We start from the raw sequence: 144179 nt of genomic DNA, 5'->3' as shown, positions 1-144179 counted from the left end.
GCTACCTGCTGCCTCATGAGCTGTTTTCGCCCACAGGACTGCCACTGATTGGATGTTTTTTGTTTGTCACACCATTCTCAGTAAACCCTAGACGTGTGTGAAAAGCCCAGGAGGCCGGCCGTTGCTGAGATACTGGAACCGTTGTGCCTGGCACCGACGATCATACCACGCTCAAAGTCGCTTAGGTCACTAGTTTTGCTCATTGTAACATTCAGTCGAACTTTAACTTAATGCCTCGGTGTCTGTCTGCCTGCTTTATATGGCAAGTCACGGCCACGTGACTCACTGTCTATAAGAGCGAACCATTTAGATGAACCATGTGGTGTACCTATAGCCTACTATACTAGCCCACTATAAGAAATTCACACCTACAAACCACCTCAAAATAGGTCACTATAACTAACACATAGCCTATGAAAACCCTATTACTACCATTTATACTACTACCACTACTACTACTACTACCGCTACCACTACTACTACTACCACTACCACCACTACTGCCGCTACTACTACTACTACTACTACTACTACTACCACTACCACCACTACCACTACTGCTGCTACCACTACTACTGCTACTAACACTACTACTACCACTACTACTACTACTACTACTGCTACTACTATTTCACAACCATAAATACTTCAAGACTAGCAAGCACACCACATGTACTTCAGTAAATGTCCTTTTCTAGTTGGAATAACATGATATTGATGCGGTTATAGGAATTATAGTATAAATAATAACAGCTAAATAACGTGTTGACTGATACAGTAAGAATGATAAGACCATCATGTGCATAATCAAGGGGAATTCAAGGTAGGTCTGTCTGGCAGGCACATGTTTTCAATGTAACCAGGGACCCCTCTCTCACCCTTTGCCTGTGTTTGGACACCTGTAGTTTGAGGTCATCTCCAAACAGTGTATATAAGGACAGTGACCCAGGTTGCCATACCTTGGGGCGGCAGGGTAGACTAGTGATTAGAGCATTGGACTAGCAACCGAAAGGTTGCAAGTTCAAATCCCCAAGGTACAAATCTGTCATTCTGCCCCTGGTGAACCACTGTCATTGAAAATAAGAATTTTTTCTTAATTGACTTACCTAGTTAAATAAATAAACTGTAGTCCAGCACAGGTAGGCTAAACATAGTTAACCAGGGGACATATACTTTACACCGATTCTGTTGTGAAAGGTTTCTTAAGAACTGCAGACCCCATGGTGAATGAGAAAGCGGGATACGGGATTATGCATTATATCTAATCTAGTTATCCTTAGATGCCCGCATCCAATTTTGGTTATCAAATCACTTTCTGAGAAGTCAGTTTGTTAAGTTCAATGGGAGACTAAAAGAAGCACTTAATATGCAACCATCACATTATTATGTTGACTGCCTACAGCAAGGTTAGGGACAAATCATTTCTTGGAAATTCAATTACTGACTATGAACAGATTGGAAAAGTAACCTATTCTTGACTGGTGATTCAATGCAATGCATTATTGAATTGAATGAGATGAGAACCCTGACTCCGATTCACAACTGGGATCGTATAAATAGCATTCCAATCCACATCTGAGTGTAGTCGTATGCTTCCTCCAGACGTTTTTCTTGGCTACGAGAACTCATCTCATTTGAGAACAGTGCAGGAAGGAAATGTGTAAAAAGATAACAGACATGTACTGTACTCTAAATGGTCTAGAAGAGTGTAGCCTACACGGGATAAACAAGATAGGATCAGATCAAATTTATTGTCCCCAAGGGTGGAAATTGTCTAGGACACATCATTAATTATTCTGTATGTAAATATGCTGTCCGAAGACATAACATCATATACAGATCATATTGTACATATAGTGTACATTGCTCATAGCTAATTAATCTACTGACACACACTATAAAATACACGTAGACAGCCTTGATGATAAAAACATAAAGTATGTTGGCTTGCTTTTTTTTGTGTCCTTCCAGCTCCAATAGATCCTGTTACTGTAAACATTCGGGAACATTAGTGTATTTCCTCAGGGAGGGCAGACATTGGACAGAGAGAGAGTTATGTATGTTTTCATGTAACATACATAACATATAATATGTAAATAATGTGCATTCCTTCATACCATTACATGTTTTTGTGTAACATACTGTATATAACATATAATATGTAAATAAAGTCCTTCTGTAGTTGTAGACTACATACAGTACCATTACATGTTTTACATGTAACATATACTGTACATACAAGTATAGTAAATTAATAACAAATAGCAGGTTTGCTTTCTGTAAATGTTGTCCTCTGAGTCATTCAGATGTTCATTGGCAGACTTCAGACGGGCCTGTATATGTATTCTTGAGCAGGGGGACCTTGCGGGCGCTGCAGGATTTCAGTCTTTCACGGCGTAGTGTGTTACCAATTGTTTTCTTGGTGACTATGGTCCCAGCTGCGTTGAGATCATTGACAAGATCCTCCCGTGTAGTTCTGGGCTGATTCCTCACCGTTCTCATGATCATTACAACTCCACGAGGTGAGATATTGCATGGAGACCCAGGCCGAGGGAGATTGACAGTTCTTTTGTGTTTCTTCCATTTGCGAATAATCGCACCAAATGTTGTCACCTTCTCACCAAGTTGCTTGGCGATGGTCTTGTAGTCCATTCCAGCCTTGTGTAGATCTACAATCTTGTCCCTGACATCCTTGGAGAGCTCTTTGGTCTTGGCCATGGTGGAGAGTTTGGAATCTGATTGATTGATTGCTTCTGTGGACAGGTGTCTTTTTTACAGGTAACAAGCTGCGGTTAGGAGCACTCCCTTTAAGATTGTGCTCCTAATCTCAGCTCGTTACCTGTATAAAAGACACCTGGGAGCCAGAAATCTTTCTGATTGAGAGGGGGCCAAATACTTATTTCCCTCATTAAAATGCAAATCAATTTATAACATTTTTGACATGCGTTTTTCTGGACATTTTTGTTGTTATTCTGTCTCTCACTGTTCAAATAAACCTACCATTAAAATTATAGATTGATCCTTTCTTTGTCAGTGGGCAAACGTACAAAATCAGCAGGGGATCAAATACTTTTTTCCCCCACTGTATGTATTATACATGCTTGTGTACTTTTTATGAAAGTGAATTCCATGAAAGTGAATTCATGGAAGGAAGGATTATAGGCTGCTTAACAACACAAAGTAGCTTAGTTGTGAAAGTTAAGCTAAGTTCAGCAATTTCTTTGGGAAATATTTTGTGATTTTATTGTACAGATAGAGAGAGGATGACACTGGGGAAAGATGGAAAGAGGTTGTGTCAAAGGACAGTAAGCTGGATTCAAACCTATAGCGACACCATAGACATAGTAAATGTACATTTGTTCCCTTCCAATTCATATGTACGACATATGTACTAAATGCTTATGTACTATACATGTCAGCCTGGCCTCTTTCTCAGCCTGGGGTGCTTTGCTGGTGACACTGTGATTCATTTAGAATTCAAGGCACAATTAACCAGCATGGCTACCACCTCATTCTGCAGCGATACGCCATCCCATCTGGTTTTCGCTTAGTGGGACTATCATTTGTTTTTCAACAGGACAATGACCCAACACACCTCTAGGGTGTGTAAGGGCTATTTGACCATGCAGGAGAGTGATGGAGTGCTGCATCAGATGACCTGGCCCCCACAATCATCCGACCTCAACCAAATTGAGATGGTTTGGGATGAGTTGGACCACAGAGTGAAGGAAAAGCAGCCAACAAGTGCTCAGCATATTTGGGAACTCCTTCAAGACTGTTGGAAAAGCATTCCATGTGAAGCTGGTTGAGAGAATGCCAAGAGTGTGCAAAGCTGTCTCTAAGCAAAGGGTTGCTACTTTGAAGAAAATAAAATATATTTTGATTTATTTAACACTTTTTTTGGTTACTACATTATTCCATATGTGTGATTTCATAGTTTGTAGAAACAATATAGAAAGTATTAAAAATAAAGAAAAACCCTTGAATGAGTAGGTGTGTCCAAACTTTTGACGTGTACTGTATGTATTATACATGCCTGTGTACTTTTTATGAAAGTGAATTCCATGAAAGTGAATTCATGGAAGGAAGGATTATAGGCTGCTTAACAACACAAAGTAGCTTAGTTGTGAAAGTTCAGCTAAGTTCAGCAATTTCTTTGGGAAATATTTTGTGATTTTATTGTACAGATAGAGAGAGGATGACACTGGGGAAAGATGGAAAGAGGTTGTGTCAAAGGACAGTAAGCTGGATTCAAACCTATAGCGACACCATAGACATAGTAAATGTACATTTGTTCCCCTCCAATTCATATGTACTACACATGTACTAAATGCTTATGTACTATACATGTCAGCCTGGCCTCTCAGAATAGACGTAACATAGTAAATGTAAATTTGTGTCATGCTGGTGTAAAGGATTTGGAAACAGGCACAGGAATACATCATCTGGGTTTTTAATACACCCAAAACACTGGGATGTACCAAACAAAAGAGTGAGGGTAAACCTTTAAGAACGACACAGGACGAGACCCATAATACACAATGCACAAAACACAAAGCACAGGTTGAGACAATGCATAGGTACTCACACGACCAACGGACATGGGAACAATAAACGACAGCCCAATGAGGAAACAAAGGGCACATTTATGCAAACACAATCAGTGAGGAATTGGAACCAGGTGTGCGTAGTGACACAGTTCAGTGCAGCCTAGAAGGCCGGTGGCATCAACCTCCATCACTGGTGAACAGAATGAGCAGCAGTACCGGGGGGATCCATGACAATTTGTTCCATTCCAATTAGTATGATATGTTATGTTTGGTGTGGTTACATAAGAAAGAAGGTTATTTAAAGGGATAGTTTACCCAAATTACAAAATGACATGTTGGTTTCCTTATCCTGTAAGCAGTCTAGACAGGAAATGACAGAATCCATGCTTTGGTTTTATTTCCCTGACACCATTTTCCAAATGCTAATGTTTTAGCGTTAGAGGCATTTTTTCATTCTGCATTTTTCGTGCATCATGTCTAAATCATCTGAATGTATTTCAAATGTATTGTGCTCAACAAAGTCACTTATAGATGATTTGAACATCATGGAAAAAAAGTGCTAATATCGGTACCATGACTTGTATGGGATTCGTGCCACAAATGCTAATCAAATGTATGTTTACTATGGTACGTCAACCCCTGAGTCCATTATGTAAATGTAGCCTATACATACTATGAAAGTGATTTCCCTGGAGGTTTGATAAACTGGATAACAACCTGAGGTAGCTGTATTGAATGTTAGTCTGAGGACCATTCAATGGCTCCATCTGTGCAATCTTTCAGTATACATATTGTTCACATTTTAATTGAAAGACAATCGCAAAGTGTACATGCCATAATTACATGTTTACATGGAACATATAAGATAACAAAACAGTATAGTAAATTAATAACAAATGGCAATTGCACTTTTGTTTTCTGTAAATGTATTACATATATGTACAGTACCAGTCAAAAGTTTGGACACACCTACTCATTCAAGGGTTTTTCTTTATTTTTACTATTTTCTACATTGTAGAATAATAGTGAAGACATCAAAACTATGAAATAACACATATGGAATCATGTAGTAACCAAAAAAGTGTATTTAAGATTTTAGATTCTTCAACGTGTCATGGTTCCACCTGTCACCAGAAGGCGGCAGAGACCGTCCGAGAGACAATAACGACACTCAGGTGTGTCCTATTTACTCATTATGATTTGCCTGTTAAACGAGGTGTGTTTTATGTTGTCCTGTGTTGAAGTTTGAATTGTGTGCCGCGTGCGTTTGTCTCCTGAGTGAGTTTTTGAGAGTGTTTGTGGTTACTGTGACCCTTCCGTTACCATTTCTCAGTAAAGTGTTATGTTTATCCTGAACCACTGATTCCTTGTCTGGTCTATTCTCTGCACTTGAGTCCAACCTCACCATGTCACAGCAAGCTTCCGCCTACAACATGGACCCAGCAGAGAGCACCCAGATCAAGAATGTTGTAACCCACCAAAGAGCACTGCTGAGGCGGCAGCAAGAACAACTCTTCCAGATATCAGAAACCCTCCGGGCACTTACCGACTCCCTCCAACCACAGTCCAACACCAACCCAGGAAGAGCCAATTCCCAAGTCTCATCACCCAGTGCTACAGGCGTCGCCGTAGTTCCTCCAGGGAGCCTGCACTGAGAACCCAAGATCCCAGCCCTCGAGCGGTATGACGGCCACCCGGGAGGATGCAAGGGGCTCCTCACCCAGTGCTCTCTGGTGTTCGAGCAACAGTCCTCCTCGTTCCACACCGATCGGGCCATGATCGCCTACATAATCTCTCAACTCTTGGGCAAGGCCCTGGCATGGGCAACGGCAGTGTGGAAACAGCAGCCACCATCCTGCAGCTCCATATTGGCCTTCACTGCCGAGCTGCGATGAGTCTTCAACCACCCAGTTGGTGGATGCGAAGCGTCCAGCCGACTGTTTAACATCCACCAAGGGGCCAGACCAGTGGCTGACTTCACCATTGAGTTACGCACTCTCGCCGCGGAGAGTGGGTGGAATACAGAGGCACTAGTCACTGCTTTCCACCAGGGGTTGTCTAACTCGATCAAGGATGAACTGGCCTCTCGGGAACTGGGAGAGGACCTTGAGTCCCTGATAATGCTGGCAAACAGGATCGACAACCAACTCCGAGAACGCGGGAGACAACGCTTTTTTGACACCAACCCAGAATCCCGGTTGCCTGAGCACCCCAAGCCCCCCAAACCCAGCATTGAGGAGCCTATGCAGCTGGGACGCACACGTCTGAGCCCACAGGAGCGTGACAGGCTCATGCGTGAAGACTGCGGAGGTATCGGCCTTCTCCGTGCTACCTGCCCAGAGCTGACGGGCAACACCAGGACAGGGGGAGTCCGTGACGAGCTTTCAGTTACCTCCCGGTTACCCAGTCACCGTCTGTTGCTACCCGCAACCCTCCACTGGGACAACCGCCAGCACCAGATTCAAGCCTTTGTGGACCCCGAGGCCGCCAATAATTTCATTGTTCAAGACTTCGCCAGAGAATTACAGATCCCCTGCGTGAAATATCCCATCCCTCTGCAGATTCAAGCCCTCGCTGGACGCCCCATTTGCTCCGGTCAGGTGGAATATCAGACCAAGCCCATTCTACTGCAGGTTGGGGTGAACCACTCTGAGACTCTTAGTTTTCTGTTGATCGCTGCTTCCGAGAAACCCCTTCTCCTAGGGTAGCCCTGGCTAGCGCTACATAACACACTAGTTTCCTTGTCCACGGGACACCTGCTAGACTGGGGTAAAGACTGCCAGACGAAATGTTTAAGACCCCCACCAAGAGCCTCGCCGTGTCCTCCTGCATCCCTTGAAGACCAAGACTTTTCCGCTCTCCCTCCCGAATAATTCGATCTCCGGCCGCCACCCTTCCCCCTCATTGTCCTTACGGCTGTGCCATAGAACTCCTACCCATCGCCACACCTCCCCGGGGTTGTTTGTACTCCCCCTCAACCACTGAATCAGCAGTCATGAACAATTACATCCGGGAGTTGCTGGAGGCAGGTTTCATTCGCCCCTCTACATCCCCTGCTGGTTAAGGCTTCTTCTTTGTGGGTAAGAAGAATGGAGGCCTGCGTCCCTGCATTGATTACAGAGGGCTGAACCAGATTATGGTCAAGAATTGTTACCCCCAGCCCCTGATGTCCTCTGCATTGGGGTTGGTCCAAGGGGCCCAATTCTTCACCAAACTGGACCTCCGCAATGCTTACAATCTGGTGAGAATCAGGGAGATGATTGGAAGACTTCCTTAAACACCCCTAGTGGACACTGAGCATTTAGTCACGCCCGTCGGAATATCGAACTCACTGGCAGTCTTTCAAGCATTGGTGAATGACACCCTGAGGGATATGTTGAATTGGTTTGTCTTTGTTTACCTCGATGACATATTGATCTCCTCCAAAACCCTTCCGGAAGACATACTGCATGTCCGCCAAGTCCTGAGATGCTTCCTGCAGAATCAACTTTATGTCAAGATAGAGAAGTGTGAGTTCCACATATCCCCGGTTTCCTTCCTGGGTCACATTATGTCTACCGCAGGCATCCAAATGGACCCAGTAAAGATTGAGGCGGTTGCCAACTGACCCCGTTTTTGCTGGACCCCCGAGGCTGACAGGGCATTCATGGAGCTCAAGGGATGTTTCACCTCTAGATCGATCCTCGTTCATCCTGATCCGACTCGTCCCTTTGTGGTGGAGGTGGACACCTCGGACCCCGGAGCAGGCGCAGTCCTTTCACAGCGGCACGAGGAGGACAAGAAACTGCACCCATGCGCCTTTCTCTCCAAGCGGTTCTCACAGGCGGAATGCAACTACAATATAGGCAACCAGGAGCTCTTGGCAGTTAAGTGGGCTCTTGAGGGGTGGAGGCACCGGTTGGAGGGGGCTCCTCATCCTTTCGTGATCTAGATGGACCATAAGAACTTTGTTTCCATTCACGAAGTCAAGAGGTTGAACGCTCGCAAGGCTAGATGGGCTGTTTTTTAACAGGTTCGATTTCAAGCTAGCCTATCGCCTGGGATCCAAGAATCAGAAGGCAGACACCCTGTCCCGCCAACACGATGTCTCTAATGAGGAGAAGGACCTCGAGCCCATCATCCCCAGCTCACGCATTCTTGCCCCTGTGATATGGAGTATTGAGACTACGGTCCGACAAGCCCAGACCCGAGAACCTGACCCTCTCAGGGGGACCCACTAACAGACTTTATGTTCCGTGATCAGCCCAGGTGCCGATTACTGCAATGATGATTCTCTAAATTAACTGGACATCCAGGGGTTAATTGGACACTGGAGTTCCTGAGGCGGAAATTCTGGTGGCCCAACATGTTGGAGGATGTGAGATCCTTTGTTGCGGCCTGTTCCATCTGGACCCAAAGCAAGTCTTCACCTCAGTGACCAGCCAGTTTGCTTCAACCTCTGCCCATCCCCAGCCGGCCCTGGTCTATATGGCTGGAGACTTTATCACAGGGTTAACTCCATCTCAAGGGCTTACCACTATCCTGGTTGTCGTTGATCGGTTCTCCAAGGCAGCCCATTTCATTGCCTTACCCAAGTTGCCCTCAGCAAAAAAGACCCCTGATATCATGTTTATCCATACACGTACTTCCCCAGGACATTGTCTCAGATCATGGGCCCCAGTTTGTCGTACGTAAATCAGGCCTTCATGGTCAAATTGCTGCAAATAATCCACTACTAAAGAACACCAATAAGAAGAGACTTGCTTGGACCAAGAAACACAAGCAATGGACATTAGACTGGTGGAAATCTGTCCTTTGGTCTGATGAGTCCAAATTTGAGATTTTTGGTTCCAACCGCCATGTCTTTGTGAGAGAAAAGGACTCGGTAAACACATGACCTCCGCAGGTGTGATGGTGTGGGGGTGCTTTGCTGGTGACACTGTGATTCATTTAGAATTCAAGGCACAATTAACCAGCACGGCTACCACCGCAATCTGCAGCGATACGCCATCCCATCTGGTTTTCGCTTAGTGGAACTATCATTTGTTTTTCAACAGGACAATGACCCAACACACCTCTAGGCTGTGTAAGGGCTATTTGACCATGCAGGAGAGTGATGGAGTGCTGCATCAGATGACCTGGCCCCCACAATCACCCGACCTCAACCCAATTGAGATGGTTTGGGATGAGTTGGACCACAGAGTGAAGGAAAAGCAGCCAACAAGTGCTCAGCATATTTGGGAACTCCTTCAAGACTGTTGGAAAAGCATTCCATGTGAAGCTGGTTGAGAGAATGCCAAGAGTGTGCAAAGCTGTCTCTAAGCAAAGGGTGGCTACTTTGAAGAAAATAAAATATATTTTGATTTATTTAACACTTTTTTGGTTACTACATTATTCCATATGTGTGATTTCATAGTTTGTAGAAACAATATAGAAAGTAGTAAAAATAAAGAAAAACCCTTGAATGAGGTGGTGTGTCCAAACTTTTGATGTGTACTGTATGTATTATACATGCCTGTGTACTTTTTATGAAAGTGAATTCATGGAAGGAAGGATTATAGGCTGCTTAACAACACAAAGTAGCTTAGTTGTGAAAGTTCAGCTAAGTTCACCAATTTCTTTGGGAAATATTTTGTGATTTTATTGTACAGATAGAGAGAGGATGACACTGGGGAAAGATGGAAAGAGGTTGTGTCAAAGGACAGTAAGCTGGATTCAAACCTATAGCGACACCATAGACATAGTAAATGTACATTTGTTCCCCTCCAATTCATATGTACTACAAATGTACTAAATGCTTATGTACTATACATGTCAGCCTGGCCTCTCAGAATAGACGTAACATAGTAAATGTACATTTGTGTCATGCTGGTGTAAAGGATTTGGAAACAGGCGCAGGAATACATCATCTGGGTTTTTAATACACCCAAAACACTGGGATGTACCCAAACAAAAGAGTGAGGGTAAACCTTTAAGAACGACACGGGACGAGACCCATAATACACAATGCACAAAACACACAGCACAGGTTGAGACAATGCATAGGTACTCACACGACCAACGGACATGGGAACAATAATCGACAGCCCAATGAGGAAACAAAGGGCACATTTATACAAACACAATCAGTGAGGAATTGGAACCAGGTGTGCGTAGTGACACAGTTCAGTGCAGCCTGCTATGGTTTTATTTCCCTGGCACCATTTTCCAAATGCTAATGTTTTAGCGTCAGTGGCACAAATTCCATTCATGTCATGGTACCGATATCATTTTTTGTGCATAATGTCTAAATCATCTGAATGTATTTCAAAGTCACTTATAGATGATTTGAACATGATGGGCAAAAAATGATAATATCGGTACTATGTACTAAATGCTAATGTACTACACATGTCAGCCTGACCTCTCAGAATAGACGTAATTAGTATGATATGTTGTGTTTGGTATGGCTGCCTACGTCAACGGGCCTCCTAAGTAGGTAGGCTTGCTTCTTCGGGATCGGTGTCCCTTCCACGGGACAGTTGAGCTAATGTAGGCTAATGCGATTAGCATGAGGTTGTAAGTAACAAGAACATTTCCCAGGACATCGACATATCTGATATTTGCAGAAAGCTTAAGTTCTTGTTAATCTAACTGCACTGTACCATTTACAGTAGCTATTACAGTGAACGAATACCATGCTATTGTTTGAGGAGATTGCACAATTTTGAACATGAAAAGTTATTAATAAACAAATTAGGCACATTTGGGCAGTCTTGATATAAAATTCTGAACAGAAATGCAATGGTTCACTGGATCAGTCTAAAACTTTGCACGTACACTACTGCCATCTAGTGGTCAAACTCTAAATTACACCTGGACTAGAATAGTTCGTTATGGCCTTTCTCTTGCATTTCAAAGATGATGGTACAAAAAAATACAAAAGAACAGTTGGTTTTTTCTTCATATTATCTTTTACCAGATCTATTGTGTTATATTCTCCTACATTCCTTTCACATTTCCACAAACTTCAAAGTATTCCCTTTTAAATGGTACCAAGAATATGCATGTCCTTGCTTCAGGGCATGAGCTACAGGCAGTTAGATTTGGGTATGTCATTTTAGGCGAAAATGTAAAAAAAGGGGCGGATCCTTACTAGCCTGTGTTGCCTTTGATCCAATTCAAAAATCACCTTTCAGACTAGCCAGCCTAATGGGAATGGTGATCCCAAGACATGAAGATTATAGACCGCATTGGAAATCTGTTATAACCCCAATTGAACCTATTTTACATACTCTGTTATTATTATTAATATTAATATTAAGTGTTGTTCGGTGTTTACTGTATCTGTATTGTGTGTGTACTGTATATAGACTATGTGTAAATTCCTCTGTCTACATTCTGTCTGTATATTCTGTCTGTATATTTGCTCGCCCTAATATTTAAATGCCCGTCCTAATATTTATATATTTCTTAATTCAATTCTTTTACTTTTAGATTTGTGTGTATTGTTGTGTATGTTAGATACTACTGCACTGTTGGAGCTAGGAACACAAGCATTTCGCTACACCCGCAATAACATCTGCTAAATATGTGTATGTGACCAATAACATTTGATTTAACTTGATTTCAATTCTGGCAACAGGTCAAATTCCTGGTACATGTAAAAGTAAACTCCAATCATAACATAAACTGTACAAATATGTAACAAATAGTAATTGAACTTTTGCTTTAAACATATCTGTACATATTTTGGTCATGTATCCAGATATGCTCACAGTCAGTGCATTCAACTAAGGTAGCCAAGACAACCACATTTACAGTCATTGCAAGTAAACTTTCCTCAATAAAGCAGCTATCATTCAAATCAGTGCTAGTAAGATATGCTCCGTGTATTACACATGGAGGTGAATTCCATGGATGGATGGATAAATGTCAAGTCCAGTTGAGCACTGAGTCAGTGGGCATCCCAGTTCAGGAGCGAGCTCTCAGGTCAATCAACATGAAGGATTGGAGGTGTATGGACAGACAGCATGAGACATCTGTATCTGTAAAACCAGAATCCAACCCCTTCTGTTGTACATGTAGGTATTTAATCGAATTATTTCAAAATAGGCATATTATCAGTCAATGTCTTGCAAAAGGATATTTGGAGAGATGGTGGACTGGATTTGCAACTTATTTGGAGACATTAACATACAGTAATATGATCAAAGATGTTGAAAACATGGTTGAAAATCAGAGAAAGAGAAAGAGAGAGAAAGAGAGAGAAAGAGAGAGAGAGAGAGAGAGAGAGGGAGGGAGGGAGGGAGGGAGGGAGGGAGAGAGAGAGAGAGAGAGAGAGAGAGAGAGAGAGGGAGGGAGGGAGGGGGAGGGAGGGAGAGGGAGAGGGAGGGAGGGAGGGAGGGGAGAGAGAGAGAGAGAGCGCGAGAGAGAGAGAGAGAGAGAGAGAGAGAGGTGGATTGGGTTGAGAAAAATAGTGTGTGACGCGTAGCAGCTGAAAGCGGATAGGCTCGCCCTGCTGTGACTGAATGGCGCATTGGCTCCAGGCCGAGGGGGAGGCGGCTTTGCGTTCCATTGGTGGTGGTTCTATTATATAGGCTGAGGACGCGGGTTCAGGCGAGGTAAGGAGACAAACCTAGTTGAACCTATACTGGGTGAAGAAACAAATATGAGTAGCGGCAGTGTTCGCTGAGCAGAAACAAGCGCGAAGCGAACTGGGAGAGACGCGCCCTATCATCCAATCTACTGAGCATATGCAGTCTTTCTAATAACACTGTGGCCATTTCAGACCACTTTGAAGCACTTTGGAGGAGATTTACATGAAGAAGAGGAACTTCATCTGGCTATTTCACTGACAGGTAACCTCATCTCAAATGGAAAAGAAAATGTGGATGTATTATGTTATATAGAAATGTGACTAAAATGTGTTTTTTAAGAATTGTATTGTGTGTGGTACTGAACGAGTTATTTAAGGTGGATAGGGAAAATATAAAAAGTGGTTGATAAAGAAATGTAGTCTAAAGTTAGGACTAGGCACTATGCAGCATATCAAAACCAGATCAAGTGTATCGACTCCCTTGTTCGAGTCTCGGTTATCCTGCGCGTGCTGCCGCGGTTCTTCATCCGCCAGTGCTGTTTCTCAGGGACACCGGGTAAAATCATGCATAAGTGCATGTCTGTAACGTTGCGTAACGCGAGGGCATGATGACAAGCCTCGCGGCTGCCTTCTCAGTGGGTGCACTTAATTCAACTTGTTCAGACTGTGTGTGGGAGCAAATAGTTGTTAAAGACTGTTGCTGTGAAAACGACAGTATTCAGCGTACTGTTGAATAGACAGAAAGTTCACTGGATTCCTTTACACAACCTCTGTTATAGCCTATAGACGCTTTATTATAGGCTTTATTATAGGCGAGTAGCCTTGTGTTTGACATTCTTTGAAAATTCCCTCATCCCAATGAAACATTCAGGAATGTATTGCATATAACTGTATAGTCAACATAGACATAATAGAATACTATAGTATAGAATATTCTTCACAAATGAGCAGCTTACGTTCATCCTCAACTTGCTGATATCCTTCTAGCATGTCGCAAAATGGAATTGGCCGAGGGATGTTTTTCATAATGACAAATATTTGCGTGTTAACCATCTATGTGCATCTGTTCAGTACACTGTACACTACAGGACTGTTTGGAGCTGTGACAGAATGATATAACATTGTGTTGAACTTACATAAGGTTACTCAAATCTCATTAACCTCCTCGCTGCCTTTTCTCTCTCTGTCCACTAGATGGTGGCATTGCAACGTGATCACAGCCACTCGAGCCAGCATCATTATCAAAACAACCAGAGAGCGTATTTCTAAAGTGAGCTATTAAACAAAACTCAAGCACACAATCTATGAGTTTGGCAATTACCCTATCACACCAGGGCTATCCAAGCATGAAATACCATACTAGACCCACCAGTAGCGTCCTCCAGGATCTGTCTGGTGGTCCCTCCCATCTGTTGGGACTGGAAGGCTTGGACCCGAGGCCTCTGAGCGAGGCAATGTCCTTCACTGACGAGGCGGTCTCCATCCTGACCTCCAGCAGCCAGCTAGCCCGTTCCCTCCTGGGCTGCACCTCTGCCCTGAAGCGGAAAGAAAGCCTAGCCGCCACCGCTAACCATGCTAACGCTAATGCTATCTCTAACAATGACGGTGAGGATGACTTTGACGATAGCAACAGTGCTCTGCGCCGCAAACGCGAGTTCACTCCCGATGAGAAGAAGGACGACGGCTACTGGGATAAGAGGAAGAAGAACAACGAGGCGGCGAAACGGTCGCGTGAGAAACGACGTGCCAATGACATGGTCCTGGAGACGAGGGTTCTGGGGTTGTTGGAGGAGAACGCCCGGCTAAGGGCCGAACTCCTGGCCTTCAAGTTTCGCTTTGGCCTAGTCAAGGACACCTCCAACATAGCCATAATGCCGCTGTCCGTGCCTCCACCCAATCATCTTGAACCGAGGTACTACCTACCCCACGATGGTGGTTCCTACCCCAATAACACCGCCGCCACCACCTCCCACCATCCCCACCACTCATCCTCATACGAGGTGAGGGGAACTGGGCTGCCAGCAGGGCGTGATGTGGGCAGTAGTATATCCGAGGACTCTGGTTTCTCCCCTGGAAGCTCAAACATCGGCAGCCCTGTGTTCTTTGACGATGGACTAGGGGACCACAGCCGAACTTCCCCCAGAACGGTAGAGGAACAGGGGCGTTATGAGCCTCGCGCCTCCCTGGAGGCAGAAGGACAGTACCACGGCAGGCAGGACTCCAGCCTACCACACAAACTCCGCTTCAAAACCCCCGGTGGAGGTAGCGAAGGTGGGGAGATACCAGCAAGGTCCCCTAATAGTAAACGCCCTTGCCCCGTAGCTACAGTCGGACCAAACATCCAGAGGAGCCAGGCTGGACGGTACAGTCATAGGGGAGAGGGCCAGGCTGCATGGCCCAGGGAGGAGGCCCATGCTGGGCATGATCAGCAGCACCACTACTCCCCCTCTGGAGGGTCTCCACACAGCCCCACCACTACCACAGACTCCCAGTATGTGGTGGAGAATGGCGCCCTCAAATCCCAGCTCAGTTCTCTATCACAGGAGGTTGCCCAGCTCAAGAAGCTGTTCTCTCAGCAGCTGCTCTCCAAACTGGTCTGAGGTCAGCTTGAACACACTCACAACCTCACCTTACACACATTTTTACATTTACATACAGAGAAGAGCAACAGAGAGGAGAGAAAGGGGTATAGACTCAAAGAAAGTTACATTCACTTCAACCTGAACATTGACTCTCACAGGACACTTTCACTGTGTCTCAGCTGGACTTGACTCACAGGGCACAGCACTGCCTATTTTTGTTTGAACTAGGCAAGTCAGTTAAAAACAAATTCGTATTTACAATGACGGCCTAGGAACGGAACTGCCTTGTTCAGGGGCAGAACAACAGATTTTTTACCTTGTCAGCTCGGGGATTCAATCTAGCAACCTTTCGGTTACTGGCCAACGCTCTAAATACTAAGCTACCTGCCGCCCCATTGAGCTCAAGCAAACAGCTACATCAAGTGTGATGAAGCTGAGCGAACCATATGACAACCTGAAAACTACTTCAATAACACATTCTCCAGATACTACGATACAGTGGCCTTCACCACTATAAAAGCACACCAGCACAGGAAATACCAGTTATAATAGCAATCAGCAGTCAAAAGCAATACTTCAGGATACTCTGTTTGATTTACAGTACTAAAAAACAGCATTTATGGGTAACTTATATGATATACATTTTTGTATTTATATTTTTAGTAATTTAGCAGACACTCTTATCCAGGGCGACTTACAGTAGTGAGTGTATACATTTTCATACTTTTTGTATGATATCTGAAATACTCTTTTTTTTTGTACACTGATCTGTACTGTTTCTTTGATATAGTTTCACATTCTTTCTTTAGAGACTTTTATTGAACAGGTCTTAAAACACTGGATTACACTGGTAAACACGAGTACATGCAGCGGTACACACACTGATGTCATAGATAGATCATTTGTAAACCCTTTCCGTTTGTATTATTACTTTACATGTCCGATTATCCTGCTGCTGTAGGACATGGTATCCCTCACCTCTATTTGTTTCTACACAGTTTGACTTAAACGGTTTGGCTAAAAAATAGAAAAATAACAGATTCTATGTACATATTCTTTCATACTGTACATGTACGTAAATAAATAAACCGTTTTTCCTAATCAGTGTTTTGTGTCTATGAGTTTCTATTACCTGACTAATACACATTTATGATACTTTATTACGTGTGTCTTACACCGCTAGTCTCACATCCACTATTCTATTATAAATGCAGGGAGTCTAAAGTTACTAGTTGCCTTGTACACGAGGTTACGACCCCACACGCTCATATGAAGTGTTCTCGCGGCACATGACGAGTAGTCTCCGCTGAGTCATATGTCTCTCTGTCTCTCTGTCTCTCTGTCTCTCTTTCTCTCTCTCTCTCTCTCTCTCTCTCTCTCTCTCTCTATCTCTCTCTCACCAACGATGAACGGGTGATTTCTTTCTCCATCTACCTCTCACTACCTCCCTCTCCTCCCTCCATTCCCATCCCTCTCTCTCCCCTCCCTCACTCTCTGCAGCTCTGTGATGCCCTAAGGGTCACTAGCACGACACGGCAGTGCACACAGCTGAACAGAGCAAGGCGTTAAAGGGGGGAAAAGGAGGGGTTCTGTAGATACAATGCATCTCTACAATATTTACATTAAGGTAAAGTACGGACAGTGCAAATGTGTTACAATAAAATATAATAAAATGGATAAAAATTGAGATTTGGGCATAATCTAGGCCTCCCTCTCTGTTCAGTCATGGGATGGGGGGAGAGAGTGGGTCTCTGAGTGACTCATACATACCACGTCAGCAGCAGCATCACACACACACACACACACACACACACACACACACACACACACACACACACACACACACACACACACACACACACACACACACACACACACACACACACACACACACACACACAGAGAGAGAGAGACAACGTCAGCAGCAGCAGGAGGAGAAGCTATTTTAAGCTTCAAGGAGAGGACAGGATATTGATTGGCCCATGTCAGGACGCACTTCTGGACCTGAATATGAATGGGACGGAGAGAAAGAAAGACTTAGAGAAGAAGGAGAGGAAAGGAGGGGTAGAGAGAGAAGAAGAGTAGATAGAAGTAGGGAGGTCGAAGGAGGGAGGGGGAGAGACACTAACACAGGAGATATGAAGATAGTGTAGAAGACTATACACTTCGTATAGAGTAAGAGATGCTAACTGTTCACCACTGGCTCAGTGATATTCAGAGATACATACAGAACAGGTCTGGAAGCTGTTGTTCTTCAATGATCAAAACCCAACACCAGGTGGCATCCGGCACTCTCTGGAGCTGAACGCTTCACCCACAGCCGAAATATCCATTGAGGTTCTCAAATCGAGTAGTAGTCTCTCTACAGTGTATTTGTCAGAGCACATGCCTCATGCCACACCAGTCCTTATCGTTCCAGTAGTAGACTCTCTACAGTGTTTTGTCAGAGCACATGCCTCATGCTACACCAGTCCTTATCGTTCCAGTAGTAGACTCTCTACAGTGTATTTGTTAGAGCACATGCCTCATGCCACACCAGTCCTTATTGTTCCAGTAGTAGTCGCTCTACAGTGTTTTGTCAGAACACATGCCTCATGCCACACCAGTCCTTATCGTTCCAGTAGTAGACTCTCTACAGTGTTTTGTCAGAGCACATGCCTCATGCCACACCAGTCCTTATCGTTTCAGTAGTAGTCTCTCTACAGTGTTTTGTCAGAGCACATGCCTCATGCCACACCAGTCCTTATCGTTCCAGTAGTAGACTCTCTACAGTGTTTTGTCAGAACACATGCCTCATGCCACACCAGTCCTTATCGTTCCAGTAGTAGACTCTCTACAGTGTTTTGTCAGAGCACATGCCTCATGCCACACCAGTCCTTATCGTTTCAGTAGTAGTCTCTCTACAGTGTTTTGTCAGAGCACATGCCTCATGCCACACCAGTCCTTATCGTTCCAGTAGTAGTCTCTCTACAGTGTTTTGTCAGAACACATGCCTCATGCCACACCAGTCCTTATCGTTCCAGTAGTAGACTCTCTACAGTGTTTTGTCAGAGCACATGCCTCATGCCACACCAGTCCTTATCGTTCCAGTAGTAGTCTCTACAGTGTTTTGTCAGAGCACATGCCTCATGCTACACCAGTCATTATCGTTCCAGTAGTAGACTCTCTACAGTGTTTTGTCAGAGCACATGCCTCATGCCACACCAGTCCTTATCGTTCCAGTAGTAGTCTCTACAGTGTTTTGTCAGAACACATGCCTCATGCCACACCAGTCCTTATCGTTCCAGTAGTAGACTCTCTACAGTGTTTTTGTCAGAACACATGCCTCATGCCACACCAGTCCTTATCGTTCCAGTAGTAGACTCTCTACAGTGTATTTGTCAGAGCACATGCCTCATGCCACACCAGTCCTTATCGTTCCAGTAGTGAGCCTGGTTACTTAGACGTATTTAACGTATTTCCTGGCATAGGTTTATTATGTTTATATTCTGGTTCTTTTTCTCTCATCTTTCCTTTTTCACTCTTTAAAAAAAATGAGTGTGAGAGAACTGGTGATAACATGGAGAGTGTGAGTGAGACACCCCAGATATTGTTTTTGACAGGCATGGACTCCATACATGGTAACCCCCCAGTTCACTGAGTCTACCTCTGTCTGTCTCCTCCCCGCCTGCCTAACAATAACACTGAATAGCCCAATAGATACACATCAGTTGTTTTGTCTACACTACCCCAGTCCCCAACTCCCCTCCCTCTAGTCTAGTCTACAACCAACCCCCATTCCTATAATCCATAGACCATACAGACAGTCTGGTTGCTGGTTGCTAGGCAGACGCTGGCTATGACGGTTGCCAAGGGAACACTGTGCAGCAGACGCAGCTCTGGGGGGAGTGCGTTGGGGGTTGGGTGGTTGTTGTCGGTGTAGAGGGGGTAGGAGCTACCAAGTTTAAGGTCAAAGTCTCCCCAAGATTGTCTGACTGACGGTGGTGTGGTAACAAAGAGAGGGGGAGGGAAGGAGAGGGAGAGAGAAGGAGAGGGGGATGGAAGGAGAGAGGGAGAGGGGAATGGAAGGAGAGGGAGAGAGGGGAATGGAAGGAGAGAGGGGAATGGAAGAAAAGGGGAGTGGAAGAAGGGATGTATATGAATCTGTTCTTTCTTAATCCTTTCCAATTGATTCCTCTATTCCATGTGTCCAAAGGGGCTTCTCCATGACATATGTAAAAGCAATTATGTAACATTGTGAAAAAATTTGACTCCAGGTTTGACACTGTTTTAATGAACATATGCACACTAAAAAAGTGGCAAGAAAAAGCATTTGAATTGGCATTGGAATTGAATGGATTCCAACTGGATATTGGAGTATAGAGTCAGATCTACTGTAGGATACCCTTCTCTCTTCTCTGTGTACGTAGGGTTAATAAGAAAGATGACTAACCAGCGCAGAGGATGTAGGAGTAAATGATGAGCTGACCAATGTTATAGTCCATAAAGTTCAACGGGTTAAACGCTCTACTGACACTGATAACGATACTATTCACGCTTTATGGCCTTTCCTCTTTTGTCTTACAGAGATAGAAACTCTCCTCAACACTACTTGTCGGAGGTTTATTGGAGGCAATGAAGAGATTACCATTAGATTGAAGAATGACGTGTGTGTGTGTGTGTGTGTGTGTGTGTGTGTGTGTGTGTGTGTGTGTGTGTGTGTGTGTGTGTGTGTGTGTGTGTGTGTGTGTGTGTGTGTGTGATAGGCATCAAGTAATAAGCATAAATAAGTAAAGACAACAGCCAAGGGTCCTCAAAACTCTTTGATGTTTGATGTCTATGGAGAACAGGATTTCTATGTGTTCATGTGTCTTTCACCCTTGTAGTGCAACAGGTTAGTTTACAAATTCCATATATCCAAAAATGCTTAAAGGCAATATGATAAGAAGTAATTCCATTTTCCCCCATTTTTATAACTCTGAAATGGGAGCTCAAAGGGACAGCAGTATTGTATTAGAGCAAATGTGAGAGAATAACCACTTCTATTGAATGTGTGATAACCTTCTTCCATTGAAAACAACATCATTGCTTTCGCCAGTGGCTGTTATTTTCTTATCTCCAAGGTCATTCTGAATGGCAGGCCTGCTCTATGATACAATAGAGAAAACACTACGGACCGAGAATAAAAACCCATTCAGAGCGCCAATAGAATAACTGAAGCTGTCCTTGACTATAGTTATCTATCACCACGGACATCCAGAGAGACTCTTGATGTTGTTACAAAAATCTCCTTGGAAACAGCTTCTCTTATGACATAAAACAGAGCTTCAGGGCTCAATCGTTACGACATAAAACGGAGCTTCAGGGCTCAATCGTTATGTTCCCTATGTAATCCAAATGAGTGTCCTTGCGATTCAAATCTACATTGAGTGTACAAAACATTAGGAGCACCTTCCTTGATACACAAGAGAAACTGTTGAGCATGAAAACCCAGCAGCGTTGCAGTTCTTGACACTTTCAAACAAGTGCGCCTGGCACCTACTACCATACCCCATTTAAAAGGCACTTAAATATTTTGTCTTGCCCATTCACCCTCTGAATGGAACTCATACACAATCCATGTCTCAATTCTCTCAATGCTTAAAAATCCTTCTTAACCTGTCTCCTCCCTTTCATCTTCACTGATTGACGGGGATTTAAGCTAGGGGGCAGTATTTTCTCATCCAGATGAAAAGCGTGCCCAAAGTAAACTGCCTGTTACTCAGGCCCAGAAGCTAGGATATGCATATGCATGGTGGTAGTGGATAGAAAACACTCAAAAGTTTCTACAACTGTTAAAATAATGTCTGTGAGTTTAACAGAACTGATTTGGCAGGCGAAACCCCGAGCACAATCCATCCAGGGAAAACATTTTTGGAGGTCATTGTGTTTTCTAATGATTTCTATGGGAAACCTGATTTATTAGGGCCCAAATTGCAGTTCCTATGGCTTCCACTAGATGTCAACAGTCTTTAGAAATTGTTTGATGTTTTTCTTTTGAGAAATTAAGAAGTAGTCCTATTCTTTCCATGTGTCACTCAGATGGACTCAAGTCTTTTGGTGTGAGTAAACAGGAGCGCGCTCCTCGTAATTTTTCTCCGGTATTAGAAACAGTTTATCCGGTCTTAAATTTTATCGATTATTTACATTTTAGGGTACCTGAGGTAGGATTAGAAACGTTTGAAATGTTTGGACCAAGTTTACAGGTAACTTATTAGATACTTTGTAGTCATGTTGGGCGAGTTGGAACCGGTGTATTTCTGAATCAAACGCGCCAAATAAATTGACATTTTGGGGATATAAAGAAGGAATTTATCGAACAAAACGACCATTCATTGTGTCACTGAGACATTTGGGATTGCAAAAAGATGAAGATCTTCAAAGGTAAGGCATTTATTATATCGCTATTTCTGACTTTCGTGTCGCACCTGCCTGGTTGAAAAATGGTTTTCATGTTTTTGTATGCGGGGCGCTGTCCTCAGATAATCGCATGGTGTGCTTTCGCCGTAAAGCCTTTTTGAAATCTGACACAGCGGCTGGATTAACAAGACGTTAAGCTTTATTTTGATGTATTACACTGGTATTTAGATGAATGCTAAATATTTATATTTCTGTAGTTTGAATTTGGCGCTCTGCAATTTCACCGGATGTTGTCAAATCTATCACGGTAACGGGATTCGAGCTTAAGGGATCTGAAATGGACAATGACCCCAGCATACTTCCAAAGTTGTGGCAAAATGGCTTAAGGACAACAAAGTCAAAGTATTGGAGTGGCCATCACAAAGCCCTGACCTCAACCCTATAGAGAATTTGTGGGCAGAACTGGAAAAGTGTGTGCGAGCAAGGAGGTCTACAAACCTGACTAAGTTACACCAGCTCTGTCATGAGGAATGGGCCAAAATTCACCCAATTTATTGTGGGAGGCTTGTGGAAGCCTACCCAAAACGTTTGACCCAAGTTGAACAATTTAAAGGCAATGCTACCAAATACTAATTGAGTGTATGTAAACTTCTGACCCACTGGGAATGTGATGAAAGAAATAAAATTTCACATTCTTAAAATAAAGTGGTGATCCTAGCTGACCTAAAACAGGGAATTTTTACTAGGATTAAATGTCAGGAATTGTGAAAAACTGAGTTTAAATGTATTTGGCTAAGGTGTATGTAAACTTCTGACTTCAAATGTGTGTATATATATATATACCCATTTGCGACCAAGTTTCAACTTCCTGACTGATGTCTTGAGATGTTGATTCAATATAGCCACATACTTTTCCTTCCTCATGATGCTATCTATTTTGTGAAGTGCACCAGTCCCTCCTGCAGCAAAGCACCCCCACAACATGATGCTGCCACCCCTGTCCTTCACGGTTGGGATGATGTTCTTCGGCTTGCAAGCCTCCCCCTTTTTCCTCCAAACACAACAATGGTCATTATGGCCAAACAGTTCTATTTTTGTTTCATCAGACCAGAGGACATTTCTCCAAAAAGTACGATCTTTGTCCCCATGTGCAGTTGTAAACTGTAGTCTGGCTTTTTTATGGGGGTTTTGGAGCAGTGGCTTCTTCCTTGCTGAGCGGCCTTTCAGGTTATGTCGATATAGGACTCGTTTTACTGTGGATATAGATACTTTTGTACCTGTTTCCTCCAGCATCTTCACAAGGTCCTTTGCTGTTGTTCTGGGATTGATTTGCACTTTTCGCACCAAAGTACGTTCATCTCTAAGAGACAGAACGCGTCTCCTTCCTGAGCGGTATGATGGCTGCGTGGTCCCATGGTGTTTATACTTGCATACTATTGTTTTTACAGATGAACGTGGTACCTTCAGGCATTTGGAAATTGCTCCCAAGGATGAACCAGACTTGTGGAGGTCTACAATTTTTCTTCTGAGGTCTTTTCTGATTTCTTTTGATTTTCCCATGATGTCAAGCAAAGAGGCACTGAGTTTGAAGGTAGGCCTTGAAATACATCTACAGGTACACATCCAATTGACTCAAATTATGTCAATTAGCCTATGAGAAGATTCTAAAGCCATGACATCATTTTCTGGAATTTTTCAAGCTGTTTAAAGGCACAGTCAACTTAGTGTATGTAAACTTCTGAACCACTGGAATTGTGATACATTGAATTATAAATGAAATAATCTGTCTGTAAACACTTGTTGGAAAAATTACCTGTGTCATGTGTAACCGATGTGAAATGGCTAGTTAGTTAGCGGTGGTGCGCGCTAATAGCATTTCAATCAGTGACGTCACTCGCTCTGAGACTTGAAGTAGGGTTTCCCCTTGCGTTGCAAGGGCCGCGGCTTTTGTGGCGCGATGGGTAACGATGCTTCGTGGGGTGTCAGTTGTTGATGTGTGCAAGGGTCCCTGGTTCGAGCCCGGGTTGGGGCGAAGAGAGGGACGGAACCTACACTGTTACATTGATGCTGTTGACCCGGATCATTGGTTGCTGCGGAAAGGGAGGGTGAGTGTAACCGATGTGAAATGGCTAGTTAGTTAGCGGTGGTGCGCGCTAATAGCATTTCAATCAGTGACGTCACTCGCTCTGAGACTTGAAGTAGGGTTTCCCCTTGCGTTGCAAGGGCCGTGGCTCTTGTGGCGCGATGGGTAACGATGCTTCGGTGGGTGTCAGTTGTTGATGTGTGCAAGAGTCCCTGGTTCGAGCCCGGGTTGGGGCGAAGAGAGGGACGGAACCTACACTGTTACACATGCACAAAGTAGATGTCCTAACTGACTTGCCAAAACTATAGTTTGTTAACAAGAAATTTGGGGAGTGATTGAAAAACGGGTTTTAATGAGTCCAGCCTAATTGTGTGTAAACTTCCGACTTCAACTGTATATATCCAAAAAGGTAGAAGTTTGTGATGCTATATATAACCCCCAAAAGGGGGGAAGCATGTACATAAAAACAGATTAATGATATGGCTATAAGCATCATTTTGAGGATTATACATGTTTAAGATGTAACACATCACCTAATAGGTCAAAGTTAGGGATTTATTGACTAATCTCATTATTTTATCTAGAGTGGTTTATTTGAACACTCATGCCCATTGTGATTGATGAGTTTAGTTTGAATGTACACTGCTCAACAAAATAAAGGGAACACTTAAACAACACAATGTAACTCCAAGTCAATCACACTTCTGTGAAATCAAACTGTCCACTTAGGAAGCAACACTGATTGACAATAAATTTCACATGCTGTTGTGCAAATGGAATAGACAACAGGTGGAAATTATAGGCAATTAGCAAGACACCCCCAATAAAGGAGTGGTTCTGCAGGTGGGGACCACAGACCACTTCTCAGTTCCTGGCTGATGTTTTTGTCACTTTTGAATGCTGGCGGTGCTTTCACTCTAGTGGTAGCATGAGACGGAGTCTACAACCCACACAAGTGGCTCAGGTAGTGCAGCTCATCCAGATTGCACATCAATGCGAGCTGTGGCAAGAAGGTTTGCTGTGTCTGTCAGCGTAGTGTCCAGAGCATGGAGGCGCTACCAGGAGACAGGCCAGTACATCAGGAGACGTGGAGGAGGCCGTAGGAGGGCAACAACCCAGCAGCAGGACCGCTACCTCCGCCTTTGTGCAAGGAGGAGCAGGAGAAGCACTGCCAGAGCCCTGCAAAATGACCTCCAGCAGGCCACAAATGTGCATGTGTCTGCTCAAATGGTCAGAAACAGACTCCATGAGGGTGGTATGAGGGCCCAACGTCCACAGGTGGGGGTTGTGCTTACAGCCCAACACCGTGCAGGACGTTTGGCATTTGCCAGAGAACACCAAGATTGGCAAATTCGCCACTGGCGCCCTGTGCTCTTCACAGATGAAAGCAGGTTCACACTGAGCACGTGACAGACGTGACAGAGTCTGGAGATGCCGTGGAGAACGTTCTGCTGCCTGCAACATCCTCCAGCATGACCGGTTTGGCGGTGGGTCAGTCATGGTGTGGGGTGGCATTTCTTTGGGGGGCTGCACAGTCCTCCATGTGCTCGCCAGAGGTAGCCTGACTGCCATTAGGTACCGAGATGAGATCCTCAGACCCCTTGTGAGAACATATGCTGGTGCGGTTGGCCCTGGGTTCCTCCTAATGCAAGACAATGCTAGACCTCATGTGGCTGGAGTGTGTCAGCAGTTCCTGCAAGAGGAAGGCATTGATGCTATGGACTGGCCCGCCCGTTCCCCAGACCTGAATCCAATTGAGCACATCTGGGACATCATGTCTCGCTCCATCCATCAACGCCACATTGCACCACAGACTGTCCAGGAGTTGGCGGATGCTTTAGTCCAGGTCTGGGAGGAGATCCCTCAGGAAACCATCCGCCACCTCATCAGGAGCATGCCCAGGCGTTGTAGGGAGATCATACAGGCACGTGGAGGCCACGCACACTACTGAGCCTCATTTTGACTTGTTTTAAGGACATTACATCAAAGTTGGATCAGCCTGTAGTGTGGTTTTCCACTTTAATTTTGAGTGTGACTCCAAATCCAGACCTCCATGAGTTGATAAATTGGATTTCCATTGATTATTTTTGTGTGATTTTGTTGTCAGCACATTCAACTATGTAAAGAAAAAAGTGTTTAATAAGATTATTTCTTTCATTCAGATCTAGGATGTGTTGTTTAAGTGTTCCCTTTATTTTTTTGAGCAGTATATATTGACGCGAGCTGAATTGGGAAAAACACTTTGTTTTTCTTATACAATATATCTCTCTCAGCCCTGAGTGCTTTTTCTATGAAAAATGACTTGGGCTGCTGTCACGCCCTGACCATAGAGAGCCCTTGGTTCTCTGTAGTGTAGTAGGTCAGGGCGTGACTAGGGGGTGATCTAGTATGTCTATTTCTATGTTGGTGCTAATATGGTGCCCAATTAGAGGCAGCTGTTTATCGTTGCCTCTGATTGGGGATCATTTTTAGGTAGCTATTTCCCCACCTGTGTTTTGTGGGATATTGATTGATTGTTAGTGTGTTTGGGCACTACGTCCTCACAGTCTTTGTAAGTTTTGTTGTTTTGTTAGTTTCACTTAAATAAATATGTGGACCTATACTCACGCTGCGCCTTGGTCCGATCATTTTCAAGAACGTGACAGAATATCCCACCACACCAGGACCAAGCAGCGTGTTCACCAGGTAAAGTAGTTTTGGACATTGGAAGAAGTGATGGGTGGATGCGAAACCCTTCCTTGACGGCAGATGGAAGGTAATAATGGAGGACAGTGACGACGCCAGGGTTCATGGCCACAGAAATCCCAAGAACAACCCCAAGATTATTTTTTTTTGGGGGGGGGGGGGCACAAGGGGTGGCCGGTCGAGGAGAGTGCCAGAGCCCGAATGGCAAACTCTGGAGGAGCGTGTTGTCAGACCACGGCCACAGAAACCCCAAGATTTTTTTGGGGGGGGGGCACATGGAGCTGGCGGCTGAGCCGCGGGAAGAGTCAGAGACTGTCAGGGAGGCAATGGAGAAGTTGAGAGAGAGAGAGATGTGAGAGAGATGTTGTGTAAGTGTGTTCTGCTCAACATTCGACCAGAATATCCGGTTAGCAGTCTGGTGAAACCTGTGTCGGCTCCACGCATCAGGCCTCCAGTGTGCCTCCCCAGTCCGGTACGTCCTGTGCCTGCTCCTCGCACTCGCCCTGAAGTGCGAGTCCCCAGTCCGGTGCCACCTGTACCGGCTCCATGCACTAGGCCTCCATTGCGCATTGACAGTCCAGAGTTTCCGGCAACGTTCCCAGTCCAGAGCCTCCAGTGACGGTCCACGGTCCGGAACCTCCAGTGATGGTCCACGGTCCGGAACCTCCAGCGACGGTCCAGAACCTCCAGTGACGGTCCACGGTCCGGAGCTTCCAGGCAAGGCGTCCAGTCCAGCTCCAAGGCCGGAGCCTTCCTCTGTGCCGGTGGCCAGTCCAGGCACGGCGTCCAACCCAGCTCCATGGCCGGAGTCCTCCTTTGTGCCGATGTCCAGGCACGGCGTTCAGCCCGGCACGATGGCCAGATCCGGGATCTGGGCGGGGTCTATGACCTGCACCGGAGCCGCCACCAACACTAATCACCCCCCCCCCCCACCCTCCCCATTTGGTTTCAGGTTTTGCGGCCGGAGTCTGCACCTTTGGGGGGGGTACTGTCACGCCCTGACCATAGAGAGCCCTTGGTTCTCGATGGTGTAGTAGGTCAGGGCGTGACTAGGGGGTGATCTAGTATGTCTATTTCTATATTGGTGCTAATATGGTTCCCAAATAGAGGCAGCTGTTTATCGTTGCCTCTGATTGGGGATCATATTTAGGTAGCTATTTCCCCACCTGTGTTTTGTGGGAGATTGATTGTTAGTGTGTTTGGGCACTACGTCCTCACGGTCTTTGTAAGTTTTGTTCGTTTGTTTTGTAGGTTCACTTAAATAGATATGTGGAATTATACTCACGCTGCGCCTTGGTCCGATCATTTTCAAGAATGTGACAGCTGCATCCCAATGCACCCTGTTCCCTATGTAGTGCACCTTTTTTGACCAGAGCCCTATGGGGTGAAAAGTTTTGCACTATATAGAGTGCCATTTGGAACACAACCTTGAATTAAATAGCAGGTTGTAACTGATGTAATTTTAGTTGTGTGATGAGGCTGATGACCTCATCCTTGCGTTAATTCTCTCTATGCCCCCATCCTGGCTCTTTTATGCACACACCTATAATAACACACACACAATGCAATGATCCACTTCAATCACATATGGTATGTTATATCTTGTATCTTGCACACAAACACACCTTGTGAGGACTTTTTGGGGACGAACAATTGATTTCCATTAAAAATCCTATTTTCCCTAACCGCTAACCCTGAAAGTAATCCCAAACCCTAAATGTAAACCTGAATCCTAATTCTAACTGTTAAGCCTAAAATACAATTTTTGCAAGTAAAGCAAAATGGCCTCACTTCTCTGAATTTTTGTTGGTTTACTATTCTTGTGAGGACTTTGGTACTTACAAGTATAATAAAATGTGTACACACACGCACAGGTAGGCTAAACATGCTTTAGGCTATTTGTCTTCACCTCGCCCTTTGGGCAACCTAACCAAATCTTTGACCGAAATCTAATTCTGTCTGGCGCTAGTCACTTCAGATATTACTGGTCCGGTGGCCCGATCCTGCCAAATTGTGTTGCATCAGGTCGAAGCAATAGGGATCAGTACCGTGGGGCAAACGGGGAGCGCGCGCGCCAACAAAAAAGACGTGACGAGGCAGCCTATGAGCTGTTACGCAACCACTGACCCACTAACACACATTCTAGAGGGGAGAGGGAGAGAAACTGGAGCAAGCGCCCAACATAACAGTCGGGACTCAATGCAAAAGAGGGAGACACTGCTTCTAGTAAGCTACAACCAGACAGACTGACCTCAGAGCAAGTAAGAGGAGCTAGAGCTGCTCCCGAAAGCTTTTTTTAAATTCTCTCAGACAACTGAAACATCTAGCTATTTGACCATTTCTGTTGAAAGAAATAGAGGATACGAGCCAACTTCAACTGCGGAAGGCGATTGCTTTGTGTCCGGCATTGTGCATTTTTTGCTGGAGACACGTCACTTGTTCGTAAAAGGTGCGTTGGAGTCCTATTGATGTGCTTAATTCTGTGCGTAAATGTTCGATTGGTTTGAATGCTGGATAACGAATTATTTCGAATTTGATATTTGTTTAAAAGTGGAACACTGTTGCGGATTCAGATTCTCATTATGCTTTTAGGTATGGGTATTGTTCACATGCGGGCGACTCGCCCCTACCGGTAGACAGCCACTGTATGTGTGACTTTGAGTTATTTGTAGTCATTGTGGTTTATTTTAAACCAGTTCCCTTTCCCAATTATTCATTCATACTGTATATTCCTCAAGCTTGGCAAATTCTCTGTTTTAATCAAGGCATTGTATTGTAAAGTGTGGATGCTGTTGTAAAAAGAAGCCGATTCACATTGCTCAATGCGCTCAATGTCAGGTCGGGCGTTTTTCCCTCATGGTATTTGTTCAATGGATGGGTAGTAAATCCACTGTGCAATAGATTGGAATATCAAACCGTTTTGGGGGTTGGCCTCTTGCTGTGAAGAGCATTGTCTGGATTTATTGTAGTTTAAAACATGTTTTTTCTTTCTTTACTTAAAAATATTTGTTTCATATTTATTTAAATATTTGGTTTATTGACATGTTGCTAAATCTAAATAGCAGGTGTGTGACCTATATTTTATTTATGAAGTTGTCATTAATAGCGTTGATACGTCTAATAATATACAGGTAGGTTAATTATAGGCAAAGTATACTGAAAACGAATAGAACATTTTTTTTATTTCAGTGCAATAAATGGTCTACTGGTGCAGGCAAGTTATTGATTTCGTTCCTATCGGTGACCTCCTTTTGTCGTGTTGTAAGTCAGACCCTCAGACATTCCATGTGCCTGGCGAGGATGTTCGGCCGTCACGTGTAGCCTTTCTCTGGAACTTGGAACAAGAGTGATTACTAGCTATAAGTTGCATTTGCCTCCATGCTATGCAATTAGTCATTTTATGTGATAAATATTTGGTCAAAATTAGATGTCATGGAATTTTGGCATAAAGGATAGTTATAATCATGTTATTACACATCTATAAGCAGTCCATAGAGGTTTTTTTGGGGGGGGGCTGAGGGGTGGTATGGCATATGACATAATAGCTATGCACTAGTAAGCTACGCAGTAGAATGAGAGGAGGAAAATGAATAGAATCATGGTCTTTCATAAGGGCTGGGGGAAAGTTTGCAGAATGAATTCATAGACAAAGATCTGCAAGCATGTGCCTTGATATTTAACAATTAGGAATATCACATGTATTTATTTAAAAAAAAAATGTAATCTAGAGGTATTTGTATTTGATTGACCTGTTGCAAAGTAAAAGCAGGTGTTGCCAATCAAGACTTGTGCCCTGAGGTTTTCACCGGCCATATGTTTAATGTTTAACACGAGCCTGTACATGATTTCCCATAGCCTAAGCCTATTTATATATTTCTTGCAAAATCTGTACTAAAACAAAACACTCAAATCCTATTTAGATGGAATTACACCAATTATATCAGGTGGTTTAATTCTGGTATTTTCCGGCAGTCTGTATAAAGTTGCTTGTTCCCATAGGATCTTAATGAGACTAGCTCTATTGCGTAATTAAAATAATAACCAAAAACAGGGCTTGTGTGTGTTGAGTTGTCCAAGTCCAGGGCATGATGCAATAGAGGGAAACCCCTCAGTCGGCAGAGCTGCAGTCACTGAGCTTTTTAGGCTGCTGCCAGTTGGTCTGTTTACAGAACAGCCTTTCTTTCCCAATTTGAATATTGGTCAAACCAGTCTAACTCAGACTGGGGGAAAGCAGGATGTGTGGAAAGACTTAGAGCTACATTTTGGTCTACAACTCGGTTCACTGTAACATGAAACATAATCAGGAGGGCTTTTCTTTGACTTTGCCACACAGCCTCTTTGACAGAATTCTTATTAAGTGTGTACCTGCCTGGTACAAGCTGGCCATATATAAAAACACTAGAAGGCAAACGTTTTGAGGGTTCGTAGTACTTAGTTGACGCCACTCTTAGATTTAGCCTCTGTGGAATCTGAAGTAGCTGAACACTTTGGCTGCCCGACAGTGAAGTCACTTTTAGGGTACTTTAATCTAGGCTATAACCTTGAAGGATGCTTGGACTTACACCTAGCAAACAACACCCTCATTTTATTGCAAGTGAATGGAGAGCAGAAGTCCATGTTACAGTATTACAGATCTTTATGGGTAGGAAGTTGTAGAGGGATTAGAGATGTTCTATATTGGTCAGCTGGAACATATTGGCCTGTTCAAATGATGACAAGTACATCCTAAATGGACATTGATAAGGAACATTGATAAGGAACATTGAACATAAATAAAGTGCATTTCCCTAGTTGCAGATGGAAAAGAAGCCTAGTCCCCAAGACCATGTGACAGAGAGGACGACATGCTTAAATAGAACTCAGAGTTGACCTAGAATATCTCCCTAGATTCTAGGTGCCTTTTCTTAGAAGACAAAGCCAGAACCTAAAATGGAGGCGCCCTGACCGGCCTCTCCACCACATGTCCATTTATGTGGGTGGCTCATCATGTCTTGGAGATGGAGGGGAAAAGGGATGCTTTGCATTACTCAGTCTTGCCTTCAGGGGGTCAAAGGTGGTGGTGAAACGCCTGAGAACGGCTTTGGCAGTGCTAACATTTCCCATCCGTCTTTAACATCTCCCCCCAGCTAAACTCGCTGGTGGTGAAATCCTAGCTGTGAGTGAGTCATTCCTACAGCTTGATAATTGTGTGGGAAGCAAGGGAGATTCTGGCTTTTGAAAATCTTCAATGCTTTTTTCTTTGTATTATCCCTTTGGAATGATAATTTGGCTTTAGCATCCAGTATTTACTGCAATATTACAGAGAGAATTCAACCTCTAAAATGTACTCACCCTGACCTCCAGTGTGTAACCTGTAGGTGTGGCTAGTATTTCAGCATTAAGCAAGCTCTGCTTTGTAAACTTGTCACAATGACATTCAGAACACGAGCACATCAGCCCGGTCGCTCACAGCTCTATGAAATATGTTCTGTCGGATTTTGACATGGAACATGGGTGTGTGCCTTCTGACGTCAATATATATATATATATTTTTTTTCTTCACAAATGCATGCTGTTTATCGTCTGCATAGAGATAGAGTAGCATAGAGACCCCTCCCGGTGTCAAATAGAGTATCCAGGAATTCATGTTGCGTATCAATCACCAGGGGTTTTATAATCCGATTTTGCGTTGCTGACGTAGGCTATTCAAGTTAAAAAATATATGTTTTTTTTTACATCGTACCGCAGTGTCTGTAAAATTCCTTTAATGTCGTGTCCACCAATTGAATTCATCTAAGCCCTTCTCGCCAGCCTTCCTCCCCAATACCCCTTCTCTATCGCTCTATTTTTAGAGCGCACTGTAATCCCTCCCCCTCTCCATTTTCCTCCCTCTCCAGCTCTATTTACCTATTTTATGGCATGCAGTCAAAGGCAGAGAGCAAGCTCTGTTTAAATCAAATCACGTTTTTTTGTCACATGCGCCGGATAGAACTTTACCATGAAATGCTTACTTATGAGCCCTTTCCCAACGATGCAGAGTAATAATAAAAAAAACACAAGGAATAAAATACACAAGAATGAAGCTATATACAGGGAGTACCAGTAGTATATCAGTGAGGCAGATGAAAATGCGCAGCGCTCTGTTTTTAGGTCAGTGGGACACGGAATGGCGCTCTCTCTCTCTCTCCCTTCTTTTGATCGACGAGTGGAAACATTGTGACCTTCCTGACATTCTAGTTTTCAGTTTTCCCTCGCTACTTTGTTTTTAAAACATACTACACCCTCTAGTATTGTGTCTGGGTGAAAACCGAGACAGAGAAAGAGATGGCTCATCTGGTGGCTGTGGTGATTCCTTGGGGGAAAGAAAGACAGCAGAGCAAAATAGGAGGGAATTCCTATCTGGCTGTCTCTCACTGTGAAAAAAAGACAGAGAAAAGTGTCCTGGAAGGTGTAACCACTAAAACTATTATGCAAATGAGGAAAGGAGGAAGGGAGCTGCCGCTGTGAGAAAGATATACTGTAAACTAGTATTATTATGTAATAAAATGGTCATACTCTAGATTGTTATGATGAGGTTGAAGCTAGGTCAAGTTGTTATGATGAGGATGAGACTAGATCTATATTGTTATGAGGTTGAGACTAGGTCATGTTGTTATGACAAGGTTGAGACTAGCGTCTAGGTTGTTATGATGTGGTTGATAGCAGGTCAGGTTGTTATGAGGTTTATACTAGGTCAGGTTGTTATGATGTGGTTGATACCAGGTCAGGTTGTTATGAGGTTTATACTAGGTCAGGTTGTTATGATGAGGTTGATACTAGGTCAGGTTGTTATGAGGTTTATACTAGGTCAGGTTGTTATGATGAGGTTGAGACTAGGTCAGGTTGTTATGATGAGGTTGATACTAGGTCAGGTTGTTATGATGAGGTTGAGACTAGGTCAGGTTGTGTAACCCAGACAAGCTCTAGAGCCAAATGAAGTGGCTAGAAAGTACTCTACTTGTACTGAGTTCAGTTAGTGTGTCAGTGACAGATGGAGTAGAGACAGCTTTAGATTAGATCCCAAAAATAAAACCAGACCTTATTTAGTCTTACTTGAGCTATTGTTAGATATAGTGGTGGTAGCCTGATAGTGGTAGCAAAGACCAGAAATGAACAGATGAAATACCTAACATTAGAAACAATATTGAATCTATAGAATAAAGAGATAAGAAAACAATAACTGACCAAAAGCTTCTGTTACTGATCTACGGGTTTTCCTGTTTGACTCAAATTTGAATCAATAAGACAGCAACCAATCAGAACAGGCCATCATGATTACCTCAGCGTTCTGTTTGATCTGTTATCAGGATCACAAACGGCAACGGACTCTGTCAATGTTTTGACTGATGCAGTCTTGTTGGCTCAGGGAGTTGCTTCAGAAAAAAAGAATGAACTAGTAATTGTAACACAGTAATGACCTAGATAGATTATTACGTTGAATCCTCACAGATCTGTTTTTCTGGTGGAGAAATAGAAAATGTAGATAGGACACACTGTTAAGTGATGCATAATTAATGTCTCTGAATCATCAGCGCAACAGATCTAGAATTAGCGCATTTACGTTATGTAACATCTAGATGAGTCAACTGAACTGCGTATGCAGCAACACCACCGACCGATGTTGGTGACTTGTGAGAAAAGGGGATGTTGAGCAATGTTTCCCGTCGGTAGGGGCACAGAATGCACTCGATACATACTCGAATAACAAGTCAGCTTCAGGACATCAGCCCACTGTTATGACACATAGACAGACTAAGTTAGTGATTTGCAGAGGTGTATCTCTTTGAGTTGACCTCTTTGATGGATTATTGTAGACAATTGTGCCATAAGAGACCAATGTGACCTTATAGCTACATTTACAAATATCCCACCTAGCAACTGATAAAGGTTATAGAGGGACATTATTAGAGGTCGATACATAGACAGTTTGCCCTCCTTCCCTTCCTCCCTCCCTGAATGCCCATCGCTCAGTAACTGCAGCCCTGGCACTAGGTCAGACTGGCCCTCTTATGTGATTGTCTGATGCAGCGCTGTTACACAACACTGTACAGAGAGAGCTTTAGACGCTGCAGCTCAGAACCTCTCTTACCCACACCACCTGCCTATTTTTTTAATTTTATTGAACCTTTATTTAACTAGGCAAGTCAGTTAAGAACAAATTCTTACTTGCAATGACAGCCTTCCGGGGAACTGCCTTGTTCAGGGGCAGAATGGAAGATTTTTACCTTGTCAGCTCGGGGATTCGATCCAGGAACCTTTCGGTTACTGGCCCAATGCTCTAACCACTAGGATACCTGCCGCCTAGCACCCTCTGAGCAGAGTTGACCTATATTCCTGTGAGTGGAGTGGAAAGGGTACTGGTCGTGCCGCTGCCCTACTCACCCTCCCTCTCTGTATACACCCAGGCTGGCCCACCCGCCTTCTCCTCCACAGAACTCCAATAAGGGTTACGTCTAGCAAAGTAAAGTCCTTTTGAGTATGAGGGATTGTGAAAGGTGATCAAAAGGAATGTTCAGATTCAAATCCAAGATGAAACATTTCTTACATAATGTTATGATTATGTCATAGTAGCTCGTATACTTTCTGGGCACAAGCAAATGGTGACATGCCAGTGTATGAGTGATGGCAGATCCATTGCAGTTTGGATCAAGTGTCAAATTCGCAGTTATGAAGTCATGTGAACTCAAGAATACCCTGAACTAATCACATCATGAGTTTCTAGGTCTGTATGTTCTGTCTCGATCATCACCATTGTACAGTAACATTGAAATACATTGAGTGCCTAATGTATGTCACAGTGGGAAGGCATAGTATTTATGGTAACTAATGAATGTTCTCTCTCTTATTCTCTCTCTTTCTATAGTGCGTTTCCTCTTGAGCGATCCCAGCCTACAAGAAAAAGTCTTCCAGTAGACCAACTGACCTACTTCACTTCTGCATCCTAGAGACTTCAACGATTATAGAAGAACCTACTGTGAAACTCAGATTTCACAAAACTTTGTCACATAATTTAACCAATGAGGTTCAGCCTTAGAGAAGCACAAATACCTCACCCCGAGTTTTTCGCAGATCCTGCGACTTAAAGAGAAAGTTAATACAAATAAGTCCTCTCCCTTACCCCCATTTGGCCTTAATGCCAGATCACCAATCTGGTCAAAAGGACTCAACAATGGAAAGCCTGAATCTTCACTTTGCATCTCCCAACAACAACAACGACCTGGACATAGACACATACTCTAACTACAGCGAGAGCCTCCCGCCACTGTCTCCCAGACCCGGTGACGATGACGTCCCGCGCCGCCAGACCAAAGGCGGCTCAAAGAACAGCATGTCCAGCCGTCGCAAGCGGGAGTTCATCTCCGACGAAAAGAAGGACGCTTCCTACTGGGAGAAGCGGCGCAAGAACAACGAGGCGGCCAAGCGTTCCAGAGAGAAGAGGAGGATGAACGACATGGTGCTGGAGAACCGTGTGATGGCGCTGAATGATGAGAACAGCCGCCTGAAGACGGAACTCCTGCAGCTGAAGCTTCGCTTCGGCCTCATCAGCACTGCTTCCTACATGGAGAAGAGCCAGCAGCTCTCCAACAGCGGAAATGGACAGTCCAGTGCTGGTAACCCCTACTTCTCCAGTAGCGGGTACTCCAGTGCCTGTGGTAACACTCTGCTGAACTCCGACTCGTCCGAAGCAGAACAGTCCACAAGAGGGGAACGCCACACCCCACTCCCAAAATACTCCCCAAGAGGATCCCTCTCCGACGGGTGCATGTCTGACGACTCCTCCAGCCCTGAGCCCATGGGCTATGAGATCAAGATGGAGTCCAACGACACTGACATGGATGCTGGTCTCCCCACTGGGATCTCCTTCAACGGTGGCCACCAACACAGGTCCCAAGAGGCCGACTGTGCCATGGACTTCCACCACAACCACCAGAACGACTACCACCAGGAGTCTGCCAGCCCAGCACCCCAGCAGGTAGCGGCCCCAGCCCAGAGGAGTGTGATCCAGATGTACCGCTCCCCCAGCTCCTCCTATATGGAGAGCCAGAACCAGAGGCAAGCAGAGGACATGGAACAACAACAGTCCCAGGTCCAACAAAGCAGACAGTCCGAGAACACAGAAACCATCACAGAGGAGGTCCAAAGGTACCGAGCCCGCGAGGAGCAGCAAAGACATCAGGAGACACAGAGAAGCCAGTACAGCTCTTATCAGACCCAAGATGACGGCCACAAGGAAGGATTCGCCCCAGAGCTCCTCCACCACAGTAGAGAAGAAGGCAACAAGTCAAGCCACTCCTCCAACCAGCACCACATCAACAACGCCTATCTCAGTACCCTGGATGAGGAGGAGCCCCCAGTGCTCACTTACGAGGGCGGCCCCAGGGCCGGAGAGGACTACTACACAGAGTCCCACTCTGGGAAAGACACTTCATCCAGTGATGGTGATCAAAGGAGCTCAGACAAAGAAGGTGGTTCCACTAGCGATGACGAGTCACCGTCATCTTCCGAGGTCGGAAGCTACAACCAGAGGGCGACATCACAGATGTCGGTGCCACAGAGTCAGAGTGGAGACGATCAGGCCACCTACCTGCCCCACAAGCTCCGCCTGAAATACAGAGCGCTGTCCAATCAGGGGGAGGCGCCAAACAGAAGCCCCGCCTCCTCCACATCCCCCTCCCCCTCTCATCCCCAGCATCCCTACCTGGCCCTGCCTAGCAACCACCAACATGGCGGCCATAGCAATGGGGAAAACAAAGAGGCAGAGAACGAGTCAGAGTTCTGCTAGCAGAGGGAAGCAAGAGAAAGAGGTGTGGAAGGAATACTAAAAAGGAATCCAGCGCAGGGAGGAAGAATAAGAGGTGTGAATAAGGGAGCACCAAAGACTCTTTGAGATACTGCGACCAACAACCAACCTCAGTTTTGCTTCACCTACCACTATGCCAACAGACTCCTCTTCGATGATGATGATAATAACAAGGACAGTCAAAGTGATGTTCACAATCACCACAGACAGATTCAAAATACTTGGTTCACTGTGTCACCATGTTTTTATATGGACCCTTCCCTCACTCCATCCATTTATCCAATCCATGAACAATGATAATAATAGATCACTTATTGATTCAGCAAATGTGATGGAGTGAAAATAATGAGGGGAATGGAATAAATGGAACTCACATTTTGTTTCCTTCGGGAAAAGACAAACATCACATCACAATGGAAGGTTAGAATAAACGTTAAAATGGAAGGCTGTTTTCAGGCTCTGGTTTGAACTCTCAAATGGCCAATTGCTTTGTGGGTGGTAAGGCATTCTGGGAACATTCCCATGACCAAAGAAACACGTCCAACCCCCCTGACAATGAGTTCCATTCTTCCTCCCCACCAACAAAACAGCTGTACCAGTTTCCGTTACTCCCTAAACACCTATCCCTGCTTTATGCAGAATAGGACACCCAATCATTTTTCAAGCACTTGGATTGTACATAACTGTGATATATAAAATGTACATATATTTAAATATATTTTACAAAGAAAAAAATGAAAAACAACAAAAAATAACAAGGAGAAATGGAAGTGGAAAAAGAAAAGTTATCAGTCTGTCCTTGTGAGAAAGTGTTTGTACAGTCCGTTCTCAATGTCAATGAAATGCCTCAAGTTGTTTTCTGAAATGTCTGTATGAACCACCGCTTTAAGAAACTCTTTCTTTTAGATTCCATGTCACTAGCAAATGCCTGGAGCAACCTACCGTCAATTGACCTTTTACTGACCTCTTACACACATACAGAAAGCCCCTGTTAAGGCCAGTTATGAACATATCACAAGACTACACACTACACTTTTTGATCGGTAAAACCATGAATACAAAAGCACATTGCAATCCAGAGCTCAAACAAATTCTCAATTCATTAGACTTACTGATCATAGGAATCAAGTAGTAATTGCACTTGAGAAGCAATGGGGAAACTACTCTCTTCTCACTCAGAGGTGCCTCTACTTTTCATAGGTCAAAAGAACCAATCCCCAATCTTGGCCTTTACATTGAGTTGCTTTATCAGCTGTGGATCATACAGGCTGTACTAGTTAAACGTCTCACAGCCACGTGCCTGCCTACTGGCCGTTCTGTATAAATGTAAAGTTCTCCATCTCTCTTGGATACTGTTATTATTATTATTTTATTATTATTTTCTATTTTATTCAGTTCTTTTGGGGGGTTATTGTGTTTTTCCGTCCCCTTGTATCTTCCTGATTGTGATACTGTAATGTATGTATTTTACCCATGTCCCTATCCCTTGACATTTGTACTCTGTGATATTGTTCAACGTTTGTGGTTTGCCGGATGGTTAAGGAAATTGATTGTCCAGAAATGGGTAATGCAATGGTTATAATGACAACAACTCATTCTGATTGTTGAAAGATTGAAAACATTGAAAAATAAAAGGATGTTGAAAAAGACATTATAAATGAAAAGTATTGTTTCATGTGATTTTTATACTTTTGTTGCGCTCTTTCTGGTCTAATGGTGAAACATCATTCACACAAACACGTGATAAATTGGTCATAAATGGAACACCACTGAAATTGAGGGGGAAAAATATATTTCAATTAAGTTGGCAGATGACTTATGCAGTTTAAAAGTAGACATATATGACATATAAAACATATACATGTAGAAAACACCCCAAAATAGGATTTATTACAGGACACATCTGAGCACAGAACACACTGATCATTTCGACTCTGTCCTGTACTCCTATAAAAACAGCTACAAATCTGCAACATAAATATCTTCAGTATTTTAGTGTTCCTCCCCTCTTCTCCTCTGTCCATTCCTCCCTTCGTCCAGTACTGTACCGAACAAAACTTTTAAAACGAGGCCGTCAAAATCTACACAGATACAAACACAAATAGCTTCAGTATTCTAGTGTTCCCCATCTCTCCTTCTTTCCTCTCCTTTCTCCCTCCCATCGTTCCTGGCAAAGAGGATTAATAGTAATGTGAGGAGCATCAGTGTGACACACAAGCGCACTGTGTCCCAACGGCCAGAAATACACAAACACACACACACACACACACACACAAGCACACTGTGTCCCAACGGCCATGCCAGTTAGGGCACCGGAATCTAGCATCCATGATGTAACCGTGGTGACCTACTTACTCATGTCATAAACTCTAAACTCCACCAACGGACACACACACAAGCCGCCGGGCGGCAGAGTCCTGAGTACAACACATAAACACACACTAAGCTACTACACACTCTCACACTCTAGTCAGTAATCACATAATGGGTGAGAGGCTTTTGCTCCTCAACATTTTGCAGAAAACTTTTGGGTTCAGTTTATATAATAGTGTTGCTACAGTGCATCATCTGTCTCTTGATAAACAAATATGCCTAACACAGTTATAATATAGTACACTATAGGCCCAGGCTTCCTGTTATGGAAATATCCACATAAACTAATTTGGCAATAGTATAAAGCTCATCTCTAAATAGATGAACCTTTTACTGCAGTGGGTTAAATCAGGGTCACACCTAGTGTTTCTTTTCCGTGTTTATTTAAGTCTACACCTCACACACATGGTTATGGGCTTAAAAACAGAAGACACCTGTACCATGTCAGATATACAGTTGAAATGTATTACATTTAGAGTTTGCATCCCAATATTATACTATATATACACATCACAGAAGACTGAAATATAACAAAACCGTTTGACATAGAAACACCGGATTTTCGGCTGCTTTTAAAAAATAATGTTTATGAATTATGAAAAATATGAATAACATTCCACCCATGAGGCCACTAGGTCATTTGACTGCAGGAAAGGGCTACTACATGTAATTCACACATCTTACAAAGTGACATAATATATATTTTACAGTAGATTTAGGCTGTTATGGAAATATCCACATAATCCATCTCATGAGAGAATAAACTAATTTGTCACTGTTTATATATCACTGCATCAGCTATAATATAAAGGTGTGTCTCTTTGTAAAGAAATACATCTACAGAATGAGAATGTCCACAGAGCCCTATAATCATGAGTTATTACTGTAAGCTCATTGGTCTCAGGTCAGGTTATGCTGTACAAGGTGTGTCTCTTTGTAAAGAAATACATCTACAGAATGAGAATGTCCACAGAGCCCTATAATCATGAGTTATTACTGTAAACTCATTGGTCTCAGGTCAGGTTATGTAACACCATAGATGCTATGCTGTACAAGGTATGTCTCTTGATAAAAACTAATATGTCTAGTGAAGTGCTACATATCTACACCTACTTATACACATACACCCTATATACTGTACAGTATATACACACCACACACACACACATATATATATATATATATATATATATATACAGTGGGGAGAACAAGTATTTGATACACTGATGATTTTGCAGGTTTTCCTACTTACAAAGCATGTAGAGGTCTGTACTTTTTATCATAGGTACACTTCAACTGTGAGAGACGGAATCTAAAACAAAAATCCAGAAAATCACATTGTATAATTTTTAAGTAATTAATTTGCATTTTATTGCATGACATAAGTATTTGATCACCTACCAACCAGTAAGAATTCCGGCTCTCACAGACCTGATAGTTTTTCTTTAAGAAGCCCTCCTGTTCTCCACTCATTACCTGTATTAACTGCACCTGTTTGAACTCGTTACCTGTATAAAAGACACCTGTCCACACACTCAATCAAACAGACTCCAACCTCTCCACAATGGCCAAGACCAGAGAGCTGTGTAAGGACATCAGGGATAGAATTGTAGACCTGCACAAGGCTGGGATGGGCTACAGGACAATAGGCAAGCAGCTTGGTGAGAAGGCAACAACTGTTGGCGCAATTATTAGAAAATGGAAGAAGTTCAAGATGACGGTCAATCACCCTCGGTCTGGGGCTCCATGCAAGATCTCACCTCGTGGGGCATCAATGATCATGAGGAAGGTGAGGGATCAGCCCAGAACTACACGGCAGGACCTGGTCAATGACCTGAAGAGAGCTGGGACCACAGTCTCAAAGAAAACCATTAGTAACACACTACGCCGTCATGGATTAAAATCCTGCAGCGCACGCAAGGTCCCCCTGCTCAAGCCAGCGCATGTCCAGGCCCGTCTGAAGTTTGCCAATGACCATCTGGATGATCCAGAGGAGGAATGGGAGAAGGTCATGTGGTCTGATGAGACAAAAATAGAGCTTTTTGGTCTAAACTCCACTCGCCGTGTTTGGAGGAAGAAGAAGGATGAGTACAACCCCAAGAACACCATCCCAACCGTGAAGCATGGAGGTGGAAACATCATTCTTTGGGGATGTTTTTCTGCAAAGGGGACAGGACGACTGAACCGTATTGAGGGGAGGATGGATGGGGCCATGTATCGCGAGATCTTGGCCAACAACCTCCTTCCCTCAGTAAGAGCATTGAAGATGGGTCGTGGCTAGGTCTTCCAGCATGACAACGACCCGAAACACACAGCCAGGGCAACTAAGGAGTGGCTCCGTAAGAAGCATGTCAAGGTCCTGGAGTGGCCTAGCCAGTCTCCAGACCTGAACCCAATAGAAAATCTTTGGAGGGAGCTGAAAGATCGTATTGCCCACCGACAGCCCCGAAACCTGAAGGATCTGGAGAAGGTCTGTATGGAGGAGTGGGCCAAAAACCCTGCTGCAGTGTGTGCAAACCTGGTCAAGAACTACAGGAAACGAATGATCTCTGTAATTGCAAACAAAGGTTTCTGTACCAAATATTAAGTTCTGCTTTTCTGATGTATCAAATACTTATGTCATGTAATAAAATGCAAATTATTTACTTAAAAATCGTACAATGTGATTTTCTGGATTTTTGTTTTAGATTCCGTCTTTCAAATTACAGACCTCTACATGCTTTGTAAGTAGGAAAACCTGCAAAATCGGCAGTGTATCAAATACTTGTTCTCCCCACTGTACATACATATATATATATATATATATATACACACACACACACACACACACGTGTATATATATATTTTTACCCCCTATTACATCATGATTAGATTTTTCGTATACGATCATCAAGGGTCACTAGCTCTGAAACAGTAACGGATTTTACGTGACCGACTGGGATCCGTCCCAGAATGCACCCCACCACAGCGCGGATAACAAATTATATAACAGCTTGGATGAAAAAAAATGCCTCTAGAGGAATTTGAGTAGGTTGGCACTTCAGTTGGAACATGCTGCCGATGTAGAGAGATAGCACAAGCTCTTCCTTTCACTGGGATGTCAGGAACAAGATGATATTTCACAGTATGGTTACGTGATAAACATTATAAATAGACTATTAGCAATTATGAGTAAGTTCTCAATAAATGATGTACAATAATATCAATCAATCGTTCTCAAGTGCCATCTACAAGTCACTTTGATGCGGTGGTAATATTTCACAGTATTCTTACATGATGAGAATAACAGTGACTATGACTAGCTAGTATTTATAGGTTCTGTTATTAATAATTCACTACTTGAAATAATATAAATGAAACAGTCCAAGTGCCATTCACAAGTCAATACAGCATGATATTTATAATCAATCTGTTGGGAATATGGTAATATATACCCTAAAAAGGTGTATTACATAATACATTCTATAACAAGCCTTGAACATAATTACAATAATCAAATCATTGCGTAATAAGCAAACATGTAAATGCAAGTCATTGCCTAACCACCACAACCATTAACCACTAATTTCCTGTAAAAAAAAAAGAATAACATCACATAGTCTTCCTCCATCTTCTATCAGTGAATCTATAGATACAGGAGAGATCTTAAGACCTAATGGTGTTCTGTGCATCTGTTCAGGAATACAGACACCCTGCTGTTGGTGATTAGTTACCAGAGAGCTATGGGCTCTATCCTAGCTTGTACATTTCCCCTCTGGCTGGGCTTATAGATGTTGCCACGGCAGCCAGTCAGTCATAGCAAGGCTTTGTCCCAAATGGTGTCCTATTCCCTATATAATCCATATGGTTCTGGTCAAAAGTAGTGCACTACATAGGAAATAGATTGCCGTTTGGGACGTACTCAAGGTGACATTCCGTAGAAAACCGCAGTGCTTTGTGCATGTAAGTATCGATAGACTCTACTGGTTCACTTCCCTTCTCGCTCCCCCTCTCTTTTTTTCAACCCTTTTTTTTCAAAAGCTGTAGTATGTAGAAGCAGCTCAATGGAAAGTAGGTCATTAGGGAGGGGCAGAGAGGAGGATGAGGGTTGAGGGAAGAGAAGGGGAATTCAGAGTGAGGAGTGGAGAGGGAGGGAGGGAGGTTACGTCACATGCCTCTGCAGTGTCAACTCGGACAAACTCATCAAAGCAGCACACGCGCACACGCACGCACGCACACACGCACGCACACACGCACGCACACACGCACGCACACACGCACGCACACACGCATGCACGCACACACGCACGCACACACGCACGCGCACACGCACGCACACACGCACGCACAAACGCAAGCACACACGCAAGCACACACGCAAGCACACACACACCAATGACTCAACCCCTCTTAAACACAGCCTCCTCACATTGTACATAGACAAATCACTATGGGTAGAACTACCTAATGCCAGAGGCCACAGACCTTGTTGACTTCTTGCTATTGTTACTGACGTAACTTCAGCTGAAGTAAAAGCAAAACAAAACGTGGGAGTCTTTGATGTTCACACTGATGCCATCTGATAAGCTCGTGCATGTTTTTCGTGCACGTTTTGATTAGGCTTGAAGGAAAGAAACTTGAGCGGTTTGAAGCTAAGGGCAAAAGGTTGTAAGGAGGGCCACCATTTTGGTGCAAAGACGTGTCATCATTGTAGAACAGGCAGGTTGACGTTTATTGTCATGAGTCTTGTTCTGGAGTAAGAACTGAGCAATTTCCCCTTAGATAGCCAATTTTGACTTTGCAACTGACCTATGTAGAAAAAAGAAGGAAGGGAAGTCCTGCTAAGGTACACAATAGTAGGTTTTTATAGACAGAAGGTAAAAGGGGTGAATTGGTAATCAAAAAGAAAGTGCCTTTATTTGCATGGCATGTTCAATGGAAACAAAGTTTAAAAACTCCGACACGTTTCAGCTGATGACCTTCGTCAGAAAAATTGGCTATATTGTAAAAATTCATGAGATTCTTTTTTGCTTTTTAGTCTTAATTTAAAGTTAGGGTTAGGCATTAGTGTTAACAGTGTGGTTACGGTTAGATTTAAAATCAGATTTTGTGGCTGTGCCAACTAGTGACCACTCTGCAGAGCTGCCTCCAGAACAAGATTCATGACAAAAAACAGTAACCTGTGTAGAACAGCCACAGGTGGGATTTGAAATGGTTGCCATGACCAGTAGCAGGAAATAAGGTAATAGGTCTACCACTGTCCCGCCCTGTTACCCTGGGATACGCAGCACTAGAACACTGTTTCCTTTCATGAAGAAAGATTCTATTCTGCTATTTTTATACTCTCTCTCTCTCTCTCTCTCTCTCACACACACACACACACACACATGTGTACAGTAGCCTATAATATAGCATTAGTGGCCCTGGTGTGGTTTCTGGGCTTCCGGTCTACCCAACTTCCTGTCTGGAAATACAGTTTAATACCGTAGAACACAATGCAGCTCTGACTGTAGGTTGTGTGTGTGTGTGTGTGTGTGTGTGTGTGTGTGTGTGTGTGTGTGTGTGTGTGTGTGTGTGTGTGTATGTGACTGCAGAGTGTATAGAGGTCCGCCCCTCGGCGAAGCCAAGCCAATGCAATGGGTCTGGGTCTGAGCCTGTGGTGAACAACACAACCCAGAGTTACATAACCAGCACTCTGATGCTGGATGTAGGTCAGAGGGGAGGGAGGGATGGAATGAGGAGGGAGGCAGGGAGGAAAAACACAGAGTGTTAACACTCTATGTTGGTGAGTGAGTGAGTGAGTGAGCGTGGAGGGGGTGAGGGAGTTAGTGAGTGCGTATGCATTTTGGGTTTCTACATGTTGTATGGGTGTGACTCGATGCAGGAAAGTAAATTAACCACAAGTAAATGTTGTACTCTGTTCTATCTCTCATATTTCCCTCCTTCTAATCTAAACCGAAGCGTGTTCTCTCAAATCAACAATCTTTGCCACTGCCTCATTTTACATGTGACAGGGGGGTGTGTTACGCAATAGTTACTTCTTTCCACAACCAACAGTTTCCACTCTCATCTGGCTGTCAGGTCATCTGGCTGTCAGGTCATCAGGCTGTCAGGTCATCAGGCTGTCAGGTCATCTGGCTGTCAGGTCATCAGGCTGTCAGGTCATCAATCAATCAAATGTATTTATAAAGCCCTTTTTGCATCAGCAGATGTCACAAAGTGCTTATACAGAAACCCAGCCTAAAACCCCAAACAGCAAGCAATGCAGATGTAGAAAACTCCCTAGAAAGGCACGAACCTAGGAAGAAACCTAGAGAGGAACCAGGCTCTGAGGGGTGACCAGTCCTCTTCTGGCTGTGCCGGCTGGAGATTATAACAGAACATGGCCAATAATAATCATAGTGGTTGTAGAGGGTGCAACAGGTCAGCACCTCAGGAGTAAATGTCAGTTGGATTTTCATAGCCGATCATTCAGAGGTTGAGACAGCCGGTGCGGTAGAGCGGGAGGGAGAGAGAGAGAGAGAGAGAGAGAGAGAGAGAGAGAGAGAGAGAGAGAGAGAGAGAGAGAGAGAGAGAGAGAGAGAGAGAGAGAGAGAGAGGGAGGGAGAGAGAGAGAGAGAGAGAGAGGGAGGGAGAGAGAGAGAGGGGGAGGGAGCGAGAGGGTTAGAAAACAGCAGTTCCGGGACAAGGTAGCACGTCTGGTAAACAGGTCAGGGTTCCATAGGTCAGGTCAGGGGTGGCTGGCACACACACACACACACACACACACACACACACTGTGGCCCCGTCCAACGACGGTCATGTTGCTAGTCATTTCCTCCTGGGTCCTAATGGTCCTACTGGTTAGAGAGAGGAACATGTCAACATGACTCAATTATTCAGTCAAACGGATAGGAAACAAACTTTACAGTGATCGGAGAGGAACACTGTGGAACTGTTTTGTATACTGAGTCAGAACCATTCCTTGCTAGCAAACGTTCAACTGTTATAAATTGTATGAATTACAACAAGTTAATAAATCCCGATACCCTTAGTTGCTTAGTTTCACATCCTGCTAATTTCCAATCTACTAACTTTTGTAAAAGCTTTATTTTCTAATTGTAGCATATAAGCTTCAGTAATAAAACATCAAGTCCTGGTCAAAAGTGGTGCACTGTAAAGGGAATAGGGTGGCATTTGGGACACACTCTTGGTGTAGTGTAGATGTGGGTCAGGGAGGGTTGGGGTTGTTATTGTGTAGAAATAGAGACATGCCTCTCCAACATGCGTGGCTACATGCCTGTCTGCTGAGCAGTTGAGCTTACCCCTGTCTGCTGAGCAGTTCAGCTTACCCCTGTCTGCTGAGCAGTTCAGCTTACCCCTGTCTGCTGAGCAGTTCAGCTTACCCCTGTCTGCTGAGCAGTTCAGCTTACCCCTGCCTGCTGCCTAGCACCTCCCATTCCCCCAAACAGTTTTCTGTAAGAATTAGGTTAGATGGCTACACTCCTAGAACCTAAAATGGTTCTTAGGCTGTCCCCATAGGAAAACCATTTGAAGAACCCTTTTTGGTTCCATGTAGAAGCCTTTACACAGAGGGTTGGAACCAAAGCGGGTTCTAACTGGAACCAAAAAGGGTTCTCCTATGGGGATAGCTGACAAACCCTTTTGTAACCCTTTTTTCTAAGAGTGTAGGTGTGTGTCTGGGGGTGTTTGTGTAAGTAGCTGTGAGGCTTAGACTGGCTGTTTTCATAACACAACCAATACTGATAGAAAGGAGGAGAGAGAGAGAAGGAGAAACAGTAAGAGAGAATGAAGGAAACTAATGGGGAGAGGGAGATGGAAAGGGAGAGAGAGAGGGAGAGAGAGGGGTAGAGGGGTACAGTAGAGGTAGAGAGAGAGCGGTAGAGGTAAGTAGAGGGAGAGAAAGAGATAGGGAAAGAGGTAGAGGGAGAGAGAGATAGTGTCTCATAAAAGCATTAAGGAGGGTAAGGCCTTGGGGGAGGGAGGGGCAAGGGGATAGATGGGAGAGGGAGGAGGAGGGGGGGATAGAAGTGCTCAGTGGAATGTAGGTCAATCTTGGCCCTTCACACACAAACACCCCTTCAGGGCCTATATTGACCTTACAGTCGACAGATCTCCATGACTGTCTATTACATTAAGGGAAAGAAAAGGGGAAGAGGGGGAGAAAAGAGGGAGGGGGGAGAAAGACCTTAACCAGGCAACCCTCATCAGGCCTTACATTTTATCGGAGATGGAGAGGCATTAACTTTCTGTGACACTATGGACATAATCTGGAAACACTAAAACCAGCACGCCAGACTAAAAAGCATTTTGACTCTAACACTTTCAACTTAATGTGGGAGTGGGATCAAAAAGGACAGCGGGTGGCAGAGACTTGAGACTGCAAAAATAGAACTAGGGGAACAGGAAGTAGGCCACTGGGCTAACTGCTGGTCTGTGTGTGTGTGTGTGTGTGTGTGTGTGTGTGTGTGTGTGTGTGTGTGTGTGTGTGTGTGTGTGTGTGTGTGTGTGTGTGTGTGTGTGTGTGTGTGTGTGTGTGTGTGTGTGTAGTATGTCATGGAGAGGCACTAACACCATCCTAGGTATGTTGGCATTTACAGATCCAACACATAATACTCACACAGTGCCCATTCCCTGCCTACTGCCTCTAGGACTGCCAATCAACTGTATGTTCTACTCTGTCACTACAGCAGGAAAGTGTTTAGAGAATGACCCAGTTCTGTCATTCCAAACATTGATTTGTGTTTTTACGTTTTAGAACATATTACTACTATATGTTTGTATATGGCCTATACCAGGTTCTCCAACTCTGTTCCTGGAGAGTAAACCTCCTGTAGGTTCTCTTCAACCCCAGTTGAAACTAACCTGATTCAGCTTTTCAACCAGAAAATTATTAGAATCAGGTGTGCTAGATTAGGGTTGGAGTGAAAACCTACAGGAGTGTAGCTCTCCAGGAACAGGGTTGGAGTGAAAACCTACAGGATGGTAGCTCTCCAGGAACAGGGTTGGAGTGAAAACCTACAGGATGGTAGCTCTCCAGGAACAGGGTTGGAGTGAAAACCTACAGGAGGGTAACTCTCCAGGAACAGGGTTGGAGTGAAAACCTACAGGATGGTAGCTCTCCAGGAACAGGGTTGGAGTGAAAACCTACAGGATGGTAGCTCTCCAGGAGCAGGATTGGAGAGCCCTGGCATATACACTGAGTGTACAAAACATTAACAACACTTTCTTAATATTCAGTCCTCAACTGGCAGCTTCATTAAATAGTACCTGCAAAACACCAGTCTCAACGTCAACAGTGAAGAGGTGACTCCGGGATGCTGGCCTTCCCGGAGTCGGTCGAGCAGGTGGATCTAAATACATAACTTTCATGGCTCTACAAGAAACAACGCCACCTACGAACTTCCTTAAACCTAAAATAGGTAAAAAAAGTAATTTTGTGTGGAAGTCAAACAATTGTTTTATGTTGGCGGCAGAACGGCAAAATCAAGCCCTTTACACAGCAACTCTCCCCTTGTCTATAGGAGGAAAGAATGCTGTTTAAATGGCCCAAATGTTGATTTAGACTTTCACAAATTGGATAGATTTTGACTATCACTCATGTCATGATATGTTTGGTAAAGTAATAAAGGTAGATAGATGTAGATGTTTCTAAAACAGATTATAACTATATATGGACATATTATAAAATATGAAAAGGCAGATGAAGGGGGGGACACTAATTCATTCATAAAATATTGCCCTCTTGCTAGATTGATGACTAAAACCATAACAAAACAGTGCAATAGGGCTGTCAGCTCAACTGGTTTCCTCCCCTTCATCTTCACTGATTGAAGTGGATTTAACAAGTGACATCAATAAGGGATCATAGCTTTCACCGGGATTCACCTGGTCAGTCTATGTCATGTTCTTAATGTTTTGTACAGTCAGTGTATATGCCTATACGACTCAATCTGCTGTATATTGTCAATAGTAACCAACATATCTGCTGTATTATACAATTGTAATGTGTAGATATTAATATGTATTTACCGGTAGGTCTGTAATGCATTGCATTTCCATTGACATATCTACAGTATATTTGTATGTACAGTAACAGTATGACCCCATTCCAATATCTACACTAGCATATTCATTTGAATGAAGCAATGTATTGGGCATGCCGCTGCATGTATTTTAAGTGGCATGCTAGTGTGAAGACAGGAACGTACTGTAACTTATGAAATTTAAGCGTGTTAACCCTCACAACGTCGCCGGCCCAGATGGCATCGCAAGCCGCATCCTCAGACCATGTGTAGACTAGCTTGCTGGAGTGTTACGGACATATTCAATCTCTCCCTATCCCAATCAGTTGTCCCCACCTGCTTCAAGATGTCCACCATTGTTCCTGTATCCAAGAAAGCAAAGGTAACTGAACTATTGTCCCGTAGTACTCACTTCGGTCATCATGAAGTGCTTTGAGAGGCTAGTTAAGGATCATATCACTTCCACATTACCCGACACCCTAGACCCACTACAATTTGCATACCGCCCAAACAGATCCAAGGATGACGCCATCACACTACCCTATCCAATCTGGACAAGAGGAATACCTACAGTATCTAAGAATGCTGTTCAATGACTACAGCTCAGCGTCCAACACCATAGTCCCCTTCAAACACATCACTGACAACCTAAAATTGTCCATCCACACAGACAGTGTGGTAAGAAGAGCTGTTGCGCCTTCTTTACCACACTGTCTAGGACCCCTAGGAACCTCAAACATCTACATATGCACCATTGAGAGCATCCTGTCGGGCTGTAGCACCGCCTGGTATGGCAATTTGGCAGTCCGCAACCGCAGGGCTCTCCAGAGGGTGGTGCGGTCAGCCCAACGTATAACCAGGGGAACACTGCCTTCAGGATATCTACAGCAGTGGTTCCAAAACTGTCAGCCATTGCATACCTTAGAGAGCTATTTATAACTTGTCAGAATTGTCCAGATCAACTAGCCCATGTCAGCTAACATTCTTTAGCTAGATTTTTTAGCCCACAGATTTTGTTGTAATGTTTGAGTCACTCAAATATCACATGAATACACATTAAACATGGCAAAATGTATAGAATTGCAAGACAATTAGCTTTTAAATGGCAAAAAATTCTGCACCCCACGACAAAATGTGTAGAATTGCAGGAAATAAGCTATAAACCAGAAATTTTTTCTTTCTACCAATAAGAGGGGTGTGAACAGTTTGTGTCATGAATAGTCCTTGTGCGATAGAAATGCATGTGCGCAAAATAGGGGCCTGAGAGAAACAGTTTGGGAACCCCCAATCTACAGCACCTGTTGTCACAGGGAGGCCAAGAAGATCATTAAGGACCTCAGCCACCCAAACCACGGCCTGTTCACCCTGCTACCACCTAGAAGGTAGAGACAGTACAGGTGCGTCAAAGATGGGAGAGAGAGACTGAAAAACAGCTTCTATCTCCAGGCTTGTTAAATAGTCACCACTAGCCGGCCTCCGCCCAGTAACCTGCCCTGAACTTACTCAGCTACCACCCAGTACTCCACCCTGCACCTTAGAGACTGGTGCCTCATGCTTGGCATTGCAATCTTAGGTTTGTGTGCGACTGCTCGGCCATGGAAACCCATTTCAAGAAGCTCCCGATGAACAGTTATTGTGCTGATGTTGCTTCCAGGGCTGTTTGGAACTCGGTTGTTAGTGTTGCAACCGAGGACAGACAATTTCTACACGCTACACGCTTTAGCACAGGGCGGTCCCCTTCTGTGAGCTTGTGTGGCCTACCACGTCGCGGCTGAGCTGTTGATGCTCCTAGACGTTTCCACTTCACATTAACAGCACTTACAGTTGACCGGGGCAGCTCTAGCAGGGCAGAAATGTGACGAACTGACTTGTTGGAAAAGGTGGCATCCTATGGCGGTGCCACACTGAAATGTACTGAGCGCTTCAGTAAGGCCATTCTACTGCCAATGTTTGTCTTTGGAGATTGCATGGCTGTGTGCTTCATTTTATACACCTGTCAGCAACGGGAGTGGCTGAAATAGCCAAATCCACTAATTTGACGAGGCGTCCACATAATTTTGGTGATGTACTGCAGTTTCAAGCATAGTGTTGGCTGCATCATGTTATGAGTATGCTTGTAATCGTTAAGGACTGAGGAGTTTTTCTGGATAACATATTTTACAGAATGGAGGTAAGCACAGGCAAAAACCTGGATCAGTCTGCTTTCCACCAGACACTGGGAGAAGAATTCACCTTACAGCAGGACAATAACCTATAACACAAGACCAAATCTTGACTGGAGTTGCTTACCAAGAAGACAGTGAATGTTCCTGAGTGGCCGAGTTACAGTTTGACTTAAATCTTCAATGAAAATCTATGGCAAGACCTGAAAATGGGTGTCTAGCATTGACCAATAACCTCTTTGACAGAGCTTGAAGAATTCTGATGTCAATCCAGGTGTGCAAAGCTCTTAGAGACTTACCCAGAAAGACTCACAGCTGTAATCTCTGCCAAAGGTGATTCTAACATGTATTGACTCAGGGGGTTGAATACTTGTCTAACCAAGATATAGTATATCAGTGTTTTATTTTTCATCTTTTATTTTACAAATGTTAGATTTTACTTTGACTTTGACAGAGTATGTTGTGTAAATCGTTGACGAAAAACGTAAATTAAATCCATTTTAATCCCACTTGTAACACAAAAAATGTGGAAAAAGTCAGAGTGTGAATACTTTCTGAAGGCACTGCAGTCGTTAAACACTGGTCTCTATAATCAGGTTTACCCACTGGTTTGCCAACTGATTTTATACTGTATTCTAGTGAAGGCTCATCCTATATAACTAATGCTGTACACACATTTTCTATTCATATACTGTCCATGCAGTATATACACACCATCATATATTCTGGACTCTGATATTGCTCATTCTGATATTTCTTCATTTTGATTTTTTGAATTTGTGTGTATTGTATTGTTTGGTATTACTTCACTGTTGGAGCTAGAAACATAAGCATTTCGCTGCACTGGTGATAACATCTGAAAAACATGTGTAAGCGGCCAATAAAATTTGATTTGGCTCCATCTATTAGCCAACAGTAACCTACAGTAAGCCCAGTAAGTGTAAGTGTGTGCTAATAGTCATGTGTCTAAGTAGTGTTAGCCTGTTGACAGTGATGGACTCCATGAGGTTATGCAATGTTATCTCCAAAAGCCTAAGTACATGTAGGCCTTCAGTATAAATCAGCCTATTAGCCAGCAGAAGCTTATGTCTTATGTGTTGAAGTACTAGTAGTAACCAGGGCCGGACTAACGCATGTGGGGCCCCGGGGCAGCTACCACCAGAGGGCCCCCCAACTCCCAAAACTTCCTGCATTTCGCCATTGGGCAGAGTGAGAAAATTGCAGTTGTATAATGCTATTCTACACATTTTTCCATGAAGCTGAGAGAAAATGGTGCTGTTTTACAGCCAATTTCCTGCAAATCTACACATTTTGTCATGAGGCGGAGAGAAAATGTTGCCGTTTTAAGCTAATTTCCTGCAATTCTTCACATTTTGCCATTGCTTATGACGTGTTCATATGCTATCTGGGTGGCCCCCAACCGTCAACAAAAAACGCTGCTTGGCCTTTCGGTAATCCGGCCCTGGTAGTAACCAGCCAGCGTGTTGACAGTCAGTGATGGAATCCATAATGTTCGCTGAATTCTCTATAAGCCTAAGTAGGCCTACAGTACATTTGTATGTACAGTATAAGTCTCAACCTATTAGCCAGCAGTACACAATATATTCCATGGTTAAGTAGTAGCCAGCCTGTACACAGTCAGTGATGGACTATATTTGTATGCACAGTACAAGTCAACTTAATAGCCAGCAGTAGATTATGTGTTATGTGTTGAAGTAGTAACCAGCGTGTTGCCAGTCAGTGATGGACACCATGGTGGGTCTATAACCAGATTAGCTGTTTAGATTAGTCTCAGCCTTTTACTCCATCTGGCTGTGGCTGTGGCTGTCTCTCTCTCTCTCTCACGCACGCACGCACGCACGCACGCACGCACGCACGCACGCACGCACGCACGCACACACACACACACACACACACACACACACACACACACACACACACACACACACACACACACACACACCCCAACCGCCCGCTGTTACGGGACATAACAGGCGTTTTGCTCTTGCCCCATACCTGCATCATGCAACTAAACAAGCACATACACCATCAGCAGCAGCAGACACATGTATCCAGCCACACATGTATCCAGCCACACATGTATCCAGCCACACATGTATCCAGCCAGACAAGTATCCAGCCACACAAGTATCCAGCCACACATGTATCCAGCCAGACAAGTATCCAGCCAGACAAGTATCCAGCCACACATGTATCCAGCCACACATGTATCCAGCCACACATGTATCCAGCCACACATGTATCCAGCCAGACAAGTATCCAGCCACACAAGTATCCAGCCACACATGTATCCAGCCACACATGTATCCAGCCAGACAAGTATCCAGCCACACAAGTATCCAGCCACACATGTATCCAGCCACACATGCACCCAGGCATACACAGATGTACATGAAAGGGACACACACAGGTAAACACACCACCCACTCACACACACAGGTAAACACACCACCCACTCACACACACAGGTAAACACACCACCCACTCACACACACAGGTAAACACACCACCCACTCACACACACAGGCCTACAGACACGCATGGACAGACACATAGACAGAAACACACACACACACACGCATGCACATATACTGATCTCTGATTAAGACTGGTCCTGAGTTTTCAGTCTTGGTTAAATAAATTAGAGACATTATAAATACAGGTCTACTTTAAATAAAGGACAGCGTCCCAAATAGCACTCTATTCCCTATACACTGAGTATACAAAACATTTAGGACACCTGCTCTTTCCATGACATACAGTGCATTCAGAATCCTTCCCTTTTTCCACATTTTGTTACGTTACAGCCTTGCTTGTAGCGTCATACCCAAGAAGACTTGAGGCTGTAATCGCTGCCAAAGCTGCTTCAACAAAATAAGTAAAAGGTCAGTTTTTTTTTACTTGTGATAAATGTGCAAACATTTCTAAAAACCTTTCCTTTGTCATTATGAGGCGCTGTGTGTAGATTGATGAGGGGAAAAAAACATGTTATACATTTTAGAATAAGGCCGGTAACGTAACGAAATGTAGAGAAATTCAATTGGTCTGAATACTTTACAAATGCACTGTAGACTGACCAGGTGAAGGCTATGATCCCTTATTGATGTCACTTGTTAAATCCACTTCAATCAGTGTAGATGAAGAGGAGGAGACGGGTTAAAGAAGGATTTTTAACCCTTGAGACAATTGAGACATGGATTGTGTATGTGTGCCATACAGAGGGTCAATGGGCAAGACAAAATATTTAAGTGTCTTTGAACGTGGTTTGGTAGTAGGTGACAGGTGCACCGGTTTGAGTCAAGAACTGCTACGCTGCTGGGTTTTTCACGCTCAACAGTTTCCTGTGTGTATCAAGAATAATCCACCAGTCAAAGGACGTCCAGCCAACTTGACACAACTGTGGGAAGCACTGGATTCAACATGGGCCAGCATCCCTGTGGAACACTTTTGGCACCTTGTAGAGTACGTCTCGACGAATTTGGACTGTTTTGAGGGCAAAAGGGGGTGCAATTCAATATTAGAAAAGTGTTCCTAATGTTTGGTATACTTTTGACATTGGCCCTGGTAAAAAAAGAAGTGCACTATATTGGGAATAGGGTGCCATTTGGGACGCAGTCCTGATCAGTGTGTTAGGGTCCAACTGGCTGGAATAGGTGACGCACAACTCTAGACCACAGCTGTCGGTCTGTCTCTATGGACGGAAATAGAGGCAGGCGCGTGTGTGTGATGGACACACACTCTCTCTCTCTCCCTGTAATGGAAGCAGCCTAACTGGGTTAGAGCAGGCATGTTCACGTGGAGTGAGAAGGAGGCCAGTTAGTCATTATGTCAGTGGGGCAGCCTGACACTGATCCACATACAGGTAGTAAGGTAAAGTTACACAGTGGGAAGGATAAAGGAGGTTACATACACAGATTACACACACCAGTTGTGTAGTGGAGGGTAAAAGCACGTATATGCCGCTTACACACCTTTTGTATTGAGCGTCACCGTTTACCCACCTATCGTGGAAAATTGCTATTGAAAACATAAGGACGGTGGCTTTATTCACCATGAAAAGCCGCAAATGGCCATGAGCGTTTACCCACCTATTTTTTGTTACTGATGCACACATACACACTCACGACCACACACACACTCAAAGTCAGTCAGTGGGGCAGCCTGATAGTGATCTGTAAAATGACACACTGGGAGGTTTAACGTAGGCTACATAAACACACACAGACTCCCACACAATCAGACGGAACAGAACTACTCCTACAAAGGCCCAGGTAGTCAGTCAGTCAGTGGCTCAGTGTCAGTAGGGCAGCTTCACACCGATCCACAGGTAATCAGTCAGTCAGTGGCTCAGTGTCAGTAGGGCAGCTTCACACCGATCCACAGGTAATCAGTCAGTCAGTGGCTCAGTGTCAGTAGGGCAGCTTCACACCGATCCACAGGTAGTCAGTCAGTCAGTGGCTCAGTGTCAGTAGGGCAGCTTCACACCGATCCACAGGTAGTCAGTCAGTCAGTGGCCCAGTGTCAGTAGGGCAGCTTCACACCGATCCACAGGTAATCAGTCAGTCAGTGGCTCAGTGTCAGTAGGGCAGCTTCACACCGATCCACAGGTAATCAGTCAGTCAGTGGCTCAGTGTCAGTAGGGCAGCTTCACACCGATCCACAGGTAATCAGTCAGTCAGTGGCTCAGTGTCAGTAGGGCAGCTTCACACCGATCCACAGGTAGTCAGTCAGTCAGTGGCTCAGTGTCAGTAGGGCAGCTTCACACCGATCCACAGGTAATCAGTCAGTCAGTGGCCCAGTGTCAGTAGGGCAGCTTCACACCGATCCACAGGTAATCAGTCAGTCAGTGGCCCAGTGTCAGTAGGGCAGCTTCACACCGATCCACAGGTAATCAGTCAGTCAGTGGCTCAGTGTCAGTAGGGCAGCTTCACACCGATCCACAGGTAATCAGTCAGTCAGTGGCTCAGTGTCAGTAGGGCAGCTTCACACCGATCCACAGGTAATCAGTCAGTCAGTGGCTCAGTGTCAGTAGGGCAGCTTCACACCGATCCACAGGAAGTAATGTAAAGTTACACTCTCCATAGAATAAAGTGGGCTACATATGACCCACAAACTCTAACACACACACACACACGTTCAAACCTCACAGAAAAACACAATACAAAAGCACAACACAAATACAAACCACATACAGAATATTATCCTATCAATTACCTTCCAGTGCCATTTTAACTTTTTTCCAATTATTACCAAAACAAGCTTGAATACCTGCCTACTACTCAGACTGTTCCTAAGCCCACACACCTAGTTTAAATAGAAATATGAAGGGAGAAGGGGAGTGGGGATAGTGGAAAGGTTAGAGAGGGATAGAGAGAGGAATAGGGGAGAGGTTAGAGAGGGATAGGGGAAAGGTTAGAGAGGGATAGAGAGAGGAATAGGGGAAAGGTTAGAGAGGGATAGAGAGAGGAATAGGGGAAAGGTTAGAGAGGGATAGAGAGAGGAATAGGGGAAAGGTTAGAGAGGGATAGGGGAAAGGTTAGAGAGGGATAGAGAGAGGAATAGGGGAAAGGTTAGAGAGGGATAGAGAGAGGAATAGGGGAAAGGTTAGAGAGGGATAGTGGAAAGGTTAGAGAGGGATAGAGAGAGGAATAGTGGAAAGGTTAGAGAGGGATAGAGAGAGGAATAGAGGAAAGGTTAGAGAGGGATAGAGAGAGGAATAGGGGAAAGGTTAGAGAGGGATAGGGGAAAGGTTAGAGAGGAATAGGGGAAAGGTTAGAGAGGGATAGAGAGAGGAATAGGGGAAAGGTTAGAGAGGGATAGGGGAAAGGTTAGAGAGGGATAGAGAAAGGAATAGGGGAAAGGTTAGAGAGGGATAGAGAGAGGAATAGGGGAAAGGTTAGAGAGGGATAGTGGAAAGGTTAGAGAGGGATAGGGGAAAGGTTAGAGAGGGATAGTGGAAAGGTTAGAGAGGGATAGAGAGAGGAATAGGGGAAAGGTTAGAGAGGGATAGTGGAAAGGTTAGAGAGGGATAGAGAGAGGAATAGGGGAAAGGTTAGAGAGGGATAGAGAGAGGAATAGGGGAAAGGTTAGAGAGGGATAGTGGAAAGGTTAGAGAGGGATAGAGAGAGGAATAGGGGAAAGGTTAGAGAGAGATAGTGGAAAGGTTAGAGAGGGATAGAGAGAGGAATAGGGGAAAGGTTAGAGAGGGATATAGAGAGGAATAGGGGAAAGGTTAGAGAGGGATAGGGGAAAGGTTAGAGAGGGATAGTGGAAAGGTTAGAGAGGGATAGAGAGAGGAATAGGGGAAAGGTTAGAGAGGGATAGGGGAAAGGTTAGAGAGGGATAGAGCTAGGAATAGGGGAAAGGTTAGAGAGGGATAGTGGAAAGGTTAGAGAGGGATAGAGAGAGGAATAGGGGAAAGGTTAGAGAGAGATAGTGGAAAGGTTAGAGAGGGATAGAGAGAGGAATAGGGGAAAGGTTAGAGAGGGATATAGAGAGGAATAGGGGAAAGGTTAGAGAGGAATAGGGGAAAGGTTAGAGAGGGATAGGGGAAAGGTTAGAGAGGGATAGAGAGAGGAATAGGGGAGAGGTTAGAGAGGGATAGAGAGAGGAATAGTGGAAAGGTTAGAGAGGGATAGGGGAAAGGTTAGAGAGGGATAGAGAGAGGAATAGGGGAAAGGTTAGAGAGGGAAAGAGAGAGGAATAGGGGAAAGGTTAGAGAGGGATAGAGAGAGGAATAGGGGAAAGGTTAGAGAGGGATCGGGGAAAGGTTAGAGAGGGATAGTGGAAAGGTTAGAGAGGGATAGAGAGAGGAATAGGGGAAAGGTTAGAGAGGGATAGGGGAAAGGTTAGAGAGGAATAGGGGAAAGGTTAGAGAGGGATAGAGAGAGGAATAGGGGAAAGGTTAGAGAGGGATAGGGGAAAGGTTAGAGAGGGATAGAGAAAGGAATAGGGGAAAGGTTAGAGAGGGATAGAGAGAGGAATAGGGGAAAGGTTGGAGAGGGATAGAGAGAGGAATAGGGGAAAGGTTAGAGAGGGATAGTGGAAAGGTTAGAGAGGGATAGAGAGAGGAATAGGGGAAAGGTTAGAGAGGGATAGAGAGAGGAATAGGGGAGAGGTTAGAGAGGGATAGAGAGAGGAATAGGGGAAAGGTTAGAGAGGGATAGGGGAAAGGTTAGAGAGGGATAGAGAGAGGAATAGGGGAAAGGTTAGAGAGGGATAGAGAGAGGAATAGGGGAGAGGTTAGAGAGGGATAGAGAGAGGAATAGGGGAAAGGTTAGAGAGGGATCGGGGAAAGGTTAGAGAGGGATAGAGAGAGGAATAGGGGAAAGGTTAGAGAGGGATAGAGAGAGGAATAGGGGAGAGGTTAGAGAGGGATAGAGAGAGGAATAGGGGAAAGGTTAGAGAGGGATCGGGGAAAGGTTAGAGAGGGATAGTGGAAAGGTTAGAGAGGGATAGAGAGAGGAATAGGGGAAAGGTTAGAGAGGGATAGGGGAAAGGTTAGAGAGGAATAGGGGAAAGGTTAGAGAGGGATAGAGAGAGGAATAGGGGAAAGGTTAGAGAGGGATAGGGGAAAGGTTAGAGAGGGATAGAGAAAGGAATAGGGGAAAGGTTAGAGAGGGATAGAGAGAGGAATAGGGGAAAGGTTAGAGAGGGATAGAGAGAGGAATAGGGGAAAGGTTAGAGAGGGATAGTGGAAAGGTTAGAGAGGGATAGAGAGAGGAATAGGGGAAAGGTTAGAGAGGGATAGAGAGAGGAATAGGGGAAAGGTTAGAGAGGGATAGAGAGAGGAATAGGGGAAAGGTTAGAGAGGGATAGAGAGAGGAATATGGGAAAAGTTAGAGAGGGATAGAGAGAGGAATAGGGGAAAGGTTAGAGAGGGATAGGGGAAAGGTTAGAGAGGGATAGGGGAAATGTTAGATGAGGACAGAGAGAGGTTAGAGGGGGGAGAAGACACAAGAGGTCAGTCTGTTTTAAGTGGGCGCCAATGTGCCTAGGGTGAGTGTGAGGCAAGTGTTTACATTAAAGAGGGAAGTACATTGCGTCAGGGTTGCGTAAACCCACACACTCACCCTCACAAACTGCACACATATTGCCTCCCTCCCTTCAACACACCAAAACGTGAATTCAATTATATATTTATTTTTACAACTTCAAATTCAAACAGCATGCAAAATGTTTTTCACACTCATCTGCAACCCTAAACCTAAACCTGGCCTAAACCCATGTTTTACATTCATACACAACCCTAAACCTAACCTAAACCCATGTTTTACATCCATACACAACCCTAACCTTAAACCTGACCTAAACCCATGTTTTACATCCATACACAACCCTAACCCTAAACCTAACCTAAACCCATGTTTTACATCCATACACAACCCTAACCTTAAACCTGACCTAAACCCATGTTTTACATGCATACACAACCCTAACCTTAAACCTGACCTAAACCAATGTTTTACATCCATACACAACCCTAACCCTAAACCTGACCTAAACCCATGTTTTACATCCATACACAACCCTAACCCTAAACCTGACCTAAACCCATGTTTTACATCAATACTCAACCCTAACCTTAAACCAGACCTAAACCCATGTTTTACATCCATACACAACCCTAACCCTGACCTAAACCCATGTTTTACATCCATACACAACCCTAACCCTGACCTAAACCCATGTTTTACATCCACACACAACACTAACCCTGACCTAAACCCATGTTTTACATCCACACACAACACTAACCCTGACCTAAACCCATGTTTTACATCCATACACAACCCTAACCCTAAACCTGACCTAAACCCATGTTTTACATCCATACACAACCCTAACCCTAAACCTGACCTAAACCCATGTTTTACATCCATACACAACCCTAACCCTGACCTAAACCCATGTTTTACATCCATACACAACCCTAACCCTGACCTAAACCCATGTTTTACATCCACACACAACCCTAACCCTGACCTAAACCCACGTTTTACATCCATACACAACCCTAACCCTAAACCTGACCTAAACCCATGTTTTACATCCATACACAACCCTAACCCTAAACCTGACCTAAACCCATGTTTTACATCAATACTCAACCCTAACCTTAAACCTGACCTAAACCCATGTTTTACATCCATACACAACCCTAACCCTGACCTAAACCCATGTTTTACATCCATACACAACCCTAACCCTGACCTAAACCCATGTTTTACATCCACACACAACCCTAACCCTGACCTACACCCATGTTTTACATCCATACACAACCCTAACCCTGACCTAAACCCATGTTTTACATCCACACACAACCCTAACCCTAACCTAAACCCATGATTTACATCCACACACCCGATGAGAGGTCAGAGGTTAAGCTGGAGGCCTGGTTCATGGTAATGAGGACCTGTGAAGACCACAACAACATCGACCACCACCGAGAAGGACCACCACCCCACCCCCACACAAGGAATGTGCTAGACAGGGTCACGACCTTTGGAATGCTGCGTTCGCCAGACAGCGGTCACAAGGAGGAAGGGAGGACCTTATTTCCTTATTTGGGGTGGATACCTCGAAGAGGCGTGTGATGTCTCGGCCCTGACGGACGGTCATTGGGTATATTTCTATCTATAAAGGGCTCACATGAGCATCTGGCACTTTGACCTCTGTTTGGTATCCATGATGAGAAGGTTAGAGTGGAGAAGGAGGGAGAGTGGCTGAGACGGATGTCGTTCTTTCTCCTTCCCCCATGGCCTTCAGCTTATCGTTGAGGATGTGTTATGATGATTTCAATTATGGAATATTGACGTCAATTGACTGACTAGTCTTTTGGCTTCTTTTTGAATACGGTGTGAAAGAGACGCATCGTTTTTCGAGTTAATGGCCTTGTCGTTTTTGAACTTTTGTATGCTTTTTGAATTGTATTCAATGTGCAAAAACGTTGCGCAATAGACTTCAGTGGCAAAACTTCATAAAATTAATCGAGACACGTGTTTTATTAAATGACAGATTTTTCCTGAATTTGATATAATCATCAAACCCATTCAAAAGATTAGGGGACAGCAACAGGAAGGATGATGTAGGACAATATCACTTTCACATCGTGTATTGGTCATTTTAATGTTAAGGTTATGCTTGCCGTAGGCCATTTTAGAAAACATGAGTTAAATCCAGACTCGCCCGGTTTCAGTCTGTCCTCTCTGGTACAATTAAAAAGAACAGCCAGTGCTGAACAAAGTGGTTAGATCACAGTGCACTCCACATTCCCTCATGGGGTTGTGGTGTGCCTGTCTGTTGATGTTTGTTTAGGCAGCACAACGATAAGGCTGTGAACGGTGAACATTTCAAGATTTACAGTTTCATAATGTGTACAAAACATTAAGAGCACCTGCTCTTCCCATGACAGACTGACCAGGTGAAAGCTAAGTTCCCTTATTGATGTCAATAGTGTTAATGTCAAATCAGTGTAGATGAAGGGGAGGATACAGGTTAAAGAAGGATTTTTAAGCCTCGAGACAGTTGAGAAATTGATTGTGTGTGTGTGTGTGTCATTCAGAGAGAGAATGCGCAAGACAAAAGATTGACGTGCCTTTGAACGGGGTATGGTAGCAGGTGCCAGGCGCACTGGTAAGTGTCAAGAACTGCAACGCTGATGGATTTCACGCTCAACAGTTTCCCGTGTGTTTTAAGAATGGTCCACCACCCAAAGGACATCCAGCAAACTTGACAATGCTTTCAACACCTTGTAGAGTCCATGCCCCAATTAACAGAGGCTGTTCTGGGGTTCTTCATGTTTTGTGAACTCAGTGTATGTACATTCCAGTGGTGTTGAAACGGATTTGGAACAGTCTTACATTCTCTTCATTGTTCTTTGTCTCCAATAGACTTTATAAAGCTCTTCTGCCCACTAGTGGTTGAAATACAGACTGGAGTAAGCAGATCGGCAGACCAGTCTCCTATCACCCCTCCCTACTCATCAAGCGGACCGCTGGCCGGAACCAGACCCAGAACGGGGGCAATACGGACCGCGATTCAAGACTAAAAATTTAAAAAATGTAGGCGAACTCAGTCGGGCTTCAACCCCTAGTATCATATGAACATAAGACATGGACAACTGTGTAGAATTGCCAACAAAAGGGGTGTAAACGTTTTTGGATGGCATGGTTTGCGAGGGGTGGGTGTTTTACTACACCGATACTTTTCAATATCCATTTGGACCTTTGTCAAATAATACTTGACCCCGGCCGGCTCTATCGGTTTCAGTTAGACTAATGCCACCATGTGGCGAGAAAGAGCATAACCCAAATGAAATGTCATACATTATTTATTCAACACTTAGAGGACAGGTTCAATATTACATCTCTATAAAACAGAATAAACTTCAAAACAAAGATACTACTGCAGTGACAGTAATGTATTTTAACTGAAAGCAATAAATAATGCAATAGTCTGTCAAACTCAAACACTAACAATCGAAGTAAACACACAGTGCAATTACCTTACCACACCCAAAACATTTCTTCAAACAGCATGGTTCTCCAAATGGTTCTCAGACACAGCATAACAACGACACCACACAGTCTCTACAAACTATAGGTACAAAAAATGCTCACCTGCATAGGTCTAAGGGATGCTTTTTTTGTTTACTTTTTAACCGGTCCCTCACTATTTATAGTCCCAGGGGAAAGACTGACCAAAACATGTTCCTACCCTATCACAACTATCATGTAAAATAAAGCTATATTTTTTGCATGGACTAGGTGACTAGTGCGTAAGATATAATGCAAAGTCAACATGGAGTATATTAATCTTTATTAATTAATATCCCATAGTTTAAAACAAAGTAACATTGAAATAAAAGTGTTTGAATTAAAAACACCCAACTATGTCTTACTATACTTGTGAGGACGTTTTGGGGACCAACAATGATTCCCATTTAAAATCCTGTTTTCCCTAACCCCAAACCTTAACCCTAATATCACCTTTTATAAAGGAGGACCGGCCAAATGTCATAATTTCTCTGAAGTTTTGTTGGTTTACTATTCTAGTAAGGACTTCTGGTCCTCACAAGTTTAGTAAAGTACACACACGACAAATGGCTCTGCGAATAAAACACTGATAGGAGTTTCAGCTAAATCTTAAGCAGCACGAAAGGTCAATTCATGCTTGTTCTCTGTTGTCACCCCATCTGACTTGTAAACAGCTCTACACTTCACAACACTATCAGCAATACCCACATTTACCAACCACACACTGCCCTCACACTGGTTAATGAATTCACCATAAATAACACCATCACATTCTGTGTCTTTCAACATCCACATTCAATAGCCATTCTCATGTAGTTATGTCAAATGGGCCTTTTTTAACCACATTGGGGGGGGGGGGGGAGAAAACAGTGTACAAAACAGTAAGTACACCTTCCTAATATTGAGTTGCGACCTCTTTTTTTCCCGTCAGAACAGCCTCAATACATCGGCACATGGACTCTACAAGGTGTCGATAGCCTTCCACAGGGATGATGGCCCATGTTGACTCCAATGCTTCCCACAGTTGTGTTAAGTTGGCTGGATGTCCTTTGGGTGGTGGACCATTCTTGATACACACAGGAAACTGTTGAGCGTGAAAAACCCAGCAGCGTAACAGTTCTTGACATACTCAAACAGGTGTGCCTGGCATCTACTACCATACCCTGTTCAAAGGCATTTCAATCTCGTATCTTGCCATTCACCCTCTGAATGGCACACATACACAATCCATGTCTCAAGGCTTAAAAATCCTTTAACCTGTCTCCTCCCCTTCATCTACATTGATTGAAGTGGATTTAACATGTGACATCAGGGATCATATCTTTCACCTGGTCAGTCTTGGAAAGAGTCCTTAATGTTCTGTCCACTGTTATATCCTTCATTTGACATTCAAAATAACAGTCTGATAAGAGACTTAAAGTGCCATCTTCCCATTATAGTTAAGACATTAAACATACTGTACATTTACCAGGCACTGCCCCTCCCTCCATTGAACAAATCACTCATAAAAATTACAAATAAATAACATCACGTTATAATTTGTAAAACATTTTAAAATCCCCTCGCGCAAAGATGAAACGCAACATAGCATTGAGAATAATTACTGAAACGATCTGGTCTATATACATATTGCTAATAACACTATCATATCTACTGTTGTTATTAATTTGTGTCTCGGTCTGTGTAAATATATCGAAAGCCTATAGCACACACCCTGCTCCAATATTTAAACGCACCTTTCCTTCCTCACTTTCTGAAATGTTAGGACCGTGTAGCAAGGGGTGTGGACCATGTGAATGGTCATCCCCTCAGCCCATACAGACTGCATCATTATGTGACACCTACACACCCCACTCAATCATGTTGGACACTTCCATCGACCCAGGGTCAATGACATGCATGCCCTTTCTGTTGGAAGATAACACACCTATTTAGAGTAGAAGGGAAGATTTCCTTCCTCCAGGTTCCTTTTCTTTACAAATAAGTAGATGCATAGTCACTCGTGTTGATAATAGTCTTAGCTGTTCGGAGCTAAATTAATGACGTGCAGTGCATTTGGAGTGTTGGTTAGATACACTGGTCAACATTCTAAAGTGCCATAGTATATTTGTTGACATTAGCTGGTGTTAGTTTTGTGTAGAAAATAAAAATGGTTGTGGTTGATTTCTCATGTTTTCCATTGACATCCATATGGCTTAAATCCACCGAAGTGGATATAAGGCCACAAAATGTCTGCTTGCGTCACTTCAATTCACCTGTTCAGTTTCAATCTCTGAGTACACACCTCCACATACTTATCCCCTCAAAACGGCACCTCTTGGCATCTCTCTCTTGGTTTTCAATCCTTCAATATGGAACCTCCTGGAATGCATCTAGTCCCATCCTTGAATCCATGAGTATCAAAATAATCTCCTTTCCAATGATGAGTCAACCACATCCTGGTGCAGAAGCTTCATAATGGTGTTCACAATGCAAGTTCTCAGGCTGTGGCCAATGAAAGGCTTAAATGTGCATTTCTACCAAGCATCAGCAACTAGCTCAATTACTGTCCACATATACAGTGAATACACCATGGTTCCAGTGGGGCACAATTCCATTTCCACCCTTTTCTTTTGCTATAGTTCTCCCTCCAGACTAGGAGGTGGAGCTGTGGTGCCGTCTACTTGGCGTGGCGTCCCCTGGCCTGGGCCCCGGGGCTAGAAGAAGTGACCAGGCGTCTGCTGTGGCTCCTCCAGCGCTGGCGGAGGACAAAGTCGTAGTTGGCCGAGGTGGCCATGGCGTAGAACACGTTGGCCTTGTCAGGGATCTGGAGTTCTGGTGGGAGAGAAAGGGAACATATAGATCAGTATGGGGATTATATTGAGTGTATCTCAATAGTCTATGGTGGCTTCTTTTCCTTGTCTCCTCTCCTTTATCTGTACTGATCAACAACCGAGGGGAACGCAATGCAAAATGTAGTTTAAAAGTGCAGAGGAAGAAAGGAGACAAGGGAGAGTAAGCTTCTTTCCTACTCTGACTGAGCTCACCTTTGTCCTGGGACAGCAGCTGTGTGAGGCTGAAGTCTGTACAGCTCATGTTCTCCAGGTTGTGTTTGTCCAGGGCCCTCTGGATCACCTGGGGACTGTGGTCCTGACTGGTCAGCTGGACAAGAGGAACATAGAGACAAGGTTAGTAGAACACACTGGACATATAAGCTGCTTGATGTGTACACTCTTATGGAGGTGGAAACCCCAATTATTATTACAATCTAGAAAATCAACTATCATCCCTAACCAGTAAAGAGAGATCTACATTGGCGCACTTTAAGGGAGTATTTGTTAGAGTTCACTCACCAGAATGCTCTTATAGACGTTGCCGTTGTTGCCGCACTCCACGCTGACCCTCACGATGCAGGAGTCAGCTACCTGCTTGTTATAGACGGGTTTAGAGCACGGAGGAGAGGAGGAGGAGCAACAGGAGGAGGAAGAGCAGTCAGGGCTCATGGCCGTAGAGGAGTAAGAGAGGTCGGGCTGGGAGGAGCTGCAGGAGGCGTTGGAGGGAGTGGGGGAGGTGGTGTTGGAGGAGAGGCCTTCAGACACATTGTGGAGTGAGCCTGACAGAGACTGGGAGAGAGGAGGCATAATAAATGCTCCATGCTAACTGGCTAATAACTGTTATACATAAACAAGGTCAACATATAACTTCAGACCTGGATTCAAACAGACTTTAGCTGTGCTTTGAGCTTGCCTGGCACATTGGAACCAATAGAATACTCCCCAAAGTGCAAACCCCACCCAAATGGCTCTCCAGGCAGGCTCAATCAAAACAAAAAAATATTTGAAAGAAATCAAATATTTCAACCCAGATCTGAATGAATCCTGGACATGGTTATCTACCTTGAGTTTGACGCTGAGAGGAGAGGGCTGTGGTGAGGACAGATCCTCCATCTCAGAACCACTGGAGCCTGATGATGACACACTGAGCTGGTCTGAATGGGTCCTTCTGCTGGAGACATCAGTGCCCGACAGCAACCTACACACACATGAAAACGGAAAGAGTTCATTAAAGTGCTCACAAATACCTCAAACACTCACATGTTCAATAGAGATGAGGTATAGACAGACACCCTGATGAAGGCATTAGCCAAGACGCGCTGGTGTGTTTTAATAACGCTGTAGCCCACAAAGGCTTTTTAACTTTCAAACCCACACGAGTGCCTGGACTTAGATTTTTTTTAACACCACTTAACAACCATTTGTGGATATAATTTTTCCTTTAGCTTTTCAATGACTATTCCCCTCCAAGAGCACCTGCTGCTGTTTGGGAATACCTGCAGGACTCTTGCTACTTCTTTTCCCTCAATAGATTAAGTATATTACTAACATATATTGTCTTTGGCCAATGACAGGTGTGTATTCTGTATTTATTAGGATGCCCATTAAATCACTAAATATACTCCTGTCATTGGCCAAAGAGATGACAGGAGTGGAATGTTAGCTAGAAAAAGACTGGTACCCACCCTAGCTACAACACAGTGGAGTATTGTATTTGGGTAGACAGTGGCACAGGGTAAATAATACATTATGTCAGAAAGGATTCTTGACATTCTGGCCATAGGAAGGTCAGACTTACGAGGCAAGCTTCTTGTTGAGCAGGCGCTGGCTCCAGGAAGAGGGCGAGTTTGGACAAGGGTCAACCGGATGCTCCAGAGCGCGGGACAGCTCATAACTCTCCTGGTCATTGAGCATGGTGTGGTTCTGCAGCCAGGCTGAGATGGTCTGGTCTACCGGGAGGCTGTAGCAGGAGCAGAACGCCTGCAGCTGGCCGATCTGAGACAGGATCTCAAACTCCTGATAGAGGGAGGGAGGGTGAGAATGTCATGATACAGCCCACTCACACAGTACTGTATGGTTACTGAGATTGGTTGCATTTCTTTTAAAAACCACTAGGGGGTGACACTTACCCGTCTACGTTTCTCAAAGTTAATGAGGCCACCCTGTGAATTGGGATACAAATAGGATTGAAATAAGCTCATATATCAGACCATTGTAAATGCAGACAAATAATAGACAAGGAAAGTGGGTCATATAAATAGGAGTGAAAAGTTGGGATGTTCTGACCACCAAAAGGTCTAGGAAGGCCACATCACAAAGCCACACTCGTATTGAATACATTGGGTTAGATATTAGAATTGTGATCTCACCTCTACTGTGTCTGTGAGTGCAGTATCCAGCATGGTGAGGACTGTCAGGTAGGTGCCCAGGTAGGGGACTACACCACTGGTAGGGCTCTGTTTGAGGGACGATAAGATACTACGTCATACAGCAGCCTATCCTAGATTATACACACGTCCCAAATGGCACCCTATTCCTGCCTAGTGCACTCATTTTCACCAGAGCCTTGGTCAAAAGAAGTGCACTAAATAAGGAGCCATTGGGACACGTCCTAAACAATGTAAACAGTTTATATTGTGTGAAGGACAATGGGATGGTACGTCATAAAACAGTTCACAGCGATTGTGTTTACACAGAAAGCATAGACAGAATCATCATCACCTAACCTTTATATAACATTGACCTGATGATGATCCACAAATGACTAAAAAGGGTCTAGTTAAGTTAAGTTAACTTTGTACAACAAAAATTCAAGTGTCATTAAAGTGAGCAAAAGGCAAGTGTTGTGATTTGAGCTGACTAAGAGTTTCCACTGGACGAGAGGAAGGAAATTAAAAGGAGGAAGGTTGGAACGGAGAGAGATCTATATTAGGGAATCACTGTGTGACCAAAATGGCACCCTATTCCCTAAATAGTGCGCTACTTTTGACCAGAAAGTATTGCACTATATAGAAAATAGGGTGCCATTCGGGAAGCATCCAGTATCACAGACAGAGGCTGCATGTAACTTGTTTCGGAGAAGTCGAAACTAGGACGGGTCAGGACCATTAAGGGGTATTCCTACCTCACTTCCTCTTTTCGCTCTAAAGCATTAGGAAGAGATTTGTTTGCTGAGCTAACAGTATTATTTTAGTCTTCTCCATGTATCTCGTGCTCTGTGGTCCAAAGTCAAAGAATAAGGAAGCCACATAATGTCGGCAGATTTTAATGGATTCGCACGATTGTTGTGGACAGTAACTGAATATTATCAGCATGCTAGCTGTTCATACAATATACTGTAGGCGCTCAGACATAAGTTATACAATTTTAGTACAGATCATGTTAGAACATCTAAAGCACGGCCAGAAAGTAGTCTTACCATCTGTTTAGACATGGGGCACAGCTGGGGTGACTTGGGGGTGGCGTTGTCATCCGGCTGGCTGCCATCCTAAAAAACAGCAAAAACAAGTCACATTAGGCTTGGTTTAAAATGGGCACGGAAAATCATTCAATTGCCATCCATTAGCCAAGAAATCAATAAAGTCTTCTAAAGGTTCCTACACATGAGAGTGCTTGAAATAGCGTGCATTATTCACAGTCACACTACCTGCATCTACTTGTTTTGGGCTTAAACAAGTACATGGAGTTTGATATGAGATGGGTGGGGCAATCATAGCAAGCCAAATAGCTGTTCTATAATACTTCCTTGTATAGTGAGTGCAGTACATAGTTAAGTTATTAATTAACTACTTAGTTCTTGTTATTATTGGGTGTGGTGTCTGATTGGTTGTCCCCCGTCATGATAAGGCTGAGATTGAATCACCTATTAAAACGCAAGCACACCCCCTTCTTTAGACAATCAGCCAGTGGTGGCACTTTAAATGGGAGGACAGGCTCATAGTAATGGCTGGAACGGAATTAATGGAATTTTATCAAACACCTGGTTTTCCATGTGCTTAATACCATTCCATTAACTCCATTCCATCCATTATGAGCCATCCTCCCCTCACCAGCCTCCACTGGAATCAACACATACCAAGTCACCTCCGCCTGGTAATAGATGTTGCTAGTTTTACTCGGAGGCGTGTGTGGGTTCAGTCAAAGCGGTGTGACTCAATGTGCCCAGCCCCAAACTGGCAGTCATTGACTACGCCACCTTTAGATGTGGGCCGTTTACAAAGCCAACAAGTAAAAGTGAATACAATATGATAGACAGTGCTATCGGATATGACTGACCCTATTTGATTGTGTAGCCAAAGTATAAAGTACAATGGCTCTTTTGTGCTGAAGTGTACACTTCCGATATGATAACAACCCTATCATTATACTGTATTAACCCCCATATCAGTCTTTTAGTTGGCGGCAAGTAGCCTAGCAGTTAAGAGCTTTGGGCCAATAACTGGAAGGTCGCTGGTTCGGATCCCTGAGCTGACTAAGTGAAAAATCTGTCAATATGCCCTTGAGGATGGCACTTAACCCTAATTGCTCCGGATAAGGGAATCTGCTAAATTACTAAAATGTAAATGAAAAAAACTGCTTATGGAACAGAACAGTAAATGTTGCTACTCAGGTGGAAAATGTATTTTTAAGTGGTGTTCTTACTGTTGAACTAGAACTCTACGGTTGTGGTGCCATCCTGTGTTTATTTTTTTTTTAATTGAACCTTTATTTAACTAGGCAAGTCAGTTAACAACAAATTCTTATTTACAATGACGGCCTACCGGGGAACAGTGGATTAACTGCCATGTTCAGAACGACAGATTTCTTTGTACCTTGTCAGCTCGGGGATTCGATCCAGCGACCTTTCGGTAACTGGCCCAACGCTCTAACCACTACCATTCTTTGGTTCTATTCTGTGGTTCTTACCTCCACCAGGATCTCTCTGCTGGTCAAAACACAGTTCTCATCTGGGAACGTCTCACACAGCTGGTCGAAACAGGCCATACAATCCCTAAAATAAAATTGTCAGTTTTCAGAAATGTGCAGTATGCATCTCAGCCACCATATTCAGGGTTGCTTTCCCCTCAAAGAAGAATATCCAAGTGGTTTTCAGTTCAGAAGTAGAGTTAATCTGGGTCTGAGAACTTACCCTCAGAATCACTGGCTGACAAAATGTAAACCTGCTACCGTGCCTCTGCATATCTCACCTGTTGACGGCAGCCCAGGTCTTCTTGAGGCGGTACACAGCGTTGGACTGCAGGGCTGACAGGATGGCTCTCAGAGAGGAGAAGTTCTTCAGCGTTCTGCACTCCTACAGAGGACAGGACCGAACACAATGCCTACATTTAGCCACTTAAGAAACAGTTTTCCTGTTGCTTTCCTAAATATCTACATATTTTTTTAGAGCTAAACATGTCTCTAAAGATCTCAAACTGTAGATAAATATATGTTCTAAGTATACCATCTGGGCTTGCTGACCTGTGCTATGGCGATCCACCGCTCTATCACCCTGGCCCTGAGGGTGGGGCTGGTGTGGGGGAGGAGAGGGGAGCTAGGGGCCATAGATGGACTCGGGGTTGAGGAGGAGACAGAGATCGGAGACGTTGACGAGGAGCACAGCAGGGAGGTGATGACCCGGTTGGTGACAGCGTTGAACTGGGCGATGGTGGCGCGGACGGTGGGCGCCACATTGCGGCTCTCCTTCTTGTCCCGCTGAGACCAGACACAGCCCAGGCACTGGAACGGGACAACCTTGATGAAGAGGTCCTATAGGAAGGAGGGAAATACACTTTGTAAGCTTTGTCATTCATGCAGAGTGATTGAACAGAAAGGGTTGGGTCATAAAGATGATTAACACTTACAGCGTCCAATCGTGTCAGCTGCTCTGCCACGTCTATGACAGGGAAGTCCATAAAGTCTGCAGTCACCTCCTTCGGTACTTCCTCTCCTGATCCCTCCTCTCCCGACCCCTCTTTCTGCTGACAATCACTATTATCTATTGGTGCAGACTGATGCAGACTAATGCGATCTAGGAAGAAAATAAGCAAAATAATAAGCAAAAATCACAACTTGTAAGACTTCTACTGGTGAGGTAGGATGAAGTTTTTTGCTTGTGAAAGAAAGGGGCAAGGATAAAAATTTGAAACAGCGAGGTACTACCTACATTTGTCCAATATAAAGCCAGAGTTTGATTTCTGTTGAAAAACGTTTTTCTACAGTTTGCCTTACTGAATGCTACCAACCTTCTTCCTGGAGCTTCTTGAGCAGCGTCTCAGCTGTTTGTGCCAGGCGACGGAAGGCGAGGCGGTGGCGGAGGTGGAAACAGAGTAGCCTCAGGGAGGGGTGCCGAGGGGGTTCCCTGAAGTCCTCCCTGTGTTCCTCTAGCCAGGTTCTGATCAGGGGCACCAGGGTGCTGGGGGGGGGGGGAATTAATATCAAGGGTGTTTTATGGTAAGAAGACATTGTAGAAGTAGTTGAGAGAGTGAAGTTCCTCATACCTCCTTGGGCAGACTGTGTTGTCCAGGTTGGCAATCATATCATCCCTATGGAAATAGAGACATGCAGTACTTAGAAAAAACCTGAATGTTTGCTCAATGGTTACTGCTCCTACAAGGGATTTAGGGGTACAAAGCAATGTTTTGACCAACATGGTCTTTGTCAAATAAATAGTTGGCTACTCTCCTCTGCTACTCTAATCCCACACCATGAATCTGACAAGCAAGAGTAGCCCTTCACTAACATATAAACTACAGAGACCTGACCTTCGGTGGAAAGCCCATTGCTGTCGATTACAATCCATGTGCCCTGGGGCTAGCATATGGTGACGTCAGTTTCATAAGGAAGCCTGTTGCTACCAGCGCTTCAGAAATGAGGATGACAGCTTAACAACCAATTAATCATTATCTCTAGGGTTCTAAATGTCATAGGTAAAAGCAGATAGGATTAAACTCCAGTAAAAGGCTAACTACTGAACTGGTAAAGGGTCTTACTAGTCGATAGCTCAGAAAAGTTCAATACAATGTTATCACAGAATGAGGTTCCCAGATTTTCCAGAAATCCCATTTAGAGAATTCCTGGATATCGTGAGGGAATAAGCAGGAGATGCAGGAATCCAACTACGATATCTGGAAAACTTCACTTTCATTTGTTATTTATTTTGCATAAAAATATTATGAATAACCTATGAGGCAGCATTTTTAAAAATGAGTCTTTAGACATTCTTGTTGGACCCGTCATGTGGTAGGTAATTAGGAACCGGTTAGGCAAACTCATAACTGAGTGACTGTCGCCTCCCACAACATCACACAAATATGTATGGGGTGAAACTGAATTATTCAAACTAGGAAAGACTTACAACATTAGACTGGTAGTCCTGCATCATGCCAGATGCCTTCCAAATATTGTTGAAAGAGGTGCAACCAAAGTGCAGCCTCGGAGATTAGTCAGAGGTTATTAGTCTGATAAGATTTCAGGTCATTTTGTATGGGTCCTATCTAGGCCAAGGACTCCAGGCCAGACTCAAGGGTTTACTTTACAAGATGTCTTTAGTCAACTGTTTTCAATGACTTTTCCCACTTACCTTTTAAATGCATGTGTTTTTGTATCTTAACAGTAAGTGTCTGCTAAACACATTATCATATCATCAGATGATCTCTGTAACCATCTCACCAACAGCACAGTGCCACATACTGAATTACATTTGGGTTAAACATATGTTGCTCTGAATAACAACAAAAAACAACAACCACCATGAAATCCTATTCTGTGTCTCACCTCTGGAAGAGCAGTTCTACGAGTGTGTTGGTGGTGGTGAAGGTTCTGTAGGTGGACAGAAACACTCTGACATAGTCAGATTCCTGGTGTTCTGAGTCCAGCAGGTGGGTTACCAGGCGCTCCAGGGTCCCCGCTTTCAACCGACGCACCTTCAATCAAATACAAATCCACTTTATTCATAATTAACTTTTTACATTAGCAGTTGTCGCAAAGTGCTTATCTTTCCCTTTCTCCGCCTCTTATCCTTTGTCTATCCCCAGTCTTTCCACATCTCTCTCTGATCATTCATTCTCTCAAAGTGCTTTTACCTTCACTGTGTGGTACTGGATGAAGTTGAAAGCCGATGGAGTTGACGGGGACATAGTGAGAGGCTCTGAGGGGTCCTGGGTGGAGGGGCTGGGGAGCACAGGCTCCCTACATAGCGTTATGCCGAACACAGCCCCCTCTTCTACCTCCTCCCCCCACTCCTGCACTGGGTCCTGGTGGGAGACAAAGGGAGTGGAGGTGAGACTTCAATAGAATAGAATAGTAATTGCACATTAAGGGTTGTTGACATTAGCCAAAAGTGCCATAACACACAGAATTAATCAAAATGGTTTGCCGGTCCTACTAAATTCACATAGACGTTCAACTTCAACTGCAGTGAAGTGGCCTACATTTTCCTCATGCTCTGTGACAAACACCACCAGTCAAATGTAGAGCTCTTCACATTCAAAGCATTCAGGCAATGAGCAGTTTAAGTGAGAAGGTTAAGCACAGCTACGTCAATAGCACCGTTCCACAGATGCTGCTTTCAAACAACAGAATTCTCAGTTCAATCTATGCAGAGGCATCAATTAGTCTGTCTAGCAGCTGGTATGAGAGCTTTTTAAACGTTGATTGCACATCTCACAATGTAAAGGGACCAAATGTAAAAGGTGTGGCATGTTTTTAGCTAGACATCCATCTATGCAAATGTTAATGCTGCAGAGGCACCTGCTATTAAACTGCATGCCTGTACAGCAACAGGTATGTGACGTCATTAAATAGATATTATACATTCACAATGTATAGGGACCTAAATGTCAACGTGTGGCATGTTTTCAGCTAGACATGTTTTTGGTAACAGATGAATTTACTATACTGTATGATTATATCCCATCTGACTGGTATGGGAGCACATTATACATTTTGAAATGTATAATTGCTAGTTATAGACCTCCATGTCTAAAATGTGGAACGTTTTTAGCAAGACGTGCAACATCGTTGCTCCCTCCACTCAAGCAATACTACATCAACTCCCATTCCATCATCCAGAGCAAAGTAAAGATAATATTCAATCTCCATCAAAGAGAACCACAGTGGAAATACGTTTAAGTTCTCCTCAATGTTTTTTAAATGCATTGCATCCATGTGTTGTTCAATTGCGCTATTAAATGGTCAAATAAATACAATTGCAAAAGTAGTGTACTATATAGTGAATTGGGTGCCATTTGACACACAGCCAGACACTTCCTGACATACAGAAAGAGGCCAACATAGCCCAACATCGTATAGACTAGACAGAGGTTATACCCTCACCATGTAACCAGAGGATCAGGTTTCAGTTTCACTGATAGGGCAGAGTGTAGAGTGGGTAGGGTGTGGCGCTACCAGTTCTGTAGTCCCTAGACTTTGACCCGACTGGGTGGGTAGACAGAAGACCCTACCCAGACCTGTAGCTTTTAGACAAAGCAGAACTCACTGTATCCATGGGGCCTGCCTACCCATGCACTAGAGAGCACTACAGTACCTCTCAGTATCTCTGTCTTCTGTTCACATCGGTAACAAAATCAGAGTAACACATTTCAGTAACATCTAGCAGTTCCCAGTCCCTGGAGAGAGCCCATGAATTCCATATAATAACTTCTAGGGTGAAGATTCTAGCTAGTATCCCACTGACACACAATGGAGAATCAAGCCATAAATAGAGGATGAGGAAACAAGGAAGTTTCCACCCGGTCAGACATATTGGAACTGAGTAGCAACGTCCAAACTCTATATCCGTCTCTGGTTGATGCTATTCACAGCCACTAAAAGCCTGTCGATCGCCATAGTCTGTCGTAAAGAACATTGACAGGCTCCAAATGAGTGTTTTGTTGTCATTATACAACACCTAATTGAGTCTGGCTGGCTGCAGAGGGAACGAGAACAAGGGCCACTATTTACTGTGCCCTCCATATCTGTGTCCGCCATATGACAGACATGCAAGTTTTGTTGATAACTCTCCATGGTACACTGGTCTGGACCAATAGGCTACCTCTATGTTCTGCCCCTGTCTAGTGTGTGAACAGATACACACAAAAGCACCTTCAAAAGAAAACCTAAATATGAAATCTTGAAGACAATACTGAGTTAAAGTTGTGATTACACTATATGGAAAACAAAATACTATTAGCAGGAAAAAAAAAATCACAATATGGCCCTATAATAATACTTTTGATTCTTTGCTTTGTCGGTAAATTAATTATTTGATAAATTAAGGAGGTTTAATTATTTTAGGCTATTCATTTTTTAAACAGTAATATCTCACAGAATAAAAGGCTGTGTAATTAATGTATTAATTGATTGCATGCGACCAAAGTAGACCAAGTAACCTAAAAGAACAGAGACATTTCACAAGTACAGTAAGCAATGAATAAAGGTAAGACTAATACCATTGACAAACACCATTTCCCCATATTTCCCAGTCGTTTTAGTTGATGAAAGAAGGTAACGTTTCCAGTAGTTTAGGGAGCCATTTCTTCTGTTTTGCTGCTGGTAGGTACTGATATTCCAATGAAGTAATCCGTGAGTGACCGAAATAAGTATTGGATGGCACAGCCAGTAGCCTAGTTCCGCAAATTACCTGGGATGTCACTGATCCGACCAAAAAAAACTATTCTGAATTGCGTATAATATAGAGTATATTTTATATACTGTATCAACTCAAACGACATTAATAGATGAATATACTTCTAAGCAGGTTTCAAACTCGATAGCCTAGCCGCTATACAGCCTGTCTGTGTGAGCTTCGCTGTGAGCGGTGCGACAGCCGGTTTCTGTGCAAGTCGCAGTGACTGATTGCACCTGAGCGCGAGAGCAGAGACTGTACTAGCAGGTGAGGGCAGGGCGGGAATCTCGATACCACGCGCTTTTAAGTCAACATATTTGGTGATAGCAGTGTCACAAACAGACGGTAACAGGCCATGTCATTCACAACTTTCACACTTGTATTTTTTTCGGATTATTTGGGCAAATTAAAATAATTTAAAACAATGTAATAAACAAACATTTGCACCATCTTAGTAGGTATAGATGATGTCTGATTACTGTAGGCCTACTATAGCCATAAAGGGAACATTTGCATTTTTTTCCTTAAATGCATTAATCCACTTTCTATTCTCTAGGTACAGTATGTTTAAAAAAAAACTGGAGGCACTATGAGCTTTTTGCTGTTAGTGTTTTGGGAATTCTTAAACCATCATGTCTGAGAAAATTCTTCAGGCAAAAACCATGTGCCTGTAATGTGCTTCTCAGGTGACTGCTCCTGGTATCTCCTTCATACCTTACTGCCACTATTCTAAAATCCAGTCGGGACAGTTCTCAGGACTGCTCTCAACCCATGGTGTCTGTAAGAGGTATGGCATGGTTGGAAATTCCACAGAAAACTAGTCTGTTTTGTTCCAAGCCAGTGTCACCTGTTGCTGTCCTTTTCTACTGGCTGGCTGAAAGTTTCAAAATGAAGTAGAAGCAGACCATATTTATAATTTGGTGAAGAGAAACATGTAGGGTTTCTGTTGAGCTGAACAGTAGCTTTATAGTCCCAATGTTCTTCTAGCCTTGGCTTGTGCGAGCCAGAACAAACAGCTCATATAGCAGGATCCTATCTCCTGTTTCTGTAGCGCGAGGCAGCTTAATGTACAAGTACCCCCCTGGACAGGACACTAGTCTATCGCAGGGCCTTACCCCCAACATATCTCCTTAATATCTCCTTAATTCTGAGTACCACTCGAGACGCATCGGGTCCCGTTTTTACAGTCTTTGGTATGACTCGGCCAGGGATCGACCTCCCAACCTTTCAGTACTCATATCTGATTATAAAATTGTCACTGTAGTCTAATCTACTTTTATCCCTAAATTGTCCCAATGAGAAAGCGCCTTGACCGCCCCAATGATAAAGTGTCAACCATCTCTAGCTCAGCAGATGGCGTTTGATCAATGGCGGTTTCTATTATAAACCCCCCTCATTAGCAAACAGTGGGTTTCAAAAGGGGAGAATGGGTAACTGTTGCTTAATGAGTTTTTCCCCCCTCTCTCCTCTGAATATCTGAACCATGACCATCCAATGCCACACAGTCCAGAGGCACAAAGAGAATGAGAGAGGGTAGCCGAGGGGGCAGGGTGAATAATTAACGTTAATGAGACACACTGAATTCACAACAACGCACAACAATTGTCCGATTAGATGACTTCAAAAGAAATTAATCTCGATTTTGTATAATCGATAACATGAGTAAACTGTCTTTTTGGAACAATATTTTTGTTGGTATGAAATACGGATTACAACTGTGGGTCCTGTCCAAATTATAGCCCTTATCAGAAGAGGCATGTTAAAACCAGCACGCTTCAGAAGTGACAGACACACTTCCTGGTGGACTTCCTTCCTCCTCAGTGTCAAAATAGCTACTGTGTTCAACAACCCAAACTACTGAAGAAAAAGGAAACAAAAGCAGCAGCCTACATGAGAACCACATCTGCTCTGACGTAAAACCACCTCACACTGAGGTACATGACAGTTGTTATACAGCACATTGATGACCCCTCCCTCTTACCATTTACGCAGTAACCTAGACAGTAAAGCTGGCCCCTATAAATCTCAACCCTAGCTCTGCAACTGACGTCACTGGAGATGTCAGGCTCTTATAAATCAATCCTGGTAAGAGGAAGCTTCCAAAAGTAAGGCAACAACTGGATATTCTGACACAAGAAAAGTGTTTGTCATATTCAGGAAGCTCCCGCTCACTGGTTTCACTTGCCAAGTCCCTGTAGGTTTAATACCTGACATGTATATGGTTTTAATGGAGCTACCAAGCTAACTGACTGCTCAAATGTGTATGCACAATAACTAAATAAGGTATCAGTCAGACAAAACCCTTCAGCCTCTACACATTGAGACTCAAGCAACTCTTCTACCTAACTGGAAGGGGGAAACGCCATGCCACCAAATCTAACCTCCTAAATTAATACATTACACAATACTGAGTCAGACAGACCTTTAATCCTCTACGCATTGACACTCAATGCAACCCACTCCACTCTCTTTGGCCCTTAGCTATAACGAAAGAGCAAACATCACCTTTCCACCAACTCACCTCAGTGACCTCTGTGTCCAGCAGCTGGAAGCGCCTCAGCCAGAGCCCCGGCTCCATGTCCGTCAGGACGTCCACACGGTGGGTGTGTCGAAGGCACAGCAGTCTCTTCATCCTGCCTACCCGGGCTCTCAAGCCCCTGCCCTCCCCTTCTCCTCCACAGAGAGAGAGTGTAGACCGCATCCTCATCCACAGGTAATAGAGTCATCAAGGTTCTCACCTGACAAGGGGAGAGTAGAGAGAGCCCTTACCACCACACTATAATACAACTATGAAGGACAAGTGACAATAAATGACTGACAGGTCTACAGGACAGAATGAAAGTCATCCTTTGTTATGTTACATTCCGATACTTTGCCAATTTTCTTGGAAATTCAGTAATCTTATGTTGCAAGGAAGACGTTCAATAAAGAAGACAAGAGTCATTCAGTACTTTATGGGAATTTGTTAATGGCATTTAGAGGGCTGGATAGCAAATATTTTGGAACATTGAATTCCTGTACATTACCCTAACATATTCATTGGTTTATAGAAGCACAATGACATCCATTTTCTGACCCAATTCCATGAAAAGGGAATGTTGTCTACTTTTAAGAACAGGAAAAATACCCAAAGTAATTTTAGACAACTCCTCCAGTCAATCTATGAAACCATGACCAAGTCAATCAAGAAGTCACCGTCTGTCTACGTCATCACTGCTCTTTCCATTACCGACAGGCTTTGTTCGCTCTAAACCCATATAATCCTTTGTTGACTCCACACCTTTGGAGGCATTAACATAAGTGACAAAATATTATGGTTACAGTTTTGTCGTCACTTAAGTTGATCTAAATAATGGTCCACAATAGTGTACTGTGTGAATATGAGTGAGGCTGGTCATACACACCAATCCGATTCACTATAGTCTTTTACATGCATCTCAACCCGTCCCTTCACCCAAAGGTGTAGACAACCCATAGCCTGGTGCAAGACTATGTTCTGTAGCCACAAAGAGGAGTTGACTGAAGAACAAAACAGACTATATTACCAGGCTAGGAAACACAAACAGTAACTTACATTTGATTGGTGAGCTTCTCCTTAACCACAGTTTAACAGATCAGCCCAGATTCATCTTTGGAGCCATGATTGACGGCTGTACAGTTTCTCTCTGAGTCATGAAGATAACATTCCATACAGGGAAACTGTGTTGAGATGCCATATGATTTGGCAAGACTACAAACAGATCTGAGAACCACCCAGCCTTTTCTTGCTAAGACAGATGAAGTAAATACAAACAGTACAAAAGATATCTGTTGTGTCAACAAGAAGATGCCAGACAACATGTGTTGTCACAACATGCCCTTTTGTAAATGGGGCTTCTTTTACCAGCTTTACGGAGAAATAGGGAAAGGAGGCATAGCATGACCTATAATAATAACAACACAGCCATTTTTACCCATATAATCCTTTGACTCCACGCCTCCATCTTTGAGTCATTAACATAAGTGGTGCCAAAAATATACACAATCAAATATTTAGAAGACAAAACAGAATGGTCACTCAGTGATTGTTGATTGTACTGGTTGGTGCTTTAACAACTTATGGTTACATTTTGGTTGTCACTTGGGTTGACTTAAATAATGCTCCGCAATAATGTATGAACATGAATGACAGTATTGGTCACAATCTGATTGACTATTTTTCATATGCATCTCAACCCGTCCCTTCCCCCAAAAGGATCTAGACTTTAAGAGTTCTGTAGCCAACTCTTCATGGCAATGAATGAACACAGAGAGGAGTTGGCTAAAGCAAAAACAGACTAGATTCCCAGGCTAGGAAACACAAATAGAAAGTACAGTAACTTACTGCATTCAATTGGTGAGCTTCTCCTAAACCGCAGTTTGACAGATCAGCCCAGATTCATCTTTGGAGCCATGACGGTTTTACAGTTTCTCTCTGAGTGATGACAAGAGCATTCCATACAGGGAAACTGTGTTGATGGGGAGCTTGGAGCTGGAGAGAGTGGCATTGAATGGTCACTCAGTGATTGTTGATTGTACTGGTTGGTGCTTTAACAGCTGAACTATGGAGAGAGAGAGGGAAAGAGAGAAAGAAGGGCGGGTGGTCCCCTTTTTTCTCTTTCCCTGCTCCCCTCTTCTCCATCGTGTAATACGGTCCTGTATAAGTAATCTATTGATTACAGATCTGTCAGGTCCAATATCTTTCCGCTTAACTTATCTCTTCATTAAAAGTGAGCGAGCCCCCAACTCTGCCGCCTCGCTTTTGTTTTCTTGTTGGCAAACCATCAACAATGAAGAGATGAGCCATGCTACTGGCTCTCTGTATGCATCGTGCCTGTATTTCTGACAATTAATATATAAGAAAATACTAGGCCTAAGGCCTACAACTATTAAAATTAAACCAGTTTTGACCGTCAACTATATAGACAATGGTTTGTTTCTTACCTGCGAATATCCCCACATTACCTGTGTGCATTGATTTTTAACCAGGGCTGATGCATGTTTCATTATCATTTCACATGATGGTCATTTCATAAACATTGTTTTGATTAGAAGTCCATGCATACACACTGCCCTCATTGACCGAGTGTGTGGAGTGGAAGGGTAGTTCAATTTAAGAAAACACAGGTGTACAATGACTAATTGATTGCCTAGCTAATTATCTTAAAGAGGGAGGGTACCTGTTGGTCTCTCTCAAGTCATCAGGTTGAATAAGGGCATGAGGTAGCATGCCTTGAATGATGTTCAGTCAGGTTGTTAGAACATTCTCTTCAAGAGAACGAAAAATGTAATTTGGGAGGTATGTCTCATAGGCTACGTTCACACAGGCAGCCTAATTCACAAAATATCTGAATTAGGCTGCCTGTGTATACCTATGAGTTTTATATCCAGAACTAAGATTGAAAGCACACAAATCATGAACATTTAAAAGCTTAAATTAACGGTATAGGCCTATACATTAAAAGTGAAAATTCACAGATGCTTCCAAACCTTATTCCTTATGATGTATTTGTTTACAGGTATGTTTTGCCATTTATGAATGTGTCATTCAATGAGTTTATATGGGCTATAGCAGTAAAGGCCAAATTCAATATATATATATATATATTTTTTTATACAGTTACACTTTTAAGAATGAAAAGCCTGTTGTATTAAATGAAGTGCCCTTTAATATAGACCACATGGAGAATTCAACAAAACTGCAAAAATGTATGTCACATTCGATCTATACATTTCATGTGTGTGTCTGTGTGTATGGCGTGAGAGCAACCAATGGAAATCTAGCCCTAGCTCTGTATTAGGCCCTTTGAAATGAAGTCAATATTGTTTCCTGCTTGGAGAAAAAATAACAAGAATAACAAAAATACACACCCTTTATACCCTGGCCTTTGTTCTGTCTCTCTGCTTGACATTCACCTCTTACACTCTGTAGACATACTGCGTCATAACTTCAGAAACGTCAAACGCCCAATCTAAAGCAAGCACATCCTTCTTTCTTGTTGCGTCTGTGGAAAAAAATGTACTGCTTAAACATTGGTCGCTAAGGCCTGTTACAGCCCTTTGAGTATCAATAATGAAATATCTGATAGAATTGCAGGTGCTGCAAAACTACAAAAACTACTAATTGAAACCTGTTCTCATTAACCAAGCAGGACTAAAGCGATTTCCAAGTACGTTTCTTCTCAGTACTCTTACAGTACACTGTCTGAAACATGTTGTACACAATGCATGCCAGGCACATACTGTCAAACTCACACAAACACACACAACAAAGAACGTTTAATCCCAATGACTCATTGTGCTGGTTTGAAAAAGCTTTTGTCCCTCTGCATGTCCCTCACCCCCAGCTGTCTGTCTGTCTGTCTCGTTACATAAGTCCCACAGCCAGCATCATGTGAGCGAGCATGGAGAGAAGAAGGAAGAGAGAGGGACGGAGGGGAAGAGAGAGAGGGAAGGAGGGGAAGAGATAGGGAAGGAGGGGAAGAGAGATAAGAGATGGAGGGAGGGGAGAGAGGTGGAGGGGGAGAGAGAGACAGAGAGAGGAAAGGAGGGAAAGAGAGAGCGAGAAGGAGGGGAAGAGAGAGACAGAGAGAGGGGGGGGAGAAACAGAGAGAGACGGAGAAAGAGGGAGGGAGGGGAGAGAGAGAGAGAGTTCTTGGACTTGCATCTCTGATTCTACGATATGAGGAAAGGTTGTCCCATCAACAAAGTGTTGGGAGGAGATGACAGTATCATTAGTCATAGTTCAACTGAAGCACTAACAACTGGGTTGTTACACCAAATGAGTGCCTTTTGCATCCCTTTGATATTTTAAGTAGAAATTGTGCATCAATATTACATTTTAAAAGCCTGTTATATTAAATGAAGTGCCCTTTAGTATAGACCACATGGAGAATTCAATAAATCTGACTAACTAGTGGCAAAATGTCTCTCCGTGCATCCTCTGTGACTTCTAGGAAGATTTTTACTCACTTAACCCCAACATTTCTCCAAGTTTCTCTTGTTTTAATATGGTGAAACTTTAAATAAAAAAATATATAAATAAAATTCTCAAAAGAAACATTGAACATCTAATAGTCAAATCATAGTGTAAAAGTAGACGAGGGGCCTCCCGAGTGGCGCGGTGATCAAAGGCACTGCACTGCATCGCAGTGCTAGCTGTGGCACTAGAGATCCTGGTTTGAGTCCAGGCTCTGTCACTGCCATCCGCGACCGGGGAGACCCATGGGCGGCGCACAATTGGCCCAGCGTCGTCTGGGTTAGGGGATGGTCTGGCCTGCAGGGATGCTCTTGTCCCATTGCGCACTAGTGACTCCTGTGGCGGGCTGGGCGCAATGCACGCTGACACAGTTGCTAGGTGTACAGTGTTTCCTCTGACACACTGGTGCGGCTGGCTGCTGGGTTAAGCGGGTATTGTGTCAAGAAGCAATGTGGCTTGGCTGGGTTGTGTTTCTGAGGACACACGGCTCTCGACCTTCACCTCTCCCGAGTCCGTACGAGAGTTGCAGCGATGGGACAAGACTGTAACTACCAATTGGATACCACAAAAAAGGGGTAAAAACAATATTAAAAATTTAAAAAAAGGAGATGAGCTTTGGTATATTTATGTTTACCAATAGATGGCAGTATTGACTCAAGACGGGTTTTCTTTTCCGCATCAGTAGCCATTTTCTGTCTGCCATATACAAGATAACCATGCTTGAGAAAGCCTCAGGTAGCTTACGCCAGATGCATTAGGGAATGTTATTCTAAGTTACAATTAAATTCTAAAGCGAACATATGTGTCCGGTGTCATCAATCTAATAAGCATTTTAAGATACTGTTCTACTCTTTTTGGCCAATTTTCAGGTGTTTTGTGGTGGAAAACTGAGTGGGTTAAGCATAACACGTCATCCCTGTTACCCAACTTGCATTTAATTGCACCTCCCTGTGGTTCACAACAAGCTTCCATTCCCCCTGTCACAAGGGAATTTATGGCTGATTTAAGATGAAATTGTCAACCCTGCCACGGTTGACCCTGTTACTTTATTTGGCACTTAATAGGCATTTAGTATAGTATTTTTTATGTATTTAACCTCTTCAGATGGTAAAATGTGTTTTTATGAAGTTGAACATTTTCAACTTTATGACAGAATGTAAAAAGTAGGTGACCAAGTTACACTTCTCAAAAGGCAACGGATTGGTGGAACGACCCAACTAATTGAATGTCAGGTATAAAGGAGAAAGCAAAAAGAGTCCTTTTTTTTTCTTAATTAGGACACTAGATAATTGAATCATAGCGCAAGGGTGTAGGTTACGGCTCAGACTGACAGAAAGCATGTCTTTAGATCAGTAGCGTGAGGTTCCCTGTAGTTCCTCAGAGGTGAGGTGTGTGTCTTTCCCATAAGCCCACTGATGTTACACAGGATCTCATGCCAAACATGGACAATGGCACTCGTTTGTTAAGTAGTGTAGTGTATTGGATTGTAAGGTGACCCCTTTATTCACAATAGATGGGTTTGGACCATAAAGAGAGAAAAAGTCAAGAACAGAAACAGGTGACCTGCTCTTATGAAACCAAGTGATGCTTTCATACTATTCACAATACCTTAGGTATATATATAGTGGATGTGTCAATATACTTGGTAGTTTCATTCAAATACACTATATTGTCAGGGTAAACACTTATTCAATTATTTTCAGTTTCAGTGCGTACAGTACACTAATTAAAGTTGGTGTTTGGTTTCATATTGTAAAGACATACAGTACAGAATGGTGTGATTGATGTGATTGATGTGTAAAGACAGTGGATCCAAAATGTTAATGAAGCCAGATAATATTATTTCATTGTTTTATTTATTTAACCAGGCAAGTCAGTTAAGAACAAATTCTTATTTACAATGACGGCATACCCCGCCCAAACTCAGAGGACGCTGGGCCAATTGTGCGCCGCCCTATGGGACTCCCAATCATGGCCAGATGTGATGCAGCCTGGATTTGAACGAGGGACTCGCAGTGACGCCTCTTGCACTGAGATGCAGTGACGCCTCTTGCACTGAGATGCAGTGACGCCTCTTGCACTGAGATGCAGTGACGCCTCTTGCACTGAGATGCAGTGACGCCTCTTGCACTGAGATGCAGTGCCTTAGACTGCTGCGCCACTCCGGAGACCCAAGTTTGAGTAATAGTGAAGGAAATGTTTTCGTGGGTAGGCTACCATATTTGACATGACAATGACCATATGATTTGGCAAGACAGTACAAACAGATCTGAGAACAGCCCAGCTTTTCTTGCTAAAACAGAGGAAGTAAATACAAGCAGTACAAAAGAGAGAGAATATCTGTTGTGCCAACAAGAAGATGCCGTATAACATTTCTGTTGTAACAACATGGCCTGTTATAAATGGAGTTTCTTTTACCAGCTTTACGGAGAAATAGGGAAAGGAAGCATAGCATGACTAATTCACCAGTTTTTTCTATTGTATATTCTACTAAATCAGGGATCATCAACTAGATTCAGCAGCAGGACAATTTTTTCTTGAGTGGATGGTCAGGGGATCGGAATATAATTAAAAATAAATTGAGGACCCGCGTGCCGGCAGTTGGAAAACCCTGTACAAAATTAGAGCAGCAGTGCCGCATTCAGTCTTCCCCGAGGTCAAGAGGGCCTCATTTTAGATTGATTATGTTTCCTCGCTTTCAAAATTAGCAAAAATCTCTATCCATTGCTTTTGGAATTTTCCCATGCTCCCTGAATGTCTAGCTTTCGTTCCGATGACGGTTATGAATCTGGGCAGAGTGAAGAGACTGTAGATGCAGTAGCGGTTCTAGACCATTTCAACTGGGGGGGCCAAGCTGGGGCCAGTTGTACTGTTAGAGGGGCCAGTTACATTAGACGTTATTGTTGTCATATTATTTTCTTCACTGCATTGCAGGCATTAGCAGGCAAAATACCATGTTCATAATCGTTGCCACTGTCTAATAATGGATGTAAAAAAAAGAATGATAGCAAAAATTAGTTATGTAAAAAAACATTTAGGGGGGCCACAAGGGGGTCCAAAATTGTTGTCACAGGGGCACTGGCCCCCCCTGGCCCCCCCAGAACCGCTAGACTGTAGATGTAGGGCCATTATCATTTCCAAGGCTCGACCTTAAGGTTTGTCCACTTGCCTGGGGCAAGTAAAAAAAAAAATTTTTTTTTTTAAATCGGACAATCAGAATATATAGATTTCAGTAAAAAAATCACAATATCAAACAATTACTCCGATCAGAATTGGATCAGACAGCAAGGTAGTAAATTGCCTATATTCCTATTTGCTAAAGCCTATTTCAATAAATGTTATATTTACAAAAAGCAAGAGGACAATGTAGACAGAGCTAAGAGTCTCACCAAAGCAGCGCAAAATATCCGGTCAGAATCTTAATTTTTTTCTCTCTTTCTTGAATATCAGATGATCTGGGCCAATAGTCAAAGTCTATTTTAATAGCGGACACTCCGGTGTCTTATTGTTATAGAATCCCAAATGTTCTATTTCCTCTCCGTTTTATATGAATATGACTTGGCCTAGTACACCATTCTTTCAGCGAAATGGATGCTAGGTTTCTCCTGCCGCGCAATTTTATGATCAAACATTGAATTAATCTAACAGAGTTCTAGGCTATCTCAGAAAGTTTTAAGTTGTTTTTGAATAACCCAAACACGTGGGAGGCCTAAGGTAATAATGAGAGAGATATAAGACACAATAGAAAGATATAACAAATCTAATGAGAATTTTAAACAAACCATGACAGTTGACCAACGCATTATAAGACAGAAATGATGCATGCATTCTAGGAATGCGAAACGAACGACCAAAAGCCTAATCCTACTAACTGAAATATCATAAAAGCATTGACAAATTAAAGTTATGAAGAGTATTTTCCAAACGATTCTAATGAAGTGTTTAATGTCCTAAAGTTGCAGCTTTCAAAGGGGAAAAATTATGAAAATCGGAGTCTATGCTATTCTCATTCCCAGATTTATTTTTAATTACATATATTTTAGGCCACAGGAACTGAAATTGAGCAATACCAAGATGGACAAATATAATGAGTAGTCAAAAGAAAACTTAGGCTTCAGCTGAGGAAAGCTGATGAAAGAAATGATGCGTAGTTGGCCTAGACCTATTTCCATGTTATTCTAGCCATGTGAAACCTACCTACAACACATACTGGCATATAGTAAGTAGCCTAGATGTGAATCAGTGTATAGTTATCCAGTTGTGAGGAGAGCAGAGTTGCTCTGCAGTCCATGATGACTGTGTCACTGCTCCATCTGCACACTTCCGCACACACAGGGTCATACAGCAGTGATCATACAGGAGTAATCATACAGCAGTAATCATACAGGAGTAATCATACAGCAGTAATCATACAGGAGTAATCAAGGCCTAGTGCACTAATTTAATCACTAATTGTGATTTATCAGGGGGTGCTGCTGCACCCTCAGCACCCCTAATTCCCACAGATATGTGTACTTCACTCATTTTCAGTCAGCCTTTTGGCCTGTGTTACATACCTTTTTTTGGGGGGGGACAAGTGACTTCAGTAAACAAGTAAAAAATCTGTCCTACTTGTCCGACGGACAAGTGGCTAAAAAGGTTCATGTCAAGCCCTGATTTCTACACAGTTTCAATTTTTAAGTCATTTCAATGCCGATTAAAAAATCTATATATATATTATACAAAAAAACGTCCCACGGGCCGTATGTTTGACACCCCTGCATTAGAGCAATCCTACCTATCCAAAGATTGAGTAATTCTTCAAATCAAGCTTTTTATTGATTTTCATTCCTGTTTTGATTACAATTTTATAATCTACAAATCAGTGGTGCAAGTGGGAAATCAATTATTTTGTGTTGAACTGCTTGTGATAAAAAGTAGCTAATGTGGTGACTGCAAGGAACTATATGATCTGCCACCACAACACAACGTTCCCCTAGCTACAGTATCATCCCAAATATACATTTACTGTGCATTCCATTAGTTAATAAGGAATATAATTATTTAACTAACTGAATAATTATATGAGAGGAGTAAGATTTCCCTAAAGTCTGCTATGCCATCTCAAGCAAAGGTATTTTCACTCAATCCAGAGCACAAATATGACCTATGACCTCACACTAAACACAAACTCATGGCTGCTCTCGTCATAGAAATATAATTACTATAGCTGACATCCCCATTCTAGCAATTATATTTCTATGGTTCTTGTGACCTCTAGCCAGCCTAACTGATCTAGGATCAGAGCTTGCCCTTTTTCTTCTTGGTCCTGGTCTTCCTCTTAGTCTTGGAGTCGATGATGAGCTGAGACTGGTGCTTCAGTATTGCCCTGGTGATAATGTCACCCTCATCGTCCCCGCTCTCCTCCTCTTCTGAAAGAGAGGGAAAAGAGAGAGGGATTGCGAGATAGAGTGCGTTTGTGTGTGTGTGTGTGTGTATGCAATTATGCATCTGATCCCATCTCACCATCATATGGGTCCTGTCTCTGAGCCTCAGGCAGCTTGATGCGGGTGTTGCAATGGGGCAGCTTCCCCTCGATGCTGGCATGGAACTGACACAGACACAAAACCACAGACACAGAGAGACAGTTGTTCTCATCAAAATAAGATGTCAAAGGGAACATTTTAGTCAAGGAGATCTGTTTATTCAACCATAGGAGTTGGCAATAAAGCACAAAGATCTGAGACCAGGGCTTATGACTTCAAAATGCAAAGGCATACAACTTGAGACCAGTCAAAGCCAACGTCATTAGAGAATCCCAAACAGACATTGCTACATCACAAGCGCTAACGGTGTACCACTACCCGTACCCTCCGACTCCTGATCAACCTGTACCCTCCGACTCCTGATCTACCCGTACCCTCCGACTCCTGATCTACCCGTACCCTCCGACTCCTGATCTACCCGTACCCTCCGACTCCTGATCTACCCGTACCCTCCGACTCCTGATCTACCCGTACCCTCCGACTCCTGATCTACCCGTACCCTCCGACTCCTGATCTACCCGTACCCTCCGACTCCTGATCTACCCGTACCCTCCGACTCCTGATCTACCCGTACCCTCCGACTCCTGATCTACCCGTACCCTCCGACTCCTGATCTACCCGTACCCTCCGACTCCTGATCTACCCGTACCCTCCGACTTCTGATCAACCCGTACCCTCCGACTCCTGATCAACCCGTACCCTCCGACTCCTGATCAAACCGTACCCTCCGACCCCTGATCAAACCGTGCCCTCCGACCCCTGATCTACCTGTACCCTCCGACTCCTGATCTACCCGTACCCTCCGACTCCTGATCTACCCGTACCCTCCGACTCCTGATCTACCCGTACCCTCCGACTCCTGATCTACCCGTACCCTCCGACTCCTGATCTACCCGTACCCTCCGACTCCTGATCTACCCGTACCCTCCGACTCCTGATCTACCCGTACCCTCCGACTCCTGATCTACCCGTACCCTCCGACTCCTGATCTACCCGTACCCTCCGACTCCTGATCTACCCGTACCCTCCGACTCCTGATCTACCCGTACCCTCCGACTCCTGAACAACCCGTACCCTCCGACTCCTGAACAACCCGTACCCTCCGACTCCTGAACAACCCGTACCCTCCGACTCCTGAACAACCCGTACCCTCCGACTCCTGAACAACCCGTACCCTCTGACTCCTGAACACAGTGTTCTCAAACACACACCAGGGGGTGACTTCAAGGTGGACGGCTGGCTGTGACTCGTTAATAATCAAGATCAAACACCTAATGGCAGTATTTCCATCCAGGAACAGATAAGCTATTCAAGCACCAGTGCACAGATTAAAGAACATGGTCTGTATGTAGCATCTAGTCTGGCTGGCGTGGCTGGTAAAAACCTTGGGAGTACAGTAGCGAATGGATGGAAAATAAGCAGATGGTTTCAGGTCATAAAGCTTTACCCTGGCAGGACCTATTTGAGTAGATGCTCCATGTACTGTCTGAAACACCTGTCTGTCTCTACAATACCCAATTCACTGTTGGGAGCAGCAGCCACCAAAAAATAATGAGTGTACACATGTGTACTGTCAAATTGGCCTAGTCTAAGGGGCTTATTCCCATTCATTCAATCTATGGAAACAACAGTCAATGTTTAACGAATAAGGAAGAGTCCTATCTCTGATCCTCTCCTCCATCTCCTTCATGATGGCAGCCATGTCCTTCCCCTCTCCCTCTCCCTCCCCTTACCCCCACCTCTCCTCCTCCCCCTCCTCACCTCCTCTTCCTCCATCTCCTTCATGACGGCGGCCAGGTCCTTCCCCTGGAGCTCCTCCTGCAGTAACAGCAGCTTCTGCTCTGACTGGGACAGCAGCTCCACCACGTACTCCTCTGAGCCGGGGGGCAGCTGGGGCTCCGGGCCCTCACCCTGGAGGAGGGGAGAAGGTGTTTGAGGACACAATTGACATGTTTCTGAGCACCTTCACATTTTTATTTACAAGGTTTCCCAATGCAACTTGATCTGACAGGTCTCAGGTCAATGTACATTATATTGTTAATGGGCTCTTCTCTGTACCAGCTTGATGTGCTGCAGTTTGTCAGATAGGTGTTCCACCCCGGCCCGGACCGTGTTCAGGGTACGGGTCAGCCAGTCCAGACGCTCCTTGGCGGCGTCACGCCTCCCCTGCTCCGCCTGCAGGTGGCGCTTACAGTCCTCCAGCATCTGCTGACCACTGTAGAAAACAGGACAGTAAGAAATATCCATCAGAATGACTTTACAGAAACACTCAACTCAACACTAGGAGAGGAACCTTTCAGACCAACTTCTGTACCACAACAAGTTGCTTGATTGGTCTTCTCCCACAAATTACAATCCTCAAGGATCTGTTCTGAGGGTCACTGTTTTAATAAATAATACCTTCCGTTGAAGGTGTCAGCATCTGCTTACAACTTCTCTGGTCTGCTATGTAATCCCTAACCCTTGACCTCTAACCCCTGCCCACTGACCTGGAGAGCTTGGTCTCCCCGGAGTACTTGATGTCCTGGAAGTGTTCCTGCAGACGGTCCCTGTCCTCCTTCAGCTGTAGCAGGGTTCTCTGGTTCTCCTTCTTCAGATCCTCCAGGTGCTGCTGGGTGTCTCCCTGAGAGATGAACCTCTCCACCACCTCCTGCATAGGAACCCGGAGATGGATGAACACACACACACACACACACACACACACACACACACACACACACACACACACACACACACACACACACACACACACACACACACACACACACAGATATACACACAAACGCATAAATAGCTGAAAAACACACAACACTTGCATACACAAACATGGATACAGTAGGTGCATAAACAAACTAACACACATGTACCACGCACACACTTGCATACAAAGACACACAAACCGCACACAAAACGAAAGAATCATATAAAATGACCTCTTCTCCGTACCCGTGTGTCAGTGACCCCCGTGGCCTCCTTGATGCGTCTGAAGGCCTCCTCGAAGGTGGAGATGGCCCTCTCCTCCTCCCCCAGCCCGGTGGCACTGCGCTGGGCGTCGCTACTCAGCTCGTCAGGCTGCATGGCTGTCCGCTGGGCCTGGAGGGAAGAGGGAAGACATCAGGACATTTACTCTGTAGACTAAGTGATATGTAAGAAGTGTAGATATATAGCTAAATAGAATGGACACAGTACCTCATGATATATCTCTTGATATGGGTACACCCAGTGCCGTCTCTAGGCATAAGCGGACTCTTAGGACCCTGTGACCCCCCCCCCCCATGAAAACAACATTTTTTTAGATTTGTTTTAGGAAGTCAGTCGGGGTCTTAACTTACTGTTAGTTAGAATAGTAGAACACACAAGGTGCAATTTTGAAATGTGTTTGTGCATAAGCTGTTTTTCTCTTGTTATGTCAGTCACTGACAGTCACTCAATTAGCCATGTCAGCTAACATGTTAAAGATTGCTAGGTAAGTTGCTATCTAAACCTTGTAGTATTCCTGGCCGAATTACTGACTGGTCACGCAAGGCACCTGCCCAGGGGCCAAAATTAGTAGAATCACATATGTTTAAAACTGCTAAATGTTCTCTCTGCCCCATGGAAAAACATGTAGAATTGCAGGTCAGTCACTTCACAATTTTCCAAGAGGGTGGCCACTGAAATGTTTTGCCCGCTAGGTGGGGGAAGCCCCCAACCAAATCTCGCATAGGGCCCCCAAAATGCTAGAAACGGCCCTCGGTACACCCAATATGGCAGCCGGTCTAGCCATCATGGAACGTTGACTTGAATAGGAATATCCATTCTTGTCATTGTTATTCTATGGATGTAAGTGTAAAGTGGTGTGGACCAACCCTTCTCTCCACTCTCTCAGCCTGGGCCTTACGGTCCTCTGCCTCTTTCTTGTAACGGGTGAGGATACACTCTCTGTCCTTCCTCTCCCTATACATCTGTTCTTCTTGACGCTGCAGCTCTGCCTGAAAAAGAGAGAGAGATAGAAAGAAAGACAGAGAGAGTCAAATAACTACTGTTTATCGGACAAATAGCAAAGAAAAGCATTAACTCACAACAAATAGCTGTAAATGCAGACAGCTGGACTTTACATGATGGACACATCAATGACCGTAAGGTGCTGCATGAGGGGGAGAGGTACGGGACAGTCCTCAGTTACAATAATAATACCCATGCTGGTCACCTTGGCAGTGTCTTTGGAGAGGAGTGTGTATGTGTGCTGGTCACCTTGGCAGTGTCTTTGGAGAGCAGTGTGTATGTGTGCTGGTCACCTTGGCAGTGTCTTTGGAGAGCAGTGCGTCACTGTTCATGACCTGCAGGTCCTTCAGCTCCTGTCTCTGTCTCAGGATCTCAGCCTCTAGTTTATCCAGCTGGGACTGGAAGGTCAGGCTCTCCTCCTAATTATAATATATCCCAATTAGCACACGCCTTTATCCAAAGCTACTTACGTCAGTGAGTGTATACGTTTCCGTATGGGTAGCACCTGCGGGAATCAAACCCACGACTTAGCCACTGAGCCACACAGGACAAAGAGCGAGGTAGGGTACTTTATCATCTGTTAGGAAATTAGAGTAGGTCATGGAAAAGGATTCAACTACCCAAAGAGCACATTGGAGAGGGTGTGTAGGCATGGCTCGGTTGCATAAAGTTAAATGTGGGGCGAGTTGGCGAAACAGCACAAAGAGATCTGGGACCAGGCTAGGACTAACCTGTAGGTGGGCCTTTAGTTTCAGATAGCCCCTCATGATGTGTTCAGCCTCCTGGCACTTCAGCTGAGCTTTCTCCAGACGATTCTCCAGCACCCGCAAGTTCTGGAAAACGACACACACACACACACACACTTATAGATGGTTGATTGATCCTGAGCTGGGCATGCTAAGTGTTTGAAAAGTTTCTTATTGTGGATAAGACTGGCTAGAATCAGAGGGGTGAGGCAGCGTGGAAGGAAAGAGTGTAACCTTTTGGGGATGCTCCTCATCCGCCTGTCCTTCACTCTGTGGACCAAGAGCAACACAGCAGTCACCTCCACTATATTCATACCACTATATTCACTATTTTGTGTGTGTGTGTGTGTCTGTCAATCAGTCTGTCAGTTAATCAATCAGTCAGTCGGTCCTGCACTACATAGAGAATAGGGTTCCATTCCAGTCGCACCCTCTGCTGCACTGTTTGTCTCTATATAGTACCTTGGCCTCCTCGTTGCGTCTCTCCGTGTCTCTCTCTGGTCCCCTGTTCTCCAGCTTCATACTCTGGTACAGTGTCTGTAGGTCCTCCAGGCGACGGCGGTACGTCTGGGTGGTGTGCTTTAGAGCATTCAGCTTCTTCATCTTGTCACACACCTTCTGGTCCAGCACCTTGAGAGCAGCCTGCTCACCAGGATGCAAAGTAGATCATCTTGATTATCCCCAATGGGCAATTTGCTTTACAGATGACAGTCAATAATACATAAAAATACACATACATCAAACAAACATAGCTATGTGTTTGCGATGTCCCCACCTTCCCTGACATGTTTCTGAAGGCAGCTTTCTCCATGCCTCTGCTTTGGAAGGCCTCCTTTATCACCTGCTCGTCCCCCTGGAAGAGAGAAAGAAAATGGTCTGTAACAGGGAAGGACTACCTCAACTTGTCCAATAATAAATGCTCCTTTTCATTTTCAGTTCCAAAATGTTTTGTTACGATGTGCACTAATGAATATGACCCTGCACTCTAAAGTCTAACAGGGAAAAACAACCTGGGAAGTACAAGCTGAGCATTGAAATAACCAGTTTTACTTACAGCAAGAGCATTTGCCAACTTCTTGTGTAGTCTCTTGTTCTCTTGCCTCAGCTGAAGGATAGAATTCCTGTTTTTCTTGATGCTTGACTGAGACATTTCATAGTATGCACTTCTGTCGCCCTCTGTTGGACAAATTCACAATTTCGTTACTTCGGCATCCTCTGACTGACTTTTGGCCTTCTCTTCGTCTTATTCAAAGAAACAGGGAACTGGCAATTACATAACAAGTTGAATGCCATTTATATTTTTGTGTCCCAAACCGTTCCCCATTACTCAGGGATTGTTAATGGCTAGGAAGGTAGCAAGCATTTTACTATTTCTAGTTAAGCCCATTTTGCTGGCAACATAGCCTACACATCACCTGACCTTGCAAAATGATTGCAACAAAGTAGCTAGTAGTTAACGTTCTATCTTTCATCATAGCTTCATGTGGCCATACATTTCCCAGCGAGAGTAAATTAACCTGTAAGTAACCTCACAGATGGAGGTAGCTAATAATCTTTAGTATAATGTTAGCAAGATAGCGCTAATGCAAAGTCTGAATTTGCTATTCAACATTGCGTTTACACACACAACTAGGCCTAGCTATCTAACTAGCATAAATGACCGGTCCTAGCTAACCGGCTGCAAGTCTTAACCTACCAAGAAGTTGAATTTTCCTCTGCAGTTCTGTTATTTGGTCATGAAGGGGCGGCTTAATGGCCTCGGCGCTGAACGGCATTTTCAGCGTGCACTAATCACAAACTAATAGTTGACTTTAGAAGTAGCTAGCCAGCATTAGACGCAAACTGACGCACTTTTAGGTAGTTTTGTCCTTCTATGAGCGGATTTCGCGTGAAAACACCGTCGTTCAGAGAGCCTCTCGTTGCCTAGCAACATGTACACTGACTTTCCTGTCAGGTCGAGGCTCGACACCGAACACAATCTTAGAGCAAACCGAGCAACAAAGCAGCACTGACTTGACTTCAGCTCACTTTAATTATGTATTTTTCTAGATACAATAACTTTAAATAATAATTTAGTATGTAGCAGTAAAACATTTATTTACAACACATCCTGCTCCAAAAACACACGTTTACACAATCCTTCTCTTGAAAATGAAATGTACAAAAGCTTGCATTTGAGATTAAGTAAATAGTCCATGGGCCAACAGGCCAAATTTCACATATTTGTCTACTTTGGGGTGGCAAAGTCTAATGATGATTTTCATTTAGGTCCATGTCAGTGGGTTACATGTTGGTATGATACCCATGATTCTGAGGTAGGTAAATGTGGACATTTTATGTTTTGACCCCTTTGCGGTTAGTTGGGCCCACAGGATTGACGGTATGAAATAATGTTGTATTATCTGGGAACAATCTTCTCAAACGAAGGGAATTGTATATGTTAATAACTTCATAATACAAAATATTAAGGTATGAAACAACTGGAATGGTAATGACATCTCTATGGTCCCGTCTTTCGGGGTCAAAGGTCATAAATGTATGCATTTTGGGGTATATCAAGACAGAATGGGAAGTATACAAATATCTAGTTCCGCTATTTGTAACAGTGTTGTTTCAACGATGAGTCAGTCTAGGTAAATCATTTTGAAGAGATGGCAAAAATGTACCAAATACCATGAGATCCACCCAATAGAATGTATCAAATACCATGTTTTACAATAAGATCCACCCAATAGAATGTTCCATTGTTGTTTGATACAGTCATTTTCAATGAGCATGTGAACATTCCAACTTGCCTTAAAATGTATTTATCAGCCTGCAAGCATTCTATTGCATAGACTCCCATACAACTAGACATATAAAGGTGTGAAAAGCATAGAAAGCTACTCTTTTGGAGTGGGTATCATATCTATTTGTTTATAGGAATGGGGAGAATAAGATGAGACTATGAAACCTTTACTACCCCAAAGTGGACTTGATTTTTCACTGGTCCATGGACTACTTAACAAACCTTCAGTCCCAAAACTAATACTGCATTAGAACATGTTTTCTTTACTTTGGTAAGTTACAGTAAATGTACACTGCAATATGCAGCCATTATACAAAGATCAACAGCAGCAATAGTGCAAAATAATATTATTAACAAACCTGATGCAAAAATTATTTAGCATTTAAGCAAAAAATGTTTGTAAATTAAATGTAAGAAAATCTTTGTAATTCATTATACATTTGAGAAAACTTACAAAAGCTTGGAGAATTCTCATGTGATCAAATTGAACACATTATACAGCGTCAGCCACACAAAAAAAAGTATCAAAGTTTTGTATGTTCAAAGAGAGTTTCAAGAGGACTGCAGAAAGTAAAACAGGCTAGCCAAAGTAAAACAGGCTAGCCAAAGTAAAACAGCCTAGCCAAACCGAAGGCACAACAAAAAGCAACAACAAAAATTAGAATAAAACAAGAACAGATTTACATCTTTAAGAAAACTAAATATTATAAGCTCTGTCATAGACACCTTCTGTGGGAAACACAACGGGATATGTTGGCTACTCATTCAGACCTCTCTGTTTGTGACGATGGCATCCTTGTGTAGCCATACAGTATCATGATCTTAAGGCACATTCGATACACACAGCACACTGCGCAGGCAAGGCGGCTTGACCTCATCTTTCTCTGTTCTCCTCACACACACACGCACGCACACACACACAAACAGCTAGTCTACAGTCTTGGCCTGATCCTCGTTGGACTTCTTCAGAATGGTGAGAAGATTCTGAGACATGAAGTAGGGTCTCTCTGCAGTTCCGTCATTGCGTTCCAGGTCTTCCACTGGAAAATCAATGAATTGATGAGACAACAATAAGAGAACCAACCATTGTCAAACTCAACATCTCTTCAGGTAAAACAGTATCCTATTCCTAACAACATAAAGGGCCGGTTTCCCAGACACCGTCTAAGCTTAATCCTGTACTGAAAAGCATGCATTGATGAAAGTGCTTGTATAGTTCAGGACTAAACTTATTAAGTCTGTATCTGGGAAACTGTACCAAAGTGAATAGAAACTCACCATTGTGTCATTCTCCCACTGTCCTATCATCATTCAATATGATTACATTTGTCATTTACATGCAAAAAAAACTATATATTGATTAATACAACAAACTTTAATCAACAGCTGCATCCAACAGAAGCAAACTGAGTGGAATGTATGATATATAAGTGAAATACTACACCAGCTAACATGTTTACAATGTGACACACACTGACAGAAACAGATAGAAAACATTGGCAGAAGGTTGCAAGGTTAGATTTGATAAAGCACTCAATATGCAATGTTACTGAAACACCATGCAGCACAGAGATAGGAAGAAGAGAGAGAAAGAGAGAGACAGAAAGAGAGACAGATAAAGAGCGAGACAGAAAGAGAGAAAGAGAGACAGATTGAGAGAAAGAAGAAAACAAAGGCAAATAGGGTCAGTAAACATTGAACAGGGCTTGCAGGGTCGTATTCATTAGGCCATGCAGCGGAAAACGCTTAAAACATTTTGCAACGGAAAACAAAAACAAGTTCAGGTACGCCTCATAATAAGGCTGGAATGGAGTAAATGGAATGGCATCAAACAAATGGAAACCATGTTTTCGATGTATTTGATACCATTCCACTGATAACGCTCCAGCTATTACCAAGAGCCTGTCCTCCCCAATTAAGGTGCCACCAACCTCCTGTGGTTAATACGACCCAGATCTGAGAGGTTAAAACGATTGCATCACAGAAACACAATCACAGCAGTTAAGCCAGTCCGAAATTCCAAGGCAAGTAGTTTGTGGAATTTCACTACAATACATTGAGTCCAAAAACGTGTTCTTGGCTGGAGGGAGCATCTATATAATTGATACAGAACTTAATAAGCAAAATAAATAATTACATACAGATGTAATAAGACATAATAAGCATACTAATGAATAAATACATACTGTACATACACATTGATTCCATTGGAAATCACATTTTCATATCAAAGGATTTACCATTTGGTGTCAGCTGGTATCAATGTAAACATTGTTCATTTTCCCCGTTAGTTGAAGTTTTGTTTTGATTGACTGTAAACATTGTAATAGTGAATTCATAGTGCATTCATTACTCATTAATGATATTAAGACAATTAAATATTCATAATAACAATTGTAGTAGTCAGGCACAGGTTCAGCACTCACAGATCTACAGATCCTCACGATAAAAAAACCATCAGTCTAAAACCAAACCAACACAATAAATTAATAATCAATAAATAAACATAATATTTTCAAGCTAGAGATGCACTTGGTTTTTGATCAGCCTTTTACAACCACAGGACCTTGTTAAAACCATCTACCTTTACGTTAAAACAACCTTATGTGTGAATACAATACATTAGCACTGTGAAAAGTCTTGCATTTAAAAGCTGGTCATACATTTAACTGGTTCAAATCACACAGTCGTTAGCATAGAATTACATATTAGCATAGAATTACATATTACGTCGTTAGTAACAGGTACTGTATACGGGCTCCATACGGCACATGTTATATATGAGTAGGGCCAGGAGCATTTCCTGACCTAGTTATGAGGTTTACCAAGCTTCACGTCTCCATGACAACGTAAACTACTACTCCTGGGGTGTAGAAGGAGGGTCTTTAGGCTCCGCCTCTTGAGGTTTCTTTTCCTCCGTCTCTTCCTTTTTAGGTTCTGTCGGCTGGTGATCCTTCTCTTCAGGCTTGTCCTCCTTTGATCCCTTTTCTTCCACTCCTTCCTCCTCTTCTGGTCCCTTCTCTTCCTTCTCCTCCTTCACTTCAGATTTCTCCTCTTGTGGTTCTTCCACTTCCACCGCGTCGGTCTTCTCCTTCAGAGGTTGCTCCTCTTCGTTGGCCTGCATGACCACATCTTGGCGTTTCAGTTGTATCTCTCCATCTTGTTCTTTCAGCGGTACTTCCTCCTCCAGGCGAACTTCGTCCATCAGTGTAGGTTCACTTGGGTCAGCGCCTGGCTGTTCCGTACCATCTTTGTTGTCCTCTTCCTCCGCCATTTTAGTTTTGGAGAGAATCTCGTGAAGCTCCGGAGACATGAAGTAAGGCCTTTCTGGAGAGCCGTCATTTCTCTCCAGGTCTTCGCCTTCGTTGTGTGTGTGTGTGTTTCATGTGTATTATGGGGTTATGTTTGTTCGGGTTAGTGGGGGAAAAAAAGAACAGAAGCAAAAAGTGCAGAATAAGAAATAGTGAAGTGTGGAATAAGGAGGGAAGAGACAAAGAGAAGAAAAAGTCAGAAACATGGCAGGCAAAAGAGGAATCTCAGGTAAAAAGAGCATTTCAGATTTGGAAAGTTGTGTGAGTGACTAAAGAGCATACCAATAAAATAGGATATTACTCACAGAAGCAGAGGAAGAGTGTGTCCACACACATAGCGTACACACTGAAGAATCCATGGGCAATCAGGTAGGATCCCACCACCACCGTCTAGGAAGAGAGAAACAGGCACACACACAGTGTTGGAATAAATACAAACAACACGTACAGACACTCTAAGGCAGTATTTCTCAGCCTTGGGTCAGTAGACCGGCCCTGGGATAATGTTGACCAGTTTTAATGTAAGGGTCCTATGAATAAGTATGACCCTTAGCTTACCAATCCCTAGCACAAAACAACATTGAGAAACATGGCTTGAAGTAACAGTATAAGAGTTCATTCAGGCCTGTCTCTCACCAGAATGGGAACCCAGTAGTAGTTGAGAGAGGGGGCAGTCTGCTCCACAGCCTTAATCCTCCCAGAGAAGAAGAAGAAAGAACAGATTCCTAGCAAGAGAAGAAGAGATGCATATTATTAGGATATGAGGGCTCACTGAAAGGTATCACAGATGGTGGGAAACTGTACAAGGTGTAAATAAAGTCTCTGCTTGTGTTTCTGAGGATCACTTACCCACAATTCCAACGATGAGGAGCTTCCCCAAAAACAATAGGAAGTCAGTCACCTTGTCCAAGACAGCCACCCTGAGAAGCCAACAGAGAAATTAATCATAAGAGACAGAAAACCAAAGAGATACATGAATACTGTATATATGAATGAAGAAGAGAAGTTGTTAAAGATGCTATTGCTCTTCAGAAAAGGTCCCAGAGACTGGGGTTTGAGAAGGAGTTGTGAAGGGTTTATGGAGGGTTTATGAAGGGCGTCTCAGTAGTCAACAACAATCACCTGATTATATTTCTCATGAGGAGGAAGAAGGCATCTCTGGCTGAGGTACAGAAGCTTTTACCATATATTGCCACCTAGGGGAAACATGTGGTGTTACATACAGTGTCAATTCACACTGTCTTCAATTCACACAGTTCACACTGCCTTCAATTCACACAGTTCACACGGTCTTCAATTCACACAGTTCACACTGTCTTCAATTCACACAGTTCACACTCTCTTCAATTCACACAGTTCACATGGCCTTCAATTCACACAGTTCACACTGCCTTCAATTCACACAGTTCACACTGCCTTCAATTCACACAGTTCACACTGCCTTCAATTCACACAGTTCACACTGCCTTCAATTCACACAAATCACACAGTTCACACGGTCTTCAATTCACACAGTTCACACGGTCTTCAATTCACACAGTTCACACGGTCTTCAATTCACACAGTTCACACTGCCTTCAATTCACACAGTTCACACTGCCTTCAATTCACACAGTTCACACTGCCTTCAATTCACACAGTTCACACTGTCTTCAATTCACACAGTTCACACTGCCTTCAATTCACACAGTTCACACTGTCTTCAATTCACACAAATCACACAGTTCACATGGTCTTCAATTCACACAGTTCACACGGTCTTCAATTCACACAGTTCACACTGTCTTCAATTCACACGGTCTTCAATTCACACAGTTCACACTGCCTTCAATTCACACAGTTCACACTGTCTTCAATTCACACAAATCACACAGTTCACATGGTCTTCAATTCACACAGTTCACACTGTCTTCAATTCACACAGTTCACACTGCCTTCAATTCACACAGTTCACACTGTCTTCAATTCACACAGTTCACACTGTCTTCAATTCACACAGTTCACACAGTCTTCAATTCACACAGTTCACACGGCCTTCAATTCACACAGTTCACACTGTCTTCAATTCACACAAATCACACAGTTCACATGGTCTTCAATTCACACAGTTCACACGGTCTTCAATTCACACAGTTCACACTGTCTTCAATTCACACAGTTCACACTGTCTTCAATTCACACAGTTCACACTGCCTTCAATTCACACAGTTCACACTGTCTTCAATTCACACAAATCACACAGTTCACATGGTCTTCAATTCACACAGTCTTCAATTCACACAGTTCACACTGTCTTCAATTCACACAGTTCACACTGCCTTCAATTCACACAGTTCACACGGCCTTCAATTCACACAGTCTTCAATTCACACAGTTCACACAGTTCACATGGTCTTCAATTCACACAGTCTTCAATTCACACAGTTCACACTGTCTTCAATTCACACAGTTCACACGGCCTTCAATTCACACAGTTCACACTGCCTTCAATTCACACAGTTCACACTGCCTTCAATTCACACAGTTCACACTGCCTTCAATTCACACAGTTCACACGGTCTTCAATTCACACAGTTCACACGGTCTTCAATTCACACAGTTCACACTGTCTTCAATTCACACAGTTCACACTGTCTTCAATTCACACAGTTCACACGGTCTTCAATTCACACAGTTCACACTGTCTTCAATTCACACAGTTCACACTGTCTTCAATTCACACAGTTCACACAGTCTTCAATTCACACAGTTCACACGGCCTTCAATTCACACAGTTCACACGGCCTTCAATTCACACAGTTCACACTGCCTTCAATTCACACAGTTCACACGGCCTTCAATTCACACAGTTCACACGGCCTTCAATTCACACAGTTCACACGGCCTTCAATTCACACAGTTCACACTGTCTTCAATTCACACAGTTCACACTGCCTTCGATTCACACAGTTCACACTGCCTTCAATTCACACAGTTCACACTGCCTTCAATTCACACAGTTCACACTGCCTTCAATTCACACAGTTCACACGGTCTTCAATTCACACAGTTCACACTGTCTTCAATTCACACGGTCTTCAATTCACACAGTTCACACTGCCTTCAATTCACACAGTTCACACTGTCTTCAATTCACACAAATCACACAGTTCACATGGTCTTCAATTCACACAGTTCACACTGTCTTCAATTCACACAGTTCACACTGCCTTCAATTCACACAGTTCACACTGTCTTCAATTCACACAGTTCACACTGTCTTCAATTCACACAGTTCACACAGTCTTCAATTCACACAGTTCACACGGCCTTCAATTCACACAGTTCACACTGTCTTCAATTCACACAAATCACACAGTTCACATGGTCTTCAATTCACACAGTTCACACGGTCTTCAATTCACACAGTTCACACTGTCTTCAATTCACACAGTTCACACTGTCTTCAATTCACACAGTTCACACTGCCTTCAATTCACACAGTTCACACTGTCTTCAATTCACACAAATCACACAGTTCACATGGTCTTCAATTCACACAGTCTTCAATTCACACAGTTCACACTGTCTTCAATTCACACAGTTCACACTGCCTTCAATTCACACAGTTCACACGGCCTTCAATTCACACAGTCTTCAATTCACACAGTTCACACAGTTCACATGGTCTTCAATTCACACAGTCTTCAATTCACACAGTTCACACTGTCTTCAATTCACACAGTTCACACGGCCTTCAATTCACACAGTTCACACTGCCTTCAATTCACACAGTTCACACTGCCTTCAATTCACACAGTTCACACTGCCTTCAATTCACACAGTTCACACGGTCTTCAATTCACACAGTTCACACGGTCTTCAATTCACACAGTTCACACTGTCTTCAATTCACACAGTTCACACTGTCTTCAATTCACACAGTTCACACGGTCTTCAATTCACACAGTTCACACTGTCTTCAATTCACACAGTTCACACTGTCTTCAATTCACACAGTTCACACAGTCTTCAATTCACACAGTTCACACGGCCTTCAATTCACACAGTTCACACGGCCTTCAATTCACACAGTTCACACTGCCTTCAATTCACACAGTTCACACGGCCTTCAATTCACACAGTTCACACGGCCTTCAATTCACACAGTTCACACGGCCTTCAATTCACACAGTTCACACTGTCTTCAATTCACACAGTTCACACTGCCTTCGATTCACACAGTTCACACTGCCTTCAATTCACACAGTTCACACTGCCTTCAATTCACACAGTTCACACTGCCTTCAATTCACACAGTTCACACAGCCTTCAATTCACACAGTCTTTAATATACAAAGAACTTACATTCACACAGTTAGGTTGATGAACTCACCATGATGTAGGCGTTTCTGTTGAGGAACTTGATAAATTTCTCCAGGCACCAGAAGCAGCACTTCAGGCAGCTGAGCAGGAACTTGGCAAAGCGATTTTGGGCAGCTAGTGGGGTACATAACAACAAACAGGAGATAATGATTCTGGGCAGCTAGTGGGGTACATAACAACAAACAGGAGATAATGATTCTGGGCAGCTAGTGGGTTACATAACAACAAACAGGAGATAATGATTCTGGGCAGCTAGTGGGGTACATAACAACAAACAGGAGATAATGACATCTGTTCCTGTTCATTTAGATAACAACCATCTATTAAAATGTAATAATTAGTAGTGACATTTTTTGGTCCATTTCCCACTGTATGATGTCAATGAGGAAGTATCCCAGTTATTCACGTCTGAGAATGGAACAGGATATGTGAGAACACCACCTCACCTTTCAGCTTCTGGTCCAGGTACTCCAGCAGAACCCTGATGACCTGAACCAGAGACAGGATGAGGGAGCCGAAGGCCAGGGAGCCTGTATGGTATCTAGACAGGGGGAAGAAGGTAAAAGATTGTGTCCAAATTATTGGTCTCTCACTAACTCTCCATGTAACCCTTTCTTTCTTTCTCTCTCTCACTCACCTCCCCTACCCACATGCACCCCCCCCCCCCATCCCACACAGTATCCCTCCTACCTGAGGGCTCGGCCAAGTGAGGAGCAGATGGGGTTGGCTGGGATGTCGTCAGGCTTCTTGAAGGCCCAGTAGTAGGATGCGAAGGCCCCAGCCAGGGTCACCTGACCTAGCGCCGTCACAAAGTTAGCACACCAGAAGAAGAGGAACACGTTGTAGAACTGGAACATGATGAGGTATTTATGGTAGTAGGTCTCGCCTCCGTAGAAGGCAAACAGGCACTCGGCGTCCGGGCACTGGGCCGTGATGTTGGTGGTGTTGAACGTCTGAGGAAAGAGAGGGGAAATCTCTGTGATATTAGCACTTCTGCTGGTATTAAAGGAGTAGTCCACTTATATTCAATATATGAAAAAAAAAAACTGTTTTTGAACACTATATACAGATAGAATAGAAAGAACATATTAAAGTTCACAAAAAATAAGCCTGATATGTAAACAGGCAGATATGGAAGAACAGAGACATCTTGTGGCTCACCTCGGGTTTGCAGGTGTCTCTGGAGTACTCACACTCAGTGGTGTTGAACACTTTGTACACCTGTTCATTGGAGGTGGACAGGAAGCTGGGAAAGGCAGTCAAGGAGGTTCCATCACTAAGGAAGTAGATACTGAGACATGTCATACAGACGTGACCATCTGCATGGAAACTTTCTTGATACATTTAGTTTCTGCAGCGATGACTTGTAGAGGAGTCGTCCCAGTTATTTTCCTTGACGGTCTCAGTCTGTCCACATTTCGATCTGCACGGTTCCCTTCACCATCTACAGCTATCTAGACTAGCGCTACAACAAAACCTATAACTAAAAGTCATCTAGTACATCTCACACCATTACAAGGACCGTTACAGGAGCACTTCTTTCCCTGGACAGACATGTAAACATGAATAACATGATTGACAGCTGAAGGATACACAGCGGTGATGGCCCAGTAGGCTATGACCAGGGCCAGCAGGGCAAAGGTCAACAGAGGGTAGAGCAGTGATGACATCACATGGCCAACAGCCCTGCTGGCCTCCTTGATGAGGGCGATGGCGATGAGGACTCTCTTCCGGAGGAAGATGAGCAGCAGGATGACAACAACCTCCACGATGGACAGGATGATCACTGACGGAGGAGCGGAGCGCAGTTAGAGTCTTTGTGTGTGTGTGTGTGTGTGTGTGTGTGTGTGTGTGTGTGTGTGTGTGTGTGTGTGTGTCTCAACTTGAGTTGAATGAGTTGATGTGAGAGAGCGAGCGAGGGAGAGAGAGAGAGTGGGAGAAAGAGTATAGAGAGGGAGATTTGAAATCCAAATTTGAAATCCTTATTCAAGGTTTCAAAGACCTCTCTGATGAGAATAGGCTACCCGTCCTGTTGGGGGAGGACGCAGAGAGCTGTGGGTTGGCAGCGCACTACATTGCTACCTGCCATAACATGAGGGACAGTGTCTGACAGACCAACCAACCTGCAAATGTCCTCTATGCTTATTGTTATTGTTCATTGTATGGTTATTTTGACCCTTGATTATTGTTGTTACTGTTGTCCTGTTGACTATATTGATTATTATTATTTTAATTATGTTAACATTGTAAATCTCCAAAGTAAGCTTTGGCAATATGTACATTGTCACATCATGCCAAGAAAGCAAATTCAAATGAATTGATAGAGAAAGAAAAAATTGAGAGCGGAAGAGAGAGACAAATAAATAGAGAGGGAGAGAGGGAGAGAAAGAGAGACAGAGAAAGAGAGAGAGAGAAAGAGGGAGAATGAGTGCATGTACTCACTGAAAGCCAGCCAGGTCTGTCTGATCTGCAGGTAAACAGAGAAGTCTGTCTGCAGTCCCAGATCACGGATAGTGACGTCAGAACCTGGCTCTCCCTTCAGGTTGCGGTACTCCATGGCACAATGGAAGATCCCTAAACATTTTAAAGGTAAGAGTCAGCGAAATGACGTTGCACGAGCAGCACTGATGAGCAAGATGAAATACTTCGCTCTCACACAGTGACACACAGTATCTGTACATGTGTGCGGGGTTTGCTTCACACTGTTACAGACTGGTAGCCATGGGACCAAATCAGCTGAGAAGTTTAGCCTCGCACTTCAACGCTCTTAGTTGTTGCGGATATTGACCCACTGTGCTGTTTACTTAGTGCACCTACGTCATATCACTGAGCCTACCTCTTACATTTCTTAATGGCTAACTTGATAAAGCACAATGTTGATATTATTCTTTTGAATGTTACTTTAAATAGGTAAAACAACAGTGTGGTTTCAGGAAAGGGGAATATAATACCATATCCGATGACCAGTATCACCATGACGATCATGATCCAGATCATGATCCCGGCCAGGTAGCGCAGGAGGACGATGAAGATGAGACTGACCACCATGGCTATCACCAGACCACTGGAGGAGACAGGAAATAACATTCACATTCACAGAACTTTATTAAGATGAGACTGACCCCCCCCCCCCCCCCTCCCCTATCACCAGACCACTGGAGGAGAGACAGGAAATAACATTCACATTCACAGAACTTTATTAAGATGAGACTGACCACCATGGCTATCACCAGACCACTGGAGGAGAGACAGGAAATAACATTCACATTCACAGAACTTTATTAAGATGAGACAGACCCCCCACCCCCACCCCCCACTATCACCAGACCACTGGAGGAATACAGATAATAATATTCAAATTCACAGAACTTTGTTGTTGCTGTGAGGGAACATTTATATCTATGGGGAAATGTTGGCTCAGCAATACATTATTGGGATAATAGGGGTAACTGGCCTATAGAGTGTGCAACTTTCTTTATTGTCTTGTGTCATGAGTGTGTTTACCAAGGAGAGACACTCACATCAGTATCCAGTACCAGGACACAGTGTAGTCCTCAAAGATCCTCATGGCTACCTGGCGAGCCTCAACCACCACATTGGACTTCCTGTAAGAACAACAAGTCCATTTAATACTTTGCTAACAATTGACAGACAGACGTGGGCGGACAGACAGACAGACGGACAGACAGATTGAAAGGATGGTTGGTAGGTTGATTGATTAATTCATACAGTACCAGTCAAAAGTTTGGACACACCTACTCCTTCAAGGGTTTTTCTTTAAATTTTACTATTTTCTACATTGTAGAATAATAGTGAAGACATCAAAACTATGAAATAACACATATGGAATCATGTAGTAACCAAAAAAGTGTTTTCAAAGTAGCCACCCTTTGCCTTGATGACAGCTTTGCACACTATTGGCATTCTCTCAACCAGCTTCATGAGGTAGTCACCTGGAATGTATTTCAATGAACAGGTGTGCCTAGTTAAAAGTTCATTTGTGGAATTTCTTTCCTTCTTAATACATTTGAACCAATCAGTTGTGTTGTGACAAGATAGGGGTGGTATACAGAAGACCAAGTCCATATTATGGCAAGAACAGCTTAAATAAGCAAAGTGAAACGACAGTCCATCATTACTTTAAGACATGAAGGTCAGTCAATCAGGAACATTTCAAGAACTTTGAAAGTTTCTTCAAGTGTAGTTGCAAAAACCATCAAGCGCTATGATGAAAATGGCTCTCATGAGGACCACCACAGGAAAGGAAGACTCAGAGTTACCTCTACTGCAGAGGATAAGTTCATTAGAGTTAACTGCACCTCAGATTGCAGCCCAAATAAATGCTTCACAGAGTTCAAGTAACAGACACATCTCAACATAAACTGTTCAGAGGAGAACGCATGAATCAGGCCTTCATGTTCGAACTGCTGCAAAGAAACCACTTCTAAAAGACACCAATAATAAGAAGAGGCTTGCTTGGGCGAAGAAACACGAGTAATAGACATCTGTCCTTTGGTCTGATAAGTCCAAATTTGAGGTTTTTGGTTCCAAACTCCGTGTCTTTGTGAGACGCAGAGTAGGTGAACGGATGATCTCCGCATGTGTGGTTCCCACCGCGAAGCATGGAAGAGTGATGTTGTGGGGGTGCTTTGCTGGTGACACTGTCAGTGATTTATTTAGAATTCAAGGCACACTTTTCCAGCATGGCTACCATATCCTTCTGCAGCAATACACCATCCCATCTGGTTTGCGCTTAGTGGGACTATTGTTTGTTTTTCAACAGGACAATGACCCAACACACCTCCAGGCTGTGTAAGGGCCATTTGACCAAGGAGAGTGATGGAGTGCTGCATTAGATGACCTGGCCTCCACAATCACCTGACCTCAACCCAATTGAGATGGTTTGGGATGAGTTGGACCGCAGAGTGAAGGAAAAGCAGCCAACAAATGCTCAGCATATGTGGGAACTCCTTCAAGACTGTTGGAAAAGCATTGCAGGTGAAGCTGGTTAAGAAAATGCCAAGAGTGTGCAAAGCTGTCCTCAAGGCAAAGGGTGGCGACTTTGAAGAATCTAATTTGTTTAACACTTTGTTGTCTACTACATGATTCCATATGTGTTATTTCATAGTTTTTATGTCTTCACTATTATTCTACAATGTAGAAAATAGTAAAAATAAAGAATAACCCTTGAATGAGTAGGTGTGTCCAAACTTTTGACTGGTAGTGTATATTGACGGTGATTCAGGTTGAGGCATGAGGACTCACTTTGAAGCGTCCAGAAAATCCGTGGCGTTCACCTTCTCTCCCTCCCCGTTGTCAAAAATAGTCTCGTTGCCGATGACGACCACACCACCTTTCATGGTACTGAGAGCTGGGAGGCACCGACGAGTGACTGGAGGGAGAGGAGAGAGAGTGGAGATCAAAAATCACTAACTGTGCGGTCACTATACATTTACTAAGTTTTTATAAAAACACAAACGTGTGTGCGCACGCTCCACACACACACACACACACACACACACACACACACAGTGCACGCCATGGCTCGTGAGAAGACTTACATGGTTTGCTGGACATGAGCATCGAAGGACACAGGCCATCCCTCAGGATCTCGGGAGCACTCTGCGAAACACAACAAAATCACCCTTAGTTACACATTATTTCCCTAACTACCTACTAATGTATCTCCTCTGTCACCCACCATTTTGGAGAAGTCCACTCCTTCCTTGCAGAACTGCTTGTAGTACTCCTGCTCTCCTTTGTTCAGGTAGGCTTTCAGCAACGTCATGTGTTTGGTAGGACAGCTTTCCACACATAACTGAGTGGTGGGGCACTGGAACTCCAGCAGGGTCAGGGGACTGGCACACTTCAGGATGTTGAAGTAGAACAGGAGAGGTTTCTTCCTGTTAGAGACAGTTACAGTTGAAGTCAGAAGTTTACATACACCTTAGCCAAATACATTTAAACTCAGTTTTTCACAATTCCTGACATTTAATCCCAGTAACAATTCCCTGTCTTAGGTCAGTTAGGATCACCACTTTATTTTAAGAATATGAAATGTCAGAATAGTAGTAGAGAGAATGATTTATTTCAGCTTTTATTTCTTTCATCACATTCCCAACATTTCACTTACAATTTTCTCTACTATTATTCTGACATTTCACATTCTTAAAATAAAGTGGTGATCCTAACTGACCTAAGACAGGGAATTTTTACTAGGATTAAATGTCATGAATTGTGAAAAACTGAATTGAAATGTATTTGGCTAAGGTGTATGTAAACTTCCGACTTCAACTGTAGTAGTTCATATGTAGAGACATTTATATAGTAGTTCATATGAAAAGACAGTTATATAGTGGTTAATATGTAGACAGTTATATAGTAGTTCATATGTAGAGACAGTTATATAGTAGTTCATATGTAGAGACAGTTATATAGTAGTTCATATGAAAAGACAGTTATATAGTGGTTAATATGTAGACAGTTATATAGTAGTTCATATGTAGAGACAGTTATATAGTAGTTCATATGAAAAGACAGTTATATAGTGGTTAATATGTAGACAGTTATATAGTAGTTCATATGTAGACAGTTATGTAGTAGTTAATATGTAGACAGTTATATAGTAGTTCATATGTAGAGACAGTTATTTAGTAGTTAATATGTAGAGACAGTTATTTAGTAGTTCACATGTACAGGAAGTACATATACAGCCGTTATAATACATCCTTCAGGACGTTCTTTTTTATCTTCACACAGCAGGGTGTTACAAGCTTACCACAGAGCATCAGGATGATACCACAAAAAGACATATTAACACAAAGAGACAGATAATATCTTGACATGTGAATGGACAAGAGGAATTCTAAAGGATGAGTACTGAAGAGAGATGTTCAAAGGCAGAATAAATAGGGGAGTAATGGAAGGGGCTTACTCCAGGGGGGTCCCGGCCTGGCCACAGAACTGTCCTCTGCTGTCAGTCGGGTAGATCACCTTCCTGGGGTCCCCCTGAGACCAGGCTGGAGTAGGAGGAAGTATAACAACACTGTAGTTCACATACTGTCCAGTTATCATAACGACACACAATGGAATAGAATCACTTCAAATAGAATAGAATATCACTTTACTGTGTCTTGTTAGGGCCTTGTGTTTTGGTTAATCATGTCACATGACCTGGAATTTAAACTTTATTTCAAGCTTTTTCATCAAACTGTCCCCTTTTCTTTTTATGTCAGACGGCCCAGCACCATCCTCAGACAATTGCTTACATTTTTGGTCCAATTACCATTTCTGGAAAAGGCTTTAAATAAAAGCTAAAATACAGGTCATGTGACATGATTAACCAAAACACAGGGCCCGAGAACTGATGTAATGGCCAGTAATCGTGTAGTTGTGGAGACACTGACCCAGGATCCCCACAGCAAAGTATCCCAGTATGGCCAAGATGAAGAGAATACAGCAGAACACATCTGTGCAGCCCCTGGCAACCACAAGAGCAGAGAGGGAGAGATGGTTCGACTGCTATGTTTTGACGTTGAGCTTTATTGAGCTTTGCGATGTGGGAAATTGGTAGAGTGAGGATTGGCTGTCAGAGCTGATAATGAGATGATTACCTGTTGTGGATGGGCCCTTTGAAGGTAGGGTCAAACTTCCGTGCTTCACCTGTGAACAAGCAAACAGAGAGAGTTTAATATGTTTATTTACATTTATACACAGACGTGTGTTTGTCTGTGTGTGTGTGTGTGTGTGTGTGTTTATATCTGTGTATCAGTATATCTGTACGTGTGTGTACACATTAACAAAGCTGAGACGTATTTTCCATAACAAAAGGATTCTCCCGCAAGACTGACATGCCTAGCAACCCACAAAATGGCTCCCCGGTGACTCAGAGCTCCCGGTGGACATTCTTAGGCGCCATAGTAACGCTATGGTAACACCTCAGAGACTAGGCAGGCGCCACATCAGACAGCGCATCTACTCAATTCAACATAGTCTGGTAGCAGAGCAAGACAATTATAACGTTGTGTATACAGTCTGAATGGTCCTGATACAATGTATTTTACATAACATCTAGAAACCAACACAAAAAGCTCAATCATCCAAGAACATTTTTAGTTCTTAGTGACTTACAGTACTGAGTGCATACATTGTCGTTCTTTCCCCCCCGTGGGAATCAAACCCACAACCCTGGCGTTGCCAACGCCATGCTCTACTAACTGAGCCACACAGTTCCACAATACGCAAATGATGTGGGGCAACATTGTATTTCCTGTTTTGCATCTAAGATCTTGATCCTTATCCTGTTATGACATATGGCCATGTGTCTTGTTAATGAACGTGTCACATTCCTTTCGGAACATAGAGCACAGTGTGACTGAGAACAGTGTTGCAGCTTCTTGTGGACGTGATATACTGTTCTGTCAACGTGAGATATAACGGTGAGGCTTTCCATCCTGCTCAACGAAAAAATAGGAAACACCCCTTTTCTTCGGATGGCAGAACAATTCGTTTGACTGTACAGTATCTAAGAACATTATTGTATGAGTGTTGGAAATCCCATTGTACACAACGGCTGCAATGTGATGACACACTGTAACCTACACTCTTAGAAAAAAGGGTTCCAAAATGGTTCTTCGGCTGTCCCCATAGGTTTTTTGGTTCCAGGTAGAACCCTTTTTGGTTCTAAGAGTGTACACTATTTCACTGTGTCATCAGATCACACATGTTGCAACCATTGAACACCCAGTGTCCCGCAGAATAAACCATATTGGCTTATAAACAAAAGTGAGTTGGCTCAGTCTCAACCACATTCATTTACTGTCTTTAATTACAGTCCATAATGTTCAGTTCAAAACATAAACAACGTCAAAGACAACAACTGAAAAGGCTACTCCCATCATGCCCTCAATCAGTGAGAAGTGAAAGAAACAACAGGCACAACAAAAACCGTTACACCGCTGTCCTGAATATTTACAATACCTTTATTCTTTGCCATTCTCACTCCTCAGTCACTCCTTTTCTGTCTTTTTCATCAACAGGTTGGCTGTATTCATGTGTTGTGTTGCGTTGCCTATATTTCTTTCAGTACGCTTTACTGCGTTAAGTGTGTCTCGACTCTAGACCACCACCTTAGACCTCACTTCCTTCTTCCTGTGTATTGCAAAATAAAGAACGAGTCAAATCTTGTATCTGGCAGAGTTCTGCCTTCCTTTACCGTTACGCTCCCTCCTTTCCCTCGCTCTCTTCATTTCTCCCTCTCTTTGCCTCTTTTACTGGGCTATTATCATGGGAATGGGTGGCACACAGGAGGGTTGGAGAGGAGCGAGAGAGAGGTAACAGTGTTTTTCTTTTCCCTCGATGGCATTACTTAACCTTTTTCACTCCTAAAATGACTTTGGTGAGTACACCCTAATTGAGTGGATTTTAAAAGCTGTACAGGACTTGCATCTATCCTAAAATAGATGGGCGTGGATGCAAAAGTCCGGGTGACTAGAAAGGAAGCTAAACATCTATCACTGTCATCTAGGTCAAGTATGTAGACACTGATATAATATGATCATTCGTAAAAACTCAACTGCAGTTCCTTTCCAATTCTGGGGATAGCAACAGGCTATGCACCTAACTGGGTCGACTGCAAACACCCAGTATGTGGTGCACTCTGCATGACTTAGTTAGGTCTAGTGGTTCATACAGAATGTTCCTTCAAATAACATATGCAACCTTATATCTGTAAAAAGCCTAGAGGAAGAGGATCCTTCATATGATTCGGTAGTTCTCTCGCTAGCCAGCGATGATGGGACTTCTCTGAACTTTCTAACTTCTTGTTTCAAAGTTAAGACGTATTTTCTAACTTTCACTCCTCTGATTGCCTTCACAACCATGCTGAAAGTATCTATAACTAGACTACATATGATTTACAAACAACTGATTAACTATCAAATATATGATCTATAAGTCTATAAATGAGTTTTCAACAAAACACTGGCAATGCCAGCATTTTCTTTTGTACTGTATTGTATTTTAATGTGTATTTTATAGTGCATTAGACAGGGCGCATTTGGAAAAGAGAGCTCTCAATATGTCTTCCCTGTCGAAATAAAGGTTCAATCAAAAATGAAAATACAGCCTGCATAGACCACCATACATATCTCAGACGGAGTGTTCTGGAAGGATGATACGCCCTCCGACATGTTCTCCCTGGTCTAGCCATGACAACTTCCCACCTTCAAGGCCATGTGATAGACAGACAGCATGGCATAGACAATACTGACTAGTGTGTATTGACAGATTTCAGTCTGACAATGGGACATCGAGTGGGAGTGCTGTTTGTGCTGTCTTGTCCATTGTCATGGCATGACAATGACGTAAGCAATAAAGTTCAAACAGATCTGCCTAGCAGAAGCTTTTATCCAAAACGCCCAGTTCAGTGAGTCCTTTCACTATGGTGACCCCAGTGGGAATCGAACCCACGACCCTGATGTTGCTGGCGCAATGCCCTTACCAGCTGAGACACACAGTGCTGTCATGATGGACATGTTCCACTTCCAGACCCAGTGGGACTATTGAATGTCCACTACCTAGACACTCTTAATGGGGTTGTGGTCTAGTGATCTAATGGTTTAGTGTCTGCTGGTCTGTTGTGGTCTAGTGATCTAATGGTTTAGTGTCTGCTGGTCTGTTGTGGTCTAGCACACAGAGACAGGGCCTTACTGCTATGGCTGGATGGTCATCATAGCAGTAGCTGCAGATAGGTGGTGGACAAAGAAGCCTCTCGTTCCAATGCTACTCAAAAACATTGCATTTGATGTAGCTCAGTTGGTAGAGCATGGTGTTTGCAACACCAGGGTTGTGGGTTTGATTCCCACGGGGGGCCAGCACAGAAAGAAAAAAATGTATGAAATTGTATGAAATGTATGCATTCACTACTGTAAGTCACTCTGGATAAGAGTGTCTGCTAAATGACTAAAATGTAAAAAAAAATGAATGTGGATATGAATCTTGTATATTGATGAGTTATTACTAATTCCATGTGTCTGTACAGGAATAGGTTGGAAGGACTTGGCTAATAACGCAGGTAGCCTAGTGGTTAAATTGTTGAGCCAGTATCAAAAGGTCACTGGTTCTAATACCTCAGCAGACAAGGTGAAACATATGTTGATGTGCCCTTGAGCAATGCACTTAAACCTAATTTGCTCCGGGGAGCTGTACTACTATGGCTGACCCTGTAAAACAACACATTTCACTGCACCTATCTGGTGTAGGTGACAATTCAACAACAACAGTACATCATATTGATGTGTATATGGAATAGGTCATGGTGTAGTTTATACTGCACAACTCAACTGCTTCCAGAGTAAACTCTTCTTTGGCAGTAGCCTGAGAGAAGCCATCAGATATTCCTGAGACTGAAGGGGGGGACGTGTCCAATTCCCCTTTCTGAAATGTCTAAATTTGCCGCTCGTTGCCAAATAAATCCAGCCCAAATCCTGCCTGCCGCTCCCCTCTCATCCCCCTACATGGCTCACTACGATCACACTAAGCAACTCTGTCTAACAGTTTTGCTGTGACCTGACAGCCAGAGACAGCATGACAAAGGATCATTGTGAAACAACACACTCACTCATATGCTGTGTGTGTGTGTGTGTGTGTGTGTGTGTGTGTGTGTGTGTGTGTGTGTGTGCCACTTGAGTTCATGAGTTGACTCAGTGCCCCTAGACTCAGTGTGATGAGTAGGTCTGGGTACATCAGACACTCAGCAGCAGGCCTGTGCATGCTGCTACCGGCGGGTGCTTTAGACTAGACAAGACATCCAGCCGGCACACTGGCCCACTCATACACAGTCAGAGTATATTCATATAGACAGACAACATGGCAGGAAACTAGCCTGGTCCCTGGGCTGTTTGGTCTGTTTTGCTGTCTCCAGGTTGTTGGCAAAACAGCACAATGAGACATGATACCAGGGCCTGTATGTGTCTCAGAGTACTGCTGATCTAGGATCAGTTTCAATACTCCTACCCCATAGATCAGCACTCCTTCCCCTAGATCAGCACTCCTACCTCCTAGATCAGCACTCCTACCTCCTAGATCAGCACTCCTTCCCTAGATCAGCACTCCTACCTCCTAGATCAGCACTCCTACCCCTAGATCAGCACTCCTACCTCCTAGATCAGCACTCCTACCCCTAGATCAGCACTCCTACCCCATAGATCAGCACTCCTACCCCTAGAGCAGCACTCCTACCTCCTAGATCAGCACTCCTACCTCCTAGATCAGCACTCCTACCTCCTAGATCAGCACTCCTACCTCCTAGATCAGCACTCCTACCTCCTAGATCAGCACTCCTACCCCTTAGATCAGCACTCCTACCCCCTAGATCAGCACTCCTACCCCTAGATCAGCACTCCTACCCCCTAGATCAGCACTCCTACCCCTAGATCAGCACTCCTACCCCTAGATCAGCACTCCTACCCCTAGATCAGCACTCCTACCCCATAGATCAGCACTCCTACCCCTAGAGCAGCACTCCTACCTCCTAGATCAGCACTCCTACCTCCTAGATCAGCACTCCTACCTCCTAGATCAGCACTCCTACCTCCTAGATCAGCACTCCTACCCCCTAGATCAGCACTCCTACCCCTAGATCAGCACTCCTACCCCTTAGATCAGCACTCCTACCCCCTAGATCAGCACTCCTACCCCATAGATCAGCACTCCTACCTCCTAGATCAGCACTCCTACCCCCTAGATCAGCACTCCTTCCTTAGATCAGCACTCCTTCCCTAGATCAGCACTCCTTCCCTAGATCAGCACTCCTACCCTCTAGATCAGCACTCCTTCCCCTAGATCAGCACTCCTACCTCCTAGATCAGCACGCCTTCCCTAGATCAGCACTCCTACCTCCTAGATCAGCACTCCTACCTCCTAGATCAGCACTCCTACCTCCTAGATCAGCACTCCTACCTCCTAGATCAGCACTCCTACCCCCTAGATCAGCACTCCTACCCCCTAGATCAGCACTCCTTCCCTGGATCAGCACTCCTTCCCTAGATCAGCACTCCTTCCCTAGATCAGCACTCCTACCCCTAGATCAGCACTCCTACCCCATAGATCAGCACTCCTACCCACTAGATCAGCACTCCTTCCCTAGATCAGCACTCCTTCCTTAGATCAGCACTCCTACCCCTAGACCAGCACTCCTACCCCCTAGATCAGCACTCCTTCCCCTAGATCAGCACTCCTTCCCCTAGATCAGCACTCCTTCCCCTAGATCAGCACTCCTTCCCCATAGATCAGCACTCCTTCCTTAGATCAGCACTCCTACCTCCTAGATCAGCACTCCTTCCCCTAGATCAGCACTCCTTCCCCTAGATCAGCACTCCTTCCCCTAGATCAGCACTCCTTCCCCTAGATCAGCACTCCTACCCCTAGATCAGCACTCCTACCCCTTAGATCAGCACTCCTACCCCTTAGATCAGCACTCCTTCCCTAGATCAGCACTCCTTCCCTAGATCAGCACTCCTACCCCATAGATCAGCACTCCTACCCCATAGATCAGCATTCCTACCCCATAGATCAGCACTCCTACCCCCTAGATCAGCACTCCTTCCCTAGATCAGCACTCCTTCCCTAGATCAGCACTCCTACCCCCTAGATCAGCACTCCTTCCCCTAGATCAGCACTCCTACCTCCTAGACCAGCACTCCTTCCCTAGATCAGCACTCCTTCCCTAGATCAGCACTCCTTCCCTAGATCAGCACTCCTTCCCTAGATCAGCACTCCTACCCCCTAGATCAGCACTCCTTCCCCTAGATCAGCACTCCTACCTCCTAGATCAGCACTCCTTCCCCTAGATCAGCACTCCTACCTCCTAGATCAGCACTTCTACCCCCTAGATAAGCACTCCTTCCCCTAGATCAGCACTCCTACCTCCTAGATCAGCACTCCTTCCCCTAGATCAGCACTCCTACCCCCTAGATCAGCACTCCTTCCCCTAGATCAGCACTCCTACCTCCTAGATCAGCACTCCTACCTCCTAGATCAGCACTCCTTCCCTAGATCAGCACTCCTTCCCTAGATCAGCACTCCTACCCCTAGATCAGCACTCCTACCCCTAGATCAGCACTCCTACCCCTAGATCAGCACTCCTACCCCTAGATCAGCACTCCTACCCCTAGATCAGCACTCCTACCCCTAGATCAGCACTCCTACCCCTAGATCAGCACTCCTACCCCTAGATCAGCACTCCTACCCCCTAGATCAGCACTCCTTCCCTAGATCAGCACTCCTACCTCCTAGATAAGCACTCCTACCCCCTAGATCAGCACTCCTACTCCTAGATCAGCACTCCTACCTCCTAGATCAGCACTCCTACCTCCTAGATCAGCACTCCTACCTCCTAGATCAGCACTCCTTCCTTAGATCAGCACTCCTACCCCTAGACCAGCACTCCTACCCCCTAGATCAGCACTCCTTCCCCTAGATCAGCACTCCTTCCCCTAGATCAGCACTCCTTCCCCTAGATCAGCACTCCTACCCCATAGATTAGCACTCCTTCCTTATATCAGCACTCCTACCTCCTAGATCAGCACTCCTTCCCCTAGATCAGCACTCCTTCCCCTAGATCAGCACTCCTTCCCCTAGATCAGCACTCCTACCCCATAGATCAGCACAAATTCCTTAGATCAGCACTCCTACCTCCTAGATCAGCACTCCTACCCCATAGATCAGCACTCCTTCCCCTAGATCAGCACTCCTACCTCCTAGATCAGCACTCCTTCCCCTAGATCAGCACTCCTACCCCATAGATCAGCACTCCTACCTCCTAGATCAGCACTCTTACCTCCTAGATCAGCACTCCTACCCCCTAGATCAGCACTCCTCCCCCTAGATCAGCACTCCTACCTCCTAGATCAGCACTCCTTCCGCTAGATCAGAACTCCTACCCCATAGATCAGCACTCCTACCTCCTAGATCAGCACTCCTACCCCATAGATCAGCACTCCTACCCCATAGATCAGCACTCCTACCCCCTACATCAGCACTCCTACCCCCTAGATCAGCACCCCTAGATCAGCACTCCTACCCCCTAGATCAGCACTCCTACCTCGTAGGTCAGCATCCTACCTCCTAGATCAGCACTCCTACCCCATAGATCAGCACTCCTACCCCCTAGATCAGCACTCCTACCCCCTAGATCAGCACTCCTACCCCCTAGATCAGCACTCCTACCCCCTAGATCAGCACTCCTACCCCCTAGATCAGCACTCCTACCCCATAGATCAGCACTCCTACCTCCTAGATCAGCACTCCTTCCCCTAGATCAGCACTCCTACCCCCTAGATCAGCACTCCTACCCCCTAGATCAGCACTCCTACCCCCTAGATCAGCACTCCTACCCCATAGATCAGCACTCCTACCTCCTAGATCAGCACTCCTTCCCCTAGATCAGCACTCCTACCCCCTAGATCAGCACTCCTACCCCCTAGATCAGCACTCCTACCCCATAGATCAGCACTCCTACCCACATAGATCAGCACTCCTACCCCCATAGATCAGCACTCCTACCTCCTAGATCAGCACTCCTTCCCCTAGATCAGCACTCCTACCCCCTAGATCAGCACTCCTACCTCCTAGATCAGCACTCCTACCTCCTAGATCAGCATTCCTACCTCCTAGATCAGCACTCCTTCCCTAGATCAGCACTCCTACCTCCTAGATCAGCACTCCTACCCCATAGATCAGCACTCCTACCTCCTAGATCAGCACTCCTTCCCCTAGATCATTACTCCTACCCCCTAGATCAGCACTCCTACCGCCTAGATCAGCACTCCTACCCCCTAGATCAGCACTCCTACCCCCTAGATCAGCACTCTTTCCCCTAGATCAGCACTCCTACCTCCTAGATCAGCACTCCTTCCCCTAGATCAGCACTCCTTCCCTTAGATCAGCACTCCTTCCCCTAGATCAGCACTCCTACCCCCTAGATCAGCACTCCTTCCCCTAGATCAGCACTCCTACCTCCTAGATCAGCACTCCTACCTCCTAGATCAGCACTCCTACCTCCTAGATCAGCACTCCTACATCAGCACTCCTACCCCATAGATCAGCACTCCTTCCCCTAGATCAGCACTCCTACCCCTAGATCAGCACTCCTACCCCCTAGATCAGCACTCCTACCCCCTAGATCAGCACCCCCTAGATCAGCACTCCTACCCCCTAGATCAGCACTCCTACCTCCTAGATCAGCACCCTACCCCCTAGATCAGCACTCCTACCTCCTAGATCAGCACTCCTTCCCTTAGATCAGCACTCCTACCTCCTAGATCAGCACCCCTTAGATCAGCACTCCTACCCCCTAGATCAGCACTCCTACCTCCTAGATCAGCACTCCTTCCTTAGATCAGCACTCCTACCTCCTAGATCAGCACCCCTTAGATCAGCACTCCTACCCCCTAGATCAGCACTCCTACCTCCTAGATCAGCACTCCTTCCTTAGATCAGCACTCCTACCTCCTAGATCAGCACTCCTTCCCTAGATCAGCACTCCTACCCCCTAGATCAGCACTCCTACCGCCTAGATCAGCACTCCTACCCCCTAGATCAGCACTCCTACCCCCTAGATCAGCACTCTTTCCCCTAGATCAGCACTCCTACCTCCTAGATCAGCACTCCTTCCCCTAGATCAGCACTCCTTCCCTTAGATCAGCACTCCTTCCCCTAGATCAGCACTCCTTCCCCTAGATCAGCACTCCTACCCCCTAGATCAGCACTCCTTCCCCTAGATCAGCACTCCTACCTCCTAGATCAGCACTCCTACCTCCTAGATCAGCACTCCTACCTCCTAGATCAGCACTCCTACATCAGCACTCCTACCCCATAGATCAGCACTCCTTCCCCTAGATCAGCACTCCTACCCCTAGATCAGCACTCCTACCCCCTAGATCAGCACTCCTACCCCCTAGATCAGCACCCCCTAGATCAGCACTCCTACCCCCTAGATCAGCACTCCTACCTCCTAGATCAGCACTCCTACCCCCTAGATCAGCACTCCTACCCCCTAGATCAGCACTCCTACCCCCTAGATCAGCACCCCCTAGATCAGCACTCCTACCCCCTAGATCAGCACTCCTACCTCCTAGATCAGCACTCCTACCCCCTAGATCAGCACTCCTACCTCCTAGATCAGCACTCCTACCCCCTAGATCAGAACTCCTACCTCCTAGATCAGCACTCCTACCCCCTAGATCAGAACTCCTACCTCCTAGATCAGCACTCCTTCCCTTAGATCAGCACTCCTACCTCCTAGATCAGCACCCCTTAGATCAGCACTCCTACCCCCTAGATCAGCACTCCTACCTCCTAGATCAGCACTCCTTCCTTAGATCAGCACTCCTACCTCCTAGATCAGCACTCCTTCCCTCGATCAGCACTCCTACCCCCTAGATCAGCACTCCTACCGCCTAGATCAGCACTCCTACCTCCTAGATCAGCACTCCTTTCCCTAGATCAGCACTCCTTCCCCTAGATCAGCTCTCCTACCCCCTAGATCAGCACTCCTTCCCTAGATCAGCACTCCTACCCCCTAGATCAGCACTCCTACCCCCTAGATCAGCACTCCTACCTCCTAGATCAGCACTCCTACCCCCTAGATCAGCAACCCCTAGATCAGCACTCCTACCCCATTGATCAGCACTCCAACCCCCTAGATCAGCACTCCTACCCCCTAGATCAGCACTCCTACCTCCTAGATCAGCACTCCTTCCCCTAGATCAGCACTCCTTCCCTTAGATCAGCACTCCTTCCCCTAGATCAGCACTCCTTCCCTTAGATCAGCACTCCTTCCCCTAGATCAGCACTCCTACCTCCTAGATCAGCACTCCTTCCCCTAGATCAGCACTCCTACCTCCTAGATCAGCACTCCTTCCCCTAGATCAGCACTCCTACCTCCTAGATCAGCACTCCTACCCCCTAGATCAGCACCCCTAGATCAGCACTCCTACCCCCTAGATCAGCATTCCTACCTCGTAGATCAGCACTCCTACCTCCTAGATCAGCACTCCTACCCCATAGATCAGCACTCCTACCCCCTAGATCAGCACTCCTACCCCCTAGATCAGCACTCCTACCCCCTAGATCAGCACTCCTACCCCCTAGATCAGCACTCCTACCCCATAGATCAGCACTCCTACCTCCTAGATCAGCACTCCTACCCCCTAGATCAGCACTCCTACCCCCTAGATCAGCACTCCTACACCCTAGATCAGCACTCCTACCCCATAGATCAGCACTCCTACCCACATAGATCAGCACTCCTACCCCCATAGATCAGCACTCCTACCTCCTAGATCAGCACTCCTTCCCCTAGATCAGCACTCCTACCCCCTAGATCAGCACTCCTACCTCCTAGATCAGCACTCATACCTCCTAGATCAGCATTCCTACCTCCTAGATCAGCACTCCTTCCCTAGATCAGCACTCCTACCTCCTAGATCAGCACTCCTACCCCATAGATCAGCACTCCTACCTCCTAGATCAGCACTCCTTCCCCTAGATCATTACTCCTACCCCCTAGATCAGCACTCCTACCGCCTAGATCAGCACTCCTACCCCCTAGATCAGCACTCCTACCCCCTAGATCAGCACTCTTTCCCCTAGATCAGCACTCCTACCTCCTAGATCAGCACTCCTTCCCCTAGATCAGCACTCCTTCCCTTAGATCAGCACTCCTTCCCCTAGATCAGCACTCCTACCCCCTAGATCAGCACTCCTTCCCCTAGATCAGCACTCCTACCTCCTAGATCAGCACTCCTACCTCCTAGATCAGCACTCCTACCTCCTAGATCAGCACTCCTACATCAGCACTCCTACCCCATAGATCAGCACTCCTTCCCCTAGATCAGCACTCCTACCCCTAGATCAGCACTCCTACCCCCTAGATCAGCACTCCTACCCCCTAGATCAGCACCCCCTAGATCAGCACTCCTACCCCCTAGATCAGCACTCCTACCTCCTAGATCAGCACCCTACCCCCTAGATCAGCACTCCTACCTCCTAGATCAGCACTCCTACCCCCTAGATCAGAACTCCTACCTCCTAGATCAGCACTCCTTCCCTTAGATCAGCACTCCTACCTCCTAGATCAGCACCCCTTAGATCAGCACTCCTACCCCCTAGATCAGCACTCCTACCTCCTAGATCAGCACTCCTTCCTTAGATCAGCACTCCTACCTCCTAGATCAGCACCCCTTAGATCAGCACTCCTACCCCCTAGATCAGCACTCCTACCTCCTAGATCAGCACTCCTTCCTTAGATCAGCACTCCTACCTCCTAGATCAGCACTCCTTCCCTAGATCAGCACTCCTACCCCCTAGATCAGCACTCCTACCGCCTAGATCAGCACTCCTACCGCCTAGATCAGCACTCCTACCCCCTAGATCAGCACTCCTACCCCCTAGATCAGCACTCTTTCCCCTAGATCAGCACTCCTACCTCCTAGATCAGCACTCCTTCCCCTAGATCAGCACACCTTCCCTTAGATCAGCACTCCTTCCCCTAGATCAGCACTCCTTCCCCTAGATCAGCACTCCTACCCCCTAGATCAGCACTCCTTCCCCTAGATCAGCACTCCTACCTCCTAGATCAGCACTCCTACCTCCTAGATCAGCACTCCTACCTCCTAGATCAGCACTCCTACATCAGCACTCCTACCCCATAGATCAGCACTCCTTCCCCTAGATCAGCACTCCTACCCCTAGATCAGCACTCCTACCCCCTAGATCAGCACTCCTACCCCCTAGATCAGCACCCCCTAGATCAGCACTCCTACCCCCTAGATCAGCACTCCTACCTCCTAGATCAGCACTCCTACCCCCTAGATCAGCACTCCTACCTCCTAGATCAGCACTCCTACCCCCTAGATCAGATCTCCTACCTCCTAGATCAGCACTCCTTCCCTTAGATCAGCACTCCTACCTCCTAGATCAGCACCCCTTAGATCAGCACTCCTACCCCCTAGATCAGCACTCCTACCCCCTAGATCAGCACTCCTACCGCCTAGATCAGCACTCCTACCTCCTAGATCAGCACTCCTTTCCCTAGATCAGCACTCCTTCCCCTAGATCAGCTCTCCTACCCCCTAGATCAGCACTCCTTCCCTAGATCAGCACTCCTACCCCCTAGATCAGCACTCCTACCCCCTAGATCAGCACTCCTACCTCCTAGATCAGCACTCCTACCCCCTAGATCAGCAACCCCTAGATCAGCACTCCTACCCCCTAGATCAGCACTCCTACCTCCTAGATCAGCACTCCTACCTCCTAGATCAGCACTCCTACCCCATAGATCAGCACTCCTTCCCCTAGATCAGCACTCCTTCCCCTAGATCAGCACTCCTTCCCCCTAGATCAGCACTCCTACCTCCTAAATCAGCACTCCTACCTCCTAGATCAGCACTCCTACCCCCTAGATCAGCACCCCCTAGATCAGCACTCCTACCCCCTAGATCAGCACTCCTACCTCCTAGATCAGCACTCCTACCTCCTAGATCAGCACTCCTTCCCTTAGATCAGCACTCCTACCTCCTAGATCAGCACCCCCTAGATCAGCACTCCTTCCCCCTAGATCAGCACTCCTACCTCCTAAATCAGCACTCCTACCTCCTAGATCAGCACTCCTACCTACTAGATCAGCACTCCTTCCCTAGATCAGCACTCCTACCCCCTAGATCAGCACTCCTACCTCCTAGATCAGCACTCCTTTCCCTAGATCAGCACTCCTTCCCCTAGATCAGCTCTCCTACCCCCTAGATCAGCACTCCTACATCCTAGATCAGCACTCCTTCCCTAGATCAGCACTCCTACCCCCTAGATCAGCACTCCTACCTCCTAGATCAGCACTCCTTCCCTAGATCAGCACTCCTACCCCCTAGATCAGCACTCCTACCTCCTAGATCAGCACTCCTACCCCCTAGATCAGCAACCCCTAGATCAGCACTCCTACCCCCTAGATCAGCACTCCTACCTCCTAGATCAGCACTCCTACCTCCTAGATCAGCACTCCTACCTCCTAGATCAGCACTCCTACCCCCTAGATCAGCACTCCTTCCCCCTAGATCAGCACTCCTACCCCCTAGATCAGCACTCCTACCCCCTAGATCAGCACTCCTACCTCCTAGATCAGCACTCCTACCTCCTAGATCAGCACTCCTACCTCCTAGATCAGCACTCCTACCTCCTAGATCAGCACTCCTACCCCCTAGATCAGCACTCCTACCTACTAGATCAGCACTCCTACCTCCTAGATCAGCACTCCTACCCCCTAGATCAGCACTCCTACCCTAGATCAGCACTCCTACCTCCTAGATCAGCACTCCTACCTCCTAGATCAGCACTCCTACCTCCTAGATCAGCACTCCTACCTCCTAGATCAGCACTCCTTCCCTAGATCAGCACTCCTACCTCCTAGATCAGCACTCCTACCTCCTAGATCAGCACTCCTACCTCCTAGATCAGCACTCCTACCTCCTAGATCAGCACTCCTACCTCCTAGATCAGCACTCCTTCCCCTAGATCAGCACTCCTTCCCCTAGATCAGCACTCCTACCTCCTAGATCAGCACTCCTTCCCTAGATCAGCACTCCTTCCCTAGATCAGCACTCCTTCCCCTAGATCAGCACTCCTTCCCCTAGATCAGCACTCCTACCTCCTAGATCAGCACTCCTATCTCCTAGATCAGCACTCCTTCCCCTAGATCAGCACTCCTTCCCCTAGATCAGCACTCCTTCCCCTAGATCAGCACTCCTTCCCCTAGATCAGCACTCCTTCCCCTAGATCAGCACTCCTACCCCCTAGATCAGCACTCCTACCTCCTAGATCAGCACTCCTTCCCCTAGATCAGCACTCCTTCCCTAGATCAGCACTCCTTCCCCTAGATCAGCACTCCTTCCCTAGATCAGCACTCCTTCCCTAGATCAGCACTCCTTCCCTAGATCAGCACTCCTACCTCCTAGATCAGCACTCCTTCCCTTAGATCAGCACTCCTTCCCCTAGATCAGCACTCCTTCCCTTAGATCAGCACTCCTCCTCCTAGATCAGCACTCCTTCCCTAGATCAGCACTCCTACCTCCTAGATCAGCACTCCTACCTCCTAGATCAGCACTCCTACCTCCTAGATCAGCACTCCTACCTCCTAGATCAGCACTCCTACCTCCTAGATCAGCACTCTTACCCCCTAGATCAGCACTCCTTCCCTTAGATCAGCACTCCTACCCGTAGATCAGCACTCCTACCCGTAGATCAGCACTCCTACCCGTAGATCAGCACTCCTACCTCCTAGATCAGCACTCATACTCTGAGACACTTTATGAATACAGGCCCTGGCTAGCAGAAAACTGGGATCCAGGCTTTTACTCTCTATAGGTACCTGAAACATTGGTTTAAAGGCCTTCTGTTTAGTTTCTGACCTTTCTGGCTGATGTGTGATGTGGGGGCAGGGAGCTGACTGAGGACAAGGCCTGTTTACATGGCAACAGGAAAGTCACACGGATACTGTACTGACATCAGTGGCTCCTTAGATAAACCATAGAGCAGGGATCATCAACTAGATTCAGGACCATTTTTTCTTGAGCGGATGGTCGGTGGGCCGGAACATAGTTACAAATCATTTGTAGATTGCAAATTGACTGCAAGAAGCCCAAACAGATCGTAACATAAAAATTTCAAACCTTGCTTACATTTGTATACGATCATGTCTCTCTATTATGCGTGGGAATACTTTGTAACAGATTTCCAAAATTAAAATCACTTGGAGCTGATTTTCTAGTGTTTTTACAGTCTTATGTCCACCAATGAAAATTCCAACAAAAAATTATGATTATTCAAATACATTTTTGTTTGGCTCAGATAACTTGGGGGGCCAAATAAAATCACCTGCCTGTTGGGGAACCCTGCCATAGAGAATGTGTCTATAAGTCAACTATTGTCCGTCTCTCACTCCCTTTCTTACAAACTAGTCATACTGGATGGATATCTGTGAATCCAATTTAACATGACTTAGATTACATTGGAATTAATGACTGTAAGTCGCTTTGGATAAAAGTGTCTGTTAAATGGCATATATTATATATATTATTACAAACCTAGGCCTCTATCTTCATCATAATATGACTAGGGTGGGGCCTAAATGCTGAATTAACGACAACATATTGTAAGCCTGCTATGTTGGTAATCAGTTGAGGTTTGAAGTGTAGGTCTATTCTAACATGTGATGACATTGACTGGAGGGATTAAGGCAAGATAAACAGGACGGAGGACCTCGATGACTCAACAGATCTTATGAACAACTCAACCCAAAGTCCAACCACCATTTGGAAGAACAACTGCAGCGAAGGACAGGCTGACTATCAGTCTACCTCTTGAGAGACATGTGACATGCCACCCAACGAGTGACGTTTGATAAAGTCGTTATGGCAAAACTTAAATAAAACAGTGTTAATGATGCACTATAGCTGAGGGCCAATTGCTTCCGCTGCGGTGGTGTGTGGTGTGTGTGTGTGTGTGTGTGTGTAATAACCATATGGCATTCTAGATATCACCACATGGGTGTTGTCACACAAACAACTTCTGTGAGAGAGCAGACTGAGCCAACCTCACAGTTATACATTTTAAAATTGTACCGTTATTTAACTAGGCAAGTCAGTTAAGAATAAATTCTTATTTACAATGACAGCATACCAGGGAATAGTGGGTTAACTGCCTTGTTCTGGGGCAGAACATCAGATTTTTACCTTGTGAGCTCGGCAACCTTTCGGTTACTGGCCTAACACTCTAACCACTAGGCTCCCTGCCGCCCAAGCTGTCAACACACATTCATTGTATTGATTATTCTGTTATAGAAATGAATTGGTAATGAAATATACATTGCCTGCAAGGCAACATTTGACTAATAGCTTTGTCTAATATACTTGTTCAAGTCAAATGGACAAAGGCTGTAGAATAGACTAACCGACTTTGCTATCTGATTCTTCTGATTCCAATTAGTGGGAACAATGGACCGTGTGGGAGACATATAGGCCATAGGGGGTTATTCATTTCCATATGATCAGTGTACATAATAGGGCAACAATGAATATCACTTAGTCCTTAAATTGAACATAAACAGCACATTTCTTGAGAGATGTAGGTTGGAGCAGCACAGCTGCAAGCCTTTGATAAATGCAGGATTGATTCTTTGTAAAGGGTATTTTTAATGGGAACCGTAAACTATTATTCTGCACGCTGATTAGGATGATGTTGTTGCGATTTAAATCTGTTTGGGAGTGGGACACACGCGGCCGGTCCCCACCCATCATTCACGAGTCATTGTTTCCATTTTTTCCACCCACACCCCTTTTTTTTTTTTTAAATAACGGTGCGAAGAAAGGGAACATTTCTTACCATATTTCGAGTCCGGAGTCGGATTCTTCTCGTTTAGCTCCATGGTTGAATACTTGGGTGTTCTCGCTGCTGGCTGCTGATCAAATTCTGGACAGTTACCATGGAAATGTCGAAGAAAAAAAACATCAATAACACAGTGAGCGATTCCCTATTCGCCGTCAAAACCGAACGTACTGTGGCAAGACCATCCCAAATCATGATACATTCCACACCACGAGAGAGAGAGAGAGAGAGAGAGACAGTGGCCAATCAGATATAAAAACTAACAACTGACAGCTTGCTCGGCCAATTAAATAACCCTGAAGGCCGGACCAAAACTATTTATTTCTTGCTGCCACTTCAAAGGAATGTGAAGAAGGGTTGTGCTGCCAGACACTATGAATAGCCTATTTTAATTTAAAAATCATTAGGCAAAATTATTCTTTACAACATGCAAATCAAATGTAGAGACTGTAAGTTGTTTAAACTTAAAGGAAATCTCTCACAGCTTTGAGTGGAAAAATTCACTTGATATCAACAAAATTGAAAAGAATGCAAAAAGTAAAAAGGTGCATGCAGTGAAGAGAGGAAGAAAGAGAGCACTTGTGTTAAAATAACAGAGTTGGAGAGAGAGAGAGAGGGAGAGAAATACTGGATGGGGGTCTGAGGCTTTTGGCCTAAAGAGCAGGAACCCAGACTTCACCAAAGAAATCAGAAATATAGACATTGTCATCCTGCAAGAAACATGGTATAAAGGAGATGGACCGACTGGTTGGCCTCTAGGTGTTACACGGGGAAGAGACTCAGGGGGTATGCTAATTTGGTATAGATCATACTTAACCCACTCCATTGAATTAATCAGGATTAATTTGGGGCGGCAGGTAGCCTAGTGGTTAGAGTGTTGGACCAGTAACCGAAAGGTTGCAAGATTGAATCCCCGAGCTGACAAGGTAAAAATCTGTAGTTCTGCCCCTGAACCTTGGCAGTTAACCCACTGTTCCTAGGCCATCATTGTAAATAAGAACTTGATCTTAACTGACTTGCCAAGGTAAACAATGTGAAAAAAATATATATATCATTGAGTTAATAAAGCCACATACAAACATGGTCTATTTTTTGTTTTCTTGAGTAAGGAAGCTCCAAAATGACAGTGTTTCAGCCTAGCTAAGTGCTTTCTGTGGTGGTGGGTCAAGCCAACAGAAAATACAGAGCTTTACGCCGTGATTGGCTCAGTGTTCTGTCACTCATGGGAACACTATGTCACCTCCAAGTCTAAGGGTAGACCTTGAAAATTCTAGCCCTTTGGGTGCTGCCATAGAGTTAAATTAGAAGTGCCCATCCAAGAAGGCTCAAGGTCATTTGCCACAGATAAAATTACATCAAATCATGTTATATCTACAGTAGCTTTGATTGGACTGATCATGTCAACATCATACTTTCAAAATCTTAGCTAGCAGTCATCATCATGAATGAAGTCGACAATCTACTGGCAAATCCTTTTTAATCCTTGTCATATGAAGATAAATATTGAAGAGAAATTATAGATAAAACGTATTGGTGCTCATCGGCCATTGGACATAAACATTACACAACAAGTTGGAAATCGTAAGTTCAACAATGAGTGGTTTGAAAGGAATCAGTGACAGTGGCTGTGTGGTCCCAAATCTGGGATTTTCCTAATTTAAAATGATAAACATTCAACATTGGCAATGCTGTCAATGAAGTGTGATTTGTGCCACGCTCAAAACAACTGTTAACTCGTAACTGCGAAAACTTGACTTCAGTGAGTTCAAGGCAACTGCGAAGTCGGGAATAAACAAGCTCCGGGAAAGTTATCAACGGTCATCCAACTCGGAATTGTAAATCTGGCCTCTTTCTAGAGCTACGACCTGAAGATCAATGACGTCATCATATTTCGACCGTGTTTTTTTCAGAGTTCCCAGATGTTTTGAAAGCACCATAAATCCAGAGAATAACAAACTTTGATATCAACATTTGACCACGAAGGACCGCCGCTCCACCTTCCTGTTCAAGTGAGCACAGCACAACAAGGTGTGTCCAAAAATGTATTGTATGCTGCTGCATAGATTATGTACTATGCCAGGGAGTAGCTAAGAAAGTAATACCAAGTGTATGTTGTGTAGTAAGATGTGCCTCACCCTAATAATTTGGTCTATTTACCCCTCTTAATTTCGCCTACTGTTCTGACTTGGTGGTGCACATGTAGCCTATAGCCTGTTTAAGAGAAAGGTTTTAGAGAATATTGCAAGAGCTTTCATTGTGTGTTTATATGCCCCCTTTATTTATTATATGGTTCTGACTTGGTGTACAGGGAGAACACTGTAAGAACAGCCCATGTTCTGAATTCTGTCACTGTACATTTCAAAAGTGTTTAAAAAAAATGTATATTGACTACGTCCGTCCTAGCTCGCTCATTGATGTTTTAATCAAAATTACGGATTGCCTTTTATCCGCTTATCGTCCCCTTATGCCACAGTTTGTACATCTCAATTGTCATTAGAAGCCACATTTGTTTAAGCAAGTCAGCCATAGGAGCTATGTTTTTTAAAAAGGCAGTAAATGAGGCTGAATGACTGTTTTGCTACCAGACAAGGCTCCACTGATAGCCAGGTGTAGCAGTGGTAAAATATTGGGACTGCTGTTGGGACAGCTTTATGTAGGCCCTAACAGTTTGTGGGAACCGTTTATAGTACAATTAATGTATTGTTTAGTGTTGTGTTGTGGCTTTGCTGGCATGCATCCCACTTTTATTTATTTTTGCCCTACCAAGATTTACATGCTAAAATCGCCACTGCAAAGAACTATACCTACCTCGGCCTAAACATCAGCACCACAGGTAACTTCCACCAGGCTGTGAACAATCTAAAAGACAAGGCAAGGGCCTTCTACGCCATCAAAAGGCACATAAAACTTGACATCACAATCAGGATCTGGCAAAAAATATTTCAATCAGTTATAGAACCCATTGCCCTCTATGGTTGTGCAGTCTGGGGTCCACTCAGCAACCAAGAATTCACAATATGGGACAAACACCCAAAAATATACTTTAGGTACAACGCAAAACCCCAAACAATGCATGCAGAGCATTAGGACGATACCCGCCAGAAAAGAGCTGTTCAATTATATAACCACCTAAAAGGAAGCGATGTTGACACGTTCCACCACAAAGCTCTCATCTGCAGAGAGACAAACCTAAAGAAAAGTCTCCCCAGCCAGCTGGTTTTGCTATTGATAGAGGTCGCCGTAGGTCGCCGAGAGAGAGAGGACAGGCTATGTGCCCACTGCCCACAAAATGAGGTGGAAACTAAGCTGCCTTTCCTAACCTTCCAAATGAATGACCATTTTAGAGATACATATTTCTCACAGATCACACAGACCCACAAAGAATTTGAAAACAATCAAACATTGATAAACTCCCATATTTGTTAGGTGAAATACCGCACTGTGCATTCATAGCAGCACGATTTGTGGCCAGTTGCCTTGAGAAAAGGACAACCAGTAGAGCACAAACAACATTGTAAATACCACCAATATTTATCTGTTTATTTATCTTCCCCTACTATTCGTACCACAATTATTTTGCACATTGCTAAAACACTGTACATAGCTGATAACATAACACTTGAAATGTCTTTATCTTTTTTAAAATCTTTTTCAGTGCAATATTTACTGTTAAACTCAAATCATTTTTTGTTGATGTTTTGTATCTTCTCACTTTTGTTTATTGTTTATTTCCCTTGTTTTGGCATGGGAAACATGTGTTTACATTGCCAAAACAAGTGAAATAAAGCCCCTTTCAATTGAATTAAGAGAGAGCGAGATCGTACCTCAGCAACCGTGTAGGCCGGGTGACATAGCAAATAGAGGCTATTGTGGTCAGCCCTGACAACCCTATCCTTGCTTTCAGGGGTGTCATGTGGATGAACTATGCCAAGATTCGTCTAACATAACATATCATGAATAATGAATGAGGTTACGCTTCTTATATTTAGTTTCCTGGCCTTTGAATGCTTGGAAGTAATCATGTTTGCCTAATTAATCCTTTCTGCATAATGCATTTTATATTGTTGTTAATTTGCATTGACAACTGTAATCATTATACACACATTTCATTCAGCAAACTGATCTATTCAAAGTATCGTGTTGAGCTATTTACTTTTTCTATATGAAAATATCCCAACCACACATGTTGTTCACCAAACAAACAATTTTAGGCTTATCTCATTCAATTCTGATTAATGCCACATAGCCTAATATCAGTGGCGTAAAGTACTTAAGTAAAAATACTTTAAAGTACTACATAAGTAGTTTTTGTGGGTATATGTACTTTACAATATATATTTTGGACAACTTTTACTTCACTACATTACTAAAGAAAAGTATATAATTTTTACTCCATACATTTTCCCTGACACCCAAAATTACTCATTACATTTTGAATGCTTAGCAGGACAGGAAAATTGTTAAATTCACACACTTATCAAGACAACATCCCAGGTCATCCCTACTGCCTCTTATCTGGAGGACTCCTTAAACACAAATGCTTTGTTTGTAAATTATTGCCAAAGTGTTCGAATGTTCCCCTGGCTATCCATAAATAAAAAAAACAAGCACATCGTGCTGTCTGGTTTGCTTAATGTAGGGAATTTGAAATCATTTATACTTTTACTTTTGATACTTAAGTATATTTATAACCTAATACTTTTAGACTTTACTCAAGTAGTATTTTAGTGGGTGACTTTCACTTTTACTTGAGTAATTTTCTATTAAAGATATCATTACTTTTACTCAAGTATGACAATTGTGTACTCTTTCCACCACTGCCTAATATAAAGCCTACATTTCACTTCTCAATATGTTTAATTGAAAACGTTCAACAAATGTTTTTTCTTTTTTAACAAATATGTGTATGGTTATGGTAAATAAACACTATAATTGGATAATACTTTTAATACTACAATCCTATACAATTGTGGTGTCCTCGGGCTTGGTTTAAGATACAGTATTTTGAACCTAGTCTTCAGAAGCACATGGCCATTTCGCCATTTGCCACCTGGACCTATTTTTTACAATCTAGTGGTGCATTCAAGGCAACTGGGAACTCGGAAATATACGAGATGAAATTATGACGTCAGTGATCTTCAAGTCGGAAAGTCGGCTCTCTAGGCCCGAGTTCCCGAGTTGGAATTCCGACTTGGATGACCGTTCAAAATAATATTTCCCAGTCAGAGCTCGTTTTTTCCGAGTTTCCAGTTGTCTTGAGCGCACTGAAATCGGAAGTCGGAGATTTCCGAGTTCCCAGTTGCCATTTGTTTTGAAGGCGGCATATGACGAACATTATATATATATATATATTCTTACAATTATTTTTTATTTCACCTTTATTTAACAAGGTAGACTAGTTGAGAACAAGTTCTCATTTACAACTGCGACCTGGCCAAGATAAAGCAAAGCAGTGTGACACAGACAACAACAGAGTTACACATGGAGTAAACAATAAACAAGCCAGTAACACAATAAACAAGTCAATGACACTGTAGAAAAAAATAAAGTCTATATACAGTGTGTGCAAAAGACATGAGGAGGTAGGCAATAAATAGGCCATAGGAGCGAATAATTACAATTTAGCAGATTAACACTGGAGTGATAAATGAGCATATGATGACGTGCAAGTACAAATAATCGTGTGCAAAAGAGAACAGTATGGGGGATGAGGTAGGTAGATTGGGTAGGCAATTTACAGATGGACTATGTACCGCTGCAGTGATCGGTTAGCAGCTCAGGTAGCTGATGTTTAAAGTAGGTGAGGGAAATAAAAGTCTCCAAATTCAGCGATTTTTGCAATTCGTTCCAGTCACTGGCAGCAGAGAACTGGAAGGAAAGGCGGCCAAATGGGGTGTTGGCTTTGGGGATGATCAGTGAGATATACCTGCAAATAGAACAATTCCGAGTTCCTAGTTCCGACTAGCATTTGAACGCGGCATTTATATACTCACAGCCAATGAGATGGGAAGGAAGTGTGCCAACGCCCACGACATGCCTTCGGCCAGATGGCTATACATTAGCGCCATTTTGAGTGTGGCATTCTTCACTTTTGGAAAAAGTTCCAAAAAGAAAAACCAATGACAAAAAGTATTTAACCCACACATAACTTTATGAATCATTACACTCTAAATAGTTTTATAATGCAAATATATATACATTTTTTGTAATGCTTTAATTCAAGGTTAACAAAATCTAAATTTCTTAACGCCACTCTGTTGCATAATCTTCTACTTCACAGGTGTAGTGTCTATTGGCTTGAAAAGCTGTCCCCACGCCCTCACGTAGCCATTTGACGTCACACTGCAGCGATTACAAAACAACCAGCGTTGCGTGAGATAAGGCCAACATTATCAGATCATCGGAAATAATTATCAGACAAGAACAGGTACAGTAATGATACTATGTTGTGCATGAAGTTGCTCACTGCAATCTTACATTATTGCGGAGGAAGACTTGTTTTTACTGCTACTGTTTAGAACGTTTCTTTTTTTATTTTTTACTTGCTGTTCAACATGTGTTATACAATGTTTTGTAACAGGCTTGTGTAATGAAGGACAGCTACCATAAAACATGACATTTCTTATCTTATTCGTTCAAATAGAGCTATGGAACACCAGGAAAATTATATTAAAACAAGAATCTGTACCATAGGATCTTTTTTCCATTTGATTATAACTGCCATTATTGGTACAGTATGTTACAGTATTGTCACTAAAATGCTTCAAATGTGATTTTTGACCATCACATTGTTTTAAATGTCATACATTTTTCTCAAAATGAATAATTCATTTGATAATATGATAATATCATGTTTTGTAAATGTATAATCTTCACTCTCCTTAGTATACCGTTAAATGTGTCTTGTGTTTCTTTCAGACTGTGTACCATGGCTCTCAGAGGTGCTGTGACTCGTTTGCTCTCCAACGCTAAGAAATGTGCTGCAATCTCAGCCTCCCGGGCACAGGGCACAGCAGCAGCTTCACCAGCCCAAAACGGTGAGTTTACATGTGAGCATATAATAACATAGAATGGGATTGAATTAAAGTGACATTTTTAAGAGTCTAGAATGTATTGCTGCTTTTTTGTTGGTCTCGGTTGATTACTTATTGTGCCGTTGACTCTTTCAGAAGCTGAAGTGGTCGCCAAAAAGCCAGAAAAAGCACGTAAGTAATTTATACAAGTTAAACTCGTAAAGCTACAGTATTGGACAAACCGCATCATGTGTACATGGCACCGCTAGGTGCCACTGGCTACACATACAGACATGGTGTATTATATTATGAAACGTGGTGGTGGACAGTATGACATCACCATGTTTGTGTCGCCTCATGTTCTAATTCCCATGGCCCTCTACAGCCAAGGTGCAGTTTAACTGGCGTGACGCCCTGGAGCTGGACGGCCTGCTGACAGAGGAGGAGGTGATGATCAGAGACTCTTTCAGGACCTACTGCCAGGAGAAACTAATGCCACGCATCATCATGGCCAACAGACACGAACGTAAGCATTGACGCAGTGTGTAAGCACAGACATAGGCTGAGGCATGGCCATGGCCATGGCCAACAGCGACAAGCTGAGGCACTGACAATTGGCCAGCGGACATGAATGTCAGCACTGACACATGGCCAATGGAGATAAATGTCAGCACTGACACATGGCCAGCGGAGATAAATGTCAGCACTGACACATGGCCAACAGACCCAACCGTAAACACAGGCTGAGGTGCTATTCCTGGAGAGAAGACTTCTCATGTTGCACAATGAACTTCTCTATAAACTATTTATTCATGCTCACTTTCTGTTTGTTTGTTCCCCCCCACAGATTTCCATCGTGAGATTGTCTCAGAGATGGGAGAGCTGGGTGTCTTGGGGCCAACCATCCAAGGTAAATAACATATGAAACATGCATCATCCTGTTATTGATGTGTTCATATTCAATCTTCATGCTCAACTCGATTAGTCCACTAATTGTCCTTCTTCCTCAACTTTGTCTCTTCTTCACCCAGGTTATGGTTGTGCCGGCACCAGCTACGTGGCCTACGGGCTCATTGCCAGGGAGGTGGAGAGGGTGGACAGTGGCTACCGGTCAGTCATGAGTGTCCAGTCCTCACTGGTGATGCACCCCATCAACGCCTACGGAACAGAGGAACAGAAGGAGAAGTGGCTACCCAGGCTAGGTAAGCAATAACTACTATATATTCCATAGAAAAATGACACATGGTATAGAAACTAGAGCTGGGCGATATGGAAAAAAATCCATATCCTGATAAATTGACTGAAGTATCACGATAACGATAAATTGAACGATAAATTCATAACATTAATGTGTGCCAGTTACTTTTTTTACATTACCCTTAAAACTACTACTACTACTTTAGATGTTGTAGCTATCGATTGAAGAAAGGAAAAACCCGCACTCACTCAGATATCAATTGTCCCATTAGCAATAGCCCATATTAGCAATAGCCCAGACTTACTTCATTTCAAACTTCACATTCCTATAGTAAAGGCTACTTATTGTTATTATCGATATCAATGTCCTCAATAAATGGTTGATACTGACCGAACCAATAATTTTCGGTTTAGAAACTGTGTTGGGTTTCAGTTCATAAGTATGAAGAAAAATAACATAGATGAACAAACAACAGGTGTTTCTACATAGTTAATATTGGCACATAGACAAAAGTCTAAGTTGTTGTACAAAGTAATTGTGGTGTGAAATTGAAAATTCAACTAATGCAGACTGAAGCAGAGCTCATATTCCAGTTAGATAAGGCCTCTTCATAATCTCATCTCTCTCTGTGTAATGCTGCAGCTCGTGGGGAGATCTTGGGCTGTTTCGGCCTGACTGAGCCCAACCACGGCAGTGACCCCGCGGGCATGGAGACCAAGGCCAAGTACAACCCCTCTAGTAGCACCTTCACCATCAGCGGAGCCAAGACATGGTAAGGTTCTTCTAGACTGGTACCCAGGTTATCTGACCAGTCTGCATGTATGTCTGACTGGGTAGGTTCTAGTCTGGGTTACCATACCATTCTGTTTCTGCTTTAGTTCACTTCTTTGAAAGACCAGGCTAGGTAGGTAGAGTAGTTAGGAGTCAATTAACCCTAACCCTAATGATTACATACCCTACATTACTCATCTCATATGTATTTACTGTACTCTATACCATCTACTGCATCTTGCCTATGCCGTTCGGCCATCGCTCATCCATATATTTATATGTACATATTCTTATTCATTCCTTTACACTTGTGTGTATAAGGTAGTTGTTGTGACATTTTTAGATTACTTGTTAGATATTACTGCATGGTCGGAACTAGAAGCACAAGCATTTCGCTACACTCGCATTAACATCTGCTAACCATGTGTATGTGACCAATAACATTTGATTTGAGCAATAAAATGTCCCAATGAGGAGACATATCCCTTCAGTTATATGGATGCTGAAAAATGCAGGTGTAACAAACAGTACTTCCACAATGTTTGTTGTCTCCACTGTGGGAACTTTAGGTGGCATGACATAAAGGTTAGATGTACGTGTGACTGTCTCATTATGGAAAGAACGTTATGAGAGGGACCTCATGCACAGCTTCATACATAGCAATCCATATATAGATGCAGTAACTTTACACCAGTTGTTGGCAAAGCTCATGCCAGACTGTTTGCACTGTTACGTCTCTATATATGTTTCGTAATACAAGCAGTAACCACATTGCCCTGTATTAAAACTCAGGGCCATAATTATGAGCTCTTATAGTTGGCCCTCTAGCTTTTCCCTGCCTGCGTCCCCCACCATATTATATGCCCTTACCCTCGCATATGATGTAGTTGAACCTATAATACCCTAACTCTCACTATGGGTAACTAACTTAGCGTATTCTCTCCCCTATCCCCCAGGATCACCAACTCACCCGTGGCGGACATCGCGGTGGTCTGGGCTAAGTGTGAGGATGGCAGGATCAGAGGTTTCATCCTGGAGCGTGGCATGAAGGGCCTGGCAACGCCTAAGATCGAGGGCAAGTTCTCTCTGCGGGCGTCGGCCACGGGCATGATCCTGATGGACGAGGTGGAGGTGCCCCAAGAGAATATGTTGCCCAACGTCTCTGGACTGGCTGTGAGTAAGCCTAGCTGTTGGACTCAAACAAATAATGCTGTTTAGAAATACTGTAAATGGAATTATTTACTATAGGAACAATTCTGACTGAATCAAAGCTGCTGACCGAGATACTGTATGTTTAGGGAACTCTCGAGATGTGATCTAGAAAACAAAGTCAGTTCTCTAAAGATGAAGAAAAGGTGTTCTGTTAAAATATAATATATTGAACTGAACATACTGTATATGTCTCATTTGTGGTCAGGGTCCCTTCGGCTGCCTGAATAACGCCCGCTACGGTATCGCCTGGGGTGCTCTGGGTGCTGCCGAGTTCTGCTTCCACGCTGCCCGCCAGTACACACTGGACAGGTAAACACCTCTCTCCCTACTCATTATGTCATCAACTCTATTAATTCAGAGCACTTTTTGGTATGAACGGATGAAGTAGCTTGTTCAGGAACACGTTAGCTCAGTAGTAAAGAGTATTGAAGGGAGTCAAGCTGCCATCCTGACTCTTCTTTCAGCATTTTAGGACCATATTATATGTTGCTGACATCTGATTTGCTCTCTTTTGTTTTGGTCCATTCAGGATCCAGTTTGGCGTGCCCCTGGCCAGGAACCAGCTGATGCAGAAGAAGATGGCGGACATGCTGACAGAGATCACCATCGGCCTGCAGTCCTGTCTGGCCCTAGGCAGACTCATCGACGACAAGAAGTGAGTGGAGTCCCACTGAGTGAGCGAAATGCTTGCTTTTGGATGTGAGGAGAGACTGCAGTGTGTGTTTATGCATTGGTCTGTGTACTAGTTTCATATTGAATATGTGAAGAGAGACTATCTCTGTGTGTGTACTGTATGTGTCCATCTTTCTTCATCATATTAAACATATATTAAACATATTAAACACATACATATCCTGTATGTCTTCCCTCCCTCAGAGCGGCCCCTGAGATGATCTCCATGCTGAAGAGGAACAGCTGTGGGAAGTCCCTGGACATCGCCAGGCAGGCCCGAGACATGTTGGGAGGCAACGGCATCGCAGACGAGTACCACATTATCAGACACGTCATGAACCTGGAGGCCGTCAACACATACGAAGGTGAGGAGAAGATTGATTGAATATGGTGTTTAAAGGATGGAAAGGTTGGATAGAAGAACAGGTGATTGGAACATGAGCAGAAAGTAGTCTGGATTGGAGTGAGACAATGAGACTGGATGACCAGCAGAGGTCAGTAGTGTACAAATTAAGTGTTACAGTTACTTGTTGGTTTTGTGGTATAATTCTCAGTCAGTGGAGGCTGCTGAGGGGAGGACGGCTCATAATAATGTCTGGAACGGAGTAAATGGAATGGCATCAACCATGTGTTTGATGTATTTGATACCATTCCACTTATTCAGCTTCAGCCATTACCACGAGCCCATCCTCCCCAATTAAGATGCCACCAACCTCCTGTGTTCTCAGTATGTATGTATTATATATCCCTACAATATCTAATGTAATTTAAATCAAAAGTTTAGCCTCACTTGCACATTTCTCTTATCAAATAATCAACCCACAATGCCGTTGTCTTTGCTTGTTCTTCTAGGTACCCATGACATCCATGCCTTGATCCTGGGCCGAGCCATCACTGGCCTTCAGTCATTCACTGTTGAGAAGTAAACTCTCCTCCTTGTCCTCCTATTACAACGGACTGAATAACGGACTTAAAGTACACTGGGAAAGCCTTGAGCTACCCATCTATCTGTCTTCTGAGAAGTAATCACTGAGGGTGTGTGCCTGACTGCTGATGGACTTCCATCCCCAAGTGCCTCTGTTTGGTGATAGTATATTAAAGTAAAAGTCAACCTGAAAGAAACACTGGGTCCAAATATGAGACGGTTTTGTTTTGCTTATGTACCTGTACTCAATCAATCGACTATTGAAATACAATGTCAGCTTGAATGTTGATACAGTAGCTTCAGTCTCCTATTACAAAGGGGTGTCACAATGGTATGTAGCATGGTGATACGGGATCTGTATAGATTAGAAAGATAACTTATTCCATAACATATCTTAATGGGTGAGAGGTTGTACAGTATGTATGTGTATCTTTAGAGATTTGACCAGATTTGATTAGACCAGATTTCACAACTGGTCTATTTGATTTATTTCTAGGTGAAAGAAATGAACTGTACATAAAGCATATTTTGAAATTACGAATTGTATAATTTCGTAATTGTGATACCGACGGCTGACCTAAATCAGTGCCCTTTTTGAGGACAGAGAATGTCCCAATTCAATGATCTGCCATATCGGAATAGTCATAGGATTAGGGACTCGCTTGCAAAGGATTTTTTTCTCTCTCATTATTTCACATTATCTGGTCAAAAAAGCCATTGACATGCAATCACACTAACTGAAATGACAAAGAAGCGAGCCATGGCTTTGTAACAACACACTCAGGTTTATTAACCAAAACAGCACTTGCAAAAGCACCAGACTTAAAACTGCAGAGCAGGTATATTTAATCAGCTAGTCTACACTTGAACCAGCACAGTTATTCTATAACCAACCACCGCACGGGGCTGGCACAGTACAGTGGGGTCATCAATGGCTGTCCAAAGGCTGTCAAACTACACTTAGAAAAAAGGGTTCCAAAAGGGTTCTTCGGCTGTCCCCACAGGAGAAAATTTTTTGGTTTCCATGTAGAACCCTCTGTGCAAAGGGTTCTTTATGGAACCCAAAAGGGTACTACCTGGAACCAAAAGGATACTACCTTGAACCAAGAAGGGTTCTCCTATGGGGACAGCCAAAGAACCCCTTTGGAACCCTTTATTTATAAGAGTGTAGTCACTCAGTACTCCGGTGCAGAGTCAGGCCCCTGTTGAGTCCTGCCAGGGCCTGGGAGACAGCGTGTAGCTCAGTGTTGAGCCTACTGCAGCTCTCCAGCACCAGAGTAAGCTCCTGGAGCGTGGCCTGCATGGCATGGCTGTTTTCCTCATAGACAGTGTACATGTGCTCCTTCATCTGCCCGCAGATCTCAGCCACCTGATGGAGAGCATTGACATAGAATAGTATGTAGAGTATGCTATAATGAAACTGTTGGACAGTCTATGGCAATGTTGTACAACACAATGGCCTACAAATATAACATACCCATTTATACATATGTGCATTTGGTTTCTTGAAGTAAATACACATTGGGAAAGTACATTTTGAATTGTTGAGCAACTGGTGTGATAACTATGCCCTATGTACATAGTCATTGAACACTGGTCACTTTAATGACGTTTACATACTGTTTTACCCACTTCATATGTATATACTGTATTCTAGTCAAGGATTTTCCTATATAACTACTTCTGTACACAGCTTTTCTATTCATATACTGTCCATAATGCCTTAACACACACATATATATATTTATATTCTGGACTCTGACATTGCTCGTTCTAATATTTTTATATTTCTTAATTCCTTTTTTATTTTGGGGATTTGCGTGTATTGTTAGGTATTACTGCACTGTTGGAGATAGGAACATAAGCATTTTGCTACACCCGCAATAACATCTGCTAAATATGTGTACACGACCAATAAAATGTGGTTTGATAAACCGTGATGTTGGCAGTTAGCTACATACCTTTTCTACTAGCTTGTCCTGAAAGTTGTCCATAATCGTCTGGTCCATGGTCCGGCTGTCGTTTATCTTCCCAACCAGGTCCTGGACCTTCTTGCCAATGTCATCTATCCTGGAACTTAAAGCAAGAAAGTACATTTAGTTCATTCATTTTAAATCAACATTAACGCAGTGGTTGACTTTCCACAGATGACGTGACTTTCCTTTGAGTTTCTTCCTTTACTATGTGTCCCCAAATCGCGCGACAAATTAGCTGAAACGGAGACCGGAGTAGGACTTGAACTATTCACGAACAAATAAAGAGTCTTGACTAGGGATTTAAATACCTTATCTGGTGTTCCTGACTCTCATCCGTGCTCATGGTCATGGATGAAGATCGCTCATTGGTTGAGTCGTGGTCAGTGCCAAGACCTTCATCAGGGTCCATCTGGGGGCAGGAGACATTCATCTGCAATCACAAGAACATACAGCGGAACTATTAGAATCAACGATGTAAATCCGATTTAACTATCTACTGTAACTAGATATATAATGTCAGAAAAGGTCAATCAATAGCTGTACCTGGGAAGTCTCATGTCTGGTTTTAGGAGTTGATTGTGAGGTGGAAGGCAGCTTGTCAAAGAAAAAGGCATCCATTTGCAGATCTTCAGATTACATGTGAGAAATAAATGTGAATGTTCAGACTTTCGCCATATATCTGGAGGTACAATGGCAATGCACTTCGCGTGACAGAACAGTGGGGGTCGCTGTTTCAGCTAACGTTAACTAACTGTTAGGTAGTTAACGTTAGTGGGTGGATAAGAAATGAACTAGCCAGCTGTGACAGTAGGATGGACAGGAAACATTTTACTAACTGCACTGGAATGAAAAACGACGAACCCTATAGAAGACAGCTATTTGAAAAGTCTGTTTCTACAGGTAACATTACCTAGTTGGCTAGCTTACGTTATTGCATTTTGTCTAGTACTGCCGTTACATTCATTAAAACCCGAAGCTCGCTTACACCGACGATGCGGCTTGTTTACAAGCTAACGTTAGCTAGCTAGTTTTGGTACTATATCCTGGCTTGCAAGCTAGTTAATAATGGTACGACCTTTTTACAATTCTCT

The 144179-nt window shown here is 43.9% G+C and overlaps 6 protein-coding genes across 16 annotated transcripts; 3 read left to right on the top strand and 3 right to left on the bottom strand.

Annotated features, from left to right (window-relative positions):
* Nucleotides 1–13115: 13115 nt before the first annotated feature.
* Nucleotides 13116–16790, top strand: LOC115147342 (nuclear factor interleukin-3-regulated protein-like). The gene is made up of 2 exons (XM_029689543.1): nt 13116–13369; nt 14302–16790. Exon 2 carries the CDS (start codon nt 14412–14414, stop codon nt 15705–15707), a length of 1296 nt encoding a protein of 431 aa, XP_029545403.1. The 5' UTR covers nt 13116–13369; nt 14302–14411; the 3' UTR covers nt 15708–16790.
* Nucleotides 16791–28974: 12184 nt separating this feature from the next.
* On the top strand, nt 28975–39318 carry LOC115147341 (filaggrin-2). Its single transcript, XM_029689542.1, has 2 exons — nt 28975–29284; nt 35717–39318. Exon 2 carries the CDS (start codon nt 35987–35989, stop codon nt 37634–37636), a length of 1650 nt encoding a protein of 549 aa, XP_029545402.1. The 5' UTR covers nt 28975–29284; nt 35717–35986; the 3' UTR covers nt 37637–39318.
* Nucleotides 39319–65289: 25971 nt separating this feature from the next.
* On the bottom strand, nt 65290–82267 carry LOC115147340 (ral guanine nucleotide dissociation stimulator-like 1). 5 transcript variants are annotated; one of them, XM_029689536.1, is made up of 19 exons: nt 82133–82267; nt 81534–81750; nt 79692–79908; nt 74628–74798; nt 74320–74468; nt 73044–73088; nt 72789–72958; nt 72408–72574; nt 72025–72312; nt 71754–71857; nt 71473–71557; nt 69986–70054; nt 68937–69023; nt 68697–68729; nt 68366–68583; nt 67630–67765; nt 67087–67356; nt 66781–66895; nt 65290–66568 (listed from the first exon to the last, which is right to left on the bottom strand). In XM_029689536.1, exons 3-19 carry the CDS (start codon nt 79875–79877, stop codon nt 66414–66416), a joined length of 2448 nt encoding a protein of 815 aa, XP_029545396.1. In that variant the 5' UTR covers nt 79878–79908; nt 81534–81750; nt 82133–82267; the 3' UTR covers nt 65290–66413. The 5 variants fall into 5 exon arrangements, with proteins under 5 accessions (XP_029545396.1, XP_029545398.1, XP_029545400.1 ...); XM_029689538.1 differs by having other exon boundaries at nt 81534–81680; XM_029689540.1 differs by having other exon boundaries at nt 81534–81623.
* A 5091-nt stretch (nt 82268–87358) lies between these two features.
* On the bottom strand, nt 87359–96406 carry LOC115147337 (coiled-coil domain-containing protein 151). 4 transcript variants are annotated; one of them, XM_029689531.1, is made up of 14 exons: nt 96119–96406; nt 95477–95598; nt 95198–95275; nt 94885–95064; nt 94657–94692; nt 94408–94509; nt 93970–94095; nt 93541–93663; nt 92639–92785; nt 92182–92342; nt 91751–91907; nt 91454–91603; nt 89673–89757; nt 87359–89578 (listed from the first exon to the last, which is right to left on the bottom strand). In XM_029689531.1, the coding sequence occupies exons 1-14, from the start codon at nt 96195–96197 to the stop codon at nt 89448–89450; spliced, it is 1677 nt and encodes a 558-aa protein (XP_029545391.1). In that variant the 5' UTR covers nt 96198–96406; the 3' UTR covers nt 87359–89447. The 4 variants fall into 4 exon arrangements, with proteins under 4 accessions (XP_029545391.1, XP_029545392.1, XP_029545394.1 ...); XM_029689532.1 differs by having other exon boundaries at nt 95843–96211; XM_029689534.1 differs by lacking the exon at nt 93970–94095.
* Nucleotides 96407–97116: 710 nt separating this feature from the next.
* On the bottom strand, nt 97117–129540 carry LOC115147336 (choline transporter-like protein 2). 4 transcript variants are annotated; one of them, XM_029689529.1, is made up of 20 exons: nt 129319–129536; nt 112500–112548; nt 112293–112366; nt 111821–111905; nt 110588–110789; nt 110448–110508; nt 110152–110278; nt 108408–108491; nt 107838–107950; nt 107329–107460; nt 106480–106672; nt 106048–106132; nt 105577–105839; nt 105333–105427; nt 104897–105000; nt 101644–101717; nt 101371–101441; nt 101158–101246; nt 100827–100911; nt 97117–98250 (listed from the first exon to the last, which is right to left on the bottom strand). In XM_029689529.1, the coding sequence occupies exons 1-20, from the start codon at nt 129359–129361 to the stop codon at nt 98138–98140; spliced, it is 2142 nt and encodes a 713-aa protein (XP_029545389.1). In that variant the 5' UTR covers nt 129362–129536; the 3' UTR covers nt 97117–98137. The 4 variants fall into 4 exon arrangements, with proteins under 4 accessions (XP_029545389.1, XP_029545390.1, XP_029545387.1 ...); XM_029689530.1 differs by lacking the exon at nt 129319–129536 and adding an exon at nt 113866–114084; XM_029689527.1 differs by lacking the exon at nt 97117–98250 and adding an exon at nt 98567–100570 and having other exon boundaries at nt 129319–129540.
* Nucleotides 114145–141647, top strand: LOC115147338 (glutaryl-CoA dehydrogenase, mitochondrial). Its single transcript, XM_029689535.1, has 13 exons — nt 114145–114218; nt 135602–135748; nt 136240–136358; nt 136491–136526; nt 136720–136860; nt 137182–137244; nt 137366–137536; nt 138175–138304; nt 139260–139476; nt 139721–139824; nt 140045–140170; nt 140392–140552; nt 141040–141647. The coding sequence occupies exons 3-13, from the start codon at nt 136250–136252 to the stop codon at nt 141111–141113; spliced, it is 1332 nt and encodes a 443-aa protein (XP_029545395.1). The 5' UTR covers nt 114145–114218; nt 135602–135748; nt 136240–136249; the 3' UTR covers nt 141114–141647.
* Nucleotides 141648–144179: the final 2532 nt, after the last annotated feature.

The sequence above is a fragment of the Salmo trutta genome, chromosome 14 (genome assembly GCF_901001165.1).
Source record: "Salmo trutta chromosome 14, fSalTru1.1, whole genome shotgun sequence".
Lineage (NCBI taxonomy): Eukaryota > Metazoa > Chordata > Actinopteri > Salmoniformes > Salmonidae > Salmo > Salmo trutta.
The sequence above is the reverse complement of the archived record's forward strand: the minus strand, read 5'-3'. Positions and strand labels throughout refer to the sequence as shown.

What these genes read in the sequence shown, in the direction of transcription:
- LOC115147336 (XM_029689527.1), bottom strand. Translation starts at nt 129,361, where the DNA reads ATGGAGCTAAACGAGAAGAATCCGACTCCGGACTCGAAATATG. An exon ending in CTTTGCTGTGGGGATCCTGG is followed by an intron (nt 111,906 to 112,292) that starts GTCAGTGTCTCC and finishes CTCCTACTCCAG; the next exon opens with CCTGGTCTCAGGGGGACCCC. An exon ending in CACACTCTTCCTCTGCTTCT is followed by an intron (nt 100,571 to 100,826) that starts GTGAGTAATATC and finishes CACACAACGAAG; the next exon opens with GCGAAGACCTGGAGAGAAAT.
- LOC115147337 (XM_029689531.1), bottom strand. Translation starts at nt 96,197, where the DNA reads ATGCCGTTCAGCGCCGAGGCCATTAAGCCGCCCCTTCATGACCAAATA. An exon ending in AGTTGGCAAATGCTCTTGCT is followed by an intron (nt 95,276 to 95,476) that starts GTAAGTAAAACT and finishes TCTCTCTTCCAG; the next exon opens with GGGGACGAGCAGGTGATAAA. An exon ending in TCAGAAACATGTCAGGGAAG is followed by an intron (nt 95,065 to 95,197) that starts GTGGGGACATCG and finishes CCTGGTGAGCAG; the next exon opens with GCTGCTCTCAAGGTGCTGGA.
- LOC115147341 (XM_029689542.1), top strand. Translation starts at nt 35,987, where the DNA reads ATGCCAGATCACCAATCTGGTCAAAAGGACTCAACAATGGAAAGCCTG.
- LOC115147338 (XM_029689535.1), top strand. Translation starts at nt 136,250, where the DNA reads ATGGCTCTCAGAGGTGCTGTGACTCGTTTGCTCTCCAACGCTAAGAAA. An exon ending in CTTGGGGCCAACCATCCAAG is followed by an intron (nt 137,245 to 137,365) that starts GTAAATAACATA and finishes TTCTTCACCCAG; the next exon opens with GTTATGGTTGTGCCGGCACC. An exon ending in AGACTCATCGACGACAAGAA is followed by an intron (nt 140,171 to 140,391) that starts GTGAGTGGAGTC and finishes TCCCTCCCTCAG; the next exon opens with AGCGGCCCCTGAGATGATCT.
- LOC115147340 (XM_029689536.1), bottom strand. Translation starts at nt 79,877, where the DNA reads ATGAGGATGCGGTCTACACTCTCTCTCTGTGGAGGAGAAGGGGAGGGC. An exon ending in TGGACACAGAGGTCACTGAG is followed by an intron (nt 74,799 to 79,691) that starts GTGAGTTGGTGG and finishes GTCTCCCACCAG; the next exon opens with GACCCAGTGCAGGAGTGGGG. An exon ending in ACCTGGGCTGCCGTCAACAG is followed by an intron (nt 71,558 to 71,753) that starts GTGAGATATGCA and finishes ATTTTATTTTAG; the next exon opens with GGATTGTATGGCCTGTTTCG.
- LOC115147342 (XM_029689543.1), top strand. Translation starts at nt 14,412, where the DNA reads ATGAGTTTGGCAATTACCCTATCACACCAGGGCTATCCAAGCATGAAA.